The sequence below is a fragment of the Cibotium barometz genome, chromosome 17 (assembly GCF_041138505.1).
Source record: "Cibotium barometz isolate CiBa-2024 chromosome 17, ASM4113850v1, whole genome shotgun sequence".
NCBI classification, from domain to species: Eukaryota; Viridiplantae; Streptophyta; class Polypodiopsida; order Cyatheales; family Cibotiaceae; genus Cibotium; species Cibotium barometz.
The window spans coordinates 13,476,208-13,620,386 of NC_141062.1; the positions used below are offsets into that span (position 1 = coordinate 13,476,208).

Below are 144,179 nucleotides of genomic sequence, written 5' to 3' on the forward strand. Positions count from 1 at the left end.
AGGAGATCTTGCTATCTTAGGGACCCCTCTTAGGTACTTTCTACAAGTCAATAGGGAGGATATGGAGGTCATGTGTGCTTGTAGAGGAGGCCATGCCAATAAATTCTATCCCAACTAACCCTTTTTTCTAGTATGTTGTATAATTTATTGGATAAATATATGAAATAATTCATGTGGAAAATTATAACTCAACATTTTTTAGCTTGATAAATGCGCATACCCATCCTAATATATCCCTCAACGGATAGCTCCTGCATGGTGCTCAGGGTGGCGGGACTAAGGGGGCAAGAGAAGGTGCTCCTATGGTGGGAGATGATGGTCGCGATCTCATGAAGTATTGGGGTTGTGGGTGAGGGTGTAGTGCTCTACAAAGCTTAGTGGCTATGTCTAATCGCACTCCTCTCGATCAAGCTCGAATTGTTGCTACCTAGGGTTCGAGTGATAGAGTGGGGGCCATTGTCAAAAATAAACTTTTTTCCTAACCAGTGAAAAAAAGGATGACCTTTAAGCCCAACCGGTTTTAATTGAAAAATGCATAGATTAATTGGTTTTGTAACTAAAACTTCAAAAATTTGAGTCTTTAAATTCAAAGCTAGGGAAAATTATAAACAGTTTTTCTCAAGTTGAACTGTGAAAATTATAGTAAAGGACGGTTTTTTTCTCACACTGGTGGGGGCTCTGCTATAGAGGTCTTTGCATTCGATCTAGATGGAGGGGGGCTACTCTAAAAGTCTATGCTCAGAAGAAGTCTATAATAAGTGCCCTCTACCTTGGTCCCCTCGCCTGCTTTGGCGAGGGGTGTAGTAGGGACTCTCTATGTTTGCGGAGCTCCAAGAGGAAGAGTCCTCTCTGATCATGGTAGTCCATGACCCTAGAAAGTAGACCAAATCCATCACGGAAGAGATAATGAAATCTCCCCCAATCTCGTAGTATACCGAACACCTACATATATAATGCTTCTCTGTCTCAACCTCTGTGTGACACATGTCACATATTCAATCTACTGGCGTAATCCTCACTTGTCCATATCTGGTTGTCTCCATCTTCAGAGCTGATGGGAGGATGTATGGATATGGCCAATCGCACACCTCATTCCAAAAGATAGCTATGTATGCATGTATCTTGGTCATGTGATGAAGCCATCCTTTATCAAAAGAAGCATGCGGTCACGGTAGAATCTCATCATTGTCCCCAACGTGGGTGACCTCCAAGTCCTCTAAGTATCAAGCATGATAATATCTTGTTGGATCACTCTGTTCCGCTCTGTGTGGCAAAGGTCATAGGTGGGGGCCTCTATACTATACAAAAATGGCGGCAAAGTATTCGCTTGCGCCATGAAGTCCAAACCATGTAACCACCTGTGCATACCAACATTGTGTATCTCGATCCTGGGCTAGCTGTCTAGAGGACATAAAAGTTAAGCGAGGGTATCTATGTAGAGGGAGGTCCTATAATCTATGTAAGAATGTCACTGTCTGAACATGGCCTCTATTACCATTGTTGGGGCTCCCATCTCAACCCGTACAATCTCATGTGTCACACATAGCTTACTCCTAATCATCGGTGAGATCATCATCACAAGAGGTCTCTCCATATGCCCCCATCCATCATATACATCCTCACTCTCTAGGCATGTGGGCTCCTCCTCACCCTCTATTTCCATGTCATTGGGTTCTTTTTTGTTCTTCCTTCTCTTGTGATATAAGTGGGAGTGTAGTTAACTTCTCGTAGTGGAGCACCATCCATGCAGAGGAGTCATGTAGGGGTTTTAGTGCCACTTAGTTTGTACCCCTTTTCATGAACAAATGCGCATTCGTTATACAGTGTCATGCCAAAGTTACATGTATCAATCTTACTAGGGCTAGTAGTGGATATCTTTACCACATTTCAAAAATCCATGGTGGAGAGAAGAGGTAAGTGTTTGAGAAACCAACATGAGCTCGTGTGTGGCTACTGTCATGAAATCTTGAGACTTGCGTCTTGTACTTGTAACTATAGGAACATGAAGGTCATTTTTTAATGTTGTTCATGCCGTGATGTGGTGCTCGTTGGATCATGGATGGTGCTAGGATGTCATTATGTGCACATTAGTTTGGATGTGTTTTTAGTGAATGGATCATTCGTTACAAAATGTAAAGTATGTGTATTCTATAAAAGTTTAGTGTTGAAAGTCTCTCGAATTTGAAGGTGTTGCTTTGGCGAGAAGTAAAAGGATTGTGAGGAGAAAGGTTTGAGACCCTTTTGAGATTAAAAGAGTAAAGAGGGTGGCAAAAAGGGTCTTGCCTTTTAGATGGAGGGCATGATCCAAAGTTTGGAAGATAGAGCTTAACCTTGATCGAGACAAGGCAAGGACTTTGTGGATTGGAAATGGAATGCTTGAGGTGGTAGGTGGTGGGCGATGACATGAGGATCATCATTATTTATACACAGGTTGTACCTTAGTGTAGAAGGTAATAAAGTTTATATATACATTTTTTTTATGGGGAGGGCTATCATAGACGATGGATACAGAGGATTCTTAACTAATCATGAATAGTTCAATGAGTGATAGGGGACTACGTCTCATAGAGAGATATTTGGCTTTGGTAATGTAGTCTCGCATGGTCTCTCCTTCCTCTTGCTCGAGGTTATAGGTTTGCATAACGGGGCTCCATCGGGTGAGAATTCCACAATGAAAGTGTGTCTTAAGACTTCATAATTGGCCTTTTCAAGTGGATTTAGTGCTCTAAACTACTTGCCTCTCCTTTACCTATATTTCAATAGGTGGAGACAGTCTCTAAAGGCTTGTACACTCATGTGAGCATATATGAGATACGTGTGTGTGGGGAACCCTTACGCGGATGTTTGGGGGAGGGCTCAACACTAAATTGGCATGTGGTCTTTAAGACCCCTATTAGATGGGATCAATAGCTATGAGATCACACATGGTCCATTAACAATTTTTGGTGCGTCAGATTGAAAAAGTAAACTAGGGACGATGGTCAACCACCATTTTCGGGCATGTTGGATTGAAGGAAAAAAAAGAAGTAAACTAGGGGTGATGTGGTTGGCCACCATAATTTTTTGGTGTGTAGAATAAACTAAGACCTTGCATACAAGTAAACTAGGGGGTTGGTAAACTAGGGCCTTGCATGCATGTAAACTAGGGCACGCGGGTCAAATAGAAAAAGTAAACTAGGGAAAACTAGGGAGGAGAGGGTAAACTAGGGGCATAGGATTTAAACTAGAATATGTCAAGAATAAAAAAAAGAGGGTTGACAAAGTGGTGGTAATAGTGTATTGGCTAGAGCTTAGCTCTTTAGACTAGAGGTCTCGAGCTCTATTCCAACCTTCGCCTACTAAAAGTAAACCTTTTGGTTTTTGAGACATGGGACTTAGAAATTTTGTAGGGCCCAACTTCGAGGTAAACTAGGGAAAAAAAGTAAACTAGAATGCTGGAAAAGTAAACTAGGGATGACAATTGACCACCATTTATGGCGTCCTTAGTTTAGTTTTTCCCCCTAGTTAAACACCTTGAAGCTGAGTCCAAAAAATTTTATAAGTCCCACGTCTCAAGGCAAAGCCTTGAATGGAGCCCAAGACCTCTAGTTCAAAGATCCAAGCTCTAACTAATACACTATTACCACCACGTTGTCAACCCTCTTTGTTTATTTTTAACACATTCTAGTTTAAATCCTAGGCTCCTAGTTTTCCCTAGTTTACCCTCTCCTCCCTACTTTACTTCGTGTCTTTGCCCTCCCCAGCTTACCCTCACCCTCTAGTTTATTTGCATGCAAGGCCCTAGTTTCCTCGACACGGTGGAAAATTATGGTGGCCGACCGTCTCTCCAGTTTTTTTTTTTCGTGATCCAACATGCCAAAAATGGTGACCGACTGTCATCTTTTTCGATTCAACACACCGAAAATGGCAACGAAATGTGTGATGTCATAGTCGTTGATCCTCCGACTAGGGTCTTTCTTTTGGAACAATAATATATATTTATAATAATATCTACAAACTTATACCTTGATACAGAGCACTTCCAACTACATACATATTCCTTCTAGTCCCACTCCCTATTAAGCAAATCACAAATCAGTTCCCATTTCTTCCCAGACAAAAGAGGACATTCCCCAAGAAATATGAAATCCCAACTGCATACAAGCAATCAAAAGCACTTGCAACTCCTTATTTGCAGGACAATCCTAGAAGGCATGGTTTCCCTCTTCAATTACTGATTTACATCTAGGACATATCCCAGCAGTGAAGTTTCTTTGAAGTAGTTTGCAGCCTAGAGGTAGAGCCAACAAGCATATTCTCCAGAGGAAGGTTTGGGCTTTCACTGGAATCAGTAAGCTCCAGATCAGATTCCACCTCTTCTTCGAGATGTTCAAACACCAATTGACTTTCCATATCTTATTACAATATTTCACATTCACTTCACTTTTGCTTATCTCCTCATATAATGCTTTGGTAGTAATTCTGTCCAATTTTACCCCATTGAACTAGGTCCAGTCCTGAAGCCAGGAGGCTTCATTGAAGGCTGTGGAATACCAACAATTCTCAACCTTCCAGCATAGAGCTCATTATCTGCACCTCCGTCTGACTCGATGCACCTCCTTCTAGCCTACCGGAGAAGAATCCCAAAGATCACATAAACTCCTTAATCCTCTATTATTCAATCTCCTAGAGGCTCTTGTGTCAAGATAGGCGAGGGGGCGTAAATTTATGAGTCCACCAAATATTCAGACTTAAAAGGAGTTCCGAGTTTTGTCTTAGAGAAACGGAGTGAGAGACTCCACCACATGACCACTCAACACGTGGATTGTAACCCGTCTCCTTCCTTCTTCTTAATATAAAGAGCCAGTTTTTTGAAAAAAAAAAGAAAAAAGGGAAGAGGCGGAGTTAAATGAAGGTTAAGTATTCCGTGCAAGGAGTTTCGTCTTAGAGAAACGGAGCGCGAGACTGCACGGTCAAGCTTTTCGCCACGTGGCGGGCGAACGCTTCGAGATCCAAAGAGACCGAGAGTCGCGCGCGGCTGCGCGCGTTCATTTATTGTCTGCGTCTGTTTCAAACAGCGTCGTCAACATCGCAATATTTGCAGGCTTTTCATTGATTTTCGCGTAGGCCAAGCTCTTGCAAGGATGTGCCATGGCTTCCCCCCCTTCTGATGACACAGGTTAGCCTTCTAACTTTAAGAAGTTCGAACCTATCACTGCGTAGCTTCCGCTCCTTCTTTTGCACTCTCTGGAATTTTTCACCTCCCAGGACTAGCAATCGGAAGCGAAAATTACACAGAAGCAGATTTTATCAGAAAGGACGAAACGCATGCTGTTATCTTGTTTTCTGTTGATTCGTCCTTGATTTCTCTGCTGTTCTGTTGAACTGTGCTTTATTTTTTTCGGATGCTGCAATCATCGAGCCATTTTGCCATCATGTACCCTTGGCATCAATCATGCTGGTAGATCTTGGCTAGGTTTATGGCATGGGCTCTGTACCATTACTGAGGTTTAAAGCCTTATGAGTAGGGGAAGAAGGCTTACTAGCCTCTTGAGCAACAGCAGCTCCACCTTTTATAGTGGAAGCTAATCAGGGACCTATACATGGTCCCCAGCACTCGGCATCACTCTGCAAGTCTTTAACATCCAATAACATTCAGCAGCTGATGCCAGTGCATTCAGGCGTGCAGATCATCCTTAGATCTGCTATAATTTCCCATGCTTGGATTTTGTTCCTGGCTTTAGTTAGATTGGTAAACCCCTGCTATCCAGCATGGAATGGATTATTGTTTATTTGATGATATTCTTGTTTGCAACAGCCAAATTTGGAAGGTGAGTTTCTGCCAACTTTGGCATGAAGCATTGGATTTTTTCAATGCTTGCTGATGGCAGACATAGTTGTGTTCGACATGCATCAATATTGGAAATGGGAAGAGTTCTTGCCTTCTGAACACCTGCCATTAGCAGAGTGATAAGTCAAGTTTTAGGTGGTTCGGATCTCTGACAGGGGTACAGATTAAGTGTGAGGAAGGCTTGGATTTAGTAAACCAAGGGCATGATTCTAAGGTGAAGTCTTAAGCAGCAGGCTGATACAAGCAGATTGGATATCATCAGAAGGTTTGACTGGGAGTTGGTCATTTTTCCACCACATTGAGCTTTTTTTTGCACGCTTTTAAGTTTGAGTCTGGAAGGAAGGCTCAGCTGTGTCTCTACTGTCACGAAGTTCCACTTTTTAGGCATGTTGGATGAGTCTTCCTTTGAGGGGTTTCTTGTTGGTAGCAATGTAGTTATGGGAAGAGGAGGTTATTTAGCATCGACTCGGGAGGTATGGACTCCATACATTTTTCAAGTTGAGTAGGAGAAGATGCCACATGAATCTAATGCAGCTGAACGTAACCAGGATGTCTAGAACATAATCCTGGAGCAAGGCTTGGAATGCAAAGACAGAAGGCCACAGAAGGGTTGCACCCATTTTTCATGCAATAAGAGGTAGACACACAGGAGCAACAAGTTGTGGTCAGAAACTGTGTCATCAGCATTAGTAGATTTAAAATGGCTTTTTGAGCTGCACAGAGGAATAGCAGCATATGTAGGATGCCTCAAAATGCATCATGTTGTTTTTTGTTGTGTGTTTTTGCTGACAGTTGTTTGTTTTCCCTCTACTCTACGTGATTTCACTTCCCTTCTTTTGGCTGTTTCTCATAGTCTGCACTGATTACTCATTCTGTCTGTATGGAACGTTTTGGCCCTCTATTTTTATGGTGGCTTTGCAAATGTATTTGTTATCATTGAAACTGCATCCACTCTTATGATGATGCTCTGTATCTTTTCCGTGGTTGAGCAGGTGAAATAGTCTCTTTTGAGACTGCAGAATGTGAGCAATGGGTTGCACCTGTCCCAATTCATATTGTTACAGAGCCATCACAACTTCCACAATGCTTCTTAGAGCCCACTTCAGAGAGACAACAACTTGTTGTCGGCTTTGACTGTGAAGGTGTAGATCTTGCGCGACATGGCCGTCTTTGCATTATGCAGGTATTGCAAGTAGATGATGCGTGTATCTCTTACTGCTAGTTGATTCTTTGGTTTTGTCAAGAAAGCTAGAGTTGAAATGTTTTTCTTCAGTTAAATATTTGCAACTACTTGCTAGTTACTGTTTTTCTGTCTGGCTGTACAAATGGTATTGGCATATTGGGTAAGATGCATAGAAATGCATATTCCCAAAAGATGGATCAACAAGGGCTGTCCGGAAATTACAGCTTGTGCAAATGATGTGTGTGGTCCTATGCGGACACCAATTCTTCATGGCTAGAATGTGTGCATGGGTTCAAATGTATGCGTGTGCATGGTATTTATACTGCATTTTTGCCTCCTTGAGTTCCTTGAAGAGGTGCCAAACAATCTTCTCTCTCCTTGGGTCCAGAAGCATGTCTTTCCTAGCCTCTAAGCACCTTGAGGCTTCATACTGATGCATCTATAAACAATCTATAAAAACTTTGAAAGGCCTTGCTCTCGCATGGTGAATGTTTGCCTTTCAATCCACCCTCACAAAGTCAATTATAGAAGATTTATAGAAGTCTCCAAAATGCCACCTGAAAAAGCAGTTGCTAGGCTCTAGGTATTTATTGGAGGAAGCTGCAATCTATCACTACCAGTGAAACTTTTTAACTCTCAACTTATTAAGCACCTTTTTTGAAGTAAGACTTCCTTTGGTCTTCTTGGTGTTTCCTCTTGCTTGTCTTTCTACTATCTCTTCAATAACCTCCTCGTGCTGCTTGGTGTTGAAGAATTCGCTTGTCTCTTGCATCTTTTAGAACTATGGTGTCCAAATTTGAGAATTTTGAGGCACCTGTTCTTGAAGAGAAAGTGGTCTTTCTTGAACACTTTCGGCTTAGACTGCGGAGCCAAACCAATGGCTTTGTCAAAAGTCGGGGGATCAAAGCCATGCACATAGCATTCAGTCTCCATCTAGTCAAAACCAAAAGGAGCGCCCATACATCAGTGCAGGTAATGCCGCACAGCATGGCTACTCTCCGTACTTGCCATTTTGTAGGGATATTATGGAGTTCTCATAGCTGGGGGAAGTCCTGCATAGGGACTTCAACGCCAGGACCGAGAGTTGCCGAGTCCAGTGCTTGGTCTGGATGACCTTATCAGACTACATGAGCTTGACATCACTGACATGGGTTTACAGGGTTACAGAGATCATCACAGGACTGTGAGGAGGTCACGGTGTATGGGAGACATTTGCTTAGAGCTGGGAGTTGCTTATGGCCTTTTTATCTAGAATGGGATGTCGCGATGGCCCTCCTTTGATGCCCTCACATCCTTCCCTTACTTAGGAGGCATTGGCACGATTGACTACTTGATGGCATCTCTAGCTTTGGCACACCTTTTCCTTGACTTCTCCATCCCGTCACCCCCCTTTGAAATTGACCATGCCTACCTCTCTTTCACTCTTACCTCACCCTTCCTTTGATAACTAGCTTGACCCCGTTTGCTCCGACCACATCTACGACCACCTCTAGGATGTGGATCCTTCTATTTCTCTACCCGCCCTCACATTACAACTCACCAGCATTCTCTGCACATGTGCCACCACTTCTTTTATATACACGCTACGGTCTACCGCCAAGCCACCTTGCGGTTCCATGTCCCATAACTGTGGGTATGATGACGAATGCTGAGCCACATGCTCTCGTCTTAAGCATGAGGTACACATTGCTTTGTGGATATTCACAAAACTTTTGATACTGTTCCCCAAGCCGGCCTCCTACACCGTCTATAGGAGATAGGACTCTTATCTGACATGGTTTGGAGCATCATTGCCTTCTATGAGTTCGTCATCGAATGAGCGAGAGCCCTAGGAGGTATGTCGCAGCAAAGATCTAGCACTATTGGGGTGAAACAAGGTTGTCCTCTATTACCGACTCTTTTGTCCGCTACATTGATGAGATCTCAAGCTTCATTGATAGGTTAGGCCGGGTTGGTTGCACACTGGCAGACATATTAATCCCCCCTACTATTCTATGCAGATGACATCGCCCTCCTTTCAGATTCAGTCGAGTGTGTTTAGAGATATTTGGGTGCCTTACAGGATTTTTAGAGATATTTGGGTGCCTTACAGGATTTTTGCACTCAACGGGACCTCATTGTTGACCTTCGTAAAACCAAGGTAATGGTCTTTAGTACCTCTCGTTCCTATATACGGGTTTCCTCTCACCACCTCAAATTCGAGACGTGGAGGTTGAGACAGAGGAACATTATATACGTCGTTGCCCAGTATACTATGAGAACTGTGGGAGGTTTCATTGTCTGTTTCGTGTGGGGTTTGCGTGGTTGTTGTCAAAGGCTCGTACCGCACACGTTGGGGTGCACATGCCCAGTTGTCTAGGTGACTCCTCTCGGGCAAGATGGATACACAATAGCCCGAGGTGGGGGTGGATCGACAGTTGGACGGGACTAACTATGGCATCTGGAAGGTAATGATGGATTTTGTCTTGAAGTCTTATGACTTGGTTGATTTCATTGTGGTTGGTGTTCCACGGCCAGAGTTGGAGGACGGGGAGCTTTTATCAAAAGAACAAGAGGCTTAGGTATAGTTATGGGATTGCGTCAATGCTTGTGCGCGTTCTTTCATCTTCCTTAATTGCACACCACAGGTGATTAATCATATCAAACATATGACGCTAGCTAGAGGGATTTGGTAGCATTTGGCTTCTCTTTATAACAAGATATCAACCATGAAGTGGATTTTCTTGGAAGTGCAGATGCGGGTGATGAATCCTGCAAAGTCTTCGACGATGCGGGAGCACATCAACAAGCTGCAGGCTCATCAGCAAAAGGTTCTTTAGGCTGGGAAGGAGATGTCTTCAGAGGACATGGCCATCACTTTGTTGTCTCATCTGACCTCTAAGTAATCAGCTTTCTACTCTTCTTTGATCACCGGTGGGAGACTCAGCACCATCACATGGGAGGAGATTGTGCCTATGGTCTTGGACCAAGAAGAGCGTTTTATGAATCCTCCACGAGGTGGAGATTATGAGGCCTTGACTGGCCAGCGGTCGAAAGGTCGTAACAACAACAACAATAAGGGCAAAGGGAAGTCTTCATCGAAGAAGTCTTTTGAGAAGAAGCCCGATTTAGAGGGTGATGCTTTGAAGGCCAAGCGGACTTGTAACAATTGTGGCGAGAAAGGCCACTATTGGAGGAAATCTCCTAAGCGGAGTACCGAGAAGAGTGCCGATTCTTCAATCGCAGCCGCCAAGGCTCCAGCTTTTGTACACTTGGAGATTATGGACACAGATGCTTCATTTTCTTCGAGCAGGGAGGCGGTTGGTTTCATCGCCGGGATACTCGGGAGTGGACTCTCGATAGTGGTGCTTCCAAGCACATGACTTCTTCCCAAGAGTTTTTACAAGATATTAATCGGCAATTAGGTCGCATTTTCATTGGCGATAATTTCACTATCTCGATTTAGAGTGAGGTTAGGATGGAGATTATTCTTGATGGCAAAGGGGGGGTGCATTTCTCTCGTGTTCTTTATGTCCTAGCACTTGGTTTTCATCTTTTGTCACTGCATGAGGTTTGCAAGACTAGCATTCGGGTGGAGTTTAATGAGCATTTTGTTGCTCTTCGGGACAAAGTAACATGCTATGTTGTATGGGAAGGCGGAGCGGAGAATGGGATCTAGAAACTCTCAGTACGCTCTTCTCTGATAGGCACTCAGATTGGTGACTTGTTGTTTTGGCCACTTGAATGTGGATGCGCTGTAGTGGGCTTTTTGGGATGGTGGATGGCTTACCAGATGTTGGCAGCAGGCAAGGACATTGTAGTTCTTGCATTCGTGGTAAGTAGCAGAGGGAATCTTTTCCGAAGTAGGCTACTAGGCGGGCTTCGAAACCGTTGGAGTTGGTACACATTGACTTATGTGGACCTATGTAGACCCCATTCTTGGGAGGTTCTTTGTACTTTATGCTGCTGCTTGATGATTGTAGTAGATTAACATGGGTTTATTTTCTTTCCCTGAAGGACTAAGCTTTTGCTCGGTTCAAGGAGTGGCATGTTATGGTGGAAAGGAGTATGGATTGTAGGTGAAGACCCTTCAGGCTGACAAAGGAGGATAATTCTCTTCTAATGCTTTTGTGGGGTTTTTTGCGGAACATGGTATCAAGCGGGAGCTGGCCAATACAGGTTTGCCTTCAAAGAATGGAGTAGTTGAGCGTAAGAACCGGATGTGGTGGAGATGGCGAGGATGATGTTGGACAATCGTGATCTTCCTCGTCCACTTTGGGGAGAGGTTGTGGCTACGGCTGTCCATATCCTCAATCGATCTCTGACGGCTTCAGTACCAAAGATGATTCCATTTGAGGCTTATTTTGGTAGGAAACCAAATGTCTCCCATTTTTGTGTGTTTGGGAGTGATGCCTATGTTCACATTCCAAAGAAGTAGAGAGGGAAGCTTGACAGGAAGTCCCAGAAGCTTGTATTTGTGGGATATAACTCTCTTTCCAAAGGCTACAGGTTATATGACCTAGAGCGGAACGAGGTGGTTGTCAACAGAGATGTTGTCTTTGATGAGTATGTTCCAGCTTCCACTATTGATGAGCCATCACTTCTTGGAGAACTAGATGAGTATCAGGATGATTCCCAATCTATTGTTCTAGCTAGACAACCTCAATCAGTTGTAGAGGTTGAGCCCGAGGCTGGAGATGATCCCCAGTAGTAGTAGAAGGCTCCGCTTTCAGTTCAAGTACCAAAGCGGTGGTTAGATATTATTCGGGAGTTAGGTGCTATAGAGTATAACAGTCCACATGGCTCTTGCATATGTGCGTAACCTTGTATGATAGCCCATATGGCTCATCCATGAGTACATAAACCTGTAAACTAGCCCATGTGGCTCATCCATGAACTCATAAATGTCATGGCCCTGTGAAAATGGAGCAGGACAAGTGTGGGCATGGTGGTTGCAGAGTCAGAATATTTTATGATTCACATGGGGGGTGCCCGGACAGTGTTTAAAGATGTGTGGACAACCCTAGGTGTGAAGGGGGAACATTAAAACATTAACTTTTAATGTTTATAAAAGTTGCCCCTAGGCCTTAGTGGCCCTAGGGAACTTATTAAGTTGGGCCCTAGGGATTAACTTGGGAAGGAGGTTTTCTCTCTCTTCACTCTCTCTCCTCCCTTTTTGGGGAGTCGTGTAGCAAAAGGAGAGGCTTCCTTCATGCGCATGTATCCAAGCGTGGAAAAGCACAGGAAGGGGAGGCGACTGCTGAAGAGAAGTGTGCTGCTGTTTTTCCGAGGCAAACCAGCCGTACAGCACTGTACGGCCAGTGCTAGACTCTCTCTCTCTCTCTCTCTCTCTCTCTCTTTCTCCTCTACTGCAGGCGGCGCACAGGACAGCTACTGTTGGGCTGCGCAGAAGGCCTGTGCAGGCTGCACAGTTGGTTTTTCAGCAAGTACACCCCTGTACGACTGCCGTACAGTGTACGGGCAGTCAGGTACAGAAGGTACAGCTGCTGCAGAAGTGATTACAGGTGCTGGACAGACCTGTGCATGCTGATTCAGGCTGGTACAGAAGTGGACAGCAGGCTGTTTTTGCAAGTACAACGCTTGGCACGCATCCCGAGGCGGTACAATCAAGTACAGTGCTGATTTTCAGATCTGTACTTTCAAGGACAGCATAGGAGTGAGCATCAGGAGGAAGATACAGGCAAGTGCAAGCACATGTGTGAAGCAGGATTGTGGGTTCAAGTGCCTGCAGGCACAGATTAGTGCTGTTGCTTCTTCCAGAGTTGTCTCACGAGCTGAACTTGGTAAGCCTTGACTCTGTTCATCCATCTCTCTTTCTATTGCTTGATGTCTGCTACAGGTATGTGTTATCTGGCTCCTTGTGAGAGGAGGAGTATAGCAGATTGACAAGAGATTAAGACAGGGATTGAACAGCACATGTATGTTGAGCTGAGAAGATGTATCATGCTTATGAGTTATGCCAGATGAATGCCCATGGCTGGCCTGCTTTGTGAACTTGGCTGATCAGAGGGAGGCACAGTGTGTTGTTTGAAGACACAGATCTGTGTGCATAGATCCTCTGTGCTGAGAAGGATTTGTGGGCAGTCAGATTGGACTACAGGTGTAAACTCTTGGCTGGTTTTTATGTTGTACTCAGCCATACATATTATTTTAATGGAATAAAGAAATACCGCAAGGGGCGCCAAGCTTTGGGGCCAACAGGTGTCGTTGTGTTTTCAGATTTGGGCACTCTAGCCTCAATCTGTGTTTTGTTTATCATCTAGACTACAAGTGGACGGGTGTTAGCTCTTACCGCACTCTGGTTTTCTATCAGAGGCCGGTTTCAAGGTTCCGTCCCCGGGACCAATCATCAACTTTCTGAAGGGGGTGAGCTCGTGGTTGTTTTGGAGAAAGCCATCGCTGAAAATTCAGCAATCATGTCTGATACAGAGGAAGAGTACTTCTATCAAGAAGAAGAAGAGCAAGAGTCTTCTCCTGAAAGAGATGTATCTGAGGATATTTTTGCAGGAGAACAGGCTGCAGATGTTGAGCCTTATGAGGATGTAACACAGCCAGAAGATGTGCATAGTAAAGAGGATGATGATGCTAAGTTCAAAGATCGCTTGGCTAGTGTTATGGATACTTTTATGCAGCTCACACAGAGTGAGAGATTTGCTGAATTTTTGAGGTCTCGCTCAGAGCCCCGCACAGAGCCCCAGAAAAAGAAGAAGAAGGTTCGTTCGAAGAATCTTTCTCATGGTCATAGTGGTACCACTCCACAGGATCCATCTCCTGCCCAGTTTCCGAATATGCAGCATGCTTTTGGTGCTAACCCACAGAGTTCCTTCTATGGACAGCCACCTATTCCTCAGCAGAACATGCATCCAGGGTACTTTGGTGGTGGCTCAGTGTTTCAATCCATGACTGGGGGTTATCCTCAGGGAGGCATGGGTATGTATGGGCCTTTTGGAGCCAATTTTCAGCCTGGCATGCAAGGGAATATGTATGGTGGTGTGCAGTCCGGTATGCAAGGAAATGTGTTTGGAAGCATGCAACCTGGGATGCAAGGCAATATGTTTGGTGGCATGCAGCCAGGTATGCATAGTGGAATGTATGGAAACATGGCTGGGATGTATGGTATGCCTGGTGTTGGAATGGGAAATGTTGACCCAATGATGGGTATGAATGTTGGGGGCAGCAATCTTACGAAACCACTTCCATATGATAATCTAACGCCTATGGGCAAGGCGAAGGATTACAAGGAAGGGGGAGCTGCAGTGAAGTTTGACACTTTTAGTGGGGCCAAGGATAAATTGAAGGCACTTACCTTTTTACAGCAGTTTGATGCTGCTTTTTCTGGTGGGAATTACACAGAGTCCTCAAAGGTGAGGAAAGCTGCCACTTTTCTGAAGGGCAATGCTTTGCAGTGGTGGTCTACTCTTCTTTTGCAGGGCATAGCACCCACCACATGGGTCCAATTTAAACAGGTTTTCTCTTCCGTATGGCTCACATCTACATTTGAGGTGGATGTTATGACCGCATGGCACAAGCTGGATGCTTCAAAGTGTGATAGTTTGGAGGATTATAACAAGAAGTTTTGGGAAGCTCTACTCCCAGTGACTTCTTATCGTGCCGTGCCATTATCTGAGCAGGTAGAGAAGTATTGTTGTGGGCTGCCCAAGGAGGTACGAGATTACTGTATAAAGACAAGAGTAACGAACATGTCACAGATGATTGAAAATGCTATGACAGCCAATGCGTTACTCACAGGTGGTTCATCTGGATTTAAAGGCAGTAAGAAATTGGGCAAGAAAGCTGAAAAATTTGGGCATGCTTCTCGTGATGCTAAAGGGTCTACAGAGACAAAGTATAAGAAGTTGCCAATGCCCAAAAGGACTTCTGAGGAAAGACAGGCTTTGAGAGATGCTCAAAAGTGTTTTTACTGTACTGAAGAGGGGCATATGTCATTCAATTGTCCCAAGAGAACGTCCAAGAAGGACCCTGACAATAAAGGAGAGCCCAAGCCAAAGAAACAAAAGCCTTCTGCAGGCTTAGTTCCTGATCTTGTGGGTGAGCAGCTAAGTGGTGAAGCTACAGAGTTGTGCAGGGCATGGGGCAAAGTGAGAGATCAGAATGCTTTGATCTTCTTTGACACAGGTGCTAGAGCCAACTTCATTTCACCGGATTTGGCTGGCCGATTGGGGATTCGCGCAGAGGAGATGGGGCCGTTACATGAGGCAAATATGGCTTGTCCAGGGTATGCAGAACCCGTTACTCCTATCATTGGGAAGCTTCGGCTTCATTTGCAGGGTTATGTGGACAGCGAGGAGTTCTTCATCATGCCTTTGGATGGCTGTGATGTTTTGTTGGGGATGCCATGGTGCCACAGGGTACATGCGGTGGTGGATACTTATAATAGGAAAATTACTCTGACTCATAGAGGGAAAGAGCATGTATTGGATGTAAAACTCAAAGGGGAATCTGTTCCTATTGTATCCGCTTCGGCGATTTCATCAGTAATGAAAAAGCATCTTTCTGCGTACTTGATTTATGTAAAGGATGCACAGGATGATGATGAGTCTAAGTCTAATTTGTCAATGTTAGATAAGGACAGGGCTGATTTCTTAAGTGAGTTTCAAGACTGTTTTTCCGAGTCATTGCCAGGAGAATTACCTCCTGAGAGGCCAGAAGATCATGCCATAGATCTGATTCCTGGTAGTACTCCACCGAATAGACCGCCGTATCGTGTTAGTGCAGCCCAACAAGAAGAGATTATGAGTCAGGTGCAGGAGCTATTGAATAAGGGATTGATTCAGACTAGCTCATCACCCTTTTGCTCACCTGTGCTCTTAGTGCAGAAGAAGGATGGTTCTTGGCGCATGTGTATAGATTACAGGGCGCTGAATAAGAATACCATCAAGAATCGATTCCCCATACCGAGGATCGATGACATCTTGGACCGCTTACAGGGCTCCACAGTTTTTAGTCGTATTGACTTGAAAAGCGGGTATCATCAGATACGCATTAGACCCGAGGATGTGCATAAGACAGCATTCCGAACCACGTTTGGGTTGTATGAGTTCTTGGTTATGCCCTTTGGTTTGACAAATGCGCCTGCCACATTTAACAGAATGATGGACAGGATTTTCAGGCCTCATAGAGAGTTTGTGGGCACATTCTTTGATGATATGATTGTGCATTCACAAACTGAGGAAGAGCATAGAAGGCATTTGGCCATTGTGTTTGCAGAACTCAGAAACCATAGATTGGTGGTTAATGACAAGAAGAGTAAGTTCTTTTTGCAGGAGATACATTTCTTGGGGCATATTGTGTCTGGTCATGGAGTCCGTATGGATCCAGCAAAGGTGGAAGCAATACTTAATTGGCCAGCTTTGAGGACCGTGCATGATGTACGCAGCTTTCTAGGATTGTGTTCCTATTACAGGCGTTACATACGGCACTTTGCTGAAATTGCTTCACCTCTTCATGCTTTGACGAAGAAAGCAACTCCGTTTAGATGGGCTGATCGGGAAATTACAGCATTCAAAAAGCTCAAAGAAAAGCTTACTTCGGACCCAGTATTGGTGTTACCGGACCTCCGAAAGGCTTTTGTTGTCCAGTGTGATGCATGTGGAAGTAGCATTGGTGCAGTTCTCATGCAAGAGGGACATGTGATAGCCTATGAGAGTAGAGTTTTGCAAGATGCCGAGAAGCATTTGCAGGTGTATGAGAAAGAGATGTTGGCTGTAATTCATGCTCTTTCTACATGGAAACACTACTTGCTTGGGGCTGATTTCACTGTACAGACAGATCATCAGACCTTGCGATATTTCCTCACGCAGACTAAGCTTTCAGAGAAGCATATGCGTTGGGCAAACTTTTTGTCAATGTTTCACTTCCAGATTGTGCATGTGGAAGGCAAAAAGAATGTAGTGGCAGATGCTTTGTCACGCAAGCCACAGGTTTCTGCTGTTTCACTTGCTTATCATCATGAGCTTGATGAAATGAAAGAGCAGTATGCCCATGATGAGGATTTTGAAAGGTTGTATGATCAGATGTCTGAGGGTCAGCGGCATGAGCATTACACTCTCAGAGATGGGTTTTTATTGATGCATGGCAGACTGTGTGTTACCAGGCCATTGCGACTCAAGGTTATGATTGAAAGTCATGCTCCACCGTATGCAGGTCATAGAGGTATTGACGCCACGGTCAAAGCAGTGGAGACTTTCTTTTATTGGCCAACCTTGAGAAGAGATGTTGATGCCTTTGTGAGGCAATGCATCGTATGTCAGAAGGTAAAGTTTGACCGTCAGAAGACACCAGGGTTATTACAGCCTTTACCTATTCCGGATAGACCTTGGGAAAGCATTGCCATGGATTTTGTATTTGATCTTCCACGGACACAAACGGGAAATGATGGCATCTGGACTATCATATGCAGGTTCAGTAAGCAGGCTCATTTCATTCCCGTGCGGAAGACAATTAAAGTGGATCATATGGTGAAGTTGTTCATGGCGAACATCTTCAAGTATCATGGCTTGCCTACGTCTATCATTAGTGACCGTGATCCACGGATGACGAGTTTGTTTTGGAGAGGGTTGTTTGACAACATGGGTACAACTCTCAAGTTTTCATCGTCATTTCATCCACAGACAGATGGTCAGTCAGAAGAGGCTAACTCTACAGTGTTGGATCTTCTAAAGTGTTATGTGTCAGAGCACAAGCAACAATGGGAAAAGTATCTTCCTTTGGTGGAGTTTGCATATAACAACACTGTACATAGCTCGACAGGCAAGGCGCCTTTTGAGATTGTAGAAGGAGGGAAGAAGGTTCCACCCATTTTGCATACAAAGGATAAGATCTTTGAGGCTGATCAGTATGTGGAGAGCTTGGATGAAGCTTATCGGAGAGTTAAGTTGGCCCTCCAGAAAACTCAGCAGAAGCAAAAGAAAGCCGCAGACCGTCACAGACGTGATTTACAGTTTGCATTGGGTGATTGGGTTCTTTTGCGCTTTGAAAAGGCTAGACTCAAGAAGATGAAGGGTAAAGAGCGCTTATTCCCTAAGTTGAGTATGCGATATTATGGGCCTTTTCAGGTATTGGAAAAGATTGGTGAGGTAACCTATCGTTTGAAGTTACCAGATCACTGGCGGATTCACAATGCTTTTCACGTGAGTCTTCTTAGACCTTTCCGTGGGGATGTGCCTGAGGATGTATCAGATGAGGCTCAGCCGGAAGTTGAGGAACTTGATGAGGTTCTGATTCCAGAGCAGATACTGGCACATAAAGAAAGGAAGGTACGAGGTAAAGTTTCCCGTCGCTATCTTGTGAAGTTCAAGAACTATTCACCGATGGATGCGAAGTGGATGGAGGAAGGTGACTTAACAGATTCACCTCAGGTTTTGCAGCTTTATCTCGATGCCTTTGAGTTAGAGCCGACTCTTATTGTGGCTCATTCAGGTTCAGCAGAGCATGGGTCTGGAGCATTACCTGATGCTCAAGAGGGGGGTAGCACCTCCACTCCCTTGATACAGACAGGCTCAGATGACATTTAGAGGTCGCTTGGTGCAGATTTTATCTCATCCGAAGGTACTGAGGCTGACAGTACATCTGTTTATGGGACTTCTATGATATATGTGTACTAGTCACATGGAAATTTTTGTGGATATGGTGGTTCACAGTGGTATACAACTTGGACTATTACTATGCCATTGGTTTACAGTGAATGATGATACATGTGTATGGCTCAGAGAGATTGGGACGCTGATCTTGCCATATTGTATATTTCACTTTGGATATTTTGATGCATCACCAGAATGCAATCGAGGACGCTTGCCATCTTTCAAGAGGGGGGTATGTCATGGCCCTGTGAAAATGGAGCAGGACAAGTGTGGGCATGGTGGTTGCAGAGTCAGAATATTTTATGATTCACATGGGGGGTGCCCGGACAGTGTTTAAAGATGTGTGGACAACCCTAGGTGTGAAGGGGGAACATTAAAACATTAACTTTTAATGTTTATAAAAGTTGCCCCTAGGCCTTAGTGGCCCTAGGGAACTTATTAAGTTGGGCCCTAGGGATTAACTTGGGAAGGAGGTTTTCTCTCTCTTCACTCTCTCTCCTCCCTTTTTGGGGAGTCGTGTAGCAAAAGGAGAGGCTTCCTTCATGCGCATGTATCCAAGCGTGGAAAAGCACAGGAAGGGGAGGCGACTGCTGAAGAGAAGTGTGCTGCTGTTTTTCTGAGGCAAACCAGCCGTACAGCACTGTACGGCCAGTGCTAGACTCTCTCTCTCTCTCTCTCTCTCTCTCTCTCTTTCTCCTCTACTGCAGGCGGCGCACAGGACAGCTACTGTTGGGCTGCGCAGAAGGCCTGTGCAGGCTGCACAGTTGGTTTTTCAGCAAGTACACCCCTGTACGACTGCCGTACAGTGTACGGGCAGTCAGGTACAGAAGGTACAGCTGCTGCAGAAGTGATTACAGGTGCTGGACAGACCTGTGCATGCTGATTCAGGCTGGTACAGAAGTGGACAGCAGGCTGTTTTTGCAAGTACAACGCTTGGCACGCATCCCGAGGCGGTACAATCAAGTACAGTGCTGATTTTCAGATCTGTACTTTCAAGGACAGCATAGGAGTGAGCATCAGGAGGAAGATACAGGCAAGTGCAAGCACATGTGTGAAGCAGGATTGTGGGTTCAAGTGCCTGCAGGCACAGATTAGTGCTGTTGCTTCTTCCAGAGTTGTCTCACGAGCTGAACTTGGTAAGCCTTGACTCTGTTCATCCATCTCTCTTTCTATTGCTTGATGTCTGCTACAGGTATGTGTTATCTGGCTCCTTGTGAGAGGAGGAGTATAGCAGATTGACAAGAGATTAAGACAGGGATTGAACAGCACATGTATGTTGAGCTGAGAAGATGTATCATGCTTATGAGTTATGCCAGATGAATGCCCATGGCTGGCCTGCTTTGTGAACTTGGCTGATCAGAGGGAGGCACAGTGTGTTGTTTGAAGACACAGATCTGTGTGCATAGATCCTCTGTGCTGAGAAGGATTTGTGGGCAGTCAGATTGGACTACAGGTGTAAACTCTTGGCTGGTTTTTATGTTGTACTCAGCCATACATATTATTTTAATGGAATAAAGAAATACCGCAAGGGGCGCCAAGCTTTGGGGCCAACAGGTATCGTTGTGTTTTCAGATTTGGGCACTCTAGCCTCAATCTGTGTTTTGTTTATCATCTAGACTACAAGTGGACGGGTGTTAGCTCTTACCGCACTCTGGTTTTCTATCAGAGGCCGGTTTCACATAAACCTATAGACACAGCCCATGTGGCTCATTCATGAGCTCATAAACCTGTAGACCAGTCCATGTGGCTCATCCGTGAGTGCATAAACCAGTATAACAGCCTATATGTCGCATCCATGAGTGCCAAAACCTGTAAACTAGCCCATGTGACTCATCCATGAACTCATAAACCTGTAGACGAGCCCATGTGGCTCATTCATGAGCTCATGAACTTGTATAACAGCCTGTACATTGCATAAAAACAGAAATTTCAGCAAGCTTTAGGACTGTTTTGCTGAAAAGCAGCCATTTGGGGTGTGCAAGATGGTGTACAGTAGTGAAAATCATCTTCCTAAGCTGGATATGTTAGCATTCATCTCTTGTTTGTACCATACTATAATGTAGGGAGTGAGGGCTTGTGATGTGGGTGTGCCCGTCCGCGGGAGGAGTCCCTGATCATCTCCATATTTTTTTTTCATTTTTATCAGTTTTGCTGTAGTCGTGGGGAGCTATTTTTTGCTTTCTTTGGTCGGCTTGAGTCGGCTGCCGGGCTGGTCGACCAAGTATTGTTGGTTGTGGGCCAGCCGACCAGCCGATGTTGGTCGTGGGCCCCTACAAGGGGATGTTGGTCTATTTAGACAGGGCCGACCAACAGCCCTTGGCCATATATATAGGGCACTTGTCCATATATATATATATATATATATATATATGTATATATATATATAGGACACTCGTCTTCCCCACTCATTTGTACTAGTTATAATGTGTATATAGCAGAGTTGTTCATCACTTCTCCTCTCTTGCACTTTTGTGTTTTTTTGCGTATATATATATATATATATATATATATATATATATATATCCTCTCTTCAACTTTTGAGGTGTACAAGTGTAAGAACCTTCTCTTTTGATCTTATAATTATTTTTCTCTCTGAAATAAAAGAAAGATCTTGTTTTACTCTGTTTTGGCTTGGAGAGAGAAAATGTCTAGAGGGAGATAATTGAAAATTGAGATATTTTTGGATATAAAAGTCCTCCTAATGTCTAAAATGGTTTCCCTTGTAACATAAATTCAAAAAGAACTTTTCAATGTGCAATTGGAATTAGATGAAAATAGGTATAAAGGATCTTTAGTCTAAGGGTCTAGATTTTTAGAAATTTTTGAATTATGGTCCAATTAAGGTTCCTATGGATCAATAAGATTAATCCAAATGTAAGAAGGAGATAAATTGAAGAATAAAAGAAAAACCCTCCAAAAATGAGTAAATGCTCATATAAGATGAAGAGTTGACTGAGTACAAGGTTTATTAGTTAAAAATTAAGAGATATTTAGAGAAAATGATGCATTTTTGACACCTCAGTGAGGGGATCTCCCCTCATGAAGGAGGCGTCTATTTCACATCTATGGAGGAGTTTTAAACTAAAAAATAATGAGATATTTTTATCTCTCCTCTCTCTTATTTCAACTAGATCCAAAAAGTAAGCTGAACTGATCCAAAAACATCCTACCTCACTTAAAAACGTGAGATGTCCTCATCTCGCAAACTAGAGGTCAACTCTTTTCCTTTAGATCCAATTGATTCTGGGGTTCCTTATAGTCTGGTGAACCCAACAGAATTCTGGGATAAAGATCTCTTATATAGAACTCATCATCAGATAACAATTCTCTCTTTATATATATATCTATATATCTATATCTATATCTATATATATATATATATATATATCTATATATATATAGAGAGAGATATATATATCTCTCTCTCTATATATATAGATAGATATATATATATATATATATAGATAGATATATATCTATATATATATATATATATATATATATATATATCAACTCTGTATATATATATATATATATATATATAGAGATATAGATATAGATATATCTATATATATATATAGGGCACTTGTCTCTCCCACTCATTTGTACCAGTTATAATGTGTATATAGCAGAGTTGTACATCACTTCTTCTTTCTTGCACTTTTGCGTTTTTTTGCTCTCAGATTTCTATCTGATTTTCGCTGCACATTCCAACATGGTATCAGAGCCCAAGTTGGCTTGAAGCTTTGGAGATAGTGAGAGCTTGTGGGGTTGTTGTACTTGGTGCTGATTGGAGTGTGTTCGGGCCTATGGGGAATGGAGAAGCTGGTAGAAGGCGGGCCTACGGGGCATGGAGAAGCGGGTAGAAGGCGGGCGTCATTGTTGGATAGTCACCTTGCAAGATAAAGCAGCCTCTTCTTCATTTTTTTCCCATCGACCCTCCCTTCACAAGACCATGTGAACCCTTGAGACGGCAGATTTGCTCGAGATGGTGGAGAAACCTGTGAAGATCCCCACCCTCTCGACGTTCCTGGTGGACCGACAGCTAGAGAGGAACAACTATGGCATTTGGAAGGTGATGATGGAGTCTGTTTCATGATTTGGTTGATTTTGTCACGGTTGGAGTTTCAAGGCCAGATCCGAAGGAGGACTCTTCACTGTCAATCAAAGAGCGGGAGGCCTAGGCAGAGTTGTAGGATCATGTCAATGCTCGTATGCGCTCTTTCATCTTCCTCAATTGCACACCCCAAGTCATTAATCCTATCAAACACATGATGCTGGCTCGAGGGATTTGGTAGCACTTGGCCTCTTTGTACAATCGGGTATCACCTATGAAGAGAGTTTCCTTGGAAGTGTAGATGCGAGTGATGAATCTTACAAAGGCTTCGACGATGCAGGTGCACATCAACAAACTCCAGGCTCTTCGGCAGTAGGTTCTTCAGGCTGGGAAGGAGATATCATCAAAGGACATGGTCATCACCGTGCTGTCTCATCTGTCGTCTTAGTACTCAACTTTCTATTCCTCTTTGATCACCAAGCAGGAGGCTTAGCACCATTACTTGGGAGGAGCTTGTGCCGATGATATTGGACGAGGAGGAGTGGTTTTTGAACCCTCCACATGGCGGAGGCTCTAAGGCTTTGACTGACCAGCGGTCGAAAGGCCGCAACAACAATAATAAAGGGCAAAGGGAATTCTTCATGGACGAAGGCTTTTGAGAAGAAGCTCGACTCAGATCGTGATGTCTCGAAGGTCGAGTGGACTTGTAACCATTGTGGCCAGAGCACCAAGAAAGGTGCAGATTCCTCAGTTGTAGCCGCGAAGACTCCAACTTTTGTGCACTTGGAGATTATGGACACTAGAGCTTCATCTCCTTCGAGTAGGGAGGCGGTTGTCGTTAGGGATACTCGGGAGTGTATTCTGGACAGTGGTGCTTCGAGGCACACGACTCCTCCTCGAGAGTTGTTACAATACCTTCGGAGGCAATCTTTATTGGTGACAAGTCCACTATCTCGATTCACAGTGAGGGTAGGTTGAAGGTCGTTTCGGATGGCATAGGGGGGAAGCATTTTTCCCCTATTCTTTATGTCCCATCATCTTTTGTCAGTCCATGAGGTTTGCAAGACTGGCATGTGGGTGGAGTTTGATGAGCATTCAGTTGCTATCCGAGACAAATCAACAGGCTAGGTTGTTTGGGAAGGGGGAGTGGAGAATGGGATTTATAAACTCTTAGCACTCTCTTCTCTTACAGGTACTCAGTTCGGTGATTTGTGGCATTTTCGTTTTTGCCACTTGAATGTGGACGTGCTGCGGCGGGCTTTTCGAGACCAGATGGTAGATGACTTGCCAGATGTCGGCAGTTGGCAGGGACATTGCAGTTCTTGCATTCGTGGGAAGCAACATAGGGAGTCTTTTTCGGAGCAGACTACCAAGCGAGCTTCGAAACTACTGGAGTTGGTTCACACTGACTTATGTGGGCCTATGCAGATCCCATCTTTGGGAGAAGCCTTGTATTTCATGCTGATTGTGGATGATTGTAGTAGGTTTACATGGGTATACTTTCTACTACATAAGGACCAAGCCTTTGCTCGGTTCAAGGACTGGTATGCTTTGGTGGAAAAGGAGTTTGGATTGCAAGTGGGATATAACTCTCTTTCTAAAGGCTACAGGTTATATGATGCAGAGAGGAGTGAGGTTGTTGTTAGCAAAGATGTTGTCTTTGATGAACATCTTCTAGCTTCCACTGTTGGAGGAGCCACTGCTTCTTGGAGAGCCAAATGAGTATGAGGATGAGTCCCACGCTCTTGTTCCAGCTAGCCAGACACAATGAGTAGGAGAGGTTGATCTCGTAATAATTGGAGATTTGCCACGGCAGGAGGCGGCGGCTCCACCTTCTGTTTGGGTATCGAAGTGGTTGTTGGGTACCATTTGAGAGTCTGGTGTGACGGAGTATCCCTCTGAGTGGACCACGGAGGATGGACCTCGAAGATCGCACAAAGTTCGTGACAAATGTTAGTCAGAGGAGCATTTACAGGTAAATTATGCCTTGATGTCTCGTATTAGTTGGGACAAAGAGCCTACTTCAGTTAAGGAAGCTCTTTCCTAGGAGACTTGGAGGAAAGCCATGCAAGTGGAACTAGAGGCCATAGAGAAGAATGGGACTTGGGAGTTGGTTTCGAGATCGTCGAAACGGTCAGTCATTGATGTCAAGTGGGTCTATAAATCCAAGTATAAGTCCGATGGGTCCGTGGACAAGCACAAGGCTAGACTTGTGGCTAAGGGCTATGCTCAGGGGCTAGGCATCAACTATGAGGACACTTTGTACCGGCAGCTAGGATGGCCATGATTCGGACAGTTCTTGCTCTTGCCTCTCATCAACAGTGGCCGGTGTATCAGATGGATGTTAAATCTGTGTTCTTGAATGGTGACTTGCACGAGGAAGTGTATGTTGAGAGCAACCTTCAGGCTTTTAGGTTCCGGGCTCCAAAAGGTATGGTTTACAGGTTGCGGAAGGCCTTGTATGGTCTTAAACAGGCTCCCAGGACTTGGAACCAGAAGATTGATGCTTTCTTTTAGCGACATGGTTTCCAGAGATTAGTTGCAGATCCGAACTTGTATCTCTTTCGGGAATGTGGTATGGTCACATTTATTATCCTCTATGTGGATGATCTTGTCCTCCTCTGACGAAGGCTGTCTTGTCAGAGGAGTTTGAGATGACGGATTTAGGCTTACTCCATTTCTTTTTGGGATTGGAGATTTGGCAGACCCAGAGGGGGTTCTTTGTTTCTCAGCAGTGGTATGTTCATGAGTTGCACGAGGCCTTTGGGATGAAGAATTGCAGGCCTATTTCATCTCTGATGGACCCGAATACCAAACTTATTGTACAAGATCCTTGTGAGCAGGTTGATGCCTCTTTATATCGGGAACTCGTTTGTTCATTGATTTGGTTGTTGAACACCAGATTAGACTTGAGTTTTCCAATGGGGCTTTTGAGCTCATTCATGCAGACACCTTTGAAGACTCATTGGGACGCAGGATTCTGGATCTTGCGGTATCTGCAGGGTATGAAGGATCTTGGACTCTTTTATAACATTGGAGGGGGGTTGAAGGATTGAGTCAGTCTCCGAGGTTGGAGTGACTCTGATTGGGGAGGAGATCCAGACACGAGGAGATCTACTTCAGGATACGGCTTTATCCTTGGCTCAGGAGCGATTTCTGGGAGCAGCACGATGCAGCCAATTGTTGCCTTGTCTTCCACCAAGGCAGTGTATTGGGCTACTTGTGGTGTTGCTTGCGAGGTGGTGTTGCTTGCGGTGGTTACTTGGTGAGATTGGGTTTCAGTAGAAGGAACCCACGTTCATCCAGTGCGACAACCAGAGCTCTATAGCTATTGATCGAAACCCGGTCTTCCATGCCCGGACCAAGCATATAGAGATACAATATCACTTTGTTCAAGAAAAGATTTTGGATGGTGACATCTTGCTAGCCTTTTGTTTGACGGAGGACAATGCAAAGGACCTCTTCACAAAGCCTCGTCCTTAGTAGATGCTTCGTTAGCACTCTAGCTCACTGGGATTGGTTGCACGTCCAGGAGTTGAGAGGGGTGTTAGCATTCATCTCCTATCTGTACCATACTATTCTATAGGGAGTGAGGGCATGTGATGTAGGTGTGCTCGCCCGCGGGAGGAGTCCGTGATCATGTTCATATTTTTTTCCATTTTTTCTAGTTTGCTATTTTTTGCTGGGGGGCTATTTTTTGCTTTCTCAGCCCGGCCTGTAGGAGTCGGCTGGCTAAGAGGGGCTCGACTAGGGGCTAGCTTTTAGGTATTGTTGGTCGGGGGCCAGCCGACCAGCCTATGCTGGTCGTGCGGTCCTTCACGGGGCTGTCGACTTGAATAGACAGGGCCGACCAAGAGCCCTTGGCCATATATATAAGCCACTTGCCCCCCCCACTAATTTGTACTAGTTATAGTGTGTATATAGCAGAGTTATACAATACTTCTCCTCTCTTGCACTTTTGCATTTTTTTGCTCTCAGATTGCTGTCTCATTTCTGTTGCACATTCCGATAGGATATGGCTATGGTGGGCTTCGAAATGAAGAGAAATGTTGAAAAATCAGTGTTTTTAGCCTCCAAAAACCTGCTTGAAGCTCAAACTCGCCCAAGAGATAACTCTCATTCAAATAAGCAAGAAAATGGTACAATGTCTTGTATAGAGTTGAATTGACGAGTGTGAGGATACTTGTCTCACTTTTATCCTCTTATTTGCCACATGTCCTTAATCCAAAGGCTAAAAATTTCACCATCTTTAGCTCTAAAAATATCCCAGAGGATAGTTTATTTCACAATGGCACTATAGCAATATATCTTTGTTGAATTTCGGAGGTAATGTTGCGAATGGAAATTCCATCGGAGATTGCCAAAACTAGCAACTTTTCCTAAAATTTAGGAGATGATCTCTTTGTGTTCCACCACATGAGTAATACATGTAAGCACCATGTGGAAACTTGTTTCATTGCTCGATCTCTCCTAAATCCCCAAGAGTTTGCGATACATACTTTCCACTTGACAGTTGAGCTCCAAAGCCCATATTTGTGTTCACAAAACCGTCTCAAGTGCCTGGAGCATGCTACGAATACTTGGTTCTCTATACTGGATAATCTCCCATTCCCAAAGCTTGTACATTCTTGATCTTTAGGACATCCAAAGCCCATCCACACACATGAATTCTGGAGATGCCCAAAATGGTGACATTCCCTTGAACTTCTTAAAAGTTGTCCTCAACTATAAAGCTTCAAACGATATATCAAGATATAACCATGTCCCAAAATAAATGGGCAAGAATTCCGTGGAAGAAATGCTAGACACCGGCACAAGAGCCAACTGTGTCTCAATAACCAATATCAATGAGATAATCATATGCCAATGAAAATCGCCAACCACGTGCTAAGACACTCAAACAAGTGCCATACACAAGAAACTAGTGCCTTGTGCTATGCACATAAATTCGTGCCATCCCAAAGCACAAACCATGGTGACAGAAAAGCTGGTTCTCTATAGTTTTGGCAATCCTTTCTCCTAATCCCAATGGTCCCCATGTTCTCCCACACAATCCCAACTCTGAACAATGAGCCTGGTGTGGAAACTACTCCCAACACGAATTGACGCATATGGTGGGGTGTTCATTGAATTGCCCTCTCACAATCCCAACACAAATACACATGTATGGTGAGATGAACAATGAACCTCTTGGCCTCTGTGTGGGGAGATGGTGATTCCAATATGGTTGGAAAAAAAAATCCATGTTCCAAATAAATCGACAAGACTAAATAAGTCTCCACAATACCAATATTAAAATCATATCCCAAATAAATGGGCGAGACAAAACAGTCCCATATGTCCAGATATCATATGGGCGAGACAAATCAGTCCCATAAGTCCAAATATCATTATCATGTCTCAAGTAAATGGGCAAGAAAAATCAGTCCCAGTCTATTGACAGTTGGCATAGACATAGTTCCTTGCCAACAAGGTGTCAGTCCACATGACCTTTGGCGTAGATATAAGTCCCCTGCCAAACTGGCGTCATGTCCACTCTACCACTTGCACTCCGTGTTGGTACTCTGACCACACACCTTGGATGAGATGTGGGCTTAAGTAATAAGTAAAACAACCACTCACAGCCATAGATAGCCCGGTGTTCCATAAGCATTTCTGCTACAGATACTTTATAAGCACGTTGGCCACCAATAGTTTGTAGGCATTTCGGCCACCAATTCACACTACCCTCTCAAGTGCTCATGTTTCCTTCCATCTGCTCTCGATGTTCCACCCACACATGGTAGAAACAATCTTCAAGAGAGTACGTAGGACAAGAGAACACTACACGGTATGTGAACCATGAGTTGCGTAAGTCCAATGCATCCCAAATAAAGGGAGCCAAAAAGAATAATCCGTCCCAGTAAAAGGGAGCCATAAACATAATCCATAAACATGAGGATGGATCCAAATCACTAGAAAAGAACTCCTGGAATCCATAGACTTGTATACCATAACTCTTATGACATGCTCCATGCTGACCATACACCTTGGAGTCGAGGTGGACTTTATTCATAAAAGCATTATATCCATGATCCAAATATTTCTTGTGTATAAACTCGGACAGATTCATCCATACAAATTGCTTGCAAAGCCCAATATCTATATAAATCTCGTCCAAGGAAGAAATCTCCATAGATATAATCCATCCCAATAAAGGGAGCCATGAAAACAATTCATCCCATTAAAGGGAGCCATAAGTCCATAAAGCCATCAAACTGAAGAATGCAAAAGATGATATTTATGACATGGTTTATATATATATATATATATAAAACCATGTCATATGTTCCAGTCCGCGAGCATCGTGCTCACAATAGAGATGACCTCTAAGATAGAACCTCATCACAGACTCCAAGAAACCATAATGTTCACTTTCCATTATGCTTGGTAGTGTTATGTATAATCCTACCAATGGCCATAGTATGCACCTTAATAAGATCGTTCTCACATAAGAATGAGAAAAAGTCTTATGCTTTGATACCAATGAAACTCACCCGAGAAGCGCGGGAGTGGGTGTGCATCACTTGACCATGAGCACAATTAAACATTTCGGGATTTAATCACAGCCATTAAACAATCCACAAAGCCGAAAATAAAAGTTGCACATATAACACCGCATAGAGGTCGGAATGGCCTCCCTCGCCCCCCCCCCCCCCCCCCCCCCCCCCGCGGGCGGCCCCCTTGGAGTATTTCATTATCCAAGGAGAAATATAACATGTACAAGCTTTGAGGGCCTTACTCTCCCCATGGGAGATGTCGGATTATCCATATACAACCATAAACGCGTCCTTCATCCCATATGGCTATCCAGCATGTCCTTCCATAGGCGCACAAACATGTATAACAGCCCACATGGCTCTTCCATACGCGCATATCTCTCCCAAATCCTCAAGAGTTCACCATACATACTTTCCACTCGACACTTGAGCTCCAAAGCCCATTTCTGTGTCCAACAAACTGTTTTAAGTGCCTCGACTATGCTACGAACACTTAGTTCTCTATACTGGATAATCCCCCATTCCCAAAGCTTGTACATTCTTGATCTTTTGGGCATCCAAAGCCCATCCACACATGAATTCTGGAGATGCCCAAAATGGCGACACATGCCTAGGGCTGCCAAGATATGTACCCTTTTTGTACTTTATGAAGCCTATGGAGTGCATAAAGAAGCAAATGGGCTGAGGTAAATGGGAAATGGATTGTTTGACAAGGTCTAGACAAAATGGGCCTAAATTTATCATAGAATCTTTTGTATTCCGATGGCTCATGGAATGTTCTATACGGTGTACAAAGTATGGTACAGGTCAGGGGGCTTTGTTTGGGTAGGGAATGGAAATATGGCAAAACGGCAGGACAAAGGGCAAAGGTGCAGTAGATTACGATAAGTAAAGTAAACGATGGGGGGACATGAGCAGTAGGAGCCTGGAAGGGCTGTAAGCAAGCAATTGATGCGAGTGATTCTTTTATTTAAAACTTTGATGGATCATGTTTCCTGTTTGAAATATTTTTTTGTTATGTTCAGCTTGCATTTGAAGATGGAGTGTATCTTGTTGATGCTCTTGAGGGTGGGAGTACCTTGATGCAGGCCTGCAAGCCTGCTTTGGAATCTTCCAGTGTTACCAAAGTTGTACATGACTGCAAGCGGGACAGTGAGGCGAGTAAGCTGATGACTTTGACTGTCTTCAAGAAGTCTCATCAGATGATAATCATCTAATTTAGTTTTAATTTTTTTTTCGTTGGAGCAGGCACTCTACTTTCAGTATGGTATCAGGTTAAATAATGTTTTTGATACCCAGGTAAATGTTGCTTGCCATTCCCTTAAGAGGCTTAGTTGAGACTTCTGGTTTTATTTTTAGTTGATGTATGCTGTAGACTTTTGCTTTTGCTAGATCACCGTATAGAAAAAACAACTTAGAGTTAGCAGCAACAGTTCCAGATGTGCTTGAATCCGGTTCTTTTTACTTTAGGTTCCATACTGTTACCATGTCTGATTCCAAATATGTTACACTTACAAGGTAGTGGTGCTGCTCTTAGGCCAACTTTTTGGCCAGTGCTCCATATTCAAGATTCCTGTCTGAGTCCTAGTAGAGATGGTGCAGTTCTTTCTGCAGGTCAATCTAGTGGATTTTGCAGTTCACTCCTGTCTCATGGAGACATTTGTAGCCTTAACCTTTTCAATGCAAACAGCCACACAGGCTGACAGTGAGTGGTGTATGCATGTGCCACACCATGGAGGGCTTGCAATGGACTGGTGATTGATTAGCAGCCCTTTCTTTTTGTATACTTGTTGAGGGTAGAATGTGTCTGCTAGAGAGGATTTATGGCAGTTCTCATGTTGGTCGCCGCCAGTTTGCCAACTATCCAGGACCTCAAATATGGCCCTTGATTCTACCGAGAGAGTAGAGTAGTTTATCATCGTCCACGGAAGGCCAAATTATGACCCATGGGACCTTTCCAGATATACAACGAGTCTCCTCCCCCATGGTAGGAAAGGGTAGCTACGAACGATCTATGCAGCGAGGTTCTCCCGAAAGCGTAACATGCGGGTGATGAGAGCCCTAACTTCGATATAGGAGTAGTGGTCAGAAACTGGTGAAGTGGCCCCTGTAAAGGGATATCAAAGTCAGCCCGTATGTGTGCATATGCTGGGCATATCATAATCATGTGCTCCTCTGATTCTACACTCTGTAGTCCACACAGCTTGCATAACCTCGTCTCTCGTGCCTGTCCACTCCATGCACCTGTCTCGATCAATAAAGTGTGGGATCGAGTTCGAAGTCGTGCAATACTCCGTCTAAATACCACTGAGAGCGGGTTGGCTATGTATGGCTGTGTGTGCGCCTCCGCCTGCATGTAGGATTTCCAACATGAAGGATAGATATGCATACTGTAATAAGCAAGTTTGCCATTTGCTCCCTTGCTTTGATGTTTTGTGAAACCGGCCTCTGGTAGAAACCAAAGTGCGGTAGACTAGCAGTCACCCTTCCACTCGTAGTCCAGATATGAAAACAAATTTGATTGGAGCTAGAGTGCCCCAAATCTGAAAATAGAACGACACCTGTTGGCCCCAAAGCTTGGCGCCCCTTGCGGTATTTCTTTATTCAATTTCAAAAATATGAAAGGCTGAGTACAACAAAACCAGCCAAGAGCATACACCTGTATGGCCAATGTGGCAGCCCACAATACGTCTTAGCACAGAGGATTCACACACACAGATCTGTGTCTCAAAGCAACACTCTGTGCTTCCCTCTGATCAGCCAAGACCATTCAGCAGGACAGCCTTGAGCATACATCTGGCATATCTCATGCACATGATTCCACAACTCAGCACAAACATACATTCACTGTCCCAATCTCTGTTTCCACCCTTTTCAATTTGCCATACCCCTCCTCTCACAAGGGGCCAGATAGCACAACTCTGCAGCAGACATAAGCCAATGGAAAGAAAGACAGATGAACAAGTTCAGAGCTTACCAAATCAGCTTGTGGTTTTGCACTCGTGGGACAGTTCGTACCAGTCTGCACTTGACAACGATTGTCTGTACTCTTTCCCTTGCAACCACGCGACTGTACCTGTCCGTACAGCGTAGTAGAGACTGAGTGTACTTGTCCGTACAGAGCTGTACGGACTATATTGCAGTTGCTTAAACCAGCCTGCTGTACCCGATTGTACCTGCTGTACAGTTCTGTACCTACAGCACAGCCGCCTGACAGCAGTCGTACAGCCACCTGTACCTGCTGTACACCTTCTGTCAGAGCCCACAGCACCTGTACCTGCTCAGCCTGTCAGCGCTGCCTGTACCAGCAGAAGAATCTGCAACAGAGAAAACAGCCTCCTGTCCTGCAGCAGCCGTACACATGTACACGTGGACTGAACGGGCAGGTTTGCACAGAAAACAGCAGCAAAAATCCACCACCAGCAGTCGACGTTGCTTCTCCTTTCCTTCTCCACGCTTGAGCCTACACGACTCCCAAAAGCAAGAGAGAGAGTGTTGTGAGAGAGGCATGCACTCCAAAAGTGGAGTTGCCCCCTCTCCAAACTTATCCTAGGGCCCCAACTTTAATAATCATTAAAGTTCCCTAGGGGCCACTAAGGCCTAGGGGCAACCTTCAATAAAACATTAAAAACATTAATGTTTTTGTCCTCTTTCACATCTGAAGTGTCCACGCATCATTCTCATTTGTCCGGGCACCCCAAATGCGAATATTTTAATATTTTTGCTCAGCAACCACCATGCCCACACTTGTGCTGTTCCATTTTCACAGGGCCATGACATTTTGCTTGATACGCTCGTAAGAGGTGTGATTGAAATGTGTCCATGCATATATCTTCTGGTGCCATATCTAGATATCTATCCACTCCCCACCCTTTAAACCATGGGATGCCTCGACGAGTATGACACCTACTCCGTAAAAGGGTTCTTTCCATTTGCAGATACGTCTGCTGTGATTACAGCCATAGTTGTCTGTGGGACACGTACCGCACCAACCGGATGTAGAGCACGAAACGAACTAGACGAAATGAAAGTAAATCGTTTTTTTTTTTCTGAATCTCGTTTTGGTTCAGCGAAACGAAACGGTCGTATCGTACCGTACGAAACGAAACGCGTGCAAAACGGCCTTGGAGAAAAAAAACTACCCGTTTTTCCCGCCAGTTTTTTAAAGCCGTTTTTTTTGCCCGTTTTTTTCCGCCTGTTTTTTCTGCCCTTTTCTGTAGCCGTTTGGACTCGTGGAGCATGGACGGTGGGTGGGTGGCTGGGCCTTAGGCGGATGGTATAAGTACTTTTTCATTTTGTTGGGAAATCTCTCTCTCTCTCTCTCTCTCTCTCTCTCTCTCTCTCTCTCTCTCTGCACTCCAGCGTGCCCAACGCCCTCGACCCCCCCGGTCGGCCACGATCACCTCATCAGCTCCAGATCTAGGACATGCTCCGCCGCCATCGAGCTACCTTTCCACGTGGCATAGCTGAGGGAGACCTTTTGGCCATACTCGTCAGCCCCATGCTTGACATTTTGGAGAGTGGTATACCATCTACTCGGAGCTGATGTTACTCCCATGTTTTTATGTTCTTAGTATTCCATGACAAGTTTCCATGGACAGTTTTGTATCACCCCAGTGAGAGAGCTATATTTATGTTTTCTTTCTGTTTTATTTTCCATTCCATGATGAGATATGCCATGGACATCAGTGTATCACTTTGGTCTCATAGGCCCATTGGGTCTTTAGTAGACGCTTAATATATCTTTCTTTCTTTCTCTCATGCTTTTGAGTCTCTCTCTCTCTCTCTCTCTCTCTCTCTCTCTCTCACTCATTTTGGCCTTTTGAAGACGTTAATACAACTTTCTTTCTTCTTTCTTTCTCAAGGCTCAAGCCTCAAGCTCAAGGGCCAAGGCTCAAGCTCTCTCTCTCTCTCTCTCTCTCTCTCTCTCTCTCTCTCCACTACCTGTTCGCAACCTGTTGCTGTAGCGCGACCTGCTCCCATGGCGCCTTATCTATAGTGCGACCTGCTCACGCCACTGCCTGTTTGCGCCCATGAGGGGCTGCTCTCTCTCCCTCCCTCTCTCTCCCTTGCGACCTGTTGCTGTAGTGCGACCTGCTCCCATGGCGATGGAAGAATGCTAATGCCTCTAGGCTCTACGCTCCCTTATGCTTATTGGTGACATATACCGTTTTTTCAATGTTTTTGAGAGGTTTGCCAAGGCAATGAGATGTTTCTTGTTGAAATATGTTTCTGAAATTCTGTATTTGTGACTTCAACAGAAGATTTAATCGTTTTGTCTCTTGAATGTATTGTGCAGATCTGTTTGTTTGTGAAGTGTCTCTTTTGGATGCGGTACATTGTATGGGATGTAAGAGATGCAATTCATTTTTAAAGGTTTTGTGCATTTGTAGATTGCTTATTCACTAATCGAGGAGCAAGAAGGAAAAAAGTGGATACCAGATGACTACATATCTTTTGTGGACCTTTTGGCAGATGGGCGCTACTGTGGTGAGCCAGCCGTCAGCAATTTTGTGATAGTATAGATAAATGAAAATTTGAAGAGATGCTTATCAAGTGATCCATGCAGGGGTGGCTTATAATGAGAAGGAAGAAGTTCGCAGTCTTTTAAGAAAGGTACTTTAGACCAAGGCCCCTAAACATCCCATTGCATGTAGGTTGGAAATTTCTTCTATTCTTTTTTCCTTTTTCTTTTTTTGATGTGAGCGGTACTGAATTTAGATGCCATTAGGGTAGATTCGAACCCAATACTTCCTTGGGAGGAGGCACGGGCACTACCGCTGGGCTACAGCCCAGGAGGCAATTTTCTTTGGTGTCTTTTCTTTTGGGCTTCCTTTACAAATTTGTTACTATACATGGTTGTTTTGTTGTTGCACATGCTGTCATAAAACATAACCATCTCCTTTGTATGCATACAGCAGCATAGGCAATCAAGACTTGCCAAGACTCCTTGGAAATTAGAGCATTTTTGCTTTACATACACACACTGAATCCGACTTTGTGTTTGTTAAAATGTCCGTATGTACGTATGTATATTGTATGTAGGTATGCATGCTTGCATGCATGTTCTATGTGTTAGTTACCAACTATTGCCAACTAGGTGCCGATTGCTAGTCTTGTGCGGGTCACCAGCTAGAGAGTGAAGGAGATCCTGTCCGGGCTAAAACCTCTCTAGAGCTGCTTCTAGAAATTGGAGAGGACGTCGGAAGAAATGCGGGGAGCTTTCCAAGTTAGGAGTTAGCTGGTGTGTCGTCAATGTTGTGGAGCTGAATTCTTCTTTTCAATTGGATGGAGTAGAAGAAGAAACGGTAGTCAGGGTGTATGCGTTTGGGGGGGGGGGTGTGCGTTCTACAATGCCACTAGCCTGTGTCCCACCCTAGTCAAGCTAGGGGGCGGTTTTCCCAAAGTTAGGGATGCGAGGATGTATCATTTGTCGCTTTGAAGGGAGAGGGGTCAATGTGCCACATCCGCCCGCCGTAGAAGCCCACTACTCGAACTTGTTGGAGAAGGGAATTTAAATCCTCCTCGAGCGGGGCACGTCTGGCTTTTACTGGCCAACTTCAAAAGCTAGTTCAGAGAGGTCCTCTCCAAGGTTGAGGGTCAAGAGGGGATGTGGCAAGAGAAACTTACTATCCTTATTGAGGATGGAGTGAGTCAATTGGGGTTTGCCATTGTAGAAATGGCTGGGATCCTAGGTGGCTTCAGGGAATGTAGGTGTAGGAACCAAGTGGATCTCCGATGGGGAGACGATTTACGGCAGCCACGGATGATGTTTGCCCAAAAGCGCCGTGCTATGGTTTGCTGGGTCAATAATGTATTGCCTGCCCTTTGGGGGGATGGGAAGGAGGGGAGGGGGTGTTCTGAATGATGATGTTCCATGCTACCTTGAGCTGGGAGGTGAATTGTGTGGCTGTCCGGTGGTATTTTTGGTTGACTATCACTCCTTGTCATGTGAATCACCCATGTGAATGGCATGTAGACATGCTTCCTTCTTGCAGCTGCCTTCTAAGCAAAATACGGGGCAGAGTATGGGAAGATTGGAGCAGGTTTGATAGCCCTATAGGTTCTCCGAGGTGCCCAAGACTTGATGTTTATGACCTGAAAATGGATGGCTGACTTGAATCCGACTTGCCATCAGTTTCGTATTTAAAGGTATATCAAGGGTCATCCAGAGGTTATAGAGCCAAGACGAAGAGCTAGAGAGCCAAGACCAGGGGCACCAACAACCAAGGCATCTGGGTCATTAGAGAAGTGAATTCAGCAAGACACCTTTTGGTATGCATCAAGAGATATGCCTATGCATGAGTAGGATCTAAGTTCAGATCCAAGAATTACTATATATGTTCATGTTTTGGCAATATACAATAGATTAGGGTTATATCTCCTTTCTCCCTCTTCTCATCTATTTGTGCTAATTAGTATTAATCTAGTTTGCTTAGCATTAATCACATATTTAAGTCTTCCAATATTAGCACTCATGTGGAACCTCTCAATTCAGTATCATAGCGACCTTTGTGGGGTCTAGCTGAGCTGTTGACATATCCAAATGATGCAGTATCTCGGCGACTTTGTGGGGTCCAAGTTCCAACTGAATATTGGGAGAGCTGTTGACATATCCAAGAAAATGAATCTTGACATAGAAAAACTTTTACTTTTTTCTCGTTGAAGTAGCGTTCATCATTTTCCAACTTCTTCATCACGTGCTCTACATTGCACTCGTGTTGTTCTTCAGTAGCCGTGAACACAAGTATGTCATCAAGGAAAATGAAAACACACTTGTCTAACAAGGGCTTGAAAATCCTCATCAATTAAATGTGGCTTGAGCGCTAGTCAATCCAAAGGGCATGACCACAAACTCATATTGAGCGTTGACATTACAGAAGGCTGTTTTGGAGATGTCCCCCTTCACGATCCATAATTGGCAGTACCCACATTTGAGGTCAATTTTCAAGAAGAATTTCATGTCATTCAAGAATATAATTGTTGCAATGAATTGGGAAATTGCTCTTGATAGTCAGCTCGGTCATAGCATGATAGTCGTCGCACAATTGCAAAATGATCCACGTTTCTTCTTGATGAATAGATTGAGAGCTGCAAATGGTGACAACTGGGACATATGAAATGAGAGCGTAGTAATTCTTCAAGCTGGTGATCCAGCTCCGTCTTCAGACTTACCAAGGTGATACTAAAACTTGCTTGGGGGTTTTGAGCAGGGAGGAGGTACAATCTTGTTATCTTCTAGGTGGGAGGGAGGAAGTTTTGGGGGAAGTCTTTTCCGAAGGAATAACTCATGGAACCGGTCTTCCAAAGCCTTAAACTTCTCGGAAGTATTGGATACTATTTGAAGCCTTAAACCGGTCTTTCTATGAGGGGTTTGAGCTTGTGAGACCAACGGGGATGCCCAAAAGTATGTTTGTGGTGACCAGTCAATCATTTGTTAGCAGTCATCTCCTATCTGTAACTATGTCAGGGCCTGTGTTGTGGGTGTGCCCGGCCATTTTAGTGTCTTCCCATTTTTTCTCACTCTTCGTGTATTTTTTCCATTTTTTTGGAGGTGTGTTTGGGCTGTCGATTGCCTTCAAGTGCTGCCTGCCTGCTCTGGTGCTACCCGACCACTCCCTCAGTGCTGGCCGACTGGATTTATCTTGGTTGACTGATATTTAACTCTTTCATCTGTGTCTTGCTCTTAACAGCAGTTGTCTTCATTTCTGCGGTGCATTCTGACATGGTATCAAAGTCCCAGGTGGCTTGAAGCTTGGAGACAGTGGGACGTCGAGGGTTTGCTGATTTGAGGTGCTGATTGGAGACTGTTTGTACGGGACTTGGAGATCGGGTAGAAGGCAGCCATCACCGTTGGACAGCCACCTTGCATATTATTTACAGTCTCTTCTTCTTCTTTTTTCCCACCCACTCTCCCTTTACAAGACCTTGTGAACCCTTGAGATGGCAGATTTTCTTGAGACGGCTGTGAAGGACATGAAGATCCCAACACTCCCCAGGTTCCCGGTGGACCGATAGTTGGACGGGAACAACTACGGTATATGGAAGGTAATGATGGAGTCTGTTTTGGAGTCTTATGACTTGGATGATTTCATTGTTGTTGGGGTTCCACTACCTGAGTTGGAAGACGGGGAGTTACCCTCTATACAGAAGGAACGGGAGGCTCAGGCACAGTTATGGGATCGTGTCAATGCTCGCGTCCATTCTTTCATCTTCGTAAGTTGCACACCACAGGTGATCAATCATATAAAGCAAATGACGCTGTCCAGAGGGATTTGGTAGCATTTGGCTTCTCTGTACAACAGGGTATCACCCATGAAGAGGATCTTCTTGGAAGTTCAGATGCGGGTGATGTATCCTGCAAAGTCGTCGACGATGCGGGAGCACATCAACAAGTTGTAGGCTCGTTAGCAGGAGTTCTCCAGGCGGGGAAAGAGATATCGTCAGAGGATATGGCCATCATGTTGTTGTTGCATTTTCCCTCTCAGTACTCAGCATTTTACTCCTCTTTGATCACCAGTGGTAGGCTCAGCACCATTACGTGGGAGGGGCTTGTGTCAATAGTCTTGGACTAGGAAGAGCGATTTATGAACCCTCCACCACAGGGCTGAGGTTCTGAGGCCTTGACTGGCCAGCGGTCGAAAGGCCGTAACAAGGGCAAAGGGAAGTCTTCATCGGAGAAGTTCTGAGAAGAGGCCCGATTCAGACCGTGAGAAATTGAAGGCCGAGAGGACCTGTAACGATTGTGGCGAGAAAGGCCACTATTGGAGGAAGTGTTTCAAGCGGACTGGGAAGAGCGCTGATTCTTCATCTTCAGTTGCAAAGACTCCAGCCTTTGTGCACTTGGAGATGTTGGACACTAGTGCTTCATCTTTGTCCAGCGAGGAGGCAGTTGGCTTCACCGCCAGGGAGTGGATTCTTGATAGTGGTGCTTCTAGGCACATGACTCCTTCCCGTGACTTCTTTCGGGATCTTAAACGGCAATCAGGTCGCATTTTCATTGGCGACAATTCCACCATACTGATTCACAGTGAGGGCCGGATGGAGATCATTCCTGATGGCAAGAGGGGGAAAGCATTGCTCTCGTGTTCTTTACGCCCGCACTTGGTTTTCATCTGTTGTCAGTGCATGAGGTTTGCAAGACTGGCTTCTTGGTGGAGTTTGAGGAGCATTCTGTTGCTCTATGGGACCAAGAGTTTGGCCATGTTATTTGGGAAGGTGGAGTGGAGAATGGTATATAAAAACTCTCAGCACTCTCCTCATTGACAAGCTCTTAGATTGGTGACTTGTGGCACTTTCGGTTTGGCCACTTGAATGTGGATGCGTTGCGACGAGCTTTTCGGGACTAGATGGTGGTTGGCTTGCCAAATGTTGGCAGTAGGCAGGGACGACATAGTTCTTGCATTCGTGGTAAGCAGCATAGGAAATCTTTTTTGAAGCAGGCTTTCGGGCGGGCTTCAAAACCTTTGGAGTTGGTACACATTGACTTGTGTGGCCCTATGGAGACGCCATCCTTGGGAGGTTCTTTGTATTTCATGCTGCTTGTTGATGATTGTAGCATATTCACTTGGGTTTATTTTCTTTCTAAGAAGGACCAAGCTTTTGCTTGGTTCAAGGAGTGGCATGTGATGGTGGAGAAAGAGTGTGGCATGCAGATAAAGACTCTTCGGGTTGACAAAGGAGGAGAGTTTTCTTCCAATGCATTTGTGCGGCTTTGTGTGGAACATGGCATCAAGTAGGAGCTGGCCAATATAGGTTCACCTTCAGAAATTGGAGTAATTGAGCGTAAGAACAGGACTTGTGGTGGAGATGGCGAGGACGATGGTGGAGCATTGTGATCTTCCTCGTCTACTTTGGGGAGAGGCTGTGGCTACGGTTGTCCATATCCTCAACCGTTCTCCGATGACTTCAGTACCGAACATGACTCCCTTTGAGGTGTATTTTGGTAGGAAACCATGTCTCCCATTTTCATGTGTTTGGGAGTGATGCATATGTTCACATTCCAAAGAAGCAGACAGGGAAGCCTGACTCAACTCAAAGTCCCAAAAGCTTGTTTTTTTGGGATATAACTCTCTTTTCAAGGGATATAGGTTGTATGATCCAGAGAGCAACGAGATTGTCGTCAACAAAGATGTTTTTGATGAGCATGTTCCAGCTTCCACTGTTGATGAGCCGCCACTTCTTGGAGACCCAGATGATTCTGATGATGATTCCTAGTTAATTGCTCCAGCTGCATAGCCTCAGTCAGTTGAGAAGGTTGAGCCCGCGACTGGAGATGTGCTTAGCAGCCAGGCATCGATTATGAGGATACCTTTGCACCAATAGCGAGGATGACCACGATTTGGACCATTCTTGCTCTTGCTTCTTCTCAGCGGTGATCTATATTTCAGATGGATGTGAAATCTGCATTCCTTAATGGTGACGTGCAGGAGGAGGTGTATGTTGAGTAGCTTCTAGGCTTTGAGGTTCCAGGATTGAAGGGGATGGTTTATAGGTTGCGGAAGGCCTTGTATGGTCTTAAGCAGCCTCCCAGGGCTTGGAATCAGAAGATTGATTCCTTCTCTCTTCGGATTGGATTTCAGAGATTAGTTGCAGATCCTAACTTATATCTCTTTCGGGAACGCGGCATGGTCACATTGATCATCCTTTATGTGGATGACCTCATTCTCACTGGTGGTCATGTGGAGCACATTGCAATGACGAAGCATGCCTTGTCAAAGGAGTTTGAGGTGACCGATTCAGGCTCACTCCACTTCTTCTTGGGATTGGAGATCTGGCAAACCCAGAGGGGGTTCTTTGTCTCTTTAGCAGTGGTATGTCCATGGGTTGCTTGAGCCCTTTGGGATGGAGAATTGCAAGCCTATCACGTTACTCATGGATCCGAACACAAAACTTATAGTTAATCCTTGTGTGAGCGAGTTGATGGCTCTTTGTACGGGAAGCTGGTTGGTTCATTGATCTGGTTGTTGAACACCAGATTGGATTTGAGCTTCCTTGTGGGGTTGTTGAGCTTGTTTATGCAGAGACCGTTGAAATCTCATTGGGACGCAAGATTGCGGATCTTGCGGTATCTGCAGGGTACGAAGGATCTTGGACTCTTCTACGCCACTGGAGGTGAAACGAAGGACTGAGTTCGACTCCAAGGTTGGTGTGACTCAGATTGGGGAGGAGATCCAGATACGAGGAGATCTAGATCAGGCTACAATTTTACCCTCCGCTCAGGAGCGGTTTCATGGAGCAGCAAGAGGCAGCCAACTATTGCCTTGTCGTCTACAGAGGCAAAGTACCGGGCTGCTTGTGGTGCTGCTCGCGAGGTTGTGGGGCTGCGGAGGTTGCTTGGCGAGATTTGTTTTCCACATAAGGAGCCCACAGTCATCTAGTGCGATAACCAGAGTTGCATTGCTATTGCTCGGAACCTGGTCTTCCATACCCGGACCAAGCACATAGAGATACAATATCACTTTGTTCGTGAGAAGATCTGAGCTAGTGACATCTTGCTTCTTTATTGTTCGACGGAGGACAATGGAGTGGACTTGTTCGCGAAGTCTCTACCTCAGGCTATGCTCCTGCGGCACTCCAGCTCACTGGGGTTGGTTCCACATCCCGGAGCTGGGATGGGTCGTTAGCACTCATCTCTTGTCTGTACACTATGTCAGGGCCTCTGTTGTGGGTGTGCCCGCCCGTTTGAGTGTCTTCCCGTTTTTCCTCACTCTTCGTATGGTTTTCACATGTGGGTTGGCCCTTGGCCTTGGGCATTTAGCTTTGGGCAGCTCTAGGGGTCCACGTCCTCTCCATATGGCTAGCCCATGGATTGCACATAATTGCATAATTCTTGGCGTTTCCTATTGTTACGTCCCAAGGCTAAACCAAGGTTAATACTTTTAGCTAGGTTAATCATAGCCTATGGATAAGGGAACTTAAGTTGGGATAATTAGCTATTATGAGACGTGCTATATTTGGCTCCTAGTTTATAGGAGGTCTATATAAGTGAGTTTGAGTGAGTTTGAGGGAGAGCTTCTCAGACCTGGACTCGAGGCGTTGAGACTACTCCATGCTTACATTGGATGGGTCTGTTCTGGAGGTATGGGACGCCTAAGACTTTGCATGTGGAGTCATGTCTCTGAACCTCAATGTGAGAGGCCGAGTAAGGTCCTGAAACACCAAGGATCCACTCCACTGGGCACTCCATCCGGTGCATCGTTCCCTCTAGAAAGCTCCAATCAACCCTATCATAAGCTTTTTCGAAGTCTAGGAGTAGCACTATGAGGTCCTTCTGCTGCATCCTGGCCGAAGTTGTCGCTCCCAAAAGGTGTAGATGTCCAAAATACTTCGATCCTGTTTGAGTGCGATGGATCAAGTCAGGAAGGAAAGGTTGAAGTCTTCGGCTGATGGCCTTGGCCAAGATCTTGTAGGTGGTCCCAAGAGGGTGATGGGTCTCCACTGTTGGATCTCCACTCTCCTTGGGAATCAAGTGTATCAAATGTTGAGATATCGAGCTTGACTAGTGCTACGACGGACATTGATGACCCGCCTGGGTGATAGCTTTTGCATCTACACTACTGGCATGGTTGGTGAGATTATAGGTGATATGCGGCCTGTGGGATGATAGGTTGTGTGATAGTCATTTTGGATTACTAGAGACTGGCATAGTTATAGTGCTAGCTTATTAAGTTGGGTTCACATTATGGATCGACCCTTGTATGTTGTAGTAGTTGAGTACTAATCCATATAGTGTGTACTCTTATCCTTATGTTATGTTGGTTGAGTAGAGAAGAAGAAGATAGAAGAAAATTTAGCTATCCATCTCTCTCTTGTGTGTGTGTTTTTGCTTGCTAGGGTTTCAAGCTCTACCTCCCTCCCACATTCTCTTTATGGTATCAGAACTTGGTTCGTGTGAGAGCTAAGCAGGCAAGCAAGAGGCAAGAACAAGCAAGGAAGGAAGGAGTACTACACGGGTAAGAGCACCATCATCTCTTTCCCCTTCTTGGTTTAGGTACAACACCCCCTCAGTAGCTCTGGCAGCTACACATATCCGACTGAGGAGCTGTCTTCGCGGGAGCGGAGCTACAGGGCATGTATATTGTCTTATTGGACCAGTGTTGCCAGGCGTTTCTGAAACGGTAGGTATGAAACGGGTTTCATACGTTTTGAAACGTTTCATAAAAGGTAAGAAACGGGTACAAAACGGTTTCATACAAAATAGAAAAAGCATATATAATTTTAACTTGAAATACACAAAAGAAAAACTGTTGACCTAACTTATAAGAGACCACATTGAATTCATTTTAATAAAAACAAAATACATGTAAGATATGATGATATCACAAATCACGTGGGTGATCACTGATGACTAAACAAAAATCAAAAGGATCACCACGTGGGTGATGAGTCATGACTCAAAATCCAAGATCAAAATAAATAACATATCCAAAGTTCAAACTAAATAACATGTCCAAATAAAATGATGCTGGCAGCTGCTAGCTACTATCTGCATCCTCAACTGCATCCTCATGCTCATCCTCATCTGCACCTTCCGTCTCTGTAGCCTCACTCTCAAGGTCACTGCAGGTAGCCGAGTCCTCAAATGCCTCATCTTCTAGAGGTGCAGGTGCACCACTAGTACTAGCCTCTCGAGAAGATCGTGTAGTGCGAGCTGGAGCCATGATCTCCTCATAGAGCATAGAATAGATGTCTCTCTCTTCATGATATCAATCTTATCTGGATTCACTTGGCGAGGCTCAATGGGATGACCCTTTTGTTCTAGCAATCGGAGATTGCAATGACAAAAGACAAGCCTCTCCAATTGTGCTGTGGAGAGTCTATTTCTCTTTTTCGTGCGAAAAAGAGCCCATGTACTCGAGTTCCTCTCACAAGGCCCTGAACTGCAATCCTGGGAGAGAACTCTCAATGCAATCCGTCTCTACATTGTAAAAAAGAGAATGCTAAGTTAGAGTCAAAAAGAGAGTAGCATTTGAATGTAGATTTTGAAAGAATAGGAGACAAAGATACAAGATTCAAGAATCAAGAACCTTACCAAGTTGGGTATTTCTCCCACCAAGACACTGGCTCCAATCGTGTCTTCCTAAGCAATGCAGTAGCTCGCCCAAACATATGGCTACCGTTGCGGTAAATGAGAAGCTTATCCTCGAGCTTTCTCATAAGCTGTATATCACCTCCCACTCCCACCAACTTGGTAATGTACTCGGTCCATCCTGACTCTAGCTCCTCATTCCTCCAAAGGGGATGCAAAATGTGAGCAACAGCATGGATTGGCCTATGAAACCAATCCCAACGCCGATTCCAGATCTCCTTAATATCTTGAACTCTACATGTGACATACATAAGAGATCAAGATTTATAAAATAACTTATAGGAAGACTCAAGAGAAAGACTCAAAGACTAAAGTTAAAGCCCAAGGGTGAGCACCTGTCACGCGACAAGGTAGTGCAATCATTGAGAGCTTTACCAATTCTGTCCATGAACTCATAAAGCAGTCCAACGGTACTCCCCTCCATGTCTATGAGCCGAAGGACACTATACATGGGCTAAAGTGTCTTCACAAGTCTCTCTGCATCTTGCCACCAAGTATCTCTCTTGACCATACGAGAGAATGCTATAGACTCGGGCTCATCCTTGTCCTCCCATGTTGTCCATTCATGATACACAATAGTGTGTAATAAGCCATGTCGCACTCTCACTAGTCTCTCCACCACAATAAACATATATGCAAACCGAGTTTTGGAGGGCTTTAGAAGCTCAAGATCACTATTGGCCCTATACATGCTCAAAACCTTTGGCCACTTTGTGACAAAGTTCACCATGGTAGATGCAGCTGAAAGTACATGGCTCACCCAATCAAGCTTCCCCACATCCTCAATCATCAAGTCAAGGTTGTGTGCTGCACAAGGTGTCCACAAAATCTTGGGGAACTCCTCCTCTAACATCCTGCCCATGGATACACAATTGGACCCATTGTCCGTGATCACCTGCACAATGTTATGAGGCCCAATTTCATTGATTGCCTGGTGCATGTGGGACATAATGAACTCCCCTGTAACCACTATCCCTGGCACCGATGCATCTATGGCACGAATGAACATTGTGCCTTTGCAGGAGAACACAAGAATGTTGTATACATTTCTCTTCCGCACATCTGTCCATCCATCACAAAGCAAAGTACAACCATACTTTGCCCAAGTGACCTTGAGAGGTCCATCTCCATCTCCACAGCTAGTTGCTCCTTGCGAAGCTCAGTAGTGCGCAATGTTTCGTAGGAGGGGCCATCCCACTCACACCGAATGCGGAAGATAGCTCTCATTGCCTTCTTCCATCGAGGAGTCCTGACACTGTGAAAGGGTAATCCACATTGAATAAACAACTTCATCAACTCCCTCGTTGCCTCTTTCATGGCAGCCTTTTGCATCCTTGCCTGCACATGTCCTTTCTTGAACATTGGAAGACTAGTTCTTTTGGCTCGAGGTGCCGAGCTAGAACCACCTGCAACACCACTCCTCTCTGATACTGCGAGTCCTCTTGGAGACACTTTGACATGCTTCAAGATCTCCCAGATTGGGGATATCCTCAAGGGGGATACCTAGCTGCATGGCCTTCCAAGCCTTTAGGCTATCATAGATTTCTTGTGGCACATGCTTACATGGCCCGATGCCAAAACCCTTTGTTTGTGACAAATGTGTCTTCAGCCTGGTGACACTGCCATGGTGCTTATCAGCACAAAAGTTGCATTTCCACTTTCCGGAGCTCGAGCCACCATATCTAGACTCGAAGGTGACATTGTTCCAAAGAGAATCACCTGTTCGAGGCATCCTACAAGGCGGGGATAAATGCAGATTGTTGGTCTTGCAAGTGCGACACAGAACATAAAGTAATCTTATTATATGATTCATGATTTTAACTGTTATCTACAATAGAGCAAGGGAAGAGAAGGTAGATAGTCTTAGAAGTTAGGCCTCAATAGAGCAAGGGTGGATCGTGGAAGATATGCCATAAATATTGATGGAAGAGAAAAAGCATGCCGCTTTGTGAGTTGTGCAGAGAAGACCAACATAAAGCAAAACATGACATTACCCCTTTGGAAGACCTCCACAAGGCCCAAGGACACCAAGGAGCAGGTGGGTTGAGTCGTTGATACGAGCGATGGCAAGCTAGCACACAAGACGGCGAAAACGTACAGGCGGCCGTCACTGGGAAACGTGAACGAAAAAGGTACACGGTACACCGCATGAAACGGTTCGATGTCTAGGTTTTTCATAATATCCATGATGAAAAAAAACGCGTTTCGTACAGGACGAAACATTTCGTACGTTTCAAACTTGTACGAAACGCGTTTCTATGCAACTGTGTATTGGACTGAGTTTTTTAAGCCAGATTCGCGTTTCGGGTGCGTTACGGCTTCGTTTTGTCACTGCAAGGTATTTTCAATAGTTTTCTGGAAGTTTTGGTAGAGAACTGTTTTCGTTTGAAGTCTGGTTATTGTAGTGCAACAGTGCATCTTAGAAGTGCAGACAGGGTCTGCACATGTATTGTTGATATTGGGTGTATGTACATGTACTCTGGTCACATTTAGTGACACACAGGCTGTGCTAAAGTACCGTTGCTGCAGCAGTTTACAGGAGATATTGGTGTATTATAGGTTGCATACAGAAGTTGTCTGTTTGCAGGTTATTTGATTGCTGCAAGAAAACATATCTGATGGAATTAATCAGATTGTTAGTGAGAAGCTGAATAAGAATAACTTCTATGTCTGGAAGTTTAGAATGACCAATTTCCTAATGGGGAAAGATTTTGGGATTATGTAGGAGATAATGAGGAGCCTCCAGAGTTATCTAAGGAGAATGCCACTCTTGCATATATAAAGGCATTCAAGGATTGGAACCAGGGTGCAAGAAAAGTCATGTACTGGCTTTCAATTAGTGTCACAAACACTATGATAGGACACATATAGGATGCAAACACTCGAGCAATTGCATGGCAGAATCTAGTTCAGATGTTCCAGACTAACACAAAGGTAAGGAAGTTGCAGTTAAAGCAAGAGTTGCATACTGTGGAAAAGAAAAGTATGTCCATCAATGAATATGCCTTAAAGATCAAGGGTATTGTTGAATCCCTTGGGTCTATCAATGTATTAGTGGAGGATGATGATTTGGTGAGTGTCTGTTTGAATGGGCTTCGCAAAGAGTACAAGCCATTCAAGACCTCCATTGCAGGGCTTTAGGTGAGGATTCTTCTTCACAAAGCAAGAACGCATCGAAACAGGCCTTCTACTCTAATTCAGGTAGAGACAAAGGTAGAGGCTGTGGTCGAGGCCAAGGTGGTGGCCGATAAGGAAATCAGAATTCTGGACAGCAACCGTCCAATGATTCACAGCAGCAATCATATACAGGTGGAAGAGACCAGTCTAGAGATAGGGGGAGCCAAAGAGGCCAAGGTGGTTGGCAAAGAAATCAAAATGCAAATAGCATAGAGTGCTATTATTGTGGCAAACCAGGACACATGGCAAAGGACTGCTACAAAAAGCAGAATGACATTAAAAGTGGAAAGTTGCAGCAAGGCAACTATGCATCATCTAGCAAACATGGAGGTGATGACAGAAGTGAGCAACTGTTTGTGATGCAGCACATGCTGAGTTCCTTAACAGGGGATGTGTGAGGATTTCAAGATATATGGTATGTGGATTCTGGCGCCTCTAACCACATGACCAGTCATGCTGAGTGGTTTAGAGATATGCAGAAAATGGAAAAACCAGGTTATGTAGAAACAGGTGATAATACTGTGCATCCCATTGCGCATGTTGGTAAAGTGCCATTGTCTATGCAGGATGGCAAAATGAAGTACGTGGTTTATGTACTTCATGTTCCGAATATTACAAAGAACTTGGTTTCTGTTGGACAGATGGTTGAGCAGGGTCTGTAAGTGAGGTTTAATACTCAAGGATGTTTTTTGGAAGACTTCAAAAATAAGTGTCGCTTGGTCACAAAGGGCAACAGAAATGGCAGATGTTTACTTTGGATGTGAACATGCTTGAGACAAAGGCAGCCATGTTTGCGCATGGAACAAGTGTCATTGCAGATATTGACATATGGCACAAGTGCATTGGTCATGTAAATGTACATCGATTGAAGTCTATGTAGGTCTAAAATATTGTCGTAGGTTTGTTAAAGTTTAAGGTTGATGGTATGTATAAGGTATGTGAAGCATGCCAACTTGGTAAGCAGGCCAACCATGCTTTTCCACATGAAAAACATGTCAGTGCAAGGCCATTGGATGCCATATATTTAGATGTATGGGGACCTATCAAGACTGCAATAATTGCAGGTTGCAAGCACTATGTTAGATTCATTGATGACCACATTAGGAAAGTGTGGGTTTATTTCATGAAGAAGAAAAGGGAGATGTTTGCTCACTTTCAGAGATTTAAAGCCTTGGTCGAGAAGGAAAAATACATGCAAATAAAACGCCTAAGATCAGATGACAGGGGAGAATATTTCTCCAATGAGTTTAACGATTTTCTGAGAAAGCAGGGAATCAAGAGGTAGGTTACGTGCGCAGGTACACTCCGCAACAGTTTGGTGATGCAGAAAGGAAAAACAGGCACGTTGTAGAAGTGGCACGTACCTTGATGGTTGAAAAGAATATGCCACATTACTTTTGGGCAGAAGCAGTAGCAATTGTTGTGTACATTATGAACAGGACACCCACTGCTGTTGATCATGGTATGACTCGTGAACAGAAGTTTACAGGCATAAGACCGGATGTGTCTCACTTGAAAGTGTTTGGGTGTATTGCATATATACATGTTCCTGATGAAGTGAGAACAAAGTTGGATCCAAAGGCAAAAAAATGCATCTTCATTGGTTATATGCTATGGAGCAAAAAGGTTATAGATGCTATAATCCTACCACTTGTGAGATGCGAGTAAGCAGAGATGTTGTCTTCGATGAGATGAGTAGCTGGTATGCACCAGTAGTGAAGGCAACAGAAGATGCTAATGTAAGAAGTGCTGATGTTGCATCACATGTAGAGCAGCAATCATAGGTGCTGAGTGGACCTGGGGAGTCCTCGAGAAGTGGATCCAATGTTAGCTCATTGTTAGACAGGTTGAGGAATGATGCAGGTACACATGTATCACGGAAAGGGAAGGAAAAGGTAGATCAACCTTTTGTGCCTGATCTGTTAGCAGGTCACTCATATGTGGATGGTGACTCTAGTGGCTCTGAGCAGAGCCTTGATGAGGAGCTTGGCATTCCGTCTGTGGTTACTCCTAGTGTAACGAGAACCAGGGCTGTTTTGAGGACACCTGGCAGTGATCCAGGTGTACGCAGGTCTACGAGGGTTAGATACCCTATTGATAGGTTGAGATATGATGGATATACAACCCATCATTATGCTTACATGGTAAAAGCAATACAGGAGGTTGAGCCCACTTGCTTTGAGCAGGCAATTGGAAATAAGAAAATGGGAAGATGCCATGGATGACGAGATGGCATCATTGGATGCAAATGCAACATGGGAGTTAGTGCCTTTGTCTAAGGAAAAGAAGGCAATTGGATGTAAGAGCACAATGCCGATGGTTCAGTGAGTAGGTACAAGACAAGATTGGTTGCCAAGGGCTATGCGCAAACTTATGGCATAGACTATGAGGAGACATTTAGTCCGATTGCAAGAATGGCAACCGTGAGAGCTGTCATTGCCATGGCTGCAGCGAAGGGTTGGTCTTTACATCAAATGAATGTAAAGAATACTTTCTTGCATGGTGATTTGCAAGAAGTGTACATGATGCAACCACCAAGTTATGAGAGTGATGCACATCCAGATTTTGTGTGTAGGTTACGTAAAGCCTTGTATGGCTTGAAGCAGGCACCCAGAGCATGGTCAAACAAGATCGGGGAGTATCTTGTTACCATTGAATTTTAGATATTCAATGCAGATTTTTCACTATATGTGAAAAAGAGAGATAGAGGGATCATGCTATTAGTCGTCTATGTGGATGACTTGATTATCACTGGTGATAGTGATGCAGACATATATAATGTCAGGATGCTTTTGAAGCAGAAGTTTGAGATGAAGGATTTAGGTGAGCTGCGGTATTTCTAGGGCACAGAGGTGGTGAGATCACCTCATGGCATTTTGCTATGGCAGAGGCAGTATGGCTTGGACATGTTGTCCAAGTATGGTATGACATGCTGTTAGCCTATTTTAGTGCCATTGGAGCAGAACACAAAGCTTTCCGTAGATACAGGTGAGCTTTTGGAGGACCCCACTACATACAGGCACATAGTGGGTAGTTTGATCTACATGACCATTACAAGGCTAGAGTTGAGCTATTGTGTTGGACTTGTGAGTCAGTTTATGTAGGCCTTTAGAAAGCCACACTTGGATGCGGCTAGATGGATTCTTAGGTACATAAAGTTCACAGTTGATTATGGACTTTTCTATGAGGCTGGTAAAGAGATACAGTTGCATGGGTACACAGATGTTGATTGGGTTGGTAGTATTGCAGACAGGAGATCTACCAGTGGTTTTATGTTCTCATTTGGAAGTGCTGCTGTGAGTTGGAGCAGTAAGAAGCAGCCAACAGTTGCCTTGTCGAGTACACATGCAGAGTACAGGGGTGCGATTATGGCAGCTTGTGAGATAGCTTTGTTTCAGAAGCTACTTGGTGACATGGGAGAGCTCGTGGATAGGGCAGTTGTCATATATTGTGACAACATGAGCAGCATACAGCTAGCCAGTAACCTAGTATATCATGCTAGAACGAAGCACATTGAGGTGCATTATCACTTTGTGAGGAAGAAGGTTCTAGCAGGAGATGTAGATCTGGTGTATGTTAGCACAGAGGATCATGTGGTTGACATTTTCACGAAGGCATTGGGCACAGAGAAGCTCCACAGGTTTAGGAGCTTACTTGGAGTGCAGTGTGTGGAGTTGAGCTCGAGGGGGAGTGTTGAGATATCGAGCTAGTGCTACGGCGGACATTGATGACCCGCCTGGGTGATAGCTTCCGCATCTACACCACTGGCATGGTTGGCGAGATTATGGGTGATATGCAGCCAGTGGGATGACAGGCTGTGTGACAGCCATTTTGGATTACTAGAGACTGGCATAGTTATAGCGCCAGCTCATTTAGTCGGGTTCACATTACGGACTGACGCTTGTATGTTGTAGTAGTTGAGTACTAACCCATATAGTGTGTACTCTTAGCCTTATGTTATGTTGGTTAAGTAGAGAAGAAGAAGATAGAAGAAAATTTAGCTATCCATCTCTCTCGTGTCTTGCTCTCTCTCTTGTGTGTGTTTTTGCTTGCTAGGGTTTGAAGCTCTCCCTCTCCCCCACATTCTCTTTATTAAACCCTTTGAAAGCCTCTTTGGCATGGCACCTATGATCATAATCTCATTGAAGGCTGCTCGAAGGCCGCCTTCCATGAGATCCTGTTGGAGAAGAAAGAAGGAAATTGGAAGTCCGTTCGCCCCTGGGCATATGCGCCTAGGGAGTGCCGTCAATGCCTTTGCCAGTTTCTTTGCTCTGAAGGGAGTCAATAAGGACCGTAGAGTTGGGGAGGTGGGGGGGGGAGGGGGGCGACCACCTCTCATGTGCCCACCGGACCCTCTTGTGATCACTTGTGGGGATAATGGGGCACGCGTGCGGAGAGATCGGAAAAAATGAGTGGTGATGGCTTTCACATTTTGGGGGGGGGGGGGAGGGAACAATAGCTCCATCGTGGCCACGCAACCTGCGAATACCATCTCTCCACCTATGGGGGCTTGCTATCTTAGAGATGTCCCCTGTGACTCTATCGCCGGCTTGGGTCCAAAAGGAAGTTTTGGCATGGTACCTGTACTCCACCCTTCTCTCCTCGATGGATTTGATCTTCGTATATGGGCGACAGCAAGTTGATTCTCAATCCATCGGCTATCAGGGGAACCCTCCTGAAGCCGCTTGAGAGAAGCAAGACCCCTCCTTAGGCTCTTCTCCTACTCATGAAATCCCTCCAAACTGCATTGTGTTGCCTCTTGCAAAAATCTGTTGAGATCACCAAGGTCCACATTCAAGGTGCATGCGGCAAAGCTTGAAATAAAATCTAGTCCCGCCCATATCTGCTCTATCTTGTTTGCAGATCTTGGGGTCCTATATGAGGCTGTTTGGAATCCTAGTGCTCGCATGTCGTCGGGCCTCCAGGGGTCCTCTAAGGACAGAATAACCCGAGTATGATTAGAAAAAGTGGTGCCCACCAAGATGCCGATCATGCCCTTGCAACCACAAGCCCATTCATCCACATAAAACCTGTGAAGTCAAGAGAGGTTGAGAGCCGGTGCTCCTTCTATCGGACCATGAGAAGCAGAGGCTCCCGGGGCTGCGCCCAGATGCCAAGGTTCCTGTCCATTGAGTGCTAGGATCAACACCTCACATGTAGAGTACTCTGCACGTGAGACTGTAGCCGTGCCTCCTTCGAGTCTGTCCTTTGTTGACCCAATCATGTTAAAGTCTCTAGCCATGCACCAAAAGTTAGCTTGAGGAAGGGCCTGATGGACTGTGCTCCAAAAGATGGCTCTACCTGTTGCGGCGTTTGGGGCATAAACATTGAGGAAGCCCATGCAGTCCTCTCTATCATAATGGTAACCCACTGTGCTCGCCTAGAGACTATGACACCTGAGGCGGTCATTGTTGGCAAGAGCTGCTTGTTGACAGGAATACGAACTCCTCCCTACATCCCGGAGGGGCCGAAAGAGGGAGACCAAAAAGTGTGGATGGGTCCTCCAATTGTAGCTATGTGAAGCTCTCCTTTGAGGACGCCTCGCCTTTGAAAGCACCGAGGCCCCCCTAAACCTTGAATGTTCCATGAGGCTATCCGCATATCAATCTCTGTGGGAGATGAAACTATCAGAACTGCTCTCCACTCGTAGAGTCTTGGGTGTGGGTTTTGATGGGGAATAATTGCAACTAGTCTTGGGGCGAAGGCGCGCCAAGTGGGCGTGGATCCTATTGTCCATGTGTCGCCACTTTGTTCGAACATGAGAGTAGGCATACTCTGAACTCCTTCGATCACAATGGAGGTATCTGTAAGAGGGGAGGAGGGGTATTGCAACTGAGATATGAAGGAACACAAAGAGTAGCATCTTGAGGATGGAGGACACCACCTCCCTGTCCTGATCTCTATGGCTTGAGCCTCGCAGCTCCATTCTAGCGAGGGGCCAAAGGTGGGTGAGCACGTCGGTGATGTGTAGATCATGACGATGCTGTGAAAGCTCTTCTGCTTGCCCCTGGATGGCGGCAACCACTGACTCCAAATCTCACTCCGTCCTCGGGGCTGCACTGAAGGGAAAGGAGAAGATCATCGCTCCACTCTTTGGCTTTAGAAGGTTTGGAATGATGGAACACCACACAGATCCGAATGGGAGCTAGTATCTCTTGAAAAATATATGCTCCTTCAATCGTAAGAAACTGTAATCCACAGGCAGCCCCAAGATCTTGGGGGGCTCACCCTAGGACTCTTGCGGGAGAGCCCTCATCGGGGAAGCGGCAACGGTCATCCGTACGAGCTTCGAGAATTGGTGAATCAAGCTGCGGTGGACGGAGTTTGCTGGTTGCCTCCACTCCGGGTTGGGCATTGCAGGAGGGCGGCGGGAGTGCTCTTGAGAGGCGGAGAGGAAGATGGGGCTGAGGGGACTGTTGCGGGAAGAGTTGGAGGCGAGCATGGAGGAGGAGGAGGAGGGGGGGGGTGGAGAAAGCGGAGGGGGTGGGGAGGCAGAGAAGAGGGAGATGGGAGCGGTTGGGAGTGATCCATCACAGAGGGAGGGTGTTAGGAGAGGCTCGTCAGGGGTTCAGTGGGGTTAGCTGGCTTCACCGGAAATTGAGAACTGTAGAAGTCATCTTGACAGGGTAACGACCGCCAAACCAAAGGGGCCGGAGGGACCCTCGCAATGACTAGAGGGGGCCTATCATCGACGGGTGGGTGCTACGATAAATGCTTGAAATGGTTATTTGACAGAACCGAATCCTCTTGTACTCTGCCAGCTTGGCGCGCATGGCGGTGGCGCTCAACTCTGGTAGTTGCTTGACAGCCCTGGCGTAGGCCAATAGTGTGCCACTCTTTGGCGGCAGAGTCATCTGTGGTCGGGACCCGGTGCTTGGTTGCCTGAGAACCTGCCTCTCTTTCTACCCCCTGGTGAGGATCTGAACGGGGAACCGGAGGGGGGAGGGGACCATTGAAGGCGGTCTCCTGGACTAGCGCCGAGGGCAAGCTCTGGCAAGGGGTCCCATCTGCTTTCAAATGAAAGAGTGGCATGGGAAGAGTTGATTACTCTACTCGCTGAATGATGGGGTCTCCTCGAAGGCAAGGACTGGATATGACATGCAATCTGACGCCGTTGGCGAGTTGAACTCAACCTGGTAGTAGCAACACCCGAGAGGATGAATGTCTGCGATCTTCGTAGTCCCACCAAGGAGGGTAGCCTGAAGAAGATCTTTGAGTGTTCTGTGCACAGTGCAGCTACCGACAATCTTGCATACTAGAGTGGAGGCGTCTAGGGATGCAACAGTCATAGCGAGGAGCTTAAGGTCCGCTTTAGAGAAAGATAAGCAAGTTATGGCGGCCTTAGTCGGGGGGGGGGGGGGGGGGGGTGACGGAGCGACTACCATGGAGTCCTCTTGAGGGTGAAGACTAGAAGAGGCTAAGACTTGCCAAATGATACCTAAGAGCTGAAAACGTTGCCAGATGTAGACGGAAGGGACGAAGACGCCAAAGGAAGACGGGGTAAGCGATGAGGCTATGGTGGAGGAGAGCGGGAAGGGGGGGGGGACTACAGAGAGAAAAAGGGGGGAGAGGCACTGTCGAGAGGGGGGGTAGGTGGGGGGCGGGGCTTAGGCAGGGAGCAGTGAGAGAGCCGAGGGGGCAGCGCAGGAGGGGGAGTGGGCATTGTGGGTGTAGGCTGAGTGAACAGTGGGGGGGTTGGTTAGGGGGGCGTAGGTGGGAAGAGGGGGAGAGAGGGGGCTGTAGGGGGGAGGAGGCATAGAAGTGGCTGTGTGACTAGAAGAGCCCGGGGGGGGGGGGGTGAGAGGGGGGGGAGGCGCAAACAAACTCAAAGTGCAAGGGGGGCTCGCACCTCCAAGTTGTTGACTAGGCATGCTTCAAGCCTGTAGTGTCTTGTTCAGTGATATTGCCTGAGGAGATTGTCGGTGATTGGGATCCCAAATTCACTGCACAGTTCTGGCAATCAATGCTTCCAAATTAGAAACACACTTGAGCATGTCATCTTCGGATCATTCTGAGTCAGATGGTTTAATAGAGGACGAATTAGACTATGGAGAATATGGTGAGGGCGTATGTCTCCAAGAGACAGTTTGAGTGGGAAAGCTATCTTCCACAGATTGAGTTTTCTTATAACAATAGTAAGCATGTGGCTATTGGTTTTAGCCCATTTATGCTTATGTACAGCTATCAGCCGAAGTCACTTGTTGTCGTAGGACCATGGGGGTCAAATTGCAATCAGCAATGGATTTCTTGCATGATATGCAGGATTTGCTGAAAGTTGCAAGGGAAAATGTAAAGAGTGGTCAGGTTTGCGCTCAGTATTACGCCAAGCAATGACAGACCTCTAGAATCTTACATGAGGGCATGTGGTATATCTCAAAGTCCCAAAGGACTCTAAGACGATAGGATTGGCAAGCATTACAAGTTATCTTCTCGATGTTGTGGTCCTTACGAGATTGCAAAGAAGATTAGTGATGTGGCTTATTGGTTACCACTGCCACTTGGAATCAAGATTCACCCTATGTTTCACATCAGTCGTTTAAAGGAACATGAAGGTGATGAGATTGTGCCAATAGAGGAGATCCCTAATCTTGAGGACATGACTAGGTGTATTCCAGGAACCCGAGTTGGTTCTACATCAACGTACTAGATGGTCTCGGCATGCCATCCATTCAGAGTACTTAATCAAATGGAAAGGATGGTCTAAGGTCCGAGGCTACATGGGAGTCAGTGCGTAGTCTAAAGAGTTGCTTCTGCGCGCATCAACGGTTCTTAAGGGGGGGAGTATGTTACGTCTCAAGGTTAACCAGGGTTAAGACCTTCAAGTTGGGTTAACCATAGCCTATGGGCAACGCATCTTAAGTGGGGATAAGTAGCTATTATGAGACATGTGCTATATTTGGGTCCTAGTTTATAGAAGGCCTATATAAGTGACTTTATGAGTTAGTTTAAGGGAGAGCTCCTTAGACCTGGACTCGAGGCATTAAGACTACTTTGTGCTTACATCCGATGGATGTGTTCTGGTCGTGTGGGACGCTAGAGACTTTGCATATGGAGCTATGTCTCTAATGCTACTATCCCCCTGTGCTCGGGGTTGAGCCTGAATGGCTCTATGGTTAGGATGTGAGCTAGATGCCAGTCTCTCTATGTTCCATGTTTATGCTTGATTGCAGGGGTTTGACGATTGGAGGACCTTACACCTATCCCATGGACACTTGTTACATCCCTAAGTGGCCGGTGTTAATGGGGGGTGAGGATAACCCAAGGTTAAGGGATGTGCTAACCCAAGGATAGGGTTAGGACTTAGCCGGATGTAGGGGTTGATATGACCCACCCAATGGCAAGGGCTAGTAAGGATGAGGTCTAGATTGGTCTAGAGTTAGTAAAAATCTAACTAGAGGCTAATTATGACCAAGGGCTTAATAATAAAATCAGTGGGTCAAATGTAGGCTGGTTGTTTTTCTTGAGGGTGATTGACGTATGTCAACTTGAGCTATGTGATTATTACAAAAAGTTGCTGCTGATCATGTATATGACACTTCAGCCCATTGAAAGCTGTTATTGTGTGTGTGTGTGTGAAAACAGTGTTTTACAAAAAAAAAAAAGTGTGTGTGAGCGTGTATGTGAGGCTCCCTCTAGCACACTGCCATGCGCTTATACCACGGTTATTGGCAGTAGTAGTTTTTTTTCTTTCAGTTCTTTTCTTTCCATGGTAGTATTGTTATTGCCTTTTGGTCTCATAGACCCTTTGGGTCTTTTGTAGACGTTAATATTACTTTATTTCTTTCTTTCACCCCCCTCTTTCTTCTTCTTCCCTCAATTACTCCTCCTCCTCTATCCTTTGATGAGAAATTCAATTTTCTTTGTAGATCTATTTTCCATGTATATGAAAGCTTTGCACTGTGCAGAATCCGGAGTTTTGGACAGAAAGACCATTGACAGAGAGAATGAAGCGTGTAGCAGCTGATGATGTGCGCTTTCTTCTTCATATACATCACATGATGGTGGAGAAGATGGGGCAACTGTCCTTGTGGCAGCTAGGTGTTAGAGGATCTCTTTACTGTCGTTGCTTTTGCAGAGATGACCAAAAATTTCAAGATTGGCCAGGGCTTCCGCCACCCCCAGGTTTGTTCAACATTTTTCTCTTTTTTTGATAGTAATTCAAAAAGCCACGAGATTTTAAGAAAGGATTATTTTTTAACCTAGGGCAGACTAATTTTTTTTCCAGCCTCCTTGGGTCATTTAACAACGTTTGTTTTGGAGCAGTCTTTGGTGATCTCAGAAGAAGAATGATGGATGGTGAAAAGTTGACAGAGTTGATGAGGGCCTAGTTGCTGGTTAAGAAGTTCAGTGAGCTTTAGATTTCTGGGGTCAGACTGTGACTTCATGCTCATTAGTCTCAAGCAGCTCATCAGTCTGATTCATGGAACTGTGTCAAAGGCCTTACCGAAACACACAAAGCAGCAATATATTCTGTCCTTGTTTTCTCTCCTTGATGATAGCTCTTTGTGGTCTTGCCAAAGCTTGCTTGGCCTGCCTTGTTGCACTATCCACTAGTTATTCCACTATCCATCTCTTCCTGATCCAAAATTCTTGATGATAAGTTTGCCAACCACGACAGTCATATAATTTTGTAGATTTGTTGGGCCCTTGCCTTTTTCATGGATATTATGGTGTTCCTTGGACCAATTCCAGGGAGTCCCGTGCAAATTTCATAATCTTTCCACTTATACTGTGATTATCTCTGCTTACGGGAGAAAAACATCCAACGTGAAGGCGACTCTACTCCGGGGACCAAGGCAACATGCTTTGCAATGTAAAGTCCACTCCTTCCTGGAGTTTGGAGTTTGCAGAGAGGGAAATGGCTACAAAGTTAGGAAGGTGAAACTTGTTTCCTTTCTACTTGCCTTGTGCTACCTTGTTTCTAGGCGGCACGAGATACAGGGCCTCTAATTTCTCTTTGGGGCTTTCGTCTTGCTGATTTTTTTGGACCATATCGTCTAGTTGCCAGCTTGCCCCTTTCTTGTTGCCTCTTCGTCTCTTCGTCTTCCCCAAAAAAACAAGAAAAGAAAAGAAAAGAAAAGAAAAGAAAAAAACTCCACAAAAGGGTCTCTTCTTGTTTGCTTCATTCATTCTTTCTCAGACCATCATGGCAGATGAACTACCTCACATCCCCGTTCTGTACCGACACTCCATTGCCCGTTTCCTTCGATCGGTGGGGCTTTCTTCTTACTCCCCAGTGCCACCTCCCGCTCAGGTACCTCCTCTTGCACAGGTCTTTGAAAAACGGTGACAGAGGAAGGCGCTTCTACAACAGTACAGTCCCAGATACTTGGACCAGCACCCTTGGCAGCAGGTGGTGGCTCTACCGCACTTCCATCTTTCATACTTCCGTACCTTTGCCGCCTCCATCAAGTGTTGACTTTACTGCACCATTGTCTCTGCGTCTGACATCGGCCGTTCTAGCCACACTTGCTCGAGAGGTAACTTTTTCTATGCCCTCTTTAGATTCTCATCACCCACATCCTCTTCCGGTAGGGAGTATATGCCCTTTGAAGATGAGGTTGTACCACCCCTTCGACCATCTGTTTGCAACCAACACGCCCTCCCTCCCTCTTCTTCCCCCCGTTTCCATCCATCCCTTTTCCCTTTCTGCCTCCCCATCCCGCACCGACCCATTCACCCATCAACTTCATTGATCCCCAACCATTCCAGCTTCTCCAATTCAACCAATTATTTACTCCTACCCAACTTGCCACTTTGGGCTCGCAAGGCTTAGCTTCTCTTTTGCCCTTGTCTACTCTTGATACATTGCTTTGTGCCATATTTCTCACCAACTTTCCACTAATGTCTAATGGAACGCTTGATCTCCGCTTACCTGGCACACCTCCTTGACCCTCTCGAGCATTTTGTTCTTCATGGTCGCTCTGACACTCTCATAGTGGATATTTCCCTAGTCGAGCTTTCTTCCGCCACCATAGCACTATTGTCTCCCACCGCTTCACTCCCCAGCCCCCGTACCATCCATATCTATGTTCTGTTCCACTACTATTTTCTAGTCCAGGTGTGAGTGTAAGTGAGCTAGGCGCTCGTGGATATGGTGTTGATGTCGAGCCCGTATCTTTGTGATCTCCCTCTGATGTAGTATGGGAGTCTGGTAGCCTGGTGCTCTCGGACTGTGTCTAGCTCGGAGGTCCGTAGCGCGCTGAAGTGTAACCCCCTCCTGTGTCAGAGTTGGCACTGGGATAGATCTATGGAAGAAATCAGTGAGCTGGAGTTGTCGCCCACCTCTCCCTGTGGTATGAGTCCGTATCAATGTGTCTCTGTGGTGCTCTGTCTCTAACAAGAACTGGCAAAATCTGCGCTGGACTGGGGACTCCATGATATGGCGGAGTGAGGGATGTCCACTGAAGATGGTGGTGTATCTCTCTCTAATGACACTATATGCTTTGCATCTATATACATTATGTTCCTCACTCTCAACCTCCTCCTGGCATAGTTTGCATATCCTCTCTGCTATGGGGATCTGTGTTGTCCTATCCACGTCTTTGTATGAATCCATCCGCTGAGATACGCATAAACTGATCTCTGTAGTATAGCATCTTCGGCGGTAGAGGCTGATTGGGTGTAATCCAAGTCTCTTGAGTGTATCGCTGCCATAACTCCTGTCGAAGGACTCTGTTCCTCTCATTGTGAAGAGAGCTGGATGTGTGGTGCATGTATATTATACTCGAAAGGTGGCAGGTGATCTATGTCGAGACCATGCTGAGTGAGCCACTGTATCATGTGTGAATACCATGATCTCCTCTCTCCACTCTCTGTTGCGAGCTGCCTGGATGCCTCAAAAGCTCTATGCGAGAGTCGATCTGATGGCATATCTCTGATCCTCTGTATGAAGCAGATCGTGTGGAAGAGGGCCTCTACTAGCATAGGAGGTGCAGCAAACTCTGCTCGGACAATGTCATGTGGGACAGAGGGTTTGCTGCGGATCATCCGTGAGAGCGTGAGAATCTGAGGCCTCTCTATCTGAGACCATGTGGAGGTGGCGAGTCTAGGTGCCCATACTACTGCAGCATACATCAAAGCAGGGGTGACTAGTGTGTCAAACAACCACCCCTTCGTGCGGGGCTCCTGGAAGTGTGCCTGGTGACACTGTCTCTCTAGCATGGCCAGAGCTGCATACCCTCGTGTGAGTCTATCCCTGGCTTCTTGTGCCATAGTAAATCTTCCTGGCGGAGTTGTAAATGTAATCCCCAGGTACACATACAAGTCTACCACCTCTATCTGTCCTTGCTAGTGTGAAGATGGCCTGTCGTCAAACCGGCCCTGAGGTGTTGAAAATCATGGCCTTGGTTTCCCCAAGGTTCACTTTAAGCCCCCTCTGTGTGCAGAAGTGATCGAATGCATGGAGATGGTACTGTAGTCCCATCCGCGACCGAGAGACCAGAATAATATCATGAGCATATAGCATAATGTGGATCGTGGTACCTGAGATGTCTACCCCGTCCCCACCACAGTGACCAATGAAGTCAGCCACCTCATCGATGTATAGCCCAAATAGTGTAGGGGAGAGTGGGCATCCTTGCTTCACACCTATGGTGCTAGCAATAACATTAGATAGCCCCCCCGGGGCATCGTATGCGCCCGAGGACCTGCTGATATAAAGCATAGATGCCCCAAACCATCTTTGATGGGATCCCCAATGACTGTAGGCACTGGAAGAGTCCCTCTCGTGGCACCGTGTCAAATGCTTTGCGGAAATCCACAAAGCAGCAGTATAATCTCTTATCCCGCGCCCTAGCCTGGTCAATCAGACATCTCAGAGTGAATATATGGTCAATAGTGGAGAAACCTCGTCGGAATCCAGCCTACCCTAGTGCTTGCAGTCCCTTCTTCTCTGCATATGACCTCAACTCTGCCTTGAGCACTGCGCCATAAAGTTTGGCCAATGTATGACCGATCATGATAGTCCTGTAGTTACTGGGGTCTAGCATGTCTCCCGCTTTGTGGAGAGGCGCGATGGTGTGCATAGTCCACTCAGCTGGTAGGCCCTCCACTAGTGCCCTATTAAAGAGGTGAGCAACAAAGGGTCCCAGTGTGTCAGCTGCGTAAATAAGATTCTCACTCTGTATACCTGTGTGGTCAGTCAATCTGCAGGAGACAGAGGACACCTGGCTTTCGGACACCACGCCTATACCAGAGAGAGATGACAGAGATCAGAGCTCAGTTTCACAGAGAGGGTGCGGAGCGACTGGCTCGCTTCAGAGCACACCTAGGCATGTTCTTCAGGGAGCTGTGGACACCCCCTTCACCGATGTATACCATTTTATACCCCCAGTATGGTACAGGATGGAGCTAGCTAGGTTGCATATCATGATTGTATACTCCATGCATATAGCTTTGCATTCTCCTAGTAGTAGAGCTCCATCCCCTGCACACCCAGATTCAGCTTTTTTATTCAGTACTTTTTCATTTTGTTGGGATGACAGAGGATACCCCATACAGGTACTCCGATTTGTCTCATAGGCCGAGTTCGGTCTTTTGGAAGACGTTAATAAAATCTTTCTTTCTTTCTTTCTTTCTACCATCGAGGCGGTAAAGAAAGTAGAGGTGGTAGGGTGGGACTCCTGTGGTTGTGGTATGAGCGGCTGCTGAGGGATATGGTAGAGGCTCTTTGCCATGTATGTGGATCCTCAATCGGGGTACGAGGGCGAGGCTCTCTCATCCTGCGCCATGTATGTGGATCCTCAATCGGGGTACGAGGGCGAGGCTCTCTCATCCTGCGCCATGCAGTGGCTGCATCTTTGCTCATGAGTAGGTGGTATATATCGCAGTACTGTGCCTCCTCATATGCACGCCTCTTACGACATGTGAGGGTCCTCATCTCTCGGCTCACCTGTCTTTGTGTAATGGTCCCCACTCATCATCATACCACCGATTTTGGGGCATGCTCCCAGATCTATCGGTGTGTGCAATGTGTGTATGATGGGGGAAACTGCGGGTGGCGGCCGTATGTAGTAGAGATGACAGCTGGGTGGTGAGTGTGTCTAGAGGTGACACGGGATCCATCTGGAATAGCCCCTCATATACATGATGCTCATATATGTCTGCCAAGTCATGGGTGAAGTAGAAAGTTGTATGCGATGCCTGTGTGGGCTGAGCTCGCCAGCGACGGTAAGAGGTACGTGTGATCCGCACCAATAGGACAGGGGGGGATGGTGAAAGATGTCACTGCTTGTGTGGTCTCCATGGACCCCATGATGTAGTCCACTGTGCTACCCCCCCTTGATCGTGGAAAGCATGTTAGTGCTCCTGAATCCTGCCACTGTCTCATCCCGTTATACATAACGAGATGGTGTCGCGCTCCCAGCTCAAGTAAGTGATGACCATATCTGGTGTTATTCGGCCCCATGTCCTCTGACACCCTGCAAGCTCCCGTGTCCTCCACCTCTAGTGTGTGCATCACCTCGGGGTGCTCGAAATCATAAATGTCGCACTGTCGGCTCTGTGTCCGTGCATTGAAGTCCCCCATAAGGAGGACTTCCCCCAGGTTGGAGTAGTGTATGATCTCATCTGAAAGGGCTGCATATGGTGACTCTCCCAATGGCCTTGTATCCTCCTCCTCCCGTCTACTCTCCTCCTCTACTGTCATGGCATATCTTGATCCTCTAGGAGAGAAGTAGCATAGAGCAATGTATAACACCCTGTGCTGAGAGCTACAGTCTAATCCACATGTATCTAGTCTCCTCGTCACGTGCTACCACTCGTAGGCACTCCTGTAGCTCTCGCTTGAAGAGTACCGCTATACCTCAAGATCCTCTCGATGTGCTTTGCCGTATGTAAACTCCCATTGATAGTCCTCTTTTTTGGGTAGTCCCCTCTCTGGGCTTTGGTGCGTCTCTGTAAGTAGTATGATGTCCTATCCCTCCATGACCTCCTCCATCCTCCCAGGATGTCTCCAAAGTGCTCCATTGCAGTTCCAAACTGCTGTGTGTATCTGTGAATCTGGATCCTCCATAGCCGATGTCCCATAGGCCGCCTGGCGCTAATCGGTGGCCTTGCCATCGATGATGACACGGCCATCGCAATAGAATGCTCTCTTGGCTGCTTTCCGGTCCTATAGGACTCTCAGCATGCATGTTTTCCTGTGTTCTATCTGCATCCTTGTAAGGTCGTCATCCAAATAGATGGGATCTCCTTGTAATCCTGGTAGAATCACCCTCTTCCTCATGAAGGTGACCCTCTCCGTCTCTCCTACAAACTGTAGGATGAGGGCTCGCTTGCGTGTTGAGTCTTTCCCGGCTCTCCATGCTTTGGTGAAGGGGACAGGGTTCACTTCCCTGTAGCTGAGCTTCATGCATAGAAGCTGTGTCCATCTTTCTTGGGAGTGGAATTGGGTATCTCGGCTATACCTCTTACTCGAATGTTGAGGCGGCGGGCGTGCCTCATCATCTTCTCCTCCTCCATGGTGATGTGAATGAGTTGGTGTTCTTCCCTTTGAGTCTCCTCCCTCGGTTCTTTACGGATGTTCTTCTTCACCACTTCAACCATCCTGACTGGTTGGGTTCGAGTTTTCCCTCCATGTCCTTTTTGTGATCTCCTTGGAGATCTCTTCAATGATGTCCGTGAGAATGTTGTCATTGATCTCCCCTTCTTCCTTCTCGGTGTTCTTGACGGCTACCAGTTCCACTTTCAGTGCACTCACCTCCTCCTTGAGTGCTGTGTTCTCTTGTTCAAGGTCCGTGACCCGTGCTTCGAGGGCCATGATGTGCCGGTGTAATTTGTTCTCCACCTCATTGAGGTTGGAATCGGATGTCTTCTTGTTCTCCTTGATTAGTGCCTTCATTGTCGTCTCAAGGGCCTCGAGCTTCTCTTGGAGACTCGGAGCCATTCCTCGAGATTACTCTGCAACGCTTCTGCGCGCGCGCGCGCGCGCGCGCGAGAGAGAGAGGAGAGAGAGAGAGAGAGAGAGAGAGAGAGAGAGAGAGAGAGAGATTTTATTAACGTCTTCCAAAAGACCGAACTCAGCCTATGAGACAAATCGGAGTACCTATATGGGGTATCCTCTGTCATCCCAACAAAATGAAAAAGTACTGAACAAAAAAGCCGAATCTGGGTGTGCAGGGGATGGAGCTCTACTACTAGGAGAATGCAAAGCTATATGCATGGAGTATACAATCATGATATGCAACCTAGCTAGCTAGAGAGAGAGAGAGAGAAATGAAATGATATATTAACGTCTTCAAAAGGCCAAAATGACCTATGAGATCAAAAAGGTTACAACAATTGGTGGATCTGATACAATGTCTGTGTAAGAAAAGCTAAAAAACAATTAGCTGAAACTGAAATAACTGTGAGGAAAAGTACGGTACTAGGAGCTCCTAATGGATAACATTTGGGAGGAAAACTCCAGCAACAAAGGTAAGCATCATACACATCACTATCCAAAGATGTCTCTGATCGGTCGATGGCGGATATTCTCAATGTCCTCCATGGTGAGTACTCTGACTAGACGTCTCCCATGCCGTGCTAGTATGGTCCTGATCCTCTGTTGTAGTCTCCGCCGGTGTCGAGATGGGCCTCTCATCTTGGGGCGCCTGGACCGCCCCAGCTCTATAGCCCGATCAATCAGTGTACCTCTAGTGCGGCTATACTCTGGGGCTAGCTGCAATGCTTGCTGGCTTGATTGCTCAAATCTCTGGTCGAAAGAAGTCTGTAATCTACCTTTGTAGGTGTCTCTCCCTCTCTGATCCCGTCCCTCTCAAGAGACCCTCTCTATGTCTACGAAGCTCTAGCAAGTATAATCCGAGGCATCTCTGATCCTGGTATCTCATGACTCTAGAAAGTGGTCCGAAACCCTCTCTAAACAGGCAGTGAAAACGGCCTCGTATCTCATAATATACTGGACAGTGACATATGTAATGTAACTCTGTCTCTGGCTCCATCTGGCATAGCTGACAAATCCTGGCCTTAGCTGGTACTCCTCTGAATCTGCCAGTCTCAATCTCTAGCTGGTGTGAGGATGTGCACATCTGACCAATAGCACACCGTACCCCATGAGTAAGATGAGTATCCATGTAGCTGGGTCTAATCACAAACCCATCCTGCGTGAGCTGGAGAAGATGATCTCTATAGAAAGCCATCTTCGTACCAAGCTTCTGTGTCGGCTGTATCGATGTCTTCCTAGTGTCCAACTGAATCAAGTCCTAGTATCCACACACACACACACACACACACACACACACACACACACACACACACACAGAGAGAGAGAGAGAGAGAGGAGAGAGAGAGAGAGAGAGAGAGAGAGAGAGAGAGAGAGAGAGAGAGAGAGAGAGAGAGAGAGAGAGAGAGAGGAGGGGGGGGGGGGGGGAGGGAGGGAGGGGGGGGGGAGGGAGAGGGGGGGGGAGGGGGGGGTGTTGGAGGGGGGGGGAGGGCGGGGAGGGAGGGAGGGGGGAGGAGGGGGGGAGGGAGGGGGGGGTGTTGGAGGGGGGGAGGGCAGGCGGGAGGGCGGGGAGGGGGGGAGAGAGCGAGAGCGAGAGAGAGAGAGATATTAACCTCTACGAGAGGCCAAAGTCGGCCTATGAGACAAAAAATAATACAACTGTGTTCTTCCGGTCATCGGAAGAAAAGAAACAAAAGAAAAAGTGTGCATGTGTGTGGATACAACTGTGAATCATCATGGATCGGTGGAGCCCATATACAAACAATATAAGGGGGGTGGGGATGTGGATGGAGTGCTAAGGCAAGATGCATCTCTATATGCTGAAGGGGTAGTACAAGCATGCTATGCAGATCTATGTCTAACTCCATCTAGTGCCATAAGAGGGATATAAGATATCATACAGGGAGGGGGGGGGGAGGGCGGGGAGGGAGGGAGGGCGGGAGGGGGGGGGGGAGGGAGGGGGGGTGTTGGAGGGGGGGGGGCGGGGAGGGGGGGGGGAGAGCGAGAGCGAGAGAGAGAGAGAGAGATATTAACCTCTACGAGAGGCCAAAGTCGGCCTATGAGACAAAAAATAATACAACTGTGTTCTTCCGGTCATCGGAAGAAAAGAAACAAAAGAAAAAGTGTGCATGTGTCTGGATACAACTATGAATCATCATGGATCGGTGGAGCCCATATACAAACAATATAAGGGGGGTGGGGATGTGGATGGAGTGCTAAGGCAAGATGCATCTCTATATGCTGAAGGGGTAGTACAAGCATGCTATGCAGATCTATGTCTAACTCCATCTAGTGCCATAAGAGGGATATAAGATATCATACATCGCCGATGCTGAGGCTGTGAATGGCATGAACATGTACCCTGAGTCTGAATGAAAGCGAGCTAGCCTCTCCTGTGTCTCCATCTGGTGTCTCATTCGGATAGCTGCTATCTCTCGGTGACGGAGTCGGGGTGCTCTCTGTCCAGTCTGTCTAGGTCTCCTCCTGGCTCTCAATTCCTCTGCTCTCTGTGTGGTCACCCCACGTGGTACATCAACTGGCACTGGCATAGCTCTCTGGAAGAAATCTGTGAGCTGGGATTGTCTCCCACCCCTAGTGGGAGCGGGTGTCTGGAGGAGTCTCTCTCGAGAACTATGAAGCTCTAGTAGTAGTTTGCCAAGCTGTCGCTGGTCCGAGGCCTCCATCAACTGATGTAGTGAAGAGTGCTCCTCAAACAATCTTGCATATCTATCTCTGACCCCCTGGTGGGCTCTACATCTACATACAAAGTGATCCTCAGTCTCCACCTCCTCGCGGCACAATTTGCATATCCGCTCAGCTCTGGGAACCCGTGCCGCTCTCCCAGCCTCTATCTCTAGTTGATGTGATGAGACTCGTAGCTGTCCAATAGCAACGCGAGAGCTGTGTGGCATGTATACATCCATGTAGCGCGGTCGATGTATAAACCCATCCCCTGTGATGCTCATAAAGTGGTCTCTGTAATATAGCATCTTCGGTGGTAGTGGGCTCTCTGGTGCTGTCCATGTCTCCTGTATGTAGCGCTGCCATATGTCCTGTCTCATCACTCTGTTCCTCTCATTGAGAGAGAGGTAACCCCGTGGAGCAGACTGATCATACTGAAAAGGTGGCAACCGCTCAATGTCTATCCCATGATGTGAGAACCACTGTAGCATCTGTGCATACCAAGATCCAGTGTTTCCAGCCTCGGCCAGCTGTCTGGATGCCTCAAAAGCTCGGCGGGATAATCTCTCCGTGGGCATCTCCCTCATCCTGTATATAAAGGAGATCGTCTGGAACAATGCCTCCACTGCCATAGGTGGTGCAGCAAACTCAGCTCGAACAATGTCGTGCGGGACGGATGGTTTGCTGCGTATCATCCTCAAGAGCATCAAGATCTGTGGTCTCTCCAGCTGTACCCATGTGGAGGCTGCAAGCCCTGGTGCCCAAACCGCTGCTGCATACATCAGGGCTGGTGTCACTAATGTATCAAAGAGCCACCCCTTCGTGTGGGGTTCCTGAAAATGTGCCTGATGACACTGACGCTCAAGGCCAGCAAAGCTGCATACCCCCGGGTCACTCTGTCTCGAACTGCCTGAGCCATGGTGAAGCATCCAGCTGAGCTAGTAAATGTGATGCCAAGGTAAACATAAGAGCTCACCACCTCGACCCGCCCTCCTGCCAATGTGAGAGTAGTGTGGCTCCTGACTGCGGGTGAAGTGTGGAAGATCATAACCTTGGTTTTCCCAAGGTTCACTGTGAGCCCCTGTTGTGCGCAGAAGACATCAAGAGACACAAGGGGTCTTTGAAGCCCAACCTGCGTGTCGGATACCAAGACGATGTCATCAGCATAACGCATAACATGATCAATCAGGCACCTCAATGTAAAAATGTGGTCGATGGTCGAGAAGGCTCGACGGAAGCCTGCGTGGCCTGTTGCTCTCAATCCCCCAGCCTCTGCATGAGTGCTCAGCTCTGCCTCCAAAACTGCCCCGTATAGTTTGGCCAATATATGGCCAATCATGATGGTCCTGTAGTTCCCGGGGTCTAGTACATCTCCCGCTTTATGGATCGGCACAATAGTGTGCATCGTCCACTCAGCCGGAAACCCCTCTGACAGAGCTCTGTTGAAGAGATGAGCAAGAAATAGTGCCAATGTATCAATAGCATAGATGAGATGCTCTCCCTGTAATCCTGTATGATCTGTCACCCGTCCATGTTGGAGTCGGCATATGGCCCTCCTAACCATAGGTGGGGTGAAGAAGGTGGAGACTGTGGAGCATGGCTCTGTGGGTTGTGGTATATATATATATATAGATATAGATATAGATATATATACATATATATATATATATATATATATATATATATATATATATATATATATATATATAGAGAGAGAGAGAGAGAGAGAGAGAGAGAGAGAGAGAGAGAGAGAGAGAGAGAGATTTTATTAACGTCTTCCAAAAGACCGAACTCGGCCTATGAGACAAATCGGAGTACCTGTATGGGGTATCCTTTGTCATCCCAACAAAATGAAAAAGTACTGAACAAAAAAAGCTGAATTTGGGTGTGCAGGGGATGGGATGGAGCTCTACTACTAAGAGAATGCAAAGCTATATGCATGGAGTATACAATCATGATATGCAACCTAGCTAGCTCCATCTTGTACCATACTCGGGGTATAAAATGGTATACATCAGTGAAGGGGGTGTCCACAGCTCCCTGAAGAACATGCCTGGGTGTGCTCTAAAGCGAGCCAGTCGCTCCGCACCCTCTCTGTGAAACTGAGCTCTGATCTCTGTCATCTCTCTCTGGTATAGGCGTGGTGTCCGAAAGCCAGGTGTCCTCTGTCTCCTGCGGGCTCTAAGTGTCTCTGCTCTCTGGAGAGTAATTCCCTGCCGTGTAGGGACTGGGAGGGGGATGGATCTCTGAAAAAATGTAGTAATCTGTGTCTGTCGCCCCCCCTCTGGAGCTGTCTGAGCCTGTAATAATGTCTCTCTGTGGCGCTGTATGTCTAGAATGTATCTCCCCAGTATGCGCTGGTCTGTTGCCTCAAAGATCTGGCGTAGGGAATGTGGCTCTCTGAATAAAATGGGATATCTCTCTCTGATGGCTGTATATGCTCTGCATTTGCATACATAATGCTCCTCACTCTCCACCTCCTCTCTGCACAATCTGCATACCCTCTGAAACCGATCCCGTCAAGTGGGAAAGACTCCGTTGGACACCTACACGCTTAATAGCACAACTTTAAAACCACAAATTTGAAATGGACAACTTAAAACAACTTGAAATTTAAATGAACAGAAATGGAAAGATGGACACCAGCACTGGGGCCGGAACGGGCCGACCCCCCCCTCAATATATGATATATTTATTGGGAGTATTTAATGAATACAATGCTCCATGGGTTCTGAGAACCAGATAATGTCCATGTACATATGAAAACAGTACCAAACAAGTAGGCTCGAATTTCGATGTAGAGACTCGAAGCAGAACGACCACTAGTGTGGTTCAATCTCTGCGGTCCTGTGCTTTCACTGGACTCCGCGGAGAGCGCCTCACTGGTGTTCCGAGACCACGCATAAACAGGCGCTCTCGTACTAACGCCTGGCTCTCCCGATCTCAGCACCTTTGGACCGAGGTTCGCCAATACAGCTTGGACAACCCGGCACCGAACGGGTGTTGCCGTAGAGGGATGAATCCCTTATCAGATTTAAACATTAAATGCTTTACTCAAATCTGAAAATCACTTACTTGTAGATGGTTGATAGAAAACCCATACTCGAAGTATGAAGAAGCCTCCCAGGAGAGGCGAAGTTCCTTTGATGAAGACTCAGTCGCCTCGTGGTGAACCACCAGGGCAGGTACCACCGTAAAAGAAAACCACAGCCGCCTGCTGTGCGAGAAGAAGTATCCACTTGCAAGGGCGGATAGAGACCTGGCTGCTATGTGGAGGAGCAGCCTTGTATGGAGAAGGGGAATACTTGCTGCAGCCGAATAGGAGCAGACGCCTGTAGGAAAACAGCCGCCTAAAGCATAGGGGCCGCCTAGCTGATGCGCACAACCACGTGGCTGCAGCCTGTGTAACCGCCTACTGTGCAGCAGTAAAGGGGCGATGGCAGCTGCCTGCAGATGAAACGCACAGTCCACCAGAGGAGCAGAAAATACAGCCGCCAGAGGCTGTACGTTGATAGGAGGTACACAGCAGCCTTGCGCAGCCAACTGGATGAGGGTATGCGCAGCAGCACAGTAATAAATGGCGGCCACCTGCAGTGCAATTGCAGCCAGCCTCCTTTGCGTAGGAAGAGCAGCCTGTAGGAGATGATTACGTGGAGTAAGCAGCCACCCGCAACTATACTCAGCCACCTGTAGAGAGGTAGGCGCAGCCAGCAACAAAGGATACTGATGCAATCGCCTTCATGAAGAGCATGCGCCAGAGGGAGAGATGGTCGCCGGTTGATGATTCCACGCCAGATAGATGCGATGGTTTGAGAGAGGCCCTTGTTATAAAGATTAAGGTGTAGTTAACCTTAGTGATTCTACGCATGCATGTGGGGGACTAGTGGGGGTTGGTGACCATGCCCACCCCTACACTCACTTAAAAGTGGGGCTCCCCACCTTGGCCCCTAAGTGGGTGCCCAAAGGGGGGTGCCCACTTTTAAATAAATGTGAACACCTAACCTTATAAATTAAAGGGTTAGAATTTAAAACATTAAAACAACATGTGTAACATACTTACCACCTGTTCACATGCACTGAAACTCGTCAGAATACAGAGCAGACTTCACGACTCACTGGCAGGCGTCCCCGCTCAGTAAGTAACACGTCAAGCAGGCAAACACACAAATACATGTCATGCGAAAACAGTTTCAAACATGCAAAATATGTGTGCATGTGCAAAAAGTAACATGGACATATCTCCCGTTCATGGAACATATCTGTCGGCACAAAACTGGCACGACATAAAAACATAAAAACCTGGTCTTCCTATGGAGTGACAGTCCCATAGGTAAGACACAGTTCCAGGCACGAGTTTCCCTATGGTGTGACAGTCCCATAGGTAAAACACGGCACGAATACTGGCTCTTCCATGGCGTGACAGTCCCATGGATCGAACACAGTCCAGGTCATACACGGGTGGCACTGGTCTGGCTCCCGTCCATACGACACCATCCTGCTAACACACGGGTGGCACCAGTCTGGCTCCCGTCCATGTCAGCAAAATACTGGCCTCTTCACATGAGACACCGGCCTGGCCTCAAGTGAACGAGACGCAAAAACTAGGAATGGACCAAATGGTCGGCCAATTGGTGACATCCCCCCGGGCTTCTAAAGAGTTGACCTCAACTGAAAAGCCTCAAGATATGCCTGCAACAATTGCGGATAATCTGCAAAATAATCTTCATTTACCCATTTGGCATCAATAGGCAAATAATTCTTAAACTTCACAAGGTATCTCCTGGAAAGCTTTCCTGCAGGTAGCTTTCTCTCCTTGTGAAAAACAATCTGTTCTGGCTGGAGGATCTCCTCAAGCTCTTCAATTTCTGGCGGATCTTCTGTGACAGGCTCATCAGGATCTGGCCCCACATATTTCCGAAATAGACTCACGTGAAAAGCATTGTGAATCTTCCAATGACTAGGTAAAGCAAGCCTGTAGGACACTTCATTGATCTTCTGAATCACCTTGAAGGGTCCATAATAGCGAGGAGAAAGCTTAGGATATGATCCTTCTCGTCCTGGCCTCTTCCGAAGCCTAGCCTTCTCAAATTTCAGCAATACCCAATCCCCTTCTTTGACTTCCATGTCCCTTCTATGCTTGTCAGCAGCCATTTTATGCTTATCCTGAGATCTTGCAATGGCTGTCCGCACCTGACCAAAGGCAACATCCAAGTCACGAACATATTCATCAGCTGCAAAAATCTCATCCTTAGTTCGAAGGATGGGTGGCAAGACCACTCTGCCATAAATAATCTCAAACGGAGCCTTTCCTGTGGAAGCATGGATCGTATTGTTGTAGGCAAACTCAACAAGTGGAAGATACTTCTCCCATGCACTCTTTTGATCTGCCACATAACATCTCAACAAATCCAACACGGCTGAATTTGCAGCTTCACTTTGGCCATCCGTTTGGGGATGATAAGCTGATGAAAACTCAAGCTTAGTACCCATATTATCAAATAAAGCCCTCCAAAATAGGCTTGTAGTCCTGGGATCTCTATCCCCAACAATGGATTTAGGCATACCATGATGCTTGAAAATATTAGCAAGAAAAAGCTTTACCATATGATCAGCTTTAATGGTTTTCTTGACGGGCAAGAAATGAGCTTGCTTGCTAAACCTGTCCACAATAGTCCAAATAGCATCATTCCCATGCTGGGATCTAGGCAAATCCATAATAAAATCCATCGTGATACTTTCCCAAGGTTGCGAGGGAATAGGCAATGGCTGAAGCAAACCTGGAGGCTTTTGCCTGTCAAATTTCACCTTTTGGCAAGTAATACATGCACGCACATAAGCCTCAATATCTTTACGCATGCTTGGCCAAAAGAAATACCTCTGAATCATGCGAGTAGTAGGCATAATACCTCTATGACCAGCATAAGGTGGAGCGTGACATTCGTCCATAACGTTTGGACGCAAATCCTTCACCACACATAGGCAATTATCCTTCATGAGATAACCCTCATTGATAACATAAGAGGCATGTGAGTGACCAGCCATCAAATCAGTCCATATATGGCAAAAATCAGCATCCAAATGATACAAATCTCTCATAGCAGATAAGTCTCCATGAGAGGCCACTGAGACTGCAGCAACATAAGGCCTCCTAGATAGTGCATCGGCCACCACATTTTTCTTTCCTGGAGTATGCACAATCTGAAAATGAAACATGGAAAGAAAGTTTGCCATTCTCATCTGCTTCTCTGAAAGCTTGGTTTGAGATAGAAAGTATCTCAAGCTTTGATGATCTGTCTTGACTACAAATTCAGCCCCAAGTAGGTAGTGTTTCCAAATCTTTAAGGCGTGAATTACAGCCAAGAGCTCTTTCTCATAGATATCCATATGAAGCTCAGCATCATGCAAACGACGGCTCTCGTATGCAACTGCATGCCCTTCTTGATTTAGGACAGCTCCTATGCAATCACCACAAGCATCACATTCAACCACGAATGACTTGTGCAAGTCAGGAACAATCAATACTGGACCACATATAATAGCATGCTTGAGCTGCAAGAAAGCATCCTGTTCCTTTGAAGTCCATTTGAAAGCAGTTTTCTTCTTTGTGAGATCATGTAGAGGAGTGGCAATCATAGCAAAATGCCTTATGAAACGCCTGTAGTACGAACATAATCCCAAAAAACTACGTACTTGATGTACGTTTTGCAATTCGGGCCAATTCCGAATGGTCTCTATCTTTGCAGGATCCATTGTAACTCCATCCTTGGATACAATATGTCCGAGATAATGAATCTCTGAAAGGAAAAACTCACTTTTCTTGGCATTGACGGAAAGTTTATGCTTCCGCAACTCTTCGAACACTGTGACCAAATGAATTCTGTGTTCCTGCTCATTCTTGGAGAAAACCAAGATATCATCAAAGAAGACTCCTGTAAACTTGCGATGAGTTCGGAATATCCTATCCATCATACGATTAAAGGTAGCAGGAGCATTGGTGAGACCAAAAGGCATTACCAAGAATTCATATAATCCGAAGGCTGTCCTGAATGCAGTCTTATGGACATCTTGTGGCACCACGCGAATCTGGTGATAACCACTCTTCAAATCAAGTCTGCTAAAGCAAGCTGAACCATCAAGCTTATCCAAGATATCATCAATACGTGGAATAGGAAATCTGTTCTTGATGGTAAGCTTGTTCAAAGCTCTATAATCTACACACATACGGAATGATCCGTCCTTCTTTTGAACAAGAAGCACAGGAGAGCAGTAAGGTGAGGAACTGGGCTGAACCAAACCTTTCTCTAAAAGCTCGTTGACCTGCTTCATAATTTCTTCTTGTTGTGCAGCACTCACTCGGTATGCGGGTTTGTTAGGAGGAGAACTACCTGGCACAAGATCTATGCAGTGATCTTCGGGCCCTTGGGGAGGTAATTCACCTGGTAACGAGCCAGCAAAACAGTCTTTGAATGCATTAAGAAAATTCAGCCTATCATTAGACATAGCATCCACATTTTGTTGATTTGGCACAAGACTATCACGCACAAAAACCAAGTACGCTGAAAGACTCTTTTTCATTGCTTTATTAATTTGGATGTGTGATACAACTGGGATAGAATCCCCTTCTTTGCCAGCATCAATAAAATGCATGCGGCCTTTATGCATAAAAGAAATCATATTAGACTTGTAGTCTTTGCGGGGCTCAAGCCTATGATGCCACGGCTTGCCCAACAATACATCACATCCATTCAGAGGAGCAACTAGAAAATGCTCATTATCAAGATAGCCTTGTATATGGATACGCAACTTCCCAATCAAAGGGGTAACCTGCACCTCTTTACCAATAAATGCAGCTTCGGCTTCAATCTGAGGTCCCATATTTTCAACCTCAATACCCAATGCAGCTGCCATTTGCATAGAGATGAAATTGTCAGTTGCACAGTCATCAAACATGAAAAGTGCGGGCTGATCCTTGATTTGCCCCCAAGCCTTGCAAACCATTCTCTCTTTTGCATCATGACCTGTATTACCTTGCACATCAGGAACTGCATGAACTTTTGCTTTGTTGTGCTTGTCCTCGTGCTTTGGTTTGCGATCTGGGCATTGCCGAAACATGTGGTCTTTACTACCACAAGAAAAGCATTTTCCATCCTTAGCATATTGCTCTCTTTGCTCCGGGGTTAATCCAAATTTGTTCTTTCTTGGACCCTGTTCTTTAGATGTGTTATTTTCAGCTTTACCACCCTTGTAGGGCTCCCGGAAGTTCTTTTTAGGTGGCTGTCCACCCTTTTGCTGATTCGGGACAGCCTTGTCCTTCCCCTTGGAACCTCCTTGATCTTGCTTAATCTTGAGCACCAATTGCTCTGTAGCAAGGGCAGAAGCTGTAAGTTGTTGCAACGTATGTTTTGGGTGCAATTCAATACCCGATCTATATGCTGGTTGCAATCCAGAACGAAACTTCCTCTTTCTTTCATCCTTTGAGATTAGCATGAAGGGAGTCACTTCTAGCAACACTTTCCAGAATTTGTTAACATACTGTTGCACACTCTCATTATCTTTTTGTTCCAGCCTATCCCACTTTTGAGTGAGAGTTTGCTCTGCATTGGGTGGCAAGAACTGAGCATAAAATCTGTCTTTGAATTCCTTCCAAGTGGAGATGGGATCCTTGGTGATCTTTTCAGTGATCCACCAATGGGCAGCAGTCCCTTTTAGAAACATGCTAGCATCCCTTTTAGAAACATGCTAGCATGGCGCACCTTCGACTTTTCTGTGAAATCCTCATCGCTAAAAGCAATGTCGAACTGTGCCACAAACGCTAGCACCTTAGAAGCATCATGTTCACCATGAAAGACATCAAATTTGACAGATTTATCACCTGCTTTGAACTCCTTGAGCTTCCTGGCATGAGGCTCATGGTCCTCTCTTTTTCTTTTCCCCTTATCCAACGGGGTAGCCCTGTCTGCATGGGCTCCATGGGCCGTCATAGAAGCTTCATGGGGCACGGTGGCATGTGCTCCACGAACTCGAAGCTCAGATGCATGTGACTTACCTGCATGTGGCATGGTCTCTCCATGAGACAACTCAGAAGGCAAAATTTTTCTGGAAGCAGACCTGTCACCATGAGATACATATCTTGCATGCATGTGACTTTCGTGCCCTCCATGAGCACTGGCATACATATATCTGTCAGGCTTAGTGCCTTGGGGAGAGGATGCATGTCGAGAGGTGACAGTCACCTCTTCCTTTTGCATAAAAGATTTCAGCCTCTGGGATGCGGGATCTCCATGCTTCAAACGAGGTGGATTTCTGAATTTTAGCTCTCCGTCATCCCCCTCTTTGATATCACCTTTGCGAAGGAGATAGGCAAGTGCCAAGTCCCTTGGTTTCTTGCCCACTTCACGAGCCATTGATTCAAAGGTTACATCAACCATAGCATCAGCCTTTCTGGCTTCAATAGCACTTTGCAAATGTGGATCTTCATGTAAAAACTTTAATTCTTGCTCTTGAGCCTGCAAAAGTTTTCTCATATGTTCCATTTCAGCCCTCATAGCATCAGGCTCTTGTTCAAGCATAACTGTCTTTCCTGGAGACAGTTGACCCTTGGATTCACTATCCATAACCCTTTCAAGGGGCTTGTGCCTACCACGCAGGGCATCAGACCCACGAGAAGCACTAGATGGACCCCTCGAATTTGGTACTTCCAAAGGGTTGCCTTGGCTGTCCATTGTGTTCAAAGTTTGCTAAAAGCGGGATGTCCAGTACACAGGTTCGTTTCCCTACTAGGAAGAGGGAAACAACCGTGCTCTGATACCAATGAAACCAATCCCGTCAAGTGGGAAAGACTCCGTTGGACACCCACACGCTTAATAGCACAACTTTAAAACCACAAATTTGAAATGGACAACTTAAAACAACTTGAAATTTAAATGAACAGAAATGGAAAGATGGACACCAGCACTGGGGCCGGAACGGGCCGACCCCCCCCTCAATATATGATATATTTATTGGGAGTATTTAATGAATACAATGCTCCATGGGTTCTGAGAACCAGATAATGTCCATGTACATATGAAAACAGTACCAAACAAGTAGGCTCGAATTTCGATGTAGAGACTCGAAGCAGAACGACCACTAGTGTGGTTCAATCTCTGCGGTCCTGTGCTTTCACTGGACTCCGCGGAGAGCGCCTCACTGGTGTTCCGAGACCACGCACAAACAGGCGCTCTCGTACTAACGCCTGGCTCTCCCGATCTCAGCACCAGAGGGAGAGATGGTCGCCGGTTGATGATTCCACGCCAGATAGATGCGATGGTTTGAGAGAGGCCCTTGTTATAAAGATTAAGGTGTAGTTAACCTTAGTGATTCTACGCATGCATGTGGGGGACTAGTGGGGGTTGGTGACCATGCCCACCCCTACACTCACTTAAAAGTGGGGCTCCCCACCTTGGCCCCTAAGTGGGTGCCCAAAGGGGGGTGCCCACTTTTAAATAAATGTGAACACCTAACCTTATAAATTAAAGGGTTAGAATTTAAAACATTAAAACAACATGTGTAACATACTTACCACCTGTTCACATGCACTGAAACTCGTCAGAATACAGAGCAGACTTCACGACTCACTGGCAGGCGTCCCCGCTCAGTAAGTAACACGTCAAGCAGGCAAACACACAAATACATGTCATGCGAAAACAGTTTCAAACATGCAAAATATGTGTGCATGTGCAAAAAGTAACATGGACATATCTCCCGTTCATGGAACATATCTGTCGGCACAAAACTGGCACGACATAAAAACATAAAAACCTGGTCTTCCTATGGAGTGACAGTCCCATAGGTAAGACACAGTTCCAGGCACGAGTTTCCCTATGGTGTGACAGTCCCATAGGTAAAACACGGCACGAATACTGGCTCTTCCATGGCGTGACAGTCCCATGGATCGAACACAATCCAGGTCATACACGGGTGGCACTGGTCTGGCTCCCGTCCATACGACACCATCTTGCTAACACACGGGTGGCACCAGTCTGGCTCCCGTCCATGTCAGCAAAATACTGGCCTCTTCACATGAGACACCGGCCTGGCCTCAAGTGAACGAGACGCAAAAACTAGGAATGGACCAAATGGTCGGCCAATTGGTGACACCCTCTCCTCTCGGGGGATCCGTGCTGCTCTGCCAGTCTCAATCTCCAATCGGTGTGATGAAACTCAGAGCTGACCAATAGCCACTCGGGAGCCGTGTGGTAAAAAGCCCTCCATGTATCTAGGCCTCTCTATAAATCCATCATCAGTGATACTCATGAAGTGATCTCTGTAGTATAGCATCTTCGGTGGAAGAGGCTATGTAGGCGATATCCATGTCTCTCGTGTATAGAGCTGCCATAGATCCTGTCTCAATACTCTGTTCCTCTCACTATGAGAGAGACGGATATGTGGTGCATCCCTGTCATACTGGAATGGTGGTAGATGATCCATGTCTAGGCCATGCTGTGAGAACCAATGTGTGACCTGTGCATACCATGATCCTTTGTCTCCTGGCTCAGCCAGCTGTCTAGATGCCTCAAAAGCTCTGTATGATAATCTGTCCTGTGGCATCTCTCTGAATCTGTCTAGCAGGCATATAGTCTGAAATATGGCCTCTACCATCATAGGAGGCGCAGCAAACTCTGCTCGGATAATGTCATGAGGTACTGACGGTTTGCTGCGTATCATGCGTGCCATCATGAGGGCCTGTGGTCTCTCTATCTGTGTCCACCAATGGGTAGCAAGGCCTGGCGCCCATACTGCTGCTCCATACATCGATGCCGGTGTGACTAATGTGTCAAATAGCCACCCCTTCGTCCGGGGCTCCTGAAAATGCGCCTGGTGGCACTGTCTCTCTAGCATAGCCAATGCTGCATATCCCCGTGTCAATCTAGCTCTGGCTGCTGAACCCATGGTAAAGCGTGTGGCTGTTGCAGAGAAGGTAACCCCTAGGTACACGTATGATGTCACCACCTCCACCTGGCATCCTGCGAGAGTGAATGTCAGCTGACTCCTGCCCTGTCTCGATGTATGAAAGACCATAACCTTGGTTTTTCCAAGGTTCACAGTAAGACCCCTCTGTGTGCAGAAATCATCGAGTGCATGTAGATGCTGCTGTAGACCACCTGGAGACGCAGACACTAATACAAGAGTATAATATGTACTGAGGTACCTGCTAAATCAACTCCATCTCCGCCTCCCCGTGTAATGAAGTCAGCCACCTCATCAATGTATAACCCAAATAGCGTGGGGGAAAGTGGGCATCCTTGCTTCACACGAATGGTGCTAGCAATAGTCTTGGACATACCTCCTGGACATCTGACTCGCCCAAAAACCTGCTCATATAATGCATAGATGCCCCATGTCATATCTGCTGGTATGCCAAGAGATTGCAGGCGCTGAAAGAGTCTCTCTCGTGGTACTGTGTCAAATGCCTTGCGGAAATCCACAAAGCAGCAATAGAGCTTTCTCTTTCTCACTCTGGCCTGATCAATCATACATCTCAAAGTGAATACATGGTCAGTGGTAGAGAAAGCTCTCCTGAAGCCTGCCTGCCCTGATGAGCGTAAACCTGCTCACTCAGCATATAAGCTCGCACTGCACCATAGAGTTTGGCCAGTACGTGGCCAACCATAACCGTCCTGTAGTTGCTCGGATCGAGCATATCCCCTGTTTTGTGAATCGTCACAATGGTGTGCATCGTCCACTCCACAGGCAAACCCTGTGCTAGTGCCCTGTTAAACAGGTGTGCAAGAAAAGGAGCTAAAGAATCTACTGCATATATGAGATGCTCACCCTGCAGGCCCATATGGTCGGCGGCCCGTCCATGCTGTAGGCGGCGGATAGCTTCCTGTACCATCGAGTGGGTAAAGAAGCTAGCTGTGGTAGGTCGAGGCTCCTGTGCCTGAGGTATAGGTGGCTGCTGTGGGGCATGGTATAGACCCTCTGCATATGTGTGCCATGTCTGTGGGTCTGCAATAGGTGTCGGGGTCCGGGGCTCTCTGAAGTGCCGCCATGAGACAGGGCTATCTCTACTCATGAAGAAATGAATGATCTCTAGCTCCTGTATCTCTGCGAAGGCCCGCCTTTTGCGGCGAGTAAGTCTCCTCATCTCTCTCCTCGACTCCTGCTCTGTGATGGCTCCCAAGGCTCTCTGTATGCGGAGCCGTGAGTATAGGGCTCTGCACTTGTCATCATACCATCTGTTCTGGGGCATAGTCCCAGGTCTCGCAGGCTCTCCTGAGTGTACACGATGTGGGAAGCTCTGTAATGCAGCCGTGTGTAGGAGTGATGCCAGCTGGGCTGTAATGGTATCCATAGATGCCAGGGGATCCATGAGAAGGAGCCCATCCTCTACTCTGCCAGTGTATATGTCTGCCATGTCATGTGTGAAGTAGATGGTAGTGTGTGGCGTCGGTATGTGGGAGGCTGGTGATACTGGTGATCCGGCTAGTGAAAATGCCAAGTATGTATGATCTGCCCCAATAGGACGAGGTGGAATGGAGAATGAGGTGACAAGTTGTGATGCCTCCAAAGACCCCATAATGTAGTCTACCACCGTGCCTCCGGTCCGTGTATGACCCCCATGTGGGAAGCATGTCAGCCCTCCTGATCCCGGCCACTGTAGCATCCCGTTATATATATGTATATATATATATATAGAGAGAGAGAGAGATAGAGAGAGAGAGAGAGAAATGAAATGAAATGAAATGTTATATTAACGTCTTCAAAAGGCCATAATGACCTATGAGACCAAAAGTTACATCATGGTGGATCTGATACAATGTCTGGATGAAAAAAAACCCAGAAAATGAAAAATAAAGATGATACTACTGGCACCTAGAAAATGAAACTGGAACTGGAAGGTACACTATGGAGGTACCTCCATCTCATAATATGTGCCGCATCGGACACTGGCGGATCTCCTCAATATCCTCTGTGGTCAGCACCCTGACTGGGTGTCCCGTATGCCTCGCAAGAATAATCCGAATCTGCCGCTGCAACCTCCGTCTATGCTGGGATGCCCTCCTCCGTAGTCGTGGGCGTCTGGACCACCCAAGCTCAATCGCACGATCAATCAGTGTACCCCTGGTGTGGGCGGTATCCATGTCCTGCTGCTGCTGTGGTCCATCTGGCGCAGTGATGGCTGGACTAAAGAAGTCTCTAATGTGCCTCTGAGTCTGGCTCTCTGTGCGCCTAAGCAGGTTATCTCTATGTCTCCGCAGCTCAAGCAAGAACAATCCCAAACACCTCTGGTCCTGGTACCCCATGACTCTGGAAAGTGGTCCAAAACCCTCTCTGAATAAACAGTGGAAACGACCACGTATCTCATAGTATGCAGTACAATGGCATATATAATGCAGCTCTGTCTCTGGCTCCCTATGGCATACTCGGCATATCCTGGCCTCAGCTGGTATACCTCTATATCGGCCAATCTCAATCTCAAGCTGGTGTGAGGATGTGCGAATCTGACCAATAGCACATCGTACTGCATGAGACAAGTGTACATCCATGTAACTGGGTCTGATCACAAAACCATCTGCTGTGAGCTGAAGAAAATGCTCTCTGTAGAAAGCCATCTTCGTGCCCAGCTCCTCAGTCGGCTGTATCCATGTCCTCCTAATGTCCAGCTGAACTAAATCCTGACGGATGAGTCTGGTAATCTCTGTCCGTGTAAGAGTGAGAGAGGGTGCCTCCAGAGAATACTGGAAGGGAGGCAATCTGTCCATGCTAAAACCATGTGCCTGGAACCAAGATGTCATCTGTCCATACCAACAAGCCGTGTCTCCCTGTAAAGCTAACTGTCGGGAGGACTCCAAGGCGAGGCGTGCATATCTGTCTCGGGGGAGATCCCACAAGCCATGTATGTAGGAGACTGATCTCGTAAGAGCCTCAATCACCAGAGGGGCAGCCGCCAGCTCTGCTCGAATAATCTCATGAGGTACCACAGCCTTGGCTCTAATAAGCCTAGCAATCATAGATACCAAAGGCCTCTCCATACCTCTCCACCCGCCTGCGCTGTGATGGCCCACTGAAGGTCCCCATATCTGCACTCCATAAAGCATAGCTGATGTGAGAGAGAGAGAGAGAGAGAGAGAGGGAGGGAGGGAGGGAGGGAGGGAGATGTGTTAACATCTACTAGAGGCCGAACTACCTATGAGACAAATCAATGTACAACTGTCAATGTCTTCTGGATGTCCAGAAAAAAAAGGACAAAATGAATGTGTGAGAGAGAGAGAGAGAGAGAGAGAGAGAGAGAGAGAGAGAGAGAGAGATTAACGTCTACGAGAGGCCAAAGTCGGCCTATGAGACAAAAAAATAATACAACTGTGTTCTTCATCTACTAGAGGCCGAACTACCTATGAGACAAATCAATGTACAACTGTCAATGTCTTCTAGATGTCCAGAAAAAAAGGACAAAATGAATGAGAGAGAGAGAGAGAGAGAGAGAGAGAGAGAGAGAGAGAGAGAGAGAGAGAGAGAGAGAGAGAGAGAGAGATTAACGTCTACGAGAGGCCAAAGTCGGCCTATGAGACAAAAAAATAATACAACTGTGTTCTTCCGGTCATCGGAAGAAAAGAAACAAAAGAAAAAGTGTGCATGTGTGTGGATACAACTGTGAATCATCATGGATCGGTGGAGCCCATATACAAACAATATAAGGGGGGTGGGGATGTGGATGGAGTGCTAAGGCAAGATGCATCTCTATATGCTGAAGGGGTAGTACAAGCATGCTATGTAGATCTATGTCTAACTCCATCTAGTGCCATAAGAGGGATATAAGATATCATACATCGCCGATGCGGAGGCTGTGAATGGCATGAACATGTACCCTGAGTCTGAATGAAAGCGAGCTAGCCTCTCCTGTGTCTCCATCTGGTGTCTCATTCGGATAGCTGCTATCTCTCGGTGGACGGAGTCGGGGTGCTCTATGTCCAGTCTGTCTAGGTCTCCTCCTGGCTCTCAATTCCTCTGCTCTCTGTGTGGTCACCCCACGTGGTACATCAGCTGGCACTGGCATAGCTCTCTGGAAGAAATCTGTGAGCTGGGACTGTCTCCCACCCCTAGTGGGAGCGGGTGTCTGGAGGAGTCTCTCTCGAGAACTATGAAGCTCTAGTAGTAGTCTGCCAAGCTGTCGCTAGTCCGAGGCCTCCATCAACTGATGTAGTGAAGAGTGCTCCTCAAACAATCCTGCATATCTTTCTCTGACCCCCCTGTGAGAGAGAGAGAGAGAAAGAGAGAGAGAGAGAGAGAAAGAAAGAAAGAAAGAAAGATTTTATTAACGTCTTCCAAAAGACCGAACTCGGCCTATGAGACAAATCGGAGTACCTGTATGGGGTATCCTCTGTCATCCCAACAAAATGAAAAAGTACTGAATAAAAAAGCTGAATCTGGGTGTGCAGGGGATGGAGCTCTATTACTAGGAGAATGCAAAGCTATATGCATGGAGTATACAATCATGATATGCAACCTAGCTAGCTCCATCCTGTACCATACTAGGGGTATAAAATGGTATACATCAGTGAAGGGGGTGTCCACAGCTCCCTGAAGAACATGCCTGGGTGTGCTCTGAAGCGAGCCAGTCGGTCCGCACCCTCTCTGTGAAACTGAGCTCTGATCTCTGTCATCTCTCTCTGGTATAGGCGTGGTGTCCGAAAGCCAGGTGTCCTCTGTCTCCTGCGGGCTCTAAGTGTCTCTGCTCTCTGGAGAGTAATTCCCTGTCGTGTAGGGGCTGGGAGGGGTATGGATCTCTGAAAAAATGTAGTAATCTGTGTCTGTCGCCCCCCTCTGGAGCTGTCTGAGCCTGTAATAATGTTTCTCTGTGGCGCTGTATGTCTAGAATGTATCTCCCCAGTATGCGCTGGTCTGCTGTCTCAAAGATCTGGCGTAGGGAATGTGGCTCTCTGAATAAAATGGGATATCTCTCTCTGATGGCTGTATATGCTCTGCATCTGCATACATAATGCTCCTCACTCTCCACCTCCATCAAGCAAAGTGTCTTGGTTGAAGAAACTCATAGGTCTTCAGATGAAGGAAGGGGCATCTATGGCAGCCCATCTAAATGAGTTTAATGGTATTGTCAGCCAAGTTATAAATCAAAAGTTGGCAATGGACGATGAGTTCAAAGCCACTTTTCTGTTATGCACTTTGCCAGAGAGTTGGGACACATTCAGGACAGCCACTAGCAATTCGAATGCTATGCTGTCATATGCAGATGTTGAGGGTGCTCTTCTTCAAGAAGAGATGAACAGGAAAAACAACTCTGTTGGAAAGTCCAATGCAATGAATGCACGTGGGAGATCCCAACAAAGGGGTAAAAGCCAAGAAAGGGGAAGGAGCAAGTCTCGCTCCAAAAAGGACTTGGAATGTCATTATTGTGGCAAGAAGGGACACATCAAAAAGCAATGCTACAAATGGAAAAATGATCAAAAGGAAAAGGGAAAAGGCAAAGACAAAGACAAAGATGAAGCCAAAGGGCAAAAGTGGAGTCAAAATTGAAGAAATCAATGTGTCACATGCAGGTGACAGTGAGGATGAGGTTCTATTCACGTCTTCACTTGATGCCCATTCACTTCTTACAGGTGGTCATGGTATGCACTCATGGATCATTGATTCAGGTGCCTCCTTTCATGTCACAGGTTGCAGAGACTTGTTTGTCAGGTATACTGCTGGCAATGAAGGAGTGGTTTATTTGGGTGATAACCATGCATGCAAGATTCTTGGCAGAGGTGATGTGAGGCTTGTGTTTTCAGATGGCTCACATCTTATGCTCCATGATGTCAGCCATGTGCTTGAGATCAAGAAGAATCTGCTTTCTACTGGACAGCTTGATGATGCTGATTATGTTACCACATTTGGTCGTGGAAAGTGGAAAATTAGTAAGGGCTCACTGGTTGTTGCCAGAGGCTCTAAGGTGGACACTCTTTACTTTATGCATGCAGGTGTTTGTCACCATGCTAATGTAAATGCAACCGAGCTGCCGGAAATCTCTATGTGGCATAGCCGGTTGGGACACATGAGTGTCAAAGGAATGGAGCAATTGTCTCGTTTGGGTTACTTGCCTTCTCTAAAGTTTTCAAGTTTTCAGTTTTGTGAGCATTGTATATATGGCAGGCAACTCCAGTGCCCCCACAAGATAGCTCTTGGACAGAAAGATGCTCAGTTAGAGCTTGTGCATACAGATATATGTGAGATGCCTCAGCTTTCTTTGGGAGGGGCAAAATATTTTGTCTTTTATTGATGATCCCACACGCAAGGTGTGGGTTTATCCTCTTCGTTTGAAGAGTGATACATTCTCAGTGTTTGAGAAGTTTGTTGCTCTTGTTGAGAATCAAACTGGCAAAACACTGAAGGCTTTGCGTTCCGACAATGGTGGAGAGTATATGTCCAAACAGTTTCAGGACTTTTGTGATGCTAAAGGCATCAAGAGGGAGCTATCTACTCCTTATGATCCTCCACAAAACGGGACAGCAGAGAGGATGAACAGGACCATTTAGGAGAAGGTCCGTTCTATGTTGTCACATGCTGCGTTACCTCATGGTTTTTGGGCTGAAGCTGTTATGACAGCCGTTCATCTTATAAACAGGTCACCTAACACGAGGCTTGGTGGGAAAGTGCCAGAGGAAGTATGTACAGGGAAGCCTCCGTCATACAAGCACTTGAGAGTGTTTGGTTGCCCTGCGTACGTGCACATACGTAGGGAAATGCGCACCAAACTTGATCCTAAGTCTCACAAATGCATATTCCTAGGATATGGTGACAGAGGTGAAATGGGGTATAGACTTTGGGATCCCGTGAATAGAAAGATTATACGCAGCAATGATGTCATTTCTGATGAAACATGCATGTATAAGGAGCCTGCAAGGCAACAGGAGCCTGGCAGAGTCATCTTTGATGATGATGGACATCATGGACAACAACCAAGGGCTGAAAATCAGCCATTACAGCAGCAAAACCAGCCCTTAAATGGTGCTGAAAATGGTCCAAATGGACAGCTAGAGATGGCAGAAGATATCCCTATGGATATGCCAGAGTTAGAGGAGATACCGGGCTTGGTATTTCAGCCTTATGGCATGGAACAGGAGCCACCAATGGGTGATATGCAGGCTGGACAGCAACCTGCAAATGATGGTCATTGGGTACGGAGGTCCACTAGACCCTCTAGACCCCCTGACAGGTTTGTTCCAGGGGTTGACTACTTGATGCTTACTGACTATGGGGAGCCCTCATGTTACAAGGAGGCCTTACAGAGGGCAGACAAGGCTCTATGGGAGCGTGCTATGAAGTCAGAGATGGATTCTCTGCACAAAAATGGAACATGGAAGTTGGTGCATTTGCCTGCAGGCAAGAAGGTTTTGCCATGCAAATGGGTTTACAGGCTCAAAGTTGCACCAGATGCAAAGACAAGATACAAAGCCAGGTTAGTGGCTAAGGGCTTCAAGCAGGAATATGGTGTGGACTTTGAGGAGATCTTCTCTCCAGTGGTCAAAATGACCACACTTAGAGCTGTGTTAGCTTTGGTTGCACATGATGATCTGGACTTGATTCAGATCGATGTGAAGACTGCTTTTCTTCACGGTGATCTCCATGAGGAGATATATATGCAACAGCCAGAGGGTTATGCAGTGAGTGGAAAGGAGAAGCTTGTATGCAAGTTGAAAAAGAGTCTTTATGGGCTCAAACAGGCACCAAGAGAATGGTTTCATAAATTTGATACATTCATGAAATCCCAGAAATTCAGGAGAAGTGACATAGATCATTGCTTGTACACCAAGAAAGCTTTGGATGGCAGTCTATTGATCCTCATCTTGTATGTCGATGATATGTTCATTGCCGGGAAATCTCGTAAAGAGATGGATGCCTTGAAGCAGAGGCTGCATCAGACCTTTGATATGAAGGATTTGGGTGATGCAAATCACATTTTGGGTATGCGGATACTTCGGGACAGAAATCAGCATGTGTTGTATTTGTCTCAGAAGGAATACATTGGCAAAGTTTTGCAGAGGTTCAATATGGACGGGGGGAAGAAGACTAGTACTCCTTTGCCTCCATATGTGAAACTCAGTGCTATGGACAGCCCACAGTTAGATAGTGGCAGGGCTGACATGGCCAAGATTCCGTATGCTTCAGCTTGTGGCAGTCTCATGTATGCCATGGTTGCTACTAGGCCGGACATTGCATTTGCAGCGGGAGTGGTTTCTAGATACATGGCCAACTCTGGCAAGAAACATTGGGAAGCAGTGAAAGGTGTCATGAGATACCTGAAGGGCACACAGGATATGTGCATATGCTTTGGCAAACAGGATGCATTAGTGCATGGTTACACGGATTCGGATTATGCCGGTCATCCAGATAACTGGAAGTCTACTACCGGTTATGTGTTTACATTCACAGGAGTTGCTGTGTCATGGATATCCAAGATGCAGAAGTGCACAGCCTTATCTACTACAGAGGCCGAGTATATTGCAGCCACAGTGGCTTGCAAGGAGGCATTATGGCTATCTCTTAGTGGTTGATTTGGGTTGTACAGGGGATGTTCCATTGTTGCATTGTGACAGTCAGAGTGCCATCCAGTTGGCAAAGAACCTTGTCTTTCATGCAAAGACGAAGCATGTGGATGTGAAGTATCACTTCATCAGAGAGGTGATAGTGAACAAGCAAATTCAGCTTGTTAAGATTCATACGGATGACAACCCGGCTGATCTGTTGACAAAGCGTTTGCCTCCGGAGCGGTTTGCTCATTGCAGACACTTGATGGGCATTGGATGAGGCCAATTTCAGCCTTGATATGGCCTTGTATATTATCATGTACATGCTGATTTTTTCTTTTCCTTCATTTAAGGGCACTTTGCCTTTAAGTGGGAGGTTGTTGGGGTAAAGTCATTATGCCCACCCTTATAGTGTGTACAAGCCCATAAGTTATAGTACATAGTACACTTAGTACTTTTAATGTACTAAGTGCACTATGTGTACTAGTGCAATATACATGTGTGATAGGGGAGTCACACACTCATCTTGGTGAGTTGACTTATCCCCACAACTCTCTCTCTCTCTCTCTCCCTGCTTCTCTGTGTATGTCTCCCACACATGAACTCTAACCCTAACTCTCCCATTCGAGAGAGAGAGAGAGAGAGAGAGAGAGAGAGAGAGAGAGAGAGAGAGAGAGAGATTAACGTCCATGGGAGGCCGAATCCGACCTATGGGACAGATCAGGTACATCCATTTACATTCCACTCTGGGTATCGATGCCAAAAAGGCATAAAACTGAAAAAAAATAACTCAAAATGAACTCTTAAAACTCTTAAGAGTTTAAATTACAATGGGTTCTATTGCATCTAGTTTGAAAATGAGGTTCATAATAAAAATAGCTATATTTCATCCATGGATGGATTTGCTCTTGAGGGGGGTGGGGTACGGAATTCTTTAATGATTGCTTGTCCTCCTCTGTATATTGCCCATTTGCCATTCTTTCTTGCTTCTTTAACTTTATTCAGCTCTGCCGATCTGTTCTTGAGTTGTAGCGGGGTGAGTTCATCAGCTATCCATACCTTTGTCCCTTGGAGAGACCTTGTTTGCTTCATCACTGCTATTTTCTCATTGTTGTCCATATAGGAGACTTTTGCCTGTGTACCCTTTACTATAATAGAGATAGGGTCTCCTAAGTCCACGAAGGGGACTACTTTGGTCAGTTGTGTTGTAAGTACATCTGTATCTAATATGTAGTCTTCTCGAAGCTCTTGAGCTATGTCTATCCTATCCCGGCCTTGAGGAAGACCACCGACTCTGATTACCTTCTTGTTACTTTCCATTCGTTCCTTTTCTTTGACTGCTGATATGACTTCTTTAACAAAATCTTGTGAGTTAACTGAATTTACCTTTGAAACATGGTTTGTCGTTTCTGTTTGTAGTGTTGTAGGTATGGGTCCTTCTCATGCTTCCTCTTGCTTCGTCTTCATGGCTTGCACTTGCACTTTCAGTTCGTTGATTTGTTCATCTTTCTTGATAGTCTCGTGTTTCAGTGCTGCTAATTCTCCCTGGAGTTTCTTTAGTTCTTGCATGAGGTAGGCTTCCCATGGTGTCGGCTTGCTCACGGGTGGAGGAATGGGCGGTAATCGTGAAGCGGTGACTGAGGCAAAAGACTTCTTACTTCCCATGTGTTGCTGCTGATAAAGGAGAGGGTTGTTGGTGGAACGAGTCTCCCCTCAAGGGTACCCTCTCCCCTTTGGGGGAGACTCAGAAAATGCGACCTACAAGATGCTCAGCTACAGGTGCAGGGGAGAGAGAGAGAGAGAGAGAGAAGTTGGTGTCTCATCAAAGAGAACAACTAAATGAGACTAAAAAGTACAATAGACTGATTGTCCTACAGTTATAAGAATAGAACTGTAAGACTCCAAGATGATACTGAGTAGAAAATACTGGAAAATACTGAAAAAGGTATATCAGGTAGATCCATGTATGCTGATCAGTTGAAGTGTTGCCGTCTCCGTAGATCAAGTATCTCCGCCATGGGGCTGTCTAGAATGGAGAGGCCGTAGAAGCGAGGTAGGCGCCTCCGATGCCGAGCAATAATGGCTCTGATCTGGCGATGGTGAGGATGCCGTGGTTGGGATCTTGGTGGGCGTGGCCGACGAGCACGACATAAGATAACTGGTCTATCAGTGGTGACTCCTTGGGAGCGTGGTCGGTGCCTTGATGGCCCAATGGAGGAGGTATCGGGAGGTGTGTGGGTTGGGTTGCTGGTGCTGGTGCCAAAGAAATCTGTCAGGGTCCTCTATCTAGGTACATCATGGCTTGGCCTCCTGTCTGCCAAGAGGGCCTCTCTGTGTCTGCTGAGCTCAAGTAGAAACAATCCCAGGCATCTCTGATCCTCAAGCTCCATGACCCTGCGTAACGGCCCAAAACCCTCTCGGAAAAGGCAGTGATATCTCCCTCGGATCTCATAATAGACTGCACATCGACAAATGTAGTGTTCCTCTGTCTCTACCTCCTGGTAGCATAGTTGACAAATGCGATCATCCAAGATCTGATGCACATGTCGCCCTGTCTCAATCCGCAGCTGGTGTGATGAGGTCCGGATCTGTCCAATGGCACAACGTATCCCATGTGATAGGTGTACATCCATGTACGCCGGGCGGGTGATAAAATCATCTGGTGAGAGGTAGAAAATGGCTCTTGTAATGAGCCATTTTCGTGTCCAAGGGCTCAAGGGGGCTAGTCCATGTCCTCTGTGTGTCCACTTTGATGATATCCATCCTGATCACGCGGTTTTGCTCTGAGCGGGTGAGATCCAAAAATGGACAATCCAGACTGTACTGAAAGGGTGGTAGTGTCTCTATCTGCAAACCATGTAGGTCAAACCATGATCTCATCTGAGCGTACCAACAATGAGTATCTCCATCCTCTGCCAAATGTATGGATGAGGTCAATGCCAATCGGGAGTACCTTTGCTGAGGGAGCTCCCATAGTCGCTGTAAAAAGGTAACTGCCTGGAATAGTGCCTTGGTTACTGCTGGTGGGGCACCCAGCTCAGCCCGAACAATCTCATGTGGTATTGATGATTTCCTCCGAATCATGCGGGCAATCATCATAATTAGTCGTCTCTCCATTTGCCTCCATCTCTCATCTGTCCCTCTCTGAGATCTGTGATGTATACTGGGCCCCCAAATTGGAGCTCCGTATAGGAGGGTCGGTGTGACAAGCGTATCAAATAGCCACAATTTGGTGCATGGCTCCTGAAAGTGTATGTGTGCACACTGCCTCTCAAGTGCCCCCAAGGCTGCATGCCCTCGAGCTAATCTTGCTGCTGCTGCCTCCTTCAGGGAGAAACGCGGTCCTGTGAAAGTAACTCCCAAGTAGACATATGACTTGACGTACTCTACCGGCTCCCCTCGAAAAGTGAACTGAGGCTCTGATCTCGTCACCCATGCCTGTGTGGTGTTAAACACCATAACCTTGGTTTTCCCAAGGTTCACTATGAGATCTCTATCCGCACAGAAAGCCTGTAATGCATCCAGGTGTCTCTGTAATCCCTCCGGAGAGTCTGAGATTAGAACTATATCATCAACATATAACAAGATGGGTATCAACATCCCTGCCAGGCATGCCCGTGGGCCTCCCAATCTGTCTACATAATCAGAGACCGCATCAATCTACAGTCCAAAGAGGGTGGGCGATAGCGGGCATCCCTGCTTCACCCCTATCATGTTGGTCACCCTGTCAGATAGTCCGCCTGGAGCTCGGACTCTGCTTGTCACACAGACTCATACAAAGCATATATCCCCCACTGCATATCCTCGGGTACCTCAATGTCATGCAATCTGTGCATAAGCCTGGCACGTGGTACAGTATCGAAGGCTTTGCGGAAGTCCACAAAGCAGTTGTATATCCTTCTCTTCTGTGCCCTGCCCTCTTCAATAAGTGCTCGAAGTGTCAGTATGTGATCGAAGGTAGTAAATCCTCTCCTGAAGCCAGTTTGTCCATGTGCTTGATGACCATGCCTCTCTGCCCATCGGCTCAGCTCCGACTCCAATATAGAGCCATATAATTTGGCCAAGTAATGACCAATCATGATCGTCCTATAGTTGCCTGGGACCATGGGGTCCCCACTCTTAAAGAGTGGTACAATGATATGCTCTGTCCAGCTTGTCAGGAAACCCTCACAAATGGCACGATTAAACACATGTACGATGAGCGAAGTCAAAGTGTCTCGTGCATCATGATCATGTGCCTTCCGATTCTGGAACCTGTCTATTGCATCTAGCACCATCCACATAGTAAAAAAGGTGTTGCTAGCCGGTCTAGCTCCCAGTGGAGGGGGGGTGGGGGGTTGTCCTGGTGCATCATATAGCTCTCTAGCATAAGTATGCCATGCCTCAGGTGCAGTAATCAGAGTACCAGGCTCTCTCTCCTGAAACATCTTCCATGCCTTCTTGCTATCCTTCCCCAGGAAGAGTTGGTAGATCTCCTCCTCTAGCTTAGCCAGATAGGCTCGTTTCTTCCTCCGCACAAGGCGCCGAAAGATCATCCTGGCCTGTCTATGCATGTGAGACCTAATGGCAATCTCACGCTGTAGGTGTGCTCGTGTCTCCCGACACTCATCATCATACTAACTGTTCTGTGGGGCTAGGTGGAAGGGATCGTAGTGCGTAGGGAAACGCATATGAGGCGGATGCATGTAGTACACCTGCCAACCCTCTCGTGTTCTCGTCCAGAGGGCTATGCATCTCGATAAACCCCAACTGTCTCACGTGGAAATTGATATCTCGGGTACCTAGGTAGATGAGTGTCTGGCCCATCTCTCGGGGATCTACCTACTAGTGTGAAACTCAGGTATGCATGATCGCCTGCTATGCCAATGGGTCTACTGGAAATCGTGAAACTCTGCACATCAGGTATCAATGAAGGAGATCCCATCAAGTAGTCTATTGTGCTCGCTCCTCCTTTAGAGTTCTAGTATGTGAGAGCATCTGATCCTTGCCATCTTGATAAGCCATTGTATATGACCAACCCATGTGCATGCGCGAGTGTGAGAAAATGCCTGCCATAATTTGTAATCTCCCCCTCATCCTGTGCTGATCTCTGCAACCCTACATCCTCTGTCGTGATCTCCCAGTACATAGCCTCTTGAGTATCATACAACTCTGTCTGCTCTGTGCTTGTACGTGCATTAAAGTCTCCCAATAGTAATATATCTCCCATGCTGGCAAACCTCATGATATCATCATATAGTGGTATATAGGGCGACTCTCCTGATGGTGCAAACGTGGAGTGGGCTGGGGGAAAGTAGCATACCGCCACATATAGCTCGTGGAGCCCCTCTCTCCATATTGGGACCCACATGTACCTCGCATCTGCATCTCTATGTACCACATGTATTTTATCACGAAGCTCCTCCCTGTAAAGTATTGCCACTCCTCCAGATCCTTTGGTACCTCCCACTGTGCGTGGCTGAGGGCGGAAAATTGATTCCCATCTATAACCCCGAACGTCAGGAAGCCTCTTGTTTGTGCAGTGATGGGTCTCCCTATACATAGCAATATCACTGTGTCTGAAAGTATCCTCAAAGTATCCTGCATCTGTTCTAAGGGCTCCGTTGCAATTCCACACCGTGAATCGCAAGGTCTCATAGTCCACGCACCGTCAAGCGGGCCTCCTCTCCGTAATGATGACTCGGCCATCTCTATATACCACCCATTTCTCCTCTTTCCTTGCCTCAAGCACATGCGGCATGTGTTCCTTCCGGTGTGCTATGTGTGCCGGTGTAAGGTCCTCATCCAAATAAATCTTTTCCCCCTTAAGGACCATCCTTTTGGAGAGGAAGGCCTTCTTCTTCTCCAAGTCACCAAACCTGATGATCAATATCTTCGCCCTGGTTTCATCTCAGCCTACTCGCCATGCTCCGGTAATGGGTACATCAGTGGCTCCAATTTTTGTTGCAAGAGCTTTTGCATTCTCTTGGGAATTTCCCTTATCTTCCCACCCAACTACACGTACATGTAAGGCACGTGCCCGTCTCTTGGCTTCCTCCTCCAATGTAGCATTCATCACCTCTACTTTATTGACTAGTGTATCCTTCTGTTTTTTTACTACTTCAATCCATGAGTTGACTTCCTCAATTTGTTTCTTTGTGGCACTGGCAATTTCAGCCCATGAATGCATTTCCTTCTCACCTGCAGCCACTTTTGCCTTACATAATTCCAAAGTGTTTTGCATTTCTGTGATGTCTTTTTCCCGGTCAGCCATACATGTCTTCAAAGTGCCTTCGTACGATGCAACTGTTGTGCCAGTCTCTCGAAGCATGTCATCCTTCCATTTCTGCATCTCTTTTTTCATTTCCGTGTGCATCAAGGCTTGGGCTAATACCATCTCAACCCGTACTTGGGCTTGCATTTCTCCCTTAAGCGTTTCGTATATCACTTTCCTTTGGGCATGCATATGCTTGGTCCATTCCTTTTCAAGCTCTTGTCGCATGGTGTTCATCTCTGTCCTTATGTGAAGCTGTAGCTCCTCGTAAAGGGCCTCATCTCGTCGGGCCATCTTCGTAATCCTTCGTGAGCCAGGGACACGATTCCTTCCCTCAGTCTTCTGCGGTAGGCATTTGGTGCCTTCGTGGGGGTGTGAAAGGTTGTCTCACCATCCTGTTCCCCCCCCCGGCCAAAAAGGGGTTGAGACATGTTTTCCCCTACTAGTTGCTGCCTTGGGGGCTTGAGCAAGGGTGGGTGGGAAAACTGAGAACTGGCTGCGCACAGTGTATAGCTTAGAGGCGTGCAGGTGGGTGCGCATAGGGCAAGCCCAGCCTTCTCACACCAAAAAGTCTTACCACTTGCAACTCTTCCAGATAGTCACGTACCTTCACCAAAAAGAGAGAGAGAGAGAGAGAGAGAGAGAGAGAGAGAGAGAGAGAGAGAGAGAGAGAGAGAGTTATTAACGTCTTCAAAAGGTCAAAATGACCTATGAGACCACCAAACCAAGTGCCTACCTGTGCATACCAGCACTCTGCATCTCCCTCAAGTGTCAACTGTCTCGAGGACTCTAGGGCTAGCCGGGGGTATCTATCAAGTGGAAGGTCCCATAGCCTAAGCTAGTATGTCACTGTCTGGAATAGAGCCTCTGTCACTATCGGTGCAGCGCTCATCATATACCTAGTGGCATTGATGGTTTACTCCTAATCATGCGTGAGATCATCGCCACTAGGGGCCTCTCCATCGGCTTCCACCCATCATATACCTCCTCTGTATCTGTCTCGGCCGGCTCTTTCCTCTGTCTCCTCCTGTGGTATAAGCTAGGACCCCAGATGGGGGCACCATACAGTAGTGTAGGTGTAACTAGAGTATCAAATAGCCAAAGCTTCGTCCTCGGCTCCTGAAACTGTATCTGTGAGCATTGCCTCTCTAGCGAGCCAAGGGCTGCATATCCCCTCGTCAATCTAGCGTCGGCTGCCTTCCGCATCGAGAACTGAGGTCCAGCAAAAGTGATCCCAAGGTATCCATATGAGGTAACATACTCCACAGGCTCTCCACTGTATGTAAACTGTACTGCAGATCTAGTTATCCATTGTGAGGAGGTGTTAAAGATCATGACCTTGGTCTTTCCAAGGTTCACAGTAAGGTCCCGGTCCTCGCAAAAGGTCCGTAATGCATCCAAATGCCTCTGCAGCCCGTCTGGTGAATCAGAAATAAGAACAATATCATCTGCATACAAGAGGATCGGTATCAAGACTCTTGCCAAATGTGCTCCTGGTCCTCCCTGTCTGTCTATGTAATCCGAGATCTCGTCAATGTATAGACCAAATAGAGTAGGAGACAAGGGGCAGCCCTGCTTCACCCCGATAGTGCTGTGTATGATCTCTGAGTCACCTCCTGGAGCCCGTACTTTGCTTGTGACTGACTCATAGAGTGTAATGATCCCCCACAGCATCTCTGCTGGCACTCCCATATCCTGCAGTCTCTTGATCAGTCTGGCCCATGGGACAATATCAAAAGCTTTGCTGAAATCCAGAAAGCAGCAGTATATCCATTGCCTATGAGCTCTCCCCTCCTCAATGGTCTTGTAGTGTAAAGATATGATCTAGTGTGGAGTGTCCTCTCCTGAAGCCTGCCTGCCTCGGTGCTCTGAGTGTCTGCTCCTCGGACCATCTACTAAGCTCATGCTCCAAAATCGAACCATAAATCTTGGCCAAGGTGTGACCAATCATGATAGTCCTATAGTTGTTGGGGTCCATGGGGTCACCTGCTTTCAAGATAGGTACAATAGTATTCGATGACCAGTTGACGGGGAAGCCCTCACATAAAGGCCTGTTAATTATGTGAACCAATAAAGGGGCTAGCGTGTCTCTAGCATGGGAGAAATGCTCGGTGAGGAGTCCATCATGATCTTGTGCTCTCCCAGTCTGCATCCTATCAATAGCATCTCTCACCATGCCGAGGTGAAAGAAGAGTGTGGGGGACGAGGTTCGGGTGGATGGGGGAAAGGTGGCTGCTCGAGGACATGGTAGAGAGAGGTGGCATAGGTGTGCCAGGTGCTGGGTGAAGTAATCGGAGTTGGAAGGCGATGATCCTGGAAGATCCTCCGGGCCTCCTTACAGTCCCTTCCAAGAAATAGCTGGTATAGCTCCTGCTCAAGCTTGGCTAGGTAGGCTCTCTTCTTTCTCTGTGTGAGACGTCGAAAGATCACTCGCGCCTGCTGGTGAGTGGTGCATCCTAGTGCCATCTCCCGATGTAGATGGGCTCGGGTATCACAACATTCCTCGTCGTACCAGCTATTCTATGGGACAGTCCCTCTTGGTGACGTAGGGGTGGCTCTGGAGTGTGGGAAGGCGGCTGCAGCGGACGTATGGAGGGTGGCTGAGAGGTGTTTAGTAAGCTCATCAAGTGGGATGTGGGGGTCGAGGTCGGAGAGGATGCGGTAGACATGATCAGAATAGATGGAAAAGGTCTCTCTGGTGAAGTGGTATCTCGGACGGTGATGGGGCAAAGCAGGTGGTTGCATGGTGTATCGGCATGTGAGAGAGAAGGCCAGGTATGCATGGTCGTCTGCAAACAGCGATGGGGCGAGGAGAGATGGTGAACTCCGGAATGAGTGGGATTAGAGAGAGGGATCCCATTAGATAGTCCACTGTACTAGCTCCATGTCCGAAGGGGTAGGAGGGGAAGGAGTTGGATCTAGGCCATGTAGCCAGGCCATTATAAATGGAGAGAGAGAGAGAGAGAGAAAGAAAGAAAGAAAGATATATTAATCGTCTACTAAAGACCCAATGGGCCTATGAGACCAAAGTGGTACAATAATGTCCATGGCATATCTCATCTTGGAATGGAAAATAAAATAGAATGAAAACATAAATATAGCTATCTCACTTCGGTGACATAGTATACTGGGCAGCGGCACATGTAATGCTCCTCCGTCTCAACCTCTGTGTGGCATAATCGACAGATCCTCTCCTCTCTGGGTCTCCGTATGAGCTTCCGGGCTCTGAAGATGCGCTCAGCTCTACTTGTCTCCACTTTGAGGTGGTGGGATGAAACTTGTATTTGGCCAATCACAATCTGCATGGCATGGGACATGTGAACAGTCAAGTAGCCCGGCTGTTGGATGAATCCATCCTCAGTGGGTGTGAGGAAGTGATCTCTGTAGAAGTGGATCTTCGTGGGGACCTCCGAAGGTGTGATCCATGTGCAATGGGTGTAGAGGCTGAGAAGATCTAACCGGATAACCCGGTTGGTATTCTCGTGAGAGACGAAGAAAAGGGGAGTCCAAATTGTACTGAAGGGGGGGTAGGCGGTCCATGCGGAGCCCATATACTGAGAATGAATGGGAGAGATAATTAGGGTTAGAGTTCATGTGGGAGACATACACAGTGAGAAGAAGGGAGAGAGAGAGAGAGTTGTGGGGATAAGTCAACTCAATGAGATTGAGTGTGTGACTCCCCTATCACACATGTATATTGCACTAGTACACATAGTGCACTTAGTACATTAAAAGTACTAAGTATACTATGTACTATAACCTATGGGCTTGTACACACTATAAGGGTGGGCATTATGCCTTTACCCCAACAACCTCCCACTTAAAGGCAAAGTGCCCTTAAATGAAGGAAAAGAAAAATCAGCATGTACATGATAATATACAAGGCCATATCAAGGCTGAAACTGGCCTCATCCAATGCCCATCAAGTGTCTGCAATGAGCAAACCGCTCCGGAGGTAAACTCTTTGTCAACAGATCAGCCGGGTTGTCATCCGTATGAATCTTAACAAGCTGAATTTGCTTGTTCTCTATCACCTCTCTGATGAAGTGATACTTCACATCCACATGCTTCGTCTTTGCATGAAAGACAGGGTTCTTTGCCAACTGGATGGCACTCTGACTGTCATAATGCAACAATGGAATATCCCCTGTATAACCCAAATCAACCACTAACCGAGATAGCCATAATGCCTCCTTGCAAGCCTCTGTGGCTGCAATATACTCGGCCTCTGTAGTAGATAAGGCTGTGCACTTCTGCATCTTGGATATCCATGACACATCACCTCCTGTGAATGTAAACACATAACCGGTAGTAGACTTCCAGTTATCTGGATGACCGGCATAATCCGAATCCGTGTAACCATGCACTAATGCATCCTGTTTGCCAAAGCATATGCACATATCCTGTGTGCCCTTCAGGTATCTCATGACACCTTTCATTGCTTCCCAATGCTTCTTGCCAGGGTTGGCCATGTATCTAGAAACCACTCCCACTGCAAATGCAATGTCTGGCCTAGTAGCAACCATAGCATACATGAGACTGCCACAAGCTGAAGCATACGGAATCTTGGCCATATCAGCCCTGCCACTATCTGACTGTGGGCTGTCCATAGCACTGAGTTTCACATATGGAGGCAAAGGAGTACTAGTCTTCTTCCCCCCGTCCATATTGAACCTCTGCAAAACTTTGCCAATGTATTCCTTCTGAGACAAATACAACACATGGCTGATTTCTGTCCCGAAGTATCCGCATACCCAAGATGTGATTTGCATCACCCAAATCCTTCATATCAAAGGTTTGATGCAGCCTCTTTTTCAAGGCATCCATCTCTTTACGAGATTTCCCGGCAATCAACATATCATCAACATACAAGATGAGGATCAATAGACTGCCATCCAAAGCTTTCTTGGTGTATAAGCAGTGATCTATGTCACTTCTCCTGAAGTCCTGGGATTTCATGAATGTATCAAATTTATGATACCATTCCCTTGGTGCCTGTTTGAGCCCATAAAGACTCTTTTTCAGCTTGCATACAAGCTTCTCCTTTCCACTCACTGCATAACCCTCTGGCTGTTGCATATATATCTCCTCATGGAGATCACCGTGAAGAAAAGCAGTCTTCACATCCATCTGAATCAAATCCAGATCATCATGAGCAACCAAAGCTAATACAGCTCTAAGTGTGGTCATTTTGACCACTGGAGAGAAGATCTCATCAAAGTCAACACCATATTCGTGCTTGAAGCCCTTAGCCACTAACCTGGCTTTGTATCTTGGCTTTGCATCTGGTGCAACTTTGAGCCTGTAAACCCACTTGCAAGGCAAAACCTTCTTGCCTGCAGGCAAATGCACCAACTTCCATGTTCCATTTTTGTGCAGAGAATCCATCTCTGACTTCATAGCACGCTCCCAAAGAGCCTTGTCTGCCCTCTGTAAAGCCTCTTTATAACACGAGGGCTTCCCACAATCAGTAAGCATCAAGTAGTCAACCCCTGGAACAAACCTGTCAGGGGCTCTGGAGGGTCTAGTGGACCTCCGTACCCAATGACCATAGGGTCTAGTGGACCTCCGTACCCAATGTCCAGCCTGCATATCACCTATTGGTGGCTCCTGTTCCATGCCATAAGGCTGCAAAATCATGCCCGGTATCTCCTCTAACTGTGGTATATCCATAGGGATATCTTCTGCCATCTCTGGCTGTCCATTTGGACCATTTTCAGCACCATTTAAGGGCTGGTTTTGCTGCTGTAATGGCTGATTTACAGCCCTTGGTTGTTGTCCATGATGTCCATCATCATCAAAGATGACTCTGCCAGGCTCCTGTTGCCTTGCAGGCTCCTTATACATGCATGTTTCATCAAAAATGACATCATTGCTGCGTATAATCTTTCTATTCACGGGATCCCAAAGTCTATACCCCATTTCACCTCTGTCACCATATCCTAGGAATATGCATTTGTGAGACTTAGGATCAAGTTTGGTGCGCATTTCCCTGCGTATGTGCACGTACGCAGGGCAACCAAACACTCTCAAGTGCTTGTATGACGGAGGCTTCCCTGTCCATACTTCCTCTGGCAGTTTCCCACCAAGCCTCGTGTTAGGTGACCTGTTTATAAGATGAACGGCTGTCATAACAGCTTCAGCCCACAAACCATGAGGTAACGCGGCATGTGACAACATAGAACGGACCTTCTCCTGAATGGTCCTGTTCATCCTCTCTGCTGTCCCGTTTTGTGGAGGATCATAAGGAGTAGATAGCTCCCTCTTGATGCCTTTAGCATCACAAAAGTCCTGAAACTGTTTGGACATATACTCTCCACCATTGTCGGAATGCAAAGCCTTCAGTGTTTTGCCAGTTTGATTCTCAACAAGAGCAACAAACTTCTCAAACACTGAGAATGTATCACTCTTCAAACGAAGAGGATAAACCCACACCTTGCGTGTGGGATCATCAATAAAAGACAAAATATTTTGCCCCTCCCAAAGAAAGCTGAGGCATCTCACATACATCTGTATGCACAAGCTCTAACTGAGCATCTTTCTGTCCAAGAGCTTTCTTGTGGGGGCACTGGAGTTGCCTGCCATATATACAATGCTCACAAAACTGAAAACTTGAAAACTTTAGAGAAGGCAAGTAACCCAAACGAGACAATTGCTCCATTCCTTTGACACTCATGTGTCCCAACCGGCTATGCCACATAGAGATTTCCGGCAGCTCGGTTGCATTTACATTAGCATGGTGACAAACACCTGCATGCATGAAGTAAAGAGTGTCCACCTTAGAGCCTCTGGCAACAACCAGTGAGCCCTTACTAATCTTCCACTTTCCACGACCAAATGTGGTAACATTATCAGTATCATCAAGCTGTCCAGTAGAAAGCAGGTTCTTCTTGATCTCAGGCACATGCCTGACATCATGGAGCATAAGCTGTGAGCCATCTGAAACACAAGCCTCACATCACCTCTGCCAAGAATCTTGCATGCATGGTTGTCACCCAAATAAACCACTCCTTCATTGCCAGCAGTATACCTGACAAACAAGTCTCTGCAACCTGTGACATGAAAGGAGGCACCTGAATCAATGATCCATGAGTGCATACCATGACCTTCTCCTGTAAGAGGTGAATGGGCATCAAGTGAAGACGTGAATAGGACCTCATCCTCACTGTCACCTGCATGTGACACTTTGACTTCTTCAATCTTGACTCCACTTTTGCTCTTTTGCTTTGTATCTTTGGCTTCATCTTTGTCTTTGTCTTTGTCTTTTCCCTTTTCCTTTTGATCATTTTTCCATTTGTAGCATTGCTTTTTGATGTGTCCCTTCTTGCCAGAATAATGGCATTCCAAGTCCTTTTTGGAGCGAGACTTGCTCCTTCCCCGTTCTTGGCTTTTACCCCTTTCCTGGGATCTCCCACGTGCATTCATTGCATTGGACTTTCCAACAGAGTTGTTTTTCCTGTTCATCTCTTCTTGAAGAAGAGCACCCTCAACATCTGCATATGACAACATAGCATTCGAATTGCTAGTGGCTGTCCTGAATGTGTCCCAACTCTCTGGCAAAGTGCATAAGAGAAAGGTGGCTTTGAACTCATCGTCCATTGCCAACTTTTGATTGATTACCTGGCTGACAATACCATTAAACTCATTTAGGTGGACTGCCATAGACGCCCCTTCCTTCATTTGAAGACCTATGAGTTTCTTCAACCAATACACTTTGCTTGAGGCACTTTGCTGGGCATACAAGTCCTGCAATCTCTGCCACATTCCCCAAGATGTCTTCTCTTCATGAATGCTGAAAAGTAAAGAGTCTGACACAGACAACATGATAGTAGATCTTGCCAGCTCATCCATATCTTCCCATTCTTCAGTAGTAAGAGAAGTGGGCTTTACACCCCTTTCTTTGATAGGCTTGTGCTGCATCTTCTGGAGCAACACATTATAGCACTGGATAGCAATATGCAACCTGTCAATGCCTGACTGCCTGCAAAATGTGCAAACACTGCACCAAAAGCACACAAAGTGCTCACAGTTGTTCTTCCAAAGTATATCTCCCACTGCGGAAGCACAAATGCAACTCTACTCCCACTTTATGTGATAAAATCACCAAAATCTGGTTGCTGCAGATTTAGGACAGCACCTTAAATGTGCTTTGTTTCCCTTCCAAAGTACTGTACAGCAGTACTAAGTGCTCACCAATGATGTACCAAACCTGTACCGGCAAGTACAGCAGCTGAAATTGAGATTTTTGTTCACTCAAATCAATTTGCAGCCATGCCAAAACTTGTACAAAGCTGTACCAAATCTATACCAGTAGGTACAGTAGCAATAAATGCTCTCCTGGCTGTCCAAATGAGTGAAAATCAGACTTTTACAGTCCCCAACACTCCATACAATAGTCCCGAACAGAAATTGGGCAAAAGCCCCTTGACTGCAAGCGGATTTCTGAGGATTCAAGGCATAAAAGTCTTGCCTGTTGCTTTGCGAAGCTCAACAAGCATAAAATCTTGAAAAACCCCTTGATTTAAGATCAATTTCTGATCATACGTGGTACATTAACGCACATGAAGGCATCCAGAGTCTCTCAATGCTTCCCCCTAGCCACATATACATCCAGTACATAAAAGCCCCTTGATTTACAGGCACATTGAGTGCTTGACAGGCATCAACACGTTGCCCAAAGCATCAAATGCGAGTGCCTGCATGCAAATCAACCCAATCGGCACAAAAACCCCTTGATTTGCACTGCAATTTGCTGCAATTTTGCCCAAATGTGCGATTTCTCACATCATACAGCATGTATGAATGCTTAATTGCACAATTACATCAAAAGCCCCAAATTTCGACATCCAATTTCCTGCAAATTGATCCTGATTGTGACCAATGTCACCCAATTTTGCCAATTTTGCTCAAAAATTGAGCAATTCGGCACCTGTACCTGCTCAATTGATTGAATTGATAAGAAATTCCCAAAGAATTGAAGCAAATACCTCTTAATTTTTGAATTTCTCTGAGATTTGCAGACTGAATTTTGTTGTTGCAGGAGAGGGGGGGGGGCACGTCTGATGCTGCTGCCCTTGAAAAGGGTGCTGCGTGTGTTGATGCTGATGCGCCTGCTGGTGTGCTGGTACGGATGGCTGGGCAGCCCTCTGCGCACCTGCAGGTACGGATGGCTGGGCAGCCCTCTGCGTTGCTGGTGTTGTCTTTCTTCACCTCGCCTACTCACGCGGACCACCACCACGCCTACGAGCAAGCCTGCCTGCATGCGCTTATCCACCCAATGCGTTGCTGCCTTCGCCGCCTCCGCCTAGTAGCCAGCCGACTAGCGACCAACGCCTCAACACCACCCAGTCGCTCGAGCTCGCCTTCACGGGGACACGTAACGCCGCCTCCGCCTAGTAGCCTTAGGCTTTGTGGCCAGGCGTCTACACGCTTCCCCACGATGTCCACCTGCCATGTGCTGTTGTGCGCTTGGTGTTGCTTCTGCTGTTGCGGGCGCTGTAGGCGCCTGGCTGCACCTGGTTGGCTGGGCAACCCGCTCAGCTGCCTGGCTGTTGGCTAACTGCGCTAGGCAGCCTGGGCAGCCTTAGCTGGGCTGCATGGACTGGGCAAGGCGACCAGTTGGGCAGAATGGACAGTGCGACCAGTAGAGAAATCAGCGCCAAGAGGGAGAGGATCAAGACAGCTACCTATGCTCTGATACCAGTTGAATGGGAGAGATAATTAGGGTTAGAGTTCATGTGGGAGACATACACAGTGAGAAGAAGGGAGAGAGAGAGAGAGTTGTGGGGATAAGTCAACTCAATGAGATTGAGTGTGTGACTCCCCTATCACACATGTATATTGCACTAGTACACATAGTGCACTTAGTACACTTAGTACTAGTACATTAAAAGTACTAAGTGTACTATGTACTATAACTTATGGGCTTGTACACACTATAAGGGTGGGCATAATGCCTTTACTACCCCAACAGAGAACCAAGTGGAAACTAGTGCATACCATACTCCAGAAAGGCCCTCAAACGCTAGTTGTCTGGAGGACTCCAGGGCAAGCCTCGGGTACCTGTGGGGATCCATGTGACTGATGCGATGGAGGTACGTGATTGTCTGGAAGAGTGCATCCACTACCATCGGGGCTGCAGCAAACTCTGCTTGGATAATCTGGTGTGGGACTGATGGTTTGCTGCGGATCATATGGGAAAACATCATGACGTGGGGCCTCTCAACTCACTGCCAATCCTCATCGGATAAATCCGGCCCCCAGAAGGCTGCTCCGTACATCAAGGCTAGGGTGTCAAAAATCCAGCCCTAGAAATGTGCTTGGAAGCACTGCCGCTCAAGTAAGCTCAAGCTTGCATATCCCCATGTCACTCTGGCATGTGCTACGGGAAGCATGGTGAAGCGTGGGCCTGTGAAAGTGCCTCCAAGGTAGACATAGGATGAGACAATCTCTACAAGATCCCCTCTATATGTGAAGCTCTATTTGGATGTGAAGGGGCGAGAGGTATTGAAGACCATTACCTTGGTTTTACCAAGGTTAACAAAGAGGTCCCGTTGAGTGCAGAAGTCCTGTAGGGCATCCAATTTTCTCTGAAGCCCCTTGGCTGAGTCTGAGAGGAGGACGATGTCATCTGCATAAAGTAGTATGGGGATCAATATGCCTACCAGTGTAGGTCCTGCCTGCCTAATCGGTCAATGAAGCTCAAGATCTCATCAATGTAGATGCCGAAAAGAGTGGGTGATAGAGGGCAACCCTATTTCACCCCAATAGTGCTAGAAATCTCCTGTGATGTGCCTCCTAGTGCTCTCACTCGTCCGGTGACGGACTCATAGAGGGTGATGATGCTCCAAACCATGTAAAATGGGACTCCTACTCCTGTAGACGGTGTACGAGGCGTGCTCGGGGTACATTATCAAAAGCTTTGCGGAAATCCACAAAGCATGAATACTTTGATGTCGTGCTCTAACCTCTTCGATGATGGCACATAGGGTGAAGATGTGGTAAAGGGTAGAGAAGCTCCTCCGAAAGCCAGCCCGTCCTAAGGCTCTGCATCCCTGGCTCTCTGCAAAAATGAGCTGAGCTCCACCTCTAGCACTGATCCATAGAGTTTGGCCAATGTGTGGCCAATCATGATCGTCCTGTATAATTAATAGGATCAAGTGGATCTCCGGCTCTGAGGATGGGGGTGATTGTGTTGGTGGACCAAGAGGGTGGAAATCCTTCACAAACGGCAGTGAGTCGCTCTTGATCCTGGGCTCGCCCATTGCGTAGTCTACGAATGGTCTTGAGGACCATGCCCTTTGTGAAGAAGGTGGAAGTGGTGGGACGGGGATCTGGTGGTGGGGGTAGGGGTCGTTGATGGGGGATATGATAGAGAGAGCATGCATAGGAGTGCCATGTGTCCGGGCAGGTGATAGGTGTGGGAGGGTGATGTTCTCGGAGTTTCCTCCAAGCCTCTTTGCAGTTCGACCCTAAGAAAAGTCGGTATAACTCATCCTCTTTCCGAGTGTAGAACTCCCCTTTTTTTTTGTGTTGGGTGAGCCGTTGAGAAATCCGTTGCGGTTGGTGCTCCATGACTTACCCAATCCGTACCTCATCCTTAAGATGGGAGCGTGTGGCCCGACATTCGTCATCATACCAACAGTTCTGGGGCATGGAATTGCAAGGTGGCTTGGCGGTAGACCGCCGTGTGTAGGTGAAAGAAGTGGTGGCGGATGTGTGGAGTATGGTGGTGAGCTGTAATGTGAGGGTGGATAGGGGAATAGTAGGTTCCACATCCTGGAGTTGGCGGTAGATGTGGTTGGAGTAAACAAGGTCATGCTCGTGATCGGAAAGGACCTGAGTGTAATGTGAGATGGGGTGGTGGCGGAGGGGCGGGTGGTGTGTAGGTAAGAGTGAAAGAGAGGTAGGCATGGTCAACCTCAAAGGGGGGTGGTAGGATCGAGAAGTCGGGGAGAAGGTGTGCTAAAGCTGGAGATCCCATAAGGTAGTCCACTGTGCTAGTATGTCCTGAGTGAGGGAAGGAGGTGAGGGCGTCGGAGGAGGGCCATCGAGACATCCCGTTGTAGATAATGACACTATGTGCAGCTCCCAGCTCTCTAAGAAATATCTCCCATACACCGTGACCTCCTGACGGTCCTGTGATGATCTCTTTAGTTGTGTGTCAGTGATGTCCAGCTCTTGTAGTCTGATAGGGTCATCCAGATTGAGTAGTGGGACCTGCTAATTTCCCGCCTTGGCATTGAAATCCTCGAGCAGCAGGACTTTCCCCAGCTGTGAGAACTCCATAATATCCCGATATAATGGTAAGTACGGTGATTGGCCATCTTGTGCGGCGTGGTGCGGAATAACACAGAGCAATGTGGATGACACTGTCACTGCTAAGCTGTAGCCGCACCCAAAGATACCGTGCATCTTCGTGCTTCCGGACGATGTTGAGAATCTGTCGAGGATGGGATCTAAAAAGGACAGCTACCCCTCCAGAGCCGCGTACTCCTCTTGATGTGCGGGTCTCACCTCGGAAAGCTGACTCCCACTCATACCCAGCTATGTATGGTAAGCCCCTCTCAGGGCTCTGATGAGTCTCGGTATAGAGAAAGACATCCTTGCCTATGAGAATCTCGCTCAAGCCTCCTGGATTCGACCACAACATGCCATTGCAGATCCATATTGCCAACCTTAGGTGTTTGGTCTCATAGACCCCGCATCCCTATTTGGGACGGCGTTCAGTGATAATGACCCTACCCTCTCTATAGATAGCCCACTTGGCTGCTCTATGGGCCTTATGAATTGTCACCATTGCCTCACGCCGGTGTGCCACCTGTGCTGGCATGCGATCATCTCCCATGTACACCTGTGTGCCCTTGAGGACAGTCCACCTATCTAAGAAGGCCTGTGTGCTGGTGGCATCAGGGAATCTAATGATGACAGGCCGTTGTCGTGTCGTATCCTTGCCTATCCTCCATGTCTCTGCAAGGGGAGGGGGGGGTGAAAAGATGCAGGGGAGAAGAGAGCTTGAGCTCTTGCAAGCGCACACACACTCACAAAACCCTAAAAGAGAACACACAAGGTGAGAGGCTGAAAATCTTCTTTTCTTTCATATAACACTCAACACACCATATACAAAGATAAGAGTACACACGATATGAAAAGGTACTCAACCAAATACATACTAGGGTTCTCTATAGTGTGAACCCAACTAAATGAGCTGGCGCTATAACTATGCCAGTCTCTAGAATGGCTGTCACACAGCCTGAGATCCGCACTTGGTCATGCTAGTGCCTCATGAAGCCCATATGAATGGGCATGCTCAATTGTTATACGATCTTGTCGTATAACAATTGTTATACGATGTTGTCGTATATATCGGCCCTTGCATTGATCACACATACATTGTATCTTTTCTCTCAAACATGCTTTTTTGGAACCAACATCCAGCCCTTGACACCTGAAATTAGACCAAAAGTGAATATATATTAACATAAAAAGACATGTGTTATCCAAAACTACCAGGTGGAAAGTACCCTAGGATTTTGCTGCTATGTAGCATTTACAGCAACAAAATTTCGTTGTTGAGTAGTGAAATAACGCCGCCCATCAATGACCTACAAACTGGTACTCCCACCTAAATCATCACCAGACATGACAAATGTGCTTTTTCACAGTGGCAGTAGCAGTGGTAACTAGTAGAGGAGGAGAAGATACAAGTGGAGGGGGAGAGAGAAAGCTAGCCATTGGCCGCATCTCACCCATGATCTCACCAACCATGCCAGTGGTGTAAGTGTGCGGTCTATCCCCTAGGCGGGTCATCAGTGTCCACCGCCTCACTAGATGAGCTCGATATCTCAACCGCGCCGGCGGGGGGGGGGGGGACCCATCCACTCCTAGAGTCATGGCATCCTCCTTGGGGGAGGCCCCCGCCTGTAGCCCCTGTACTCGTACAGGGAGGGCCGTGTCATTCGTGCGTTTCTCCTCCTCGAGAGTGTCATGTATGATGCTATGTGGGGGTTTGTGCTTCTTCATCACCTCCACCAAATCTTCCTTAGTGGTCTGCAGTTCTTTCCGCAGCTTATCACTCGCAGCTTTCAACTGCTCCAAGTCAGTCCTTAGACCCTCCTGAATATGTAGTTCCCCTTCCTCCACTGTATGGTCCTTGACCGTAGCCTTTAGGGCTTCCATTCCTTTAGAGAGAAAGAAAGAAAGATATATATTAACGTCTGCAAAAGGCTAAAGTGGCCTATGTGACCAAAACATAGTACACAGCTGATGGTGTCTCATCAAAAGTGAGACCAAAACGTAGAGAGAGAGAGAGAAAGAAAGAAAGAAAGCTGTATTAACATCTACTAGAGGCGGAACTTGACCTATGAGACAAATCAATGTACAACTGTCAATGTCTTCTGGATGTCCAGAAAAAAAAAAAGGACAAAATGAGCATGAAATAAACTATGAAAGTACTGAGCTAGTGGGGGGGTGTGATGGATGGAGCACTATTGGTAGAGGCTCAGTATGCAACCTATATGTGCAGGGTATACAAGAAGGCAATGCAGATCTGTCTAGCTCCAACCAGTACCATAATGGTGGTGTAATATGTGATACATAGGCGATGGCAAGGCAAAAATACCTCGGAGCATGATCTCCGGGTGTGAGTGTAAGTGAGCTAGCCGCTCCTGGATATGGTGCTGATGTTGAGCCCGTATCTCTATGATCTCCCTCTGATGTAGTTTGGGAGTCTGGTAGCTTGGTGCTCTCGGTCTCCGTCTGGCTTGGAGGTCCGCAGCGAAGTGTAACCCCCTCTTGTGTCAGGGTAGGCACTGGGATAGATCTCTGGAAGAAATGTGTGAGCTGGAGCTGTCTCCCACCTCTCCCTATGGTATGAGTTCGTAGCAGTGTCTCTCTCTGTGGCGCTCTGTCTCTAGCAAGAACTGGCCAAATCTGCGCTGGTCTGCGGACTCCATGATCTGGCGGAGTGAGATGTCCACTGAAGATGGTGGTATCTCTCTCTCTAATGACACTATATGCTTTGCATCTGCATACATAATGTTCCTCACTCTCATCCTCCTCATGGCATAGTCTGCATATCCTCTCTGCTTTGGGGATCCGTGTCGCCCTACCTGGCTCAATCTCAAGCTGGTGTGATGACACTCTGAGCTGTCCAATCACGAGAGAGAGAGAGAGAGAGAGAGAGAGAGAGAGAGAGAGAGAGAGAGATATTAATGTCTACGAGAGGCCAAAGTCGGCCTATGAGACAAAAAATAATACAACTGTGTTCTTCCGGTCATCGGAAGAAAAGGAAAAGAAAGAAAAGAAAAAGTGTGCATGTGTCTGGATACAACCATGAATCATCATGGATCGGTGGAGCCCATATACAAACAATATAAAGGGGGGTGGGGATGTGGATGGAGTGCTAAGGCAAGATGCATCTCTATATGCTGAAGGGGTAGTACAAGCATGCTATGCAGATCTATGTCTAACTCCATCCAGTGCCATAAGAGGGATATAAGATATCATACATCGCCGAACAATGCTCGACCTTGATTAGCAATGAATAGATGGATGTTACAATGGGGGCAGGGCTTACTTATGTACATATAGATGGGAGTTTACCAACTTACCAAAGTTGGATAAATGAAATACCAACCACCAGTTAAGCTCATGTTCCCACATGAGATGCAATGAACACCCCCTCTACAGCTCATAGTGGGCATAGACAAGAAGACCAAGTCAATGTAGATGCAACCATGGACACCTCAGTTCCGGCCGATATCGAATACACCTCGGAAAATGCACCAAACAACCTGTCTTCAACAAAATGCCATCTTGAGCTTCAGTTGCCACATAGAACAATGAATTGAGACACTTGCCACGTCCATGATTCCCCATTCGTTGAACTGTGAACACATCCTATCCATAATCCTTCTAAACAATGAACTAGGAACACATCCTATCCATAATCCTTCTAAACAATGAACTTGGAACACATCCTGTCCATAGTTTGCTAGCAATGAACTGTGAACATGTCACGTCCATAGTGTTGTCAAGCTTATTCCTTGCCAGATGCATGTGCCTTGAACTCTGACACACGGGTCCAATGCACCTTATGGGAGCTTTAGTTAGCCCCCTCTCTTGCTCACGTGCCTCTCTCTGGCTGAAGCATGTGAGGGGATTCCCTCTTATGGTTATGCTAGGATCAAGTCCTCCCGATCTCCCTCGGCTGCACTAGCCCGATGGAGATTAGGGGTGTCACTGCTACACAAATAATATGGGAACCCTGGTCCATATGGCTGTCATATGTCCACAGCACAGAAGTCTTCCATGTTCTCCGAGACGACCAATTGAAAACTAGGAAAACTGTCCTCTGGGAACTGGAAACTGCCTGAGCATGACGATCATGGTCCTTGGATCCAAATCTCGAAACCAAGTCGCAAACATCTGGACAGTGCAATCCTGTCAACTGGTACGAACAATCCTAACACCTATTCACCCATTTCGAGAAACACCCGAAGTCTTGATGATGCCTAAAGAAACAAGGCTTAAAGCCTATGTCAACGATGGCTTGCCCCATTGTGACCGGCTCCTGCATCTCGGGCACCCGCTCACGTCTCAGGTTGTGCTTGCATGGGAACGGGATCTCTCTGATGGGAGACTTTTGACCTTCATGCTTATGAGAAAAAGAAAGTTCTTGGAATGTAAGCCACATGCCTGTTGGACCATCAACATCAAGAAGAAATGCATGTGCTTTGCCGTCTTTTTTTGTCATGAGAATTGCACACAATGGTGCCGCCATCAGCAATAGTTCCAGTGCAATAAAGTTCTTGGGCCAATTTGGTGGGAACCAATCGCAAGGATTAGATCAAACGTTGCAAGTGTAGTGCGTTAAAAAAGAAATTGCAATTTGCTAATAACATTGCTTGCTCCTCTTTCTAGCTTGGGTGCTACTTATATGCATTGTCCGTGCTGCTGCCTTGCCTTACCAAAGAGACAAGGAGAGCCATTGAGATACCTCGTGAGGAGAGGATATACACTATCTGCCAGTGGGAAGTCGAGTTAGAGGAGCGGTCCGAGGGAGGTTCTACTGTCTCTTGAGAGAGGGGTTTGAACTTTGGACCGTTATCTTGGATCATAGATTATCCATATCAACGGAGCCTAATCGTCTTCTTACTAGAGCTTTATCGCCATAGAGACTCGTTGATTGGGGAATCAAGACCCCGTGTGGGAGACATCCAACCGGCCCTAGGCGATTGTCTCTTCGTTCTTCTGACCATGAGAGGACGCCACACTAGCCATGGACGACATACCGACAGCCTCATCAAGCTAGACACTCCCGAGTGTGCGACCACCCCCCCCTAGATCCCACTTTGGTGTGACTCTAGATTGGGCCACGGCATTATAGCCAGCTCGACGTTCCAGACTCCTGTCAGCAACACAGTCTCTTCCGAGCTGGGTTCGGACCACTTTCCAGGATCATGGACTTCCCGGATCAAAGATGCTTGGGACTTTTTCTTCTAGAGCTCCACAGACATAGGGAGTCCTTAGGGCCGATCCACCTACCATACCTGGACCACAGGCTAGTGCAGGAGCTTGGCCGAGAGGTGTGACACTCGACAGAGCCACTGGGTTATGTAGAACTCGACGCCCCAGACCCATGGCCCTCGCCCACCGCCATGCCACCACAGGAGGATCTGGGCCATCATCTCCCATCATCGCACCAGCTCAGTTTTACCACCTTGAGCACCATGTTACAACGGCCCATGAGGGATATTAGGGTGATATGAGAGCTCTCTGCTCATGGACCTAGATCAGATTTTATAGTTCTAGATTTTTGTTATCTTTCTTTATTACTATTTTGTACCCATGATGATGTACCTCATGGATATTGAAAGAGTGCACAGAGTGGAAGCAAAAGGGCACTAGAGTGTGCTGAATAGAGAGTGCAAGAGAGAGAGAGAGAGATATGGAGCAACTATGCTGAATATACTAAAGCAAAAGAGTCCAAAGGAAGAGACACAAGTAGTCTCATAAGTGAGGGAGCAAAAGATGTACAAGACAAGATGAAAAAGTGAGAGGCCAGTCCACCTATTTATAGGTGGGTAGTGCTGGCTGACTGGAGCTTAATAAGCAGCCGACTGGAGCTGAATAACTGGCCGACTGAGAAAAAACCATACGGGTTGGGAAAAATCCCAGAAAAATATGTAAATTAGGGGTGGCCAGCCCACAATCAAGGGCCATGCAAAAGGGACCAAAAGGACACCAAAAATGGGTAGAAACTGGGGATGAATGTGCTAACACCTCCTCTCAGCACCAGATGCTGAACATACTCCGAGAAGCCGGAGAAGTCGTCCTCTGTCAAAGACAAAAGAATGCAGCAACAACAGGTACCAAGAAAGCTCCACAAGCAATCTCCACAGCAACTCAGCTACAAAAGCAACAGAACAAGCTGCCAGGTACACTGCTCTTCTAGAAGAAGACAACCATGTAGGCTGCGTCATGCTACTCCAAATATTGGTGCCAAACCCAAATGTAAACACACTGTCACAGAAATCCCTAGAGGCATGTAGCTCCTAGAAAATAATACCCTGAAAAGAAATAGAGTCCGTTTGCTCCAACTCTGTACCAAGAGTAGCCAAATGCTGTACAATAGCACCCTCCTCGAAGGTCGGCATCACCAGATGTAAGAACTCAACTGCCCCCCTCTGAAAACTGATGTCGGGACTCCACAAGCCCAACCAAATCCAAATCCCAATCCTTCAAGCCTTGGAAGTACCAAGGTGCCCCAAGCACGGTCACGGACACATCTGACTACAATCCAGAATCCTCACACAGAGTAAGGGAAATAGGAACCTTCATAGTAGTGGTAACTGAAGTAGTAGTAGCCTCCTCAATAGCATCACATAGCGTAGAAGCAGGCTCCTCCATCCCTTACACCACTAACCCGTAAAGGGTGTTGGAGCGATGAGGGGGCGAAGGGTCCCTTGACCCTTATACCAAGGGTTTTAATTTTTTGTGGAGCATGTAGACTATTATTTTTTGAGATGCTCTTTGGCGAGAACATAAGCATCACCCATCTTATTTAGCAGATTATTTAGGTGGACTTAATGCAAAACATTTTTTTCCTTCTTTTGCTGCATCTTTTCCCTCTTCTTTAGAGTTTTTAATTATCAAGGTAACATGGAATCTAAAATATTCGCTTGTTTTGTATCAAAGCATTTCTGGGGAAGCTTTTGCAAGCGTAGACTTGTTTTGTACTTTAATTTTTTTGGGTAAATTTATGGATTTGGCTGCAGAGCACTGATGGATTTCACTGGCTTGGCTGCAGAGCACATTGAAGCTGATGTCACCGACCTGCAGGAGATTTTGTCTGTCGTGGACGTGCCTCCAGGAAAAATGGGGCGTGTCATAGGCAAGAAGGGTGCATCGATCTTGCTCATTAAAGAGTCTTGCAAGTAACTCCCTTCTTCCCATTTAAGTTGCTCTTAGAATCCATCAGAGGAAAGTAGGGTTGTTGGGAGCAAAACACTAGATGATACGGCTGCAAAAGCTCTATATGGTCCTTTTCAATATTGTCAACTCTGTTGGAGTGCAGATGCTAATAACAAATCTTATTGTGAGCGCAGAGCCAACATCTTCATGGGTGGTGCCAAAGGTCCGCCAGACCAGGCATGTAAAGAATTGGTTGAGGATTCTGGTTTTTTTTTTTAAGCAGGCATGTAAAGAATTGGTTGAGGATTCTGGTTATTTTTCCTTTAAAAAAAAAGAGTCTAAATCTTCTTTTTGAATCTCCAGGTTTTCATTATAGGAACCTTGAAAGAGGTGCGGAAGGCTGAGGCAATCCTCCGAGGAAGAATGCTGTGAGGTAAGAGTACAGCACAGGGACAAGGCTTGAAGGCTGTCACCTGCTTCTGAGGAAAGAGGAGGCACCTTCACAATGGCAGTCATCTGGATGTGGTGTGAGGGCAGAGGCTATGTGGTTTGCATTGCTGTACGGGATCTTGTGAAGAATTTATCGAAATATTTTCTTTGCATATTGCAAGATGTTTCAGAAACCTCAATTGGTTCTGATTATATTCTAACAAAACTAAACACAAATCACTCAAAGCTGAGCTTGTTTTTTTTAAAAACACATTAATTTTGTAGATAAAGTGGATCAGCTTTTGTAAGCAGATGCTATAACCATGGCATTTGGTGCTTGCTTGGCATATGTCATCACACTAATACTAGCATTGAGTAGCTCAATGCGGGCTTTGATGGTGGCCTTGTTTTAGTTTAGAGGTACATAAAATAATACCAGAAGAGGTATCAGACTGGAAATGTTGTACTCTTCCTTTGCAGATCGAAGTCGGTGCGGGGGAATGTTGTGTAAGAAACAAGTGGACAAGCACAAAAACTTGAAGCATGTTGTATCATCAAAGGGAATGATTATGCATTGGTTTATTTATTAGCATGCGGTGGCTACCAAGGCCGAAGCTCTCTCAAGAAAGTGTCCTTGTGTTTGCAAAGCTTGAGCAAGAAGAACCTTAGGCATTGTTGGTCTGGGGAGCCAATGATCTTGGAAAGCGGGCTAAATCCCTCGTGGGACAAACAATGAAACCTCTCATGATCTCATGGTATACTGTGCGCAACGACATATGTAATCCTCTGTCTCAACCTGTGTGGCATACCAGTTTGCTTTTTCTCTCCTCCTTGGTCTTCGTTTGAGCTCCCTGGCTCTACTTGTTTCCACTTTGAGGCGGTGGGATGAAACTCGTATGTGGCCAATTGCAATCCGCATGGCGTGGGACATGTGGCTACTCTAGTAGCCTGGCTGTTGGATGAATCCATCTTTAGTGAGATCTTCGGTGGGAGCTCCGAAGGTGTGCTCCATGTGCAATGAGTGTAGAGGTTGAGAAGGTCTGCTTGGATAACCCGATTGGTAACATCATGAGAGAGGAGGAGAAAAGGGGAGTCCAAATTGTACTAAAGGGATGGAAGGTTGTCCATGTGGAGCCCATATCTCTAGAACCGTATTCCAGGGCGGCCCTCGAGTGCTAGTTGTCTCGAGGACTTTGAGGGCAAGCCTTAGGTACCATGGGGATCCGTCTGATTGATGTGATGGAGATACGTGACTATATGGAAGAGTGCATCCACTACCATCGTTTCCTAATGATCATATGGGACAATGTCATGACGGGCCTCTCAACTCGTTGCCAATCCTCATCGAGATAAATTTGGCCCCTAGAAGGTTGCTCCATCATGAAGGTTGGCGTGTTGAGGGTGTCAAAAAACTAACTCTTCGTCTTGTGCTCCTCGAAATGTGACTAGAATCACTATCACTCAAGGTTGCATATCCTCGCGTCACTCTAGCATGTGTTGCTGGAAGCATGGTGAAGTGTGGGCCATTGAAAGTTACACTAGGGTAGACATAGGATGGAGACAATCTCCACAGGATCCCTTCTTTATGTGAAGCTGAATTTGGATGTGAAGGGGCGGGAGGTATCGAAGACCATTACCTTGGTTTTACCAAGGTTAACAGTGTGGTCCCATTAAGTGCAAAATTCTCGTAAGGCATCGAAATGTCTGACGTGTTATGTACTTGGACACGGATTAGGGATTTAATCTAGTGGAGCGAGGGGCTTGAGATTTGGAATTAGTAGGTTGATACTTGGGTAGGGTTTTTGGATTGATAAAACAAGCTTAATGGCCTTTTATAGCAAGTTAGCTATTTATAAGTAAGCTTGGGTCCTTATAAGACAGTTGTGCGAATCTAGCATTGAAGATTTGTCTTGTACCAGGAGAGGACATGCTCATGCCACACATGGTGAGTACGTAGGTTGGCATGTTGAAGGCCCAAAGGCAAGCTTCAATGGCATGGAATGTTGGAGTGATTTGGTTGACTAACCTTGGTTTTCAGTTATGTTTAGGGAGATTGAGGGAAGGATGTTATAGATGGTATCAGAGCAACCCAAATGCAGGGGCTAAAGAGGTATGCATGTCTAGGCATTGTAGATGTCGGATTTCCCAAGTATTTCTCATTGTTTTTGTTTCTATAAAATTGATGCTCTACAAAAGTTGTACAAGATTCCTTTTTAGCGTCAAGCTTTGGATGTGCAGATGTGTGTCACAAGGGATAAGTGAAGCAATCTCGTTGATTTAATGTATTGGATGGCAAGAGCCTTTTAATTATTATAAATTTTTTTGGTCATAACCAAGCTTAAGTAGTTATTTCTTTAAGTTTTGGGTGCCTAAGTGAATAAGGGTCATTGTGCTAATAAGTGAGCCTTTCTCTTCTCTTTGCTCTTTGCTCGTGTATGTGTGTGAGAGAGAGAGAGATTCAAGAGGAGATGCTTGATTGCTATTGGTACATGTGCCTCTTTAGACTTTGAGCGAGTGTAGAGAGTGAGAGAGGTGTCCCTAAAAAAAAGGAGGTGTAGCAAAACAACAAGAGAGAGACTAAGAAAATTAGAGCTAGCTACCGTTGGTGAAGCTTGGAGGTCATGGAGATTTCTAGCTTCGAAGCAAGGTAAGTATACCCATGATGGTTGCGGCCCATTTGTACTCCTTATTAAATGAGTGTTTTTGAGGGAGTAGAATAGGCCATAACATTTTTGGTTCCATTGCAAGGGACGCATGTCTTGTTTCTTCTTCTTTAAGCACTCAACTCGTTCTTTACATGTTTCAAGTCAACATTTTTAGTTTTGATGAAGTTTTAAGTGAAGACCCAAGTGGATAAGGTTGCTAATGTGGACATAAGGATTGTAAAAGTTTATTTTTTTGTTGTTTTAATTAAGGGATTGGGATGTGAGAGAGTTCAAAGCCTTGACAGAAACATCATTTTACATTTGGTTTTTTGTTGTTTTAAGCATCTTTGCTTTTTCATGTAAAACTACGGCGATAGTTTTTATCTTTTTACAAAAGCATAAAAACCATTAAAAACAAAGATGGACGAGGCTAACCAAAGTGACCAAGAACATAAGGTTATGATTACACTTTGGGCCTACCAAACATCTTGCAAATTTGCAATTGGATGCACACTATTCCAGTTAGCATATAGAGTAGACGCATTGATGTCGATGGAATATCGTGTGCCAAGCTTGAGCATTGTGATCAATTAGTGACTAACTAAAAATGCAATGGATGAAAGGTTGATTGACCTTGAGAAACTAGAATGAAACTAGATTGGTAGCATCATATGGCTTGATGGTTGCAAAATTTTGTTGGAAAAAATGGTTGGACCAAGATAAGGAACTTAAGGGAATGTAGTCCTTATGTTCAGGGTTAGTTCTAACAAGAAAACAAACTTGAAATATTAGGGTATGACACCATTCAAAGTCACAAAGATCACTCCACAAGCCTCGATAAGAATTGAAATCCTTGATAGTGTTTAAATGGAATGATGCATCAATGCAAGCAAATTGAAAAAGTACCATGGATTTGTGACCCAAGACGTGCTAGCCCAAGTACACAAGAAAAGGCTAGAAAAACAAGAAAAAAACATGATTAAAAATTAGACTAGAGATGAAGCCAAGGCCCAAGTGCTAAATCCAAGCACAGGTTTCAAATCAAGACCTTACATATGAATATTGCCATACTCATTCATATCAAGAACCTTCTATAGCACTAGTGGTTAGACCACTTATCTTGGATCATAGAAGTCCCTGTTGAAGAGGCTAAATAGAATAAAAGGTGTGTCAATCCCTCTTGTTTAAGCTCTTGCAATCAACTAAGTAATCCTTCCAAAAGGTAACTTCCAAAAAGTAATGGTGGTTCAGCTCTAGAAATCTTGAAACACCTTCTTCTCCACTCATTCTCAATCACACTCAACCTAGCAAGCATGCACACTCATAGCACACTCCATCTATACACATAAGCATGCATTCTGCAATCAAGTAAGCAACAAGGTAAGAGCTCACAAGAGAAGAAAAAAGATTTCACTTGAGAAACGATTGAATTTTCGTGTTCACATGACCAAAAGTTTGTCATTAGGAAAAAAATGAAATCTAAATAGGGGCATGTAAGGGTCTTCCATGAATCAAGGGAAAGTGTACAAAGAATTATAAAATATTTCTCTCTCTCTCTCTCTCTCTCTCTCATGTCAGAGTGACGTGGGGATATGTAGCCTTGAGCTTACTTGAGCGGCAGTGCTTCCAGGCACATTTCAAGGAGCCCAGGATGAAGGGCTGGCTTTTTGACACCCTCGTCACACCAGTCTTGATGTATGGAGCAGCTTTCTGGGGGCCAGATTTATCCGATGAGGATTGGCAGTGAGTTGAGAGGCCCCAGGTCATGATGTTCTCCCGTATGATCCGCAATAAACCATCAGTCCCCCCACACCAGATTATCCAGGCAAAGTTTGGTGCCGCCTTGATGGTAGTGGAGGCACTCTTCCAGACAGTCACGTACCTTCATCACATCAGTCACATGGATCCCCCACAGGTACCCGAGGCTTGCCCTAGAGTCCTCCAGACAGCTAGCACTTGAGGGGCACTCCTCTGGAGTATGGCATGCACTGGTTTCCACTTGGTTCTCAGTATACGGGCTCTGCATGGACTGCCTACCCCCCCCTTTAGTACAGTTTGGACTCCCCCTTTTTTTTGGCTATCTCACAAGGATACCAACCGGGTTATCTGCTCAGATCTTTTTAGTCTCTACACATTGCACATGGATCACCCCCTCGAAGCTCCCCACGAAGATGCACTTTACAGAGACCACTTCCTCACACTCACTGCTGATCTGACTGTGTGTTTCCTTTAGAGGTGGTAGCTGCGGAGATGGTGGTGATTGCTATACAGAGCTGAGGTTCCTTGTGGCTATGCAGAGGATGACACTCTGGTTTTGCCTCCACCTCGGTCTTTGTCCTGTGGTGGGATTGGTGGTACTAGGAGGTGGCATGTGGGAGTTTGCAATATCATGTATTCTTTGAGTAGGAGATTGTGCTCGCAACATGCTTTTTGTGATGCTATCAGTTCCTCTTCCAACTGATCCATTAGCTCCATAGGCATCTTGACTATGGGGAGCTCTTTTTCAGCCTCCACGATCTCTTGTATCGTAGCTTCCCTTTCACAAAGGAGTAGCTCTTTGCGGTCTTTTCATATTGCTAGCTCCACATTGTGGATTATTTGAGTAGCATTGTCCACAATGTGAACACGCTAAGTGACTAAGCTCCTTGCTCTTCTACTTGTTGCAGCTTGCTTTGGATGTCCTGATTAGTTGTCCAGAGCTCTGCAACACGACCACCATCTCTAACTTATCTCCTCTCCTCCACAGAGTTGTTGCTTCCTTCTTAAGCCTTGTAATGGTATCTTGTAGCTGCTATTGCTAGAGCAAGTTCTGAGTGGCTACTTGTTGATTCTATTGTTGGACTTAAGTGGATAGCAACTGCACTTGTGCTTCCGCTTGATTTATTTTGGCAAGTCTTTCTTCATTCTCTAGCTTGTCCACCATGACACAATTTGCAAGTGGCTAAGTTAGTCATTTGTCTCATTCTGCTCAGCCTATCACCTAATGTGGCTGATGTTTTATGGCTTTCCCCCTGTGCTTCGTCTTCTATTACTTGTTCACTGGTTGAGGACAGTCCAATTTTCACCACTGTCCTTGCTTATGTCCTTAAGTTGGTGCTCCTTGGTTGTTTGGGTCTCCTTTTGCTTCTTCGGTTTGAGAGCGGTGATGTGCTGAGACCATTCAAACTTCCTTTTGAGGGCATTTGCTTTGGAGGCTTCATCATGTGTTGTCTTTGCAGCTTCTGTTGTGGTGGTGTCTTCTCTATTCTTGGTTGTAGATTTAACTGCAAGGCATTTTTGTTCTGCCTCTTTAGCTAGCCTTGTTTATAGATTCGGCTGTAAGGCATTTTTCTTTTGGCTCTGCAGCCAGCTTTTGCTTGTCAACTTCCTCCACTTGTCTCTTTTTGGCTGCTTCTTCTTCCAGCTTCTGTCTTTGAGACTCCTCTTGTAGTCTCTTCCTGCTTCTTCTTCCAGCTTTTGCTTCTGAGACTCTTCCTCTAGTCTTTTTCTCGCTACTTCTTCCTTTTTCTTCTACAAACTTTCTTGGTTTGTAGTGGAGCTATCCTTCTTTAACTCACCGAGTTGTGCCAAGGCTTTTAAGTGTCTTGCCATCTTTGTTTGACCTCCTGATAGCCGTAGCTTTTGGGCTTTCTATTGCATGTTTTTAGCCACCAGTGCTGTCCAGTTCACCTTTTGGTCATGTGCTAATGTGTTGCCAATAATCTATAGTTGGTTCTGCTTATGTTGGCATTTTCAGTAAAGGAAACAGATCATGCCTAGGTAAAATTTGAATTGTTTTTTCCTTTTTGGATCACAACATATGGCAACACAGTAATCTTTACCAACTTTTGAGAGTTCCTCCTCAATATCCACATCATAGGAGTCAGTGTTGGTGATGCCTTCCGTGTTGAGATGTCGAACTCAACACGAGATGACACTTATGATATGCCTAGGTGAGCATTTCATCGCTGGTGTGTTTGGTAGGATGCTGACATGATAGATCTTTGCTAGTGATTCACCAACTATACTAGTCCACCCACTGAGTTATGGCACACTTATCTTGCCATCTCACTCACTTAGGGTGTTCACATTATGGACTGTATGTACATAGTACTTATGTTGTATTTCCCTTATCTCTTTCGTAGAACCTTTTTTGTTGTAAAGAAGAAGAAAAAAAATTCAATCTCTAATCTTGTGTATTCTCTTCTAGGGTTTGTGTAAGTGTGTGTACTTGTAAGAGCTTAAGCTCTCTTCCTCCCTACATCTTTTCATTCCGCAGAAATATTGAATTCCTTGGCGATGTTTTTTGGCGTGACCAGCATTGCCTTTTGCACCCTTCCATCTTGATTGTGTTGTTCTTTGACAGCTCTGCTATAGCTGCACTTCGGCTTCCATGTTTTCTGACAGACTCGTCCAATTCTTTGCTATTGCGAACCCAAATAGTCTGACTTGCAGCCACTCTTGTTGAAACACGGGATCCATTATGGTGCTGCAGGAATCAAACTCCACTGCCATGTCAGGGTTCGGTTGTGGATTTTTGCAAGAAGAGGGAAAGATGTGTGATAGCGAGGGAGCTTGAGAAGGCGAGGCAACATGAAAGATCAAGAGAGAAATTTACAAATGATTCAGGGAGAGCAAGGGTAGAGGAGTTTGGTTGTGGTAGGGTTCCTTGATTGGGGCTATGTTTTCAAGGTATTTGCACCTACCCATATGATGATTTCCCCAAAAGCGAGGCAACCACCCAATAATGTCATGATTCCCATGTATGTGTGTCATATTTTGCGTGCTGTATTTACTGCTCTTTGCTCCATGTTCCCATACCTTTTCTTTTCATCATGCATTTTCTCTCCGTTCTATGTCGCCCATTGGAGTAGTGTTTCACCACTTAGCATCTTTAGACTAAACGTGCCTGAGCTTAATTTTCTACTATTTGGTATGGACCCATGCAGTGTATTTTGAGCATTCGCGGGTGTTGTCTGAGCTTTGAGTTGAACAGCAATACCTTGTCATCCTCTTGAAATATTTTACGCTTGCTGTTTCTATCCACCCACTTCTTTCTGCCACCCATGTACTATCTAGCAGCGTGCTTTCCTCCATTTCCATGAGGTGCTACATCCGATGGTTGATTGATTCCTCGGGGCTGAGTCTTTTGGTCAGGGCTATTTCGAGGCTTGGGGGACCACATACTCCATTGGAACTACTGCTTCTAAGCCATAGACCAAAGAAAATGGGGTGAATCCAATGCTTACCTTGTATTCTGTTTGGAATGCCCACAATGCAAAGTTTAGCTTCTCATCCAATGTGTACTATTTTGATTGACCGTCTTAATGAGAACCCAATTTAGCACTTGATTTGTGGACTCTGCTTGGCTATTTTCTTGCGGTGGATAGTAAATAGTTGATTTTTTATGCACGATCATGTGCTATTGAGTCAATTTCTGAATCATCTCATTCATGAAGTGTCCTCCTTGGTCAATAGCTCCTCCTCTAGCTCCTCCTCTCATGATGTTTTTGTATAGGAACTTCGCTAATGCTTGTAGGTTGAATTGTCTTTGAGGGCTTTTGTTTCCACCCATTTATTAGTACAGTAGTGAGTTGCCAAACTAGGATGTATTTGTTACCACTCGTTCTTTGTTAAGGGTTTGAATGGTCCCACAAAGTCCATTCCACACTTTTGAAAGGGTTGAAGTGGTAGGATTGGCTGATCAGGAATCCGATGAGCACAACTGATGGTTGTTCAAGCCGCTCACACACATCACATTGCCTGACATGATCCCATGCCTTCTGTGATGAACTTTAACATGTCAAAGTACCAATTTCTTTGCATGGGTGTGGACTGCACAGTAAACATAACATGTTTACATCTAGATATTGATTAGCCACCCCTGTGGGGTTGCTCTCCTATGTCTATTCTGCGCTACTGAGGAAAAGGTCATTGGATGTAAGTGGGTTTTTAAGTTGAAACGAAAGCCAGATGGCAGTGTTGATCGCTATAATAGACTTGTTGCAAAGGGTTATGCTCAAGAAAAGGGCATTGATTTTGATGAGACCTTTGCTCCCACTTGTCGTAGGACTACCATTCATAGCATTTGTGCATTGGCAGCTCATAATGGTTGGAATGTACATCAGTTGGACATAAAGACTGCGTTCTTGAATGGAGATTTGCATGAGGAGGTGTATGTATCGCAGCCTCGTGGTTTTGTTCAAAGAGGGCAGGAAAACAAAGTGTGCAGGTTGAAAAAGGCTTTATATGGTTTAAAGCAAGCTCCACGAGCTTGGTATGAAAAGATACATGCATATTTAACTTGCACATGGTTTTCAGAATAGTCCAATAGAAAGCACTTTGTATATTAAACGTGTGGATGATGTACATCTAATCATTGCTCTCTATGTCGATGACATGCTGCTCACAGGACCAAATGATAGTCATATTGCTGATTTTAAGGCTGATTTGAATGCCTCTTTTGATGTTAGATTTGGAGCATTTGCATCATATTTGGGGATACAATTTAAGCAGTGTGATGGAGGTATGCTTTATGTTAGACAAAGTATATTGAGACATTGTTGCGGAGATTTGGCCTTGAAGACTGCAAGCCTATTGCTACTCCAATGGAGACAGGTTTGAAGTTGAGTCTTCATGGTGCTGGAGATCACTTTGATGTCACACTCTATCAGACAGCTATTGGTTGCCTCATTTATGCATGCATTATGAGGCCGGACATTCAATTTGTAGTCTCACAGGTGAGCAGGTTTATGCATAGCCCAGGGTCTCAGCATTGTAAGGCAGTTAAACGCATCTTTCGCTACGTGAGTAGCACCATACATCTTGGGTTGTTTTATCCCAAAAGGGGGGATTGTTGCCGCCAGATTTACATGCTTTACGAGGCTGGACATTCAGTCTGCAGTCTCACACAGAGGTGAGCAGGTTTATGCATAGCCCAGGGTCTCAGCATTGGAAGGCAGTTAAACGCATCTTTCGCTACTTGAGTGGCATCATACATCTTGGGTTGTTTTATCCCAAGGGGGGATTGTTGCCGCCAGATTTACATGCTTTTTCGGACTCAGATTGGGCTGGTTGCTATGACACAAGAGTGTCCACAAGTGGTTTTTGTTTCATGCTCGATAGCTCATGCATATCTTGGTTGAGCAAGAAGAAACCTATTGTGGCCACTTCTAGTTGTGAAGCTGAGTGCAGTGTAGCTTTCACACCTACGGTTGAGTGTGTGTGGCTCAGATGGCTTATGGCTGACTTGGGTGTTAGACAGGAGTCTGCCACCTCTATCTACACTGACAGTCATTGGGAGTTGCGAGAAACCCAGTTTTTCATGCTCGCACAAAGCACATTGAGATGCATTATCACTATGTCAGGGAGAGACTCTCAGCAGCAGCAGGAGAGATCAACTTGGCATATGTGCCAACATAGGACAACCTCGCCGATCTTTTCACAAAGGCGCTTCCTCGTGAGAAGTTTGAAGCTTTCCGCAAAGCTTTGGGCTTTCTCCCCTTTGTGGATTGATCTACTTCGGGCATGGCACTTCCCTATACATGAGTGCCAGCTCTCATTCACACCATCACTCCCAGGGGGGATTTCTTGCAACAAGGGGGTCTTACCTCTTGATCCAATTCAAGATTCAAGGGCAGTGTCTACCCTTTTACAACTCCATTTTGGTGTTAAATGATGATTACAACAGATGTATCAGCATGAATACACCAAAACATTACATAAAGCCAAGGATAATTGGTTTGTACTGTGGATGGTTGGGACATCAAACCAACTTCAAATTGTAATCTAAAGTGATAGAGATCTATATCAGATATCCAATGGTAAGTTTGAACCATCAATTGCACCAAAATAGAGTGATTAGTGCTAATTAATCATGATTAGTAAAATTAATCCCCATGTTTTGTGAGTAGAAAATAGAGTGTACGAGCAGACTAGATCTGATGCCTTAGAGTTCAAATGAGCTCAAATCCTTTCAAGGGCATCAATAGCAGTTAGTCTAGTAGTACAGGATCAAGCCCCAAAACAAAAGATTTGACCAAACATTAAATGCTTAATCTCTGTTTTACCAAAGTCACTTGCAGATTTGATGCAGAGCTTGATGTCACCTCTCCCATATGAACTTCTGAAATCTAAGATCATAAGCTTGTAGATCACCCTTGAGAACCCTTGGGGTTGAGAAGAATTAGACTAATTCCATTTGTAGAAGAGTAGATCAGCAAATTGCTTCAGAAAATTGGTGCCTGCAAATTGGTGAAAATCGACAGTTTCGAGCAGTGATTTGACAAACTGACGTGCTGGTCCGATGCCTGGGGGTTGTGGCTAGCTATGGCTAAGAGATCTTTGGCTAATGTTGAGGCTGGAGGGAGATCAAGCCCCTCCACCAGCTATGGAGATGTAGAGGAAGCATCATATTCACTTTGCATTGCAGCCAACCAATTTTTTGATTTTTGTGCCTCATCAAATGAAAGAGGTTCTTCCTCTTCACACATACTAGACACAGCCAAAGCATAACAATCTGAGAGGTTCTTTCTCTTCACACATACTAGACACAGCCAAAGCATAACAATCTGATGCATAAGAGGCATGCTGAAAACTTGAACGAGTACGACTAGAAATAGGTGCATCAATTTTACTTTCACGCAAGGTTTGCACTAGCCATTTAGGCATACCTCTAGCTTGCTCATTTTCAGCCCTATCCTCATAAATTACATCCTGTAAATCTGCATCAGAAATAAGCTGATCTATGATGTCGTTTGAAATCTGCATAGGCTGAATATTTACCTCATTAGGACTTACATTTGAATTCCCACCTATAAACAGAGGCAACAACATATCAAATACATCCCGTGAGCTCACACCTGTCTCTTTGGTACATGATAACAAAGGCTGCATAGCATCTTTCACAAAAACATCTCAACTAATCAAGATACGCTTTGACTGCGGATGATACAATCTGTAACCCTTGCTCTCAGCACTGTAACCAACAAAAATGCATTTAACAGCCTTATCATCCAATTTGCTACGTTGTTGCACAGGCACTAAAGCATAGGCAAAGCAACCAAAGACACGCAAGTGACCAATAGAAATCTTCCTGCCATGCCAAGCTTCGTATGGAGTAACAGACTGCAAGGCCTTAGTGGGACACCTGTTGAGTACATATACAGCACACATGACAGCCTCAAGCCAAAACGCATGTGGCAAAGCTTGGCTCTTGACCTTACATCGTGCCATCTCCATAAGTGACCTGTTTTTTCTCTCAGCAACACCATTTTGCTGAGGGGTATACGGCACTGTACATTGGTGTTTTATCCCACGACTAGCCAGAAATGCATCAAACTCTTTAGACATGTACTCCTCCCCTCGATCAGAACGGAGGGTGTCCACAGTACAATTGGATACATTTTCAACCATAAGCAAAAACTGTTTGAAACACAAAAACACTTCAGACTTTGCCTTCAGTGGATATACCCATGCATGCCTTGAGTAATCATCAATGAAAGTCACGAAGTACAAGTGTTTACCAAATGACGGAGTTTTCATAGGCCCACATATATCACTATGTACAAGTTGCAATTTGCGAGTGGCCCACACAGAACCATCCTTTGGAAACGCAGAACGTTGCATTTTGCCCGAAATACAGCCTTCACAAACATGTTTTAATGGTGCCTCAAGAGAGGGGGCAATGAAGTAACCATATCAAATTTCTGCAAAGCGCAGCAAACTAGCAAAGTTCTGATGACCAAAACGAGCATGCCATAGTTTTGCATCTAAAACTGCCTTTTCATCAGAAATTGCATTTGCTGAATCTTCCACACACTTGTCATAAGAATTGAGCCTATATACAGCCCACGAAACAAGGTGCCAGATACAATAATCGTATCACCAGAAGTCAAATCATGAACAGTACATCTGTCCACAAATTTGACTACAAGTCCAAGTCTAGCAACCGCCGCAGAGATAGACAATAGATTCTTCTTTATCCCTGGCACATACAAAGCATCTGAAAGTGTGAAAGTGCTGCCATTTGCAACAGTAAGCATAATTTTACCAATGCCCTTCACTGGGTAAGAAGCATTATTGGCACATGTGACAGTATTCCCATTAGGGATAGAGCCTCAAGACAAGTGAACATATCACGATGCGAGGTAATGTGCTTTGTAGTACCACTGTCAAAATACCATACATCAGAGTCAATAGAAACTGCCAAACATGCATCATGTACAGATGGGTCATACTGGCAATACACGCTAAATGCCCATTCTGTATCTTGTACAACATTTGCAGAATCTGCATTTGTAGAAGCATCCGCTATTGTGGCTGCATTTGACTCTTTCTTCTTTGCCTCTTTAGCCTTTAGCTTAGGGCAATTCTTAATGACGTGATCAGTTGCCTTACAATAGTTGCACCTGATTTTTTTCTTGCCTTTATCAAGAGCCTTCTCAGACCTATTGTTGCTACCTATGGAAGGAGAAGAAGTTGCAGACCTACTAATAGGAGAAGAAACAGTGGAAGGGGCTGCCTTACCACTTCTTCTCTGCTGGGCAGCAACAAATGCCTGATCAACTGCACGCTGCCTAGCCTTGTTTTGCCTGGACTGCGCTTCTTGCAAGAGCTTGTTGACTAAAGTATCATACTTGACAACATCAGGTGTGTGCTCAGTAACAAGTCTCCACGTGGAAGCAAAAGTCTGGTATGACTTAGGTAAAGCATCAAGAACAGTCTGCACAAGAGAATGATCAGGAATAATCTCACTTGCAAAAATCAACTGCTCCTTGAGATCTTTAATCACAGCAAGAAAAACATTCATGTTATTATCTTCCTGCTGCATAATCTTCGATTCTATCTCTTTACACAGGAGGTAAGAGATTTTTGCCTTGTTTACGACTTGCATACAAACCAGCTAGAATATCCCAAGCCTGTTTTGCTGTTTTAGCTGAACGAATATGTGGAGTGATGTTACATTTGACAGAAAGTGCAATCAAGGCATGAGCCTGCGCATCTTTACCATTCCAACGAGCTTGTTCAGCACTGGGTAAAACAGTAGCAACAATAGAGCTGCTAGAACCTGCTAGAACCTGCAACATCCTCAACAGATCCTACAACAGTAGAGCTGCTAGAACCTGCAACATTCTCAAGAGATCCTATATCCACAGAACCTGGACGTACATCCATACCCTGCATAATGTTCCACACTCCTTTTACAACCAAAACATGCTGCATCATGTATGCCCAAAGTGGGTAGTTGCTGTCTCCATCCAATTTGTCATCAGCAGCAACAGCAGACAACATGCGAAATACATCATTGCTGTTATCAGCCATGGCCACTGACTGAAACTGATGCAAAATCTATCTGTAATGAAGCAAAGACTGAACAGAAAACAACTCGTGCTATGTAGCATGGTCCACAATAGAATACGTATGCCTGTTTTGCAGAAAACTGCACTATCAAAATTTCTGCACAAAATGACGAAAACACCTGTATAGAACTTGTAATGCAAAAACGAATAATTTTTGTCTGAGATTTACTTCATCTATCGTACCATAACAGAATTGAGTCTCAATTTAGGGATCCATTAGTCCAACCTAACCCCATCCAATCCCGTGGGTTAGCCAACTGCCCAACCATTGTAGTGATGGGATCCAATTAAGAATTCGGTTAGGTTTTGTCCCGAGTACCAAGGAAAAGAGTTCCAAGGCCCCCTAGCCGGATATTGATGCAAACATAAAACTAGTCACACCACTTATACACCCAATATGAACTTGCCTTTTTCACAGATTCAACAATCTTTAAAACAATCATTTAATGAAACCATAATGTTATTAATTATAATCCTCTAAGTATCCAGTTGAATCCTAATTTTCAATTTATTCCTTCATCGGTGTACCTATGGCATCATTGGCAACCCCAGAACGCTCACCACTTGTTCACTCAAGGGCCTTTTCAATAGTTCCTAGCTCATAGTACCCGACAATATAATCACATAAAAATATCCAGATGGAATCTCCATTGAAGATCAGCAAGATCAACCAATAGATCCATATAAAAGAGCCATGGACTTATCTGTTGAGGACCAGCAAGGTCAATCAACCAGATCCATGCCCGAATTCAGAAAACAACTCTTACTCCTTGTTCCAATATCTTCCCCGATGTACTTGTGGGTATCTTCGGTGACCCAGAGCCCGAGCACCGTATGGTCAACACCCTCTAAGATCCTTCGCAGGTCACCTAGCGGTGCTCATAGGCCGCTTCCTTGGCCCCTCATCTCACTATACCGAAAGCTTGCCATTTAAATCAAACCGAGGCTGGTCAAGACCTCGGCCGACCTTGCTATGCGAGACGTTCTTCGTTGACTCTCTGTCACAACAGTTGCAACTTTAACAGATAGGTCTCTACGACCTCATTCACAAGACGGTCAAAATGCTTCCCCAGCATTCTTGACATAAAACCAGTCATTTAAAAACAGATTTTGCATACAAATACAATTCCAACAATATTTCCATCTTTTCTCATTACTCCGCATCCTTTCACATTAGTCCCCATCTTTTCTCATTACTCCGCATCCTTTCACATTAGTCCCTATCTTTTCTCATCTTATCACAATTTTATTTTCTTCATCAATCCCTATCACATCACATCATTCCCACATCAAATCACATCCAATCGTATCATTCACACATCAATCCACATCATCCATACATCCATCCACATCGATCCACATCATCCATACATCCATCCACATCAATCCACATCATCCATACATCCATCCACATCAATCTATCCATACATTCATATCTATCACTTCACATCCACATATATTCATGTCACATCACATTACATTACATTCTTTTACATACACATCTATATCCATTCTTTACATACACATTCACATCCATTCTTCTCATACACATCCTTATCCATTCTTTCACATACTCATTCACATCCATTCCTCACATACACATTCAAATCCATTCTTCTCATATACATCCTTATCCATTCTTTCACATACTCATTCACATCCATTCCTCACATACACATTCACATTCACTATCATCACATACATTCACTCATATCCCATATCATTCATTACATTCTGATTCACATGACATGACATCTCATCTATTCATTCATCATCTATCTGATTCACATCTTATCTCATCACATCTATTCACCTCTATTCACATCACATCACATCCATCCGTCCATTCGCATCTATCTAATTCACATCACATCTATCAATCCAATCATCATCTATCTAATTCACATCTTATCTCATCACATCTATCCACCTTACATTCTCATCATCTCTATTCACATCATATCCATCCATTCATTCATTTTCATCTATCTGATTCACATCACATCTCACATCTATTCACCTCATATCTCATCATCTCTATTCACATCCATCCATCCATCCATTCGCATCTATCTAATTCACATCACATCCATCCATCCAATCATCATCTATCTGATTCACATCTTCTCTCATCACATCTATTCACATCACATCTATCCAATCATCTATCTGATTCACATCATATTCTCATCACTTCTATTCATAGAATTTAAACATAGAATTTAAGAGAAATCTACTTTTTGATATAAAGATTCTCTACGCATCTATTTATGCATAATTCAAATTTAAGAAAAATAACACTTTTGAAATAAAATTAAATCCTTTATGCATCTTTCTATGCATAAATTCAATTTTAATGAGAATAACACTTTTGAAATAAAAATAAATCTTTTATGCATCCTTCCTATGCATAAATTCAATTTTAATGAGAATAACTCTTTTGAAATAAAAATAAATCTTTTATGCATCTTCTTATGCATAATTTCAATTTTAATGAGAATAACTCTTTTGAAATAAAAATAAATTCTTTTATGCATCTTTCTATGCATAAAATCAAAATTAATGAGAATAACTCTTTTGAAATAAAAATTAAGTTTCTTTATGCATCTTTCTATGCATAAAATCAAAATTAATGAGAATAACTCTTTTGAAATAAAAATTAAATTCTTTTATGCATCTTTCTATGCATAAAATCAAAATTATTGAGAATAACTCTTTTGAAATAAAAATTAAATTCCTTTATGCATCTTTCTATGCATAAAATCAAAATTAATGAGAATAACTCTTTTGAAATAAAAATTAAATTCCTTTATGCATCTTTCTATGTATAAAATCAAAATTAATGAGAATAACTCTTTTGAAATAAAATTAAATTTCTTTATGCATCTTTCTATGCATAAAATCAAAATTGATGAGAATAACTCTTTTGAAATAAAAATAAATTTCTTTATGCATCTTTCTATGCAAAAAATAAAAATTGATGACTCTTTTGAAATAAAAATAAATTTCTTTATACATCTTTCTATGCAGAAAATAAAAATTGATGAGAATATTTCTTTTGAAATAAAAATAAATTTCTTTATGCATCTTTCTATGCATAAAATGAAAATTGACGAGAATAACTCTTTTGAAATAAAAATAAATTTCTTTTATGCATCTTCTATGAAAATTATACTTTTAGAATACACAATTGGTGGGGATTACTTTTTTTGGATAATAAAAGATAAAACTTATTTCACCAAATTTTAGAAAATTTTGCCATAACCTCCTTTGTATGGTTGACCATTTTTAAAATTTTTCTAACTTAAAATTACTTAAAAATTATCCCCAAATGGTTTTAAGCACTTTAAACTGATCAATTTTCACTTTTAAAAGAGAAACAATATGAAAAGTTTGATTCCAACAATTAGATTACTAGGATAAAGAAGTACTCTAGAATTTTTCAGATTAGTTTAGTCAATTTTTGACCATTTTTAGGTCAGTTTAGCTCACTTTTTGGATCTAGTTGAAGTAGAAGAGAGGAGAGATGAAAATATCTCATTATTTGTGAGTTTAAAACTCACCCACATGTGAAATAGGTGCCTCCTTCATGAGGGAAATTCCTCCATACTGAGGTGTCAAAAATGCATCATTTTACTAAATAGGTGCCTCCTTCATGAGGGGAATTCCTCCACACTGAGGTGTCAAAAATAGGTGCCTCCTTTATGAGGGGAATTCCTCCACACTGAGGTGTCAAAAATGCATCATTTCATTAAATATCTCTTCTTTTTTAACTAATATCCTTGTCCTTAGTCAACTCTTCATCTTATGTGAGTATTTTCTCATTTTTGGGGAGATTTTCTTTGTTTCATCATTTACCTCCTCCACACATTTGGATGAATCTGATTGGCCCCATTAGAACCTTAATTTAAAATTTTTTGAAAATCTGGACTCCCTAGGATAAGGTCTTTTGAACAGATTATAATTGATTTCTAATGCACCTTCTGAAAATCTTTTTGAAATCCTATTTCGGGAGAATTTATTTTAATAAGAAGAGATATTTTTCCATGAAAAAATATCTAAAATCTAAATAATCTCTCTCTAAGCCAAAACAGGTAGAAACAAGATCTTTCTTTTCTGAAGAGAGATTTGATTGCAGGGGAAGATACTGGACATCCTGAGAGACTAGGTAGGAATCTTACATTCCTAGTGTGGTCATCAATGAATGTAACATAATACTTACAACTTATAATTGTTCCAGTCTTGGTCGGTCCCCATACATTTGAACGCATGACATCTAATGGCCTTGCACTGACATGCTTTTCATGTGGGAAAGCATGTTTGATCTACTTACCAAGCTAGCATGCTTCACATACTCTGTGCATACTATCAATCTTAAACTTTAGCAAACCTTCAACAAAATTTTAGGCCTGCATAGACTTCTGTCACTATACATTCACATGACCAATGCGCTTGTGCCATATGTTAACATCTACAGTGACACATGTTCCATGCGCAAACATAGCTGTCTTTACTTCAGGCATGTTCACATCTAAAGTAAATATCCTACCATTTTTGTTACCCTTTGCAACCCAGCAACACTGATTTTTGAAGTCTTCCACAAAACATCCTTGAGTATTAAACCTCACTTGCAAACCCTGCTCAACCATCTGTCCAACATAAATCAGATTCTTTGTAATATTTTAAACATGAAGTACATTTGCCAAGTACTTAATTTTTTCATCCTGCATAGACAATGACACTTTACCAACATGCACAATGGGATGCACAGTATCATCACCTGTTTTTACATAACCTAGTTTTTTCATTTTTTGTATGTCTCTAAACCACTTAGCATGACTAGTCATGTGGTTAGAGGCGCCAGAATCTACATACCATGTATCTTGAGATCTTGACACATCTCCTCTTATTATAGAACTCACAGCATGTGCTGCATCACAAACAACTGCTCACGTCTGTCATCACCTCTCTGTTTACTAGATGATGCATAGTTGCCTTGCTGCAACTTTCCACTTTTAATGTCATTTTGCTTTTTATAACAATCCTTTGCCATGTACCCTAGTTTGCCACAATAATAGCACTCTATGCTCTTTGCATTATGATTTCTTTGCCAACAACCTCGGCCTCTTTGGCTCCCCCTACCTCTAGCCTGGCCTCTTCCACCTGTGTATGATTGTTCTGCTACTACGAATTATTGGATTGTTGTTGTCCATAATTATGATTTCCTTGTCGGCCACCACTTTGGCCTCGACCACGACCACGACCTCTATCTCTGCCTCTACCTGAAGTAGAGTAAAAAGGCATGTTCTAATGTGTTCTTGCTTTGTGAAAAAAGAGTTCTCACTTTTTCTCTATTATCAGCATAGACACCAAGTCCCAAAAGTTGGAAATATTCTCCCTGATTGCAATTCCCTGATTGCAATGGAGGTCTTGAATGGCTTGTACTTTTTGCCAAGCCCATTCAAACAAACACTCTCACCAAATCATCATCTTGCACCGATATATTGATAGACCCAAGGGATTCAACAATGCCCTTGATCTTTAAAGTATACTTATTGATAAACATGCTTTTCTTTCGCAGTATGTAGCTCTTGCTTTAGTTACAATTTCCTTGCCTTTGTGTTGGTCTGAAACATCTGCACCAGATTTTGCCATGCAACTATTGGAGTGTTGGCATCCTATGTGTCCTATAATCGTGTATGTGACACTAATTGAAAGCCAATACATGACTATTCTTGCACCTTGGTTCCAATCCTTGAATGCCTTTATGTCTGCTGGAGTGGCATTCTCTTCAGACAACTCAGGAGGCTCCTCGTTGTCTCCTTTGACATAGTCCCAAAATCCTTTATCCACCATAAGGAAATTGATCATTCTGAACTTTCATGCATGGAAGTTATTCTTGTCCAGCTTCACTGTGACAATCTGATTGATTTCGCCACCACACATAGTTACTTGCAATAATCAAAAAATTGCAAAGGCAATTTCTATATACAACATGTAACACATCAATATCTTCTGTGACTACTACAGTAGTACTTCAACAAAACCTGTAGGTCACCAGATCTGATCAAAGTACATGTACACACACCCGATGTCAACAATACATGTACAAACACTGTCTACACTCCCAAAATGCACTCTTGCACTGCAAAAACCAGATTTTGACCAGAGATAGTTCTTAACCAGAACTTTCTAAAACTGTTGAAAATACCTTATAGCAGTGAACGGAGAGTGAGATGCGCCCCAAACGCGTTTTTGGTTGTAAAACTTTAGCACAAAGTACTACGTACCACACAAACACCTCCAAGCCTACGAAGAGAGCTCCTCAATCGGAGATGTGTAGCTCCCAGAGCTACCAAGGGGTGTTGTACCTAAACCAAGAAGGAAAGGAGATGATGATGCTCTTACCCGTATACCACTTCCTTTCTTGCTTGTTCTTTCTTCTTGCTTGCCTCCTTATCTCTTACACAAACTAGAGCTCTGATACCATAAAGAGAATGTGGGGCAGAGAGAGAGTTTGAATTGCTTGCAAGAAAAACACACACACACACAAGAGAGAGATGATGGCTGAATTTTCTTCTATCTTCTTCTCTTATCTACAACTATATAACTAAAAGATAAGAGTACATATAAAGGGAAAATATTCTCCTACAATAACATACGAAGTGGTCGGTCTATAGTGTGAACCCGACTATATGAGTTGGCGCTATAACTATTCCATAACTCTAGTACTCCAAAGTGGATGTCACACAGCCTGTCATCCACTGGCAGTGGCATAAGTGCAGAAGCTGTCACCCAGGCGGGTCATCAATGTCCATCGTAGCACTATTTGAGCTCAATATCTTAACATTTAGGTTACACCATATTTTGGAAACTTCATAGTTGATTGAACAATGATGGACTTCCGTGAGCTTTTTTCTCTACATAACATTTTTTTCCCATAAACATAGTTTGGAGTTATTGTGAGAAAGGAAAATTGGCTACAAAGCTATGCTTATGCCTAATTCAGGGACCCTAAATGCATATCCAATCTCCCTCTTTAAGTGCATACATGCTTGGATATAAAGAAAGACAAATTGTCTATGGTTCAACTCTTAATTTGTCTCTAGTTCAACTCTTAAAGCACTTGTGCTTACATTTGTGTATCTCGCGGCCTAAAGCAAATTAGTCAAAAATTTGTACTTCAATTAAGAGTTCACTTAAGAGGCTAATGGCATACAAACGAGTCTTTCTTTCCTTGCTTGGCCACCAACACCTCAAATGGAAAAAACAAAAACAATAGCACCAAAAACATCTAAAACTTGAAATCCATGCCTAAAGTATAGTTTGTTTTGTCACTTCTACCAAACAAATTTTATTTCTTCAATTATACCACTAGGATTTGCACCCTTTGTGACTCCAATTCTCCTATAATAATTAATCCTTTGTCAAACACGAGTCTAAATCTTTTGCAAACTCAACACTCAACAACCCTTGTAGCCACTAAATACGCAAACTTTAGCAATATTGATGAGCAATCTAGAAAGAGGGGTTACATAGCAATGAATGGTGCTCTAAACCAAGAAGGAGATGCACATGGCCTAAGGGAGTCATCTAGAACCATGTCTATGGAGGTCTCCAAGCTAATGGGAAGATATGATATATCCATTGATCTTATTTGATTAATGCAAATGATTGAACAAGGTTGTGAAGCTTTTGGTAATCTGGATTGCCCCACCAAGATACATGTATTGAACCTATGGTTATTAATGGGAAATGCTAGTAGATAGTTCATCACTTTGATACTTGTAATTAAGGTAAACTTTAGAACTCTAAAGGTAATCTTCATCTCAAGGCAAGGGCCTAGGTTGAGTGAATCAATAGAACTCTATACCATTGAGAAAAAACCTAGAGACATTATATTTTGCACAAAAAATTTACACATGAAAACTCTAAACTCGCCAGTTGTGCTGAGGGCTATGAGAAACTTAATGATGCATAAATGAAGAGATGTTTCCTCATGGGACTGAACAAAAACACTTTTCACACAATCTAGTCATAGTTTCGAATTGGATTAATGTTGTAAAGAAGCAATCTATTTAGACAATAACATGTTAGAGGATGATTGTGAATTAAATTTTCCTCATTTAAACCAGTAAAAGTAAGGGCTAAAGAGAACTTGATCTCTGAAATAGCAATCATAAAAGTATATGCAAAACCTTTGACCAAAAAATTCCAGAAAGGGGATGAGCTCAATCGAAAACAATCCTTTAAACCCTTTCAACTTTTAGACCAAATGTGCTAGAGCACCACCAACAAACTCATATTGCTTGTATCCTAAGTCAATATTTCTATACCCTAGTCATTGCAAAACTTTGGGTCATGACGCATCACATTATCTCTATTCATGTGCAAAAAGTGCACAAATGTCACCTCAAATCTAAGGACCCCATGCACAAATCAAGTTTTCTTTACGCAAACTGATGAAGGGTAGAAATTACAAAGAAAGCAGTTAGATAAACATTGTAATGCTTCTATTATTGTGGATTGTACAAGGTTGCAAACTACTCAACTTGGGATACTTCAACACACCTAACACCCTACATAGATGATGTGCAATTCATCACCTATTCATTGACTATCCCATACGAGTTGCCTTGGGTCTCACTCAAGCCACCTTGTAGTACTCACCACTCAATATCTTAAGTATGTAGAATGGACGGTTGTCCACAATACCTTTAAATATGGCTATTCTCACTAAAAGAGGAAAGAGCTACAAATGTTGAAGCATCAACCTCTAATGTTCTCCATGAAGCATCAACCTCTTATGTTCTCCATGAAACATCAAGCTCTGATGTTCTCATCACTAAAAGAGGAAAAAGCTACAAATGTTGAAGCATCAACCTCTAATGTTCTCCATGAAACCACAAAACTTACATGTGCCACACTAGATGCAATTCACTAAAAGAAAGTTTGATCTCATAGGCAGAGACAAGTTTGATCTCATAGGCAGAGACAAGAATAGTAAGAACCTGGTGATCCAAGGAGTATCAAGGAGCGTCTAGATCCAAGGAGCGTCTAGATTCTCTTCTAGTGAATTCGATAATCAACTCTACACCAAAATCTAATACACTGCCCAAACATGACAAGATTCTTATCAAAACCCATGAGAAACACAAGAAGCAAATCTTGGGAGTGTATGGTGGTTGACAAATTGTTGACAAGATCACTTGTTGAAACTGAACCACATCATGTTAAATCCAAAAGGGCTATCCAATCTAAAAAACAAGATGAGTATCAATTTCCCTTTCAAGAGAAAGAGGTACTATCTTTGGGATCACTCATTGCTAGGTTTTGGGTTTGCTCATTGTTGGGATCTTATTTGTCACCCAAACTACCAACAGTGTGTCTTATTGGCTTTTGGATCTTCATCTTTGGAAGACTTGTCTTTTGAGGTGAGGAGTCTTCAAACCCTCGTAGTGTGCTGGAGTCTGGAGGACTGAGAATTGATGGTTATTCCCTTGATGCACTATTGCTGCATAGATCTGTCCTTTCTCTTCCTCCACTTCATTATCTATAGTGACAGCTCTAGCTGCTGCTGCAGTCTGAGGTGGAACTCTCTCTCTTTGATTGTTCCAATTTTGGGAGGGAGTTTGGAGACTGCTTTGCATGGAGGCTCCAGGCTGAGCTGGCACTCTTCTGGGGTTGCCTTGATTCTGGCGCGGGGACCTTGATTGGACTGATACGAAGGAGTCTATCTTTGAATTTTGGGACCCTGGCTTCCTTGGCCCACAGAAGGAGATGGGAAATCCTTGAGCTGGTGCCCAAACCCTTGACATCTGAAGCATCTGTTCTCGCTTCGAAGTTCTTCCCTTTGCATTCTTGAGAGAGCCAGAGTTCCTGAGAATGTACTTCGGGGAAAAGGTCTTCCTTCATTCCTGAAGCTTCTCATCTCCAGATTCTGGTTGGGACCTTGGTGTCCCTTTAGAGGCGGAAAGTTGGAAGAACTTCCCGGTGTCTGAAATCTTTTGAAGGATGAGGGAGCTGGCTTTGGCAGGGCTTTTACGATGAAAGCTTTGGCAAAGTCTTTCGCCATCCTGACAGCTTCTGCCATGGACACTAGCTTGGCTAGTGTGTCTAAGGGTTCATTCATTCCCTGAATGAACCTGGCCCCATGAGTTGCTCTTCATATAAAGGTGGTGAATATTTGAGTAGAAGAGCGAATGCCTGGTGATATTCTTCGATGGTTTTGCTCCCCTGATTCAGCGGTTTCTAAGAACAGGGGGGGACAAAACCTCTTCCTCAAGTAGGTTTTAAGGTCATTCTAAGACTGAGTATTTCTGTCCAGATGGTTGGTGTCACAATGGTTCCTCCATGCTACCCTGGCTATTTCCATAATTTTCAGCCTAGCAAGAGCCATTTTGCTCCGCTCATTGTAGCCTGTGACATCAAAATATTCTTCCATAGCTTTTATTCATTTCTCCACAGGCTCGCCCCCCTCAGGTTCTCCCCTTCACCTTTGAAGGGTCCTGGCTGAGTTCTGTGAAGAGCCTTACGAACGTCGAGGTCAAGCTCTTCATCTTCATAGAGAGGGTCTGCTGGTGGCTGACGACGGCCACGGTTTCCTCATCTCATGATTTTGCCAAAAATGATATATTATTAAATTTTTAGTTCGATATTGTCCACGAGATCCTAAGACTTAAGAGGTTCGAAAAATAATTTCTTAAACAAGATAAATGATCTTATTGGAGATCTATGACATATGTCCGGTAACATAATTTACTTCATCAATTCGTCAATAAACAATCACTTATACAATCAAGGAATTTTTCTCCAGAAAACATTTCTTTTATTTATATAAAAGTTACAATATGTACATAGAGCAGCTCGGCTCCAGAAGTCAAAATCTTCTCGAGAGACGCATAAGACGACGGTATTGGGCTATAGACATGGGCTATAGACATGCCTTGATACAAATATTCCCTTACTACCAAGGAAGCTACTATCTTCTCCTTAGGAATAAAGCGACTAAGGAGTCTGTAGATTTGGCAGGAAAGTCGAAAATTTCGAGGCCTGGAGTGATATAAAATGATACCATGTATCACTTTCACCTTCATCAGAATCATGGCCAATGAGAGGTTCTGCCTCAGCATCGCACGTTGGTCGCAAGAGGCATGGACATACTGCCCTGCAAACCACTTGTGCTGTCGTCTCTCCACTGGGTCAGGAAAATATAGATCCTTGAAATGGCGTGCGAGTCTTTCTTGGCTCGTTCGAGTTGTAGCGCAAGAGATGAGATGCTCGAAGGCGAACGCAGTCATGTCTTGCGACTGGGTGAGATTGGAAATACCAGATAAGTGTGGAACATCCATCTATAAAAACAATTTCTTTGATTAAAAATTCTTTATTGATGAAGCTTATGAAATGAAAAAAAAAATATTTTTTCAAAGTTTTTATTATCAATTTCTGATAAGAACTCGCTTATCCTTATTAGCTTTCAACAAAGCTCTAATACCAGTTGTGAGACCCCTGCCCCCTCTGTAGTTCCCCGACGGCGGAAGCAGCGTCGGCCTCCCGTGTGGGGCGGGGATCCACACTCCGGGCCTCGCTCGCTGCCGCGGATGTCTAGACGAGAGACTAGCCCGAGCAGTTCCTCCGAAACCGAGCTTGGAAAAACTCCCCTCGCCCGGAAGGCACGGGCGATTCCTCCATGGGAAAATCTTCTAACGGGGGAGTTACTCTAATGAGTCAAAGTCTTAACTAGTTAAACCGATCTGACCGAACTTGAAGTCACATGGTCAGATCAAGAAGAGACTTGCACCTGGTCCATGGAATCATCGCTTTTTTCCTCCTTTAACGAGGCACAACCCGCTGATCCCCTCCCACAGAACAAGGTCTTCTCAGGACTTAATCTAACTAGCGTAACTAATCGCATCTAGTTGTTTCTCACGAATCCTCCGATCCAGTCGCCCGACCACTGTATTGGTGGGATTCCTTTATAAAGATTTGGTTGTGTTTTGCCCGGGTACCGAGGAAAAGAGTTCTTAGGCCCCCTAGCCGGCGATTCATGCAAAAATTAAGATAGGCATACCACGTACGCACCCAATATGAAATTGCCATTTATAACAGATTCAGCTGGCTTTAAAATAATCCTTCAATAGAAATCATAATATTACTGATCATCATCTTCCAAAGATCCGAGTCCGTTATATTACAAAATGTGTCCTCTAGACTCTAGACTCTCCATTAAAGACCAGCTGGTCAACCAATGAGATCCAGTATCAAAATTTGGTTCCCAAAAATCTTTCCTTTTAGTCCATCCGAATCTTTCTCGACGTACGCATGGGTGTCCTAGCAACCGCAAGCCCGTGCATCACATGGCAAGAACCCTCTAGGATCCTCCTTAGGTGTCCAAGCACTTCACTCAGGGCTCGCTTCGTCGGTCCTCGCCATCATACCAGAAGCGTACCATTTTAACCGTACCGAGGCTGGTCAAGACCTCGGCAGGCTTTGCCCCGCGACGAGCGACGTCCCTTGACGACTCCCCGTCGCTCGGGCGGCTGTTCCAACGAACCTCCTCTTAGTAAAACATATACCAAATGCTTCCTCCAGCATTATGGCGTAAAACGGTCCTTTGAATAAAAAAACATTGGTTCCAATGCAAGTAAAATTCCAGTTTGAGATTGGTTCCACACAAAACTCCTTTTTTTCATAATTTTCAGATTCATAATGAGGATCCTTGATCCCTCATCGAGGTAATCTACCCATCATTTTATCTGATTATCCAACTAGATTCTTGGTGAGTTCGGTCAAAGGAAAACTAGTTTAGTTCAACGGTAGTCTATTCTTTGTATTTAGGAACTGAAATTGGTCACCTCACGAAGTTTTTGCTTAATTCAGACCGAGAGATGGACAAGTAGGTTTACTGTCCGTCCCTCTCTATACTAACCAATTTCATTCCATTTAGTTCTAACAAGGATTCCCTTTATATAAGCATCTATTTTTGGGTAAATATCAATTTAGTGATTTAACCAATTAAAATATCTAAAGATATTCTTTCTGCCACATAGTTTCTCGACCTTAATTCCTTGGGTAGAATTATGGTGAAAATTTTAATGAGTGTAATCTAAATATCATGGAAATTCCTCTTTTATCATAAATTAAATCTATCCATGCATAAAATAAGTTCTCTTAAAAAATTACATAAAAATATCCATTATACTAGAAATTTCACTTTTCTCACTTAAATGATTGAATTCCAATTATGGTGGGAATTCCTCTTTCATCATTTTAATCCATCTATGCATAAAAATAAATTTAACTAAATTTTCTCTTAAAAATTAAATAAAATCTCTATTAATTTTTTTACACTAGAAATTTCACTTTTGTCATTTAAATGATTGAATTCCAAATATGATGGAAATTTCTCTTTCATCATTTAAATCTACCTATGTATAAAAATAAATTTAACTAAAATTTTTCTTTAATTTTTTAATAAAATATCCATTATTTTAGTATTCCAAATTTTCTCTTTCTTCATTAGAATACATGGATTTTCATTGTCATGGAAATTTCTCTTTTATCATAAAAATGAATTACTAAAAATTTCTCTTTTTTTCTAATTAACTATTTATGCATAAACATTAAAAATTAAAATTTCCATGGTTATGATGAGAATTATTCAATTAACCTAGGATGACTAATCCTAGAATATGGTAGGAAGTCCTCTTTTCCATGGTTATGGATGAGAATGATTCAATTAACCTAGGATGACCAATCCTAGAATATGGTAGGAAGTCCTCTTTTCATATTATGGATGAAAATGATTTATGTGTTAATTTTTTAGAAATTTTACCATAGCTCCGCTGTCTGCTATTACTGATAATTTTTAATAATTTTGAAAGCATAAAGTTTTAGTAATACAATATGATAGAATAACTACCATTTGAATCAATATTCAATTATGGACTTGATTCCTAAGTTTTTCATAATTTAAGTAGCATAAAAGCATTAAAAAGCCACTTCTTTGGCCTCTAATTTAACAAGCATAGAATTTACTCTTGGAATTAAGAATTGCTCCATGAGAAGCATCATTTGAATTTAGAATTGATCATAGAAATGACCATTCTTTGGAGGAGAGAGAGATATGCTTAAAAAATATTTTAATTTAAACATAAATGAAAACTTTATGTGATTTATCACTAAAATTCATTAGAGAGCTTTATTTTCATTAAAGAATCATTCAATTGAATACTTCTCAAGCTTGAGAGGGGTGCTTGATTCTTTAGCCTAAGGAGAGGTCCCAAACTAATCAATTGGTTTAGTATATTGATGAAGACTCACTCCAAAGAAGGTTCAAGAGAGAGAGAAGCTCCAATCTATCCAAATTGTAGAGGATTTTTAGAGGATAATAAAAAATATACTTATTTTAGAGTAATACTGGCATGGTCTAGTTCACAGATGAGAATACAAAAGAATGAGGGTCTATTTATAGGTCAGGGAGGCCACTAACTGAGCCCAACTAAGTTCAAGAAATTTTCAGCTTCAAGATTTGGACCAGTTTGGCTCCCTTTTTTTTGGTTTGATCCAGGAGAGAGGAGATATAAAAATATCTTATTAATTTTGAGTTTAAAACTCCTCCACACATGTGAAATAGGCGCCTCCTTGAAGTCTCTCCCTTTCCTTACCAAGGTGTCAAAATGGTATGATTATTCTAAAATATCTCATTTTTTTAGTAATATTTCATAATTTTTAACTAATAAATCCTGTACTCAGTCAACTCTTCATCTTATGTAGGCATTTACTCATTTTTGGGTATTTTATTTTATTCATTGGATTTATCTTATTCCAACACTTGGATTAATCTTATTGGTCCATAAGAACCTTAATTGGATCATAATCCAAAATTTTCAAAAAATCTTGACCCTTAGGCTAAGGTCTTTTGAATCATTTTTAATTAATTCCAATTGCACCTTGGAAAATTTATTTTGATTTTTTGTTTAGGGAAACATATTTTTGATAGTTGTAGAATTTATATATCAAAAAATATCTCAATATTGATTTACCACTCTCTAGAAATTTTTATCTCACTAGGCAAAACAAGAAAAAATAATATTTTCTTGTATTCAGAAACAGGGAATGATTACAAGGTAATGAAGTAAAGGCTTATTCATTATTCAGGCTGAGAAGAAATCTTACACCACGTATTATCTTGGGTACACATAGTACATAGGACTCACTTCAAGATCACAAGAGATCCCCACCACTCTTTTCTTGCCTCTTCTCATTCTGGTCCAAGGTCCCTCCCAAGCCATGTACGTGTCTCTTTTAATATAGATTTCAATAAGGAAAGAGAGTGTACTTAGAGAAGAGTGAGACAATAAGGCTAGAAACATTAGAAAAGTGTTATAATAAAAATATTAGCTCCAAAAATCCTAAAAGAAATAAGAAGACAAGAATAGTTCTATTAAGAGATAAGTATCTCCAAAAATAGAAATTCGAATTTAAGTGATAAGAGGTCATATTTAGATTACTTTTACATATTAAGAGTCCATGCTACTAAAAATGTGGAAAAGTAATGCGTTTCTAAAGATGGTGTGTTTGCAGCTATATACAGACATTTTTGCCTATTCCACGCGCGTTAGCTTGTAGACTAGATGCCTTCCGGGTTTTTTGACTGGTTATATGACCATATTCTGAAATTTTAACAGAGTTATGGCCGAAACAATTTGCTGATTCTATCGGGTCTCTACACACGGAAAATTGTAAGAAGACAGCAAGTAGCCTCAAGGTAATCCTAGAGCTTGAGATGTATATATCCCTTCATTCTTATCTAATATCTTAGAAGAGAAGGTTAGATTGTTGTGGTCTTTTCAAGGAAGAGACCAAAACTCCATAGCTTTTCTTTTAAAGAATGAATAGTATGCCATAGCCCTGCAAGAGAAGGCTATTTTGCCAGAGACCTTTGAAAGAGAGAAAAGTCAGAGTATGAGTAAGAGGAGATAAATCTTGGGGGTGATCGGATGATGTCAATCGTAAGAGAAGGTATTAGAAGACTCTCTATTCTCATATATCAAATTCTGAAACTCTTATTAATAATGAGCAAAGACAACGATAAACGACAAATTTCTATAAGGTATATATATATATATTATTTTTTAATTATATATCATTCTTAGGGATTGAGGTATGGCCCCGGCTTCTCTATTAATTGTTAATAGTGATCTATTTGATTGATTTACTAGTTAAAGTTTGTATTCTTTTAAACAATAGCATATGCCTTAATAAAGAATGTCTTATCGCAATCTCAAGTTGAAATGCTAAAATCTTTGTGAAAAGGATTATTTTCTTAAGAAGGTAACATGGATTCTAGTCCTATGGTTTAGTTGAGTAAATGGATTGTTATCTTCTTATGCCTTTTTCAACCATATATGCATGAAATTCCTTGGACATAAGCACATAAAAACCTCCGACTTCTACTTTAATGGATACACCCAACTATATCTGGAGT

At 44.9% G+C, this 144,179-nt stretch overlaps 1 protein-coding gene across 1 annotated transcript; it reads left to right on the forward strand.

Annotated features, from left to right (window-relative positions):
• The first annotated feature begins 4,920 nt into the window (after positions 1-4,920).
• LOC147629704 (uncharacterized) lies at positions 4,921-114,292 on the forward strand. Its single transcript, XM_086811249.1, has 10 exons — positions 4,921-5,158; positions 6,823-7,013; positions 30,235-30,366; positions 30,458-30,508; positions 34,603-34,699; positions 34,779-34,825; positions 57,383-57,599; positions 113,174-113,300; positions 113,472-113,514; positions 113,641-114,292. Exons 1-10 carry the CDS (start codon positions 5,131-5,133, stop codon positions 113,707-113,709), a joined length of 1,002 nt encoding a protein of 333 aa, XP_086667375.1. The 5' UTR covers positions 4,921-5,130; the 3' UTR covers positions 113,710-114,292.
• Positions 114,293-144,179: the final 29,887 nt, after the last annotated feature.

Bases quoted from the DNA above. Each gene is read 5' to 3' on its own strand.
- LOC147629704 (XM_086811249.1), top strand. From the start codon at position 5,131: ATGGCTTCCCCCCCTTCTGATGACACAG. The intron at 34,700-34,778 runs GTGAGCCAGCCG...TGATCCATGCAG, and splicing joins GGCAGATGGGCGCTACTGTG to GGGTGGCTTATAATGAGAAG. The intron at 57,600-113,173 runs GTTTGTTCAACA...GCTTGGCTGCAG, and splicing joins AGGGCTTCCGCCACCCCCAG to AGCACATTGAAGCTGATGTC.